This window comes from Sturnira hondurensis, unplaced genomic scaffold (assembly GCF_014824575.4).
Source record: "Sturnira hondurensis isolate 20B ecotype Veracruz unplaced genomic scaffold, ASM1482457v3 Scaffold0021555, whole genome shotgun sequence".
Taxonomy (NCBI): Eukaryota; Metazoa; Chordata; class Mammalia; order Chiroptera; family Phyllostomidae; genus Sturnira; species Sturnira hondurensis.
Genome location: NW_028094186.1, coordinates 2000417 through 2130697, shown reverse-complemented (window position 1 = coordinate 2130697; position 130281 = coordinate 2000417). Strand labels below are relative to the sequence as shown.

At 54.7% G+C, this 130281-nt stretch overlaps 1 protein-coding gene and 1 non-coding gene across 2 annotated transcripts; both read right to left on the bottom strand.

The window, feature by feature from the left end:
* Nucleotides 1-26144: 26144 nt before the first annotated feature.
* Nucleotides 26145-26251, bottom strand: LOC118977869 (U6 spliceosomal RNA). Its single transcript, XR_005064625.1, has one exon. It is a non-coding gene; the product is annotated as a U6 spliceosomal RNA (small nuclear RNA).
* Nucleotides 26252-41478: 15227 nt separating this feature from the next.
* On the bottom strand, nt 41479-101137 carry RUNX3 (RUNX family transcription factor 3). The gene is made up of 6 exons (XM_037032886.1): nt 100646-101137; nt 67305-67579; nt 65311-65467; nt 57610-57714; nt 47466-47624; nt 41479-42961 (listed from the first exon to the last, which is right to left on the bottom strand). The coding sequence occupies exons 1-6, from the start codon at nt 100701-100703 to the stop codon at nt 42417-42419; spliced, it is 1299 nt and encodes a 432-aa protein (XP_036888781.1). The 5' UTR covers nt 100704-101137; the 3' UTR covers nt 41479-42416.
* Between the last annotated feature and the right edge of the window lie 29144 nt (nt 101138-130281).

The window sequence follows — 130281 nt, the reverse complement described above, 5'->3', positions numbered from 1 at the left end:
GCATACTGCATTTTTTAACCTATCAGGAATTAGCTTAGTGGAGAAAGATAAGAAAAGCTCCATGTTGTATCCATTTGGCTCAGGGAGGTTTGCTTTCCCTTTCTGAAAACTCCTTACTGCCGATCAAAAGTTTGCGCACCCACCTTTTCCAAGTTGAGTGTCGGGTGCTGATTCATCTGGCTCCAGGAAGAGGCACCGGCAGGTTATCTACTGAGATACTGTAGCTGCAGCTTCAGTGGGGGAAACGCACGTCTGCGCCAGGACACAGACAGCCAGTCAGCACTTTCCATCTCTAAATTTTTAAATACTGGTGACTTGGCATCCAGGTGATACGAACCTCGCCTCAGAGCTCGAAGGGAGAAAAAGATGCCAAAGAAGGGGCGTCTGTGCGTCCGGGGAATGGGGAACCAAGTGGTGCGGCGTGCAGGGCTGATGAGGAAGGAGCAACCTTCCTCAAAATAGAGTGACGGAAAGTACGTTCTGAAACTCAGTTGCGAAGTATTTTCACCTTGGATATTTATTCTCTACCTTTAAAAAGATATTTATCCCCTGATTCTCTTGCCTGTCCTTCTCAATGGCCAAGGAAGGTAGGTCAGTTAGGATTTTGATGAAGGCAAAGTTATTTTTCTGTATAGAAAGACCTTATTCGTTTATCGGGGAAGTTAGTCCGATGGAATTGAGATCAGAAAATAGGAGGATCCCAGCAAATGCTTTTTTAACCCATCTTATATTTGTTCATAGCTTAAATCTTAGGAGATTTGGGGATAAAAGTAACCAGGTAGTGTGTGGATTCACATAATGGTTGGCATCTGCATGGAGGCCCTGCCTGTCTCCCAAGGGATTCTGGGAAGCTTTGTGTTCCCAGACAGCTCGGAAAGCTCTCGCTGTTTCAGTTGATGACTTCCTTAAAAAGATCAATGCAAATGCAAATTTTTGTATACAGTTCTGTTATCTTTTACTAGGATTGTTGACTTGTGATAAGATTCATGTAAGATTTTATTTCTTGGTAACTTTGGCTCACACAGTTATCTGTAAACCCGTGAGCAGTCTGCATACAATTAAGAGATTTCTGATGTTTATTCTTACCCTAAGTTGGTCACCTCTAGAATTCAGGCAGTTTTACTTCTGTTGAGTTTTGAATCTCCAGAGTTGCATGTAGATAGATAGCTTTTATTTCTGTGCATTTAAAGTATCCATTTAGAAAATATCTATAAGGTAAAAGTGATAAGAAATGGAACTGTATTTTTTCATGAACATTTTGATACAACTTTCATCAAGTTTATTGTCAACCAATTTATTACACTGGTTATAATTGTATTTGATTCAAAGAGAGGGAAGCATTCATTATTGATACACTATACGGGCTTTTTTATTCTATTCTTTACAAATTACCAATATTGTGAGCTGTCAAAAATTATATTTTTATCATGGCAAAAAATTCCAACTCCCTCAGTCATAATGTTGAGCTGAATTGGAGTATTTTCTTTAGAATTACTTGAAAAGGCCGATGAAAGCTTATTATAGAATGCTTGTATTTTCTTTTGTCTCTCTGGAACCAGTATATGGCTGGCAGCTGTTGTATTAAAATAAAATATATTTTCACTATCATAAAAAGTTCTTTTTTCTCCTCCCTCATGAAAATAAATAACACCTTGGGGTAAAAGTGTTGTATTTGAGACGACTTTTTTCTGCAAGTGGGTGGTGATTCAGCACAATTATACATTAAAGGAGAAAGACTAGATCATCTTGATAGGTGCACGACATAATTTCATAGAAACTTTCATGATACTCATTCTTAGCAAAATAGGACCAGAGATAACTTTTTAACTTGAGAAAGGCATCTGCCAAGAACCTAGAGCGAATTTCATATGTAAATATGAAACGGAAGCCCACTCATCAAAGAAGTAAGACAGGATTGCCCCTTATTGCCACCAATACCCAGCTGCTTCCCAGAGCGCCTGCGTTAGAGGCACCCAGCCAATGCAGTCAAATTATGGAGGGGAACTGGCCAGCGGCTGTTCTTTGCATTTGAATGCATGTACACAAAAGAAATCTAAACCTACTGTTAGGAATCCCAGGAAAATTCAGCCAGATTACTAAAAACAAGAATGAGGAACAAAAACCGATACAACTACTATATATTAACATTTACCATATCGGAATTAATAGATGAACTAGGAACGTTGGTTTCTTCTGGAGGAAAACGGGTGGGAGACTATCAGTGTATCCTCTTCTTTGTGATGAACGTATTCGCCTAAAGAAACAGAAAGTGCTTTAAAAGATAAACATATTTAGGATTAAATGCAATAGAGAATGCACAGTTTCTTAGGGAGGACAAGACGCAACATGAAAACCTGGTGGTGCTCTGTTTAGTGGTGGGTCTGCCATGTTCATGGGTGGGTAACGCACAGGGATTTCAATTCTGTCTCAAGTAATTTGTAAATTGAATATATTTTCCAACAAAGTCACAACAGGTTTTTTCTTTTCTGGGGACCCAGATAAAGGGATTTTGAAAATTCACGTGGAAGAACTGTCACCAAACAGCTAAGATGTCTGGGGTGAGGAGGGAGAGGAAACTCACCCCAAGTTAGAGAGACTTAAAAGCTTCCAGTGAGATGGGGAGGGAATCGCAGGGCAGGGCAGCGCAATGCTCCTGCTCCAACTGCCAGAAACAATTAAAACACAGTATTGTAAACATCAGAACACCGTGGAAGCAATAAAGACAGTTGAAATGTCAGAGGGGGAAGTCTTTCTGAGGCGGGCTGATGGTCTGGCCCTTTTCTCACCAGGGAGGCGTTTGCTGATTCTGGGCCTGGGACTGAGGTCTGGGTTTGGTCTGTGCAGAGGGGCTCAACTCAGAGGAAAGAAAATCCCAAGGCTCTTGGTTCATAGGACACATGGGGAGCCTGAGACACCCCAAATATGGGACCGATTTCTCACAGGACACTTGCTGAAGCCCAGAACTGCACATGGCATGCTAGAAGCTAAGTGAAGGGCTTCCCAAAGGCAGAGTGAGATCTCCCACAATCTCACAACATTTAGGAGATGAAACTTAATTGGAGGGAGAGACGGTTCGAAGGAATGGTCTAGCAGCTGTGTGGTTGCCTGGCAGTGACAGAGGGGATTGACCGCAAACGGCCTGGGGTTCTTTTGGTGATGATGAAACTGTTCTCAATACGGATTATAGATAAGAGTCTGGTCCCCAGTCATATAAAGCATTCTTACAACTCCAACTAAAAAATGAGCAAAGGATTTGAATAGATATTTCTCCAAAGAAGATACACATATGGCTAATAAGCCATCAGGAACTGTAAATCAAAAGCACGAAGTACACCTCTAGGACGGCTGTAATCAAGAAGATGGACAGTTGTAAGTGTTGGCAATGACATGGAGAAATTAGAACTCTCACACACTGCTGGTGGCGAATGTAAGATGGTGTGGCTGATTTGGAAGGCAGTTTGGCGATGCCTCAAAAAATTAAACCTATCCAGCGGTTCCTCTCCTAGGTTTATGATCAGAATTAAACCAGATTTGGGCTATTTCGTAATAGCCCCCAAATGGAAACAACCCGAGTGTTTATTAACTGATGAACGGATAAACAAAATGATATATCCAAAAATGGAAAACTGCTCCGGCTGGCGTGGCTCAGTGGATTGAGTGCTGGCCCACAAACCAAAAGGTCGCCAGATTGATTCCCAGTCAGGGCACATGCCTGGGTTGCTGGCCTGGTCCCCAGCTTGGGGTGTGCGAGAGGCAGCTGATCCATGTATCTCTCACACATCAGTGATTCCCTCTCTCCCTCCCTTCCCCTCTCTCTAAAAATAAAGTCTTTAAAAAAATAAAAAATAGAATACTATTCAGCCATAAAAAGAAACAAGCTATAATATCATGGCCCTTAAGGACATGCTCAGTGAAAGAAGCCAGACACAAAAGGCCGCATATTGTGTGATTCCACTTTCGTGAAATGTCCAGAACAGGCAAGTGGGTGGAGACAGACAGTACGTGGATGTTGCCAGGAGGAAAGGATGGAGAGTGACTGCTAGTGAGGAGGCGCTTTCTTTCTGGAGGGGTGACTATGTTGTGGAATGACATAGCGGTGGTGGTCACACACCTTTGTGACTGCTGAGAACCACTGACTGGTATTATCCAAAAGGCTTAACTTCATGGTATATCAATTATATCTCAAAAAAAAAAAAAAACGGCAAGGGAGCGATTCTGCCTCGCTAAAGTGGATAATCAGTGTATCGTCGGGTTGATTGGCAAATTGGTGGAGTGCTTGAGTTAAAGTTCAAATTAAATGTCATCCAAAATATATTCTGTAAAGGGAAAAAGCAAACATAAGAATTGTGCTAATGGTTGCTCAACTCTGTAAATTTACTAGAATGCATTCAGTTTTGTTCACCTAAAATGGACGCATCCTCCACAGTTAATAAATTATACCTCAGTAAAGTTCTCTTTTTAGAAAGAGCTTAAAAGCACAGATCTGAAGTTAAGAACTCACTGTGTAGCTTCAGAAGAAGGGCTGCCACAGAAGCCGGGACTAATGCTTGAAGACAGGCAGACGGATACAAGTCCAAACCGAAGCTAAGAGAGTAAAAAGATTGCAGAAACAAAGCAAGGACAAACACTCCCAGAAAAGAGCGTAAGGGACATGAGGAGCACAATCTTGAGACGTGTAATTGAAGTCCCGGGCAGAAAAGAACTGAGGCAGAAACCATATTTGTTGAAACAATGGCTGAGAATTTCCCAGAACTGTTGACCTGTCAACCCACACATTCATAAAACTCAGCAAACTCCATATGGAATAAAAACAGATCAAACCTAAGAATATCATAGTCAAATTGCTGAAAACCAGGACAATTCTAAAGACACCCAGAGAGAGAACACATAACGTTTGAAGGAGTAACAATAAAACCAATGCCTGGCTTTTCAAGAGAAACGATGGAAGCCAGAAGACGGGAATATTCAAAGCACTGAAAAAGAGCCTGCCGACCTAGGTTCCATATGTAAGTGAAAATATTCTGACAAGTGAAGGGAAAATAAAGGCATTTTTAGACAGACAAAAGCTGTGAGAATTTGGCACCAGCAGGCCTGTGCTATGAAAATAGTACTTCAGCCCAAAGGAAAATGACCCCAGAAGGAAGTACAGAACTGGAAGGAAGAATGAAGAACATTGTAAAGGGTGACTATGTATGGAAGCAAATACAAAATAGTCCTGACTGTTTAAACAACAATAATGTCTTGAAGACATACTCCGTTATAAAATATACAATGTGAGATTTATATCAGTGGCAGAGGGCGGAAGGAAAGTAAATCAGGTACTTGTATGATCCTTATTTGGCAACTAAAAGGACTAATTTAAGAAAACCATAATAAATCATAGACAAACATTGTAATTCTAGGATGACTACTAAGATACTTACAAAAATAAATAACTTTAAAAATCTAAGATCGAAGGGGAAACTGGAATTCTCCAAAACGTCCAATGACTTCAAAAGAAAGGGCTAGAGGACCAGGTGAGCAAGGGGCAGAGCGAGTCGGAGAAGCCGTGGAAGGTTCTTCACAAACCCCACATCACCAGTGGTCACGTAAGTGTAAGTGGACTGAACAGTGTGACGACAAATCAGAGAGCGTCAAGCTCGATTCTAAAGATGCTAAACCCAACATGTGACATTCATAAGGAACAAACTTTGTAAGGATGTAGGAAGGCTGAAATGAAAGGTTGAAGCAGTCCATCCTTCAGCAAAAAAAAATGAAAGCAGATGTAACCACTTCTCATACAAAACAGGCTTGGAAGCCAAAAGCATTACTGAAGGTGAAGAAGGACACTATATAGTACATTTATAATGTCCCTTTATAATGATGAAAGCATTCTTCACAAGGAAGACAGTAGCTCTAAATTTACGTGCATCTAGTAACCTTGAATACATACAGCGAAAGTTAAGCTAAAGGAGAATTAGACAAATACATGATTGTGACTGGAGGCTTTGACACAGCTCTCTCAGTAACTGCCCCAACAGGCACCGCCCACCCTGAACTCCCCCTGCCCCACCCGCCCCTCACACACCCAGTAAGAGGTAGAAGCTCTGAATGACACAGTTAACCAATTTGGCTTCATTGACATTGGAACACTACACCCAACAATGGCAGAATGCACACCCTTTTTTTCAAGCACCAGGGGAGTGTCAGCAAGCAGACCACGTGCTGGCCCATGCAGCAAGCATCCGTGAGCTTCAAAGGAATGAAATCATACTAAGCATTCAGTTGGCCAAAGAGCCCTGTTAGTTTTTTCTGTAAAATAAAAGACACATTTTTCATTTTCACCAATGACTTTATTGTTTTGGATATTTTGAGTATGTCAGCTCTCTCCTGCTGTTGGCTTCTAGTGGGCAGAGGCCCGGGGTGCTGCTGAATGTCTTTCGATGCATCAGACAGCCGCACAGCAATGAATTATCTGACCAAAGTGTCTATAGTACCAAGAAACTTTGCAAACCATTTTTGACATGTTCCATCAGTCACAGCACCTTCATACACTGCACAAATCTTTCTTTCCTAAAGATTTTATTTACTTAAATAAATAAAAGGGAGGGATAGGGAGGGAGAAAGAGGAGAAAAACACTAATGTGTGCTTGTCTCTTGCCTGCTCTCTACTGGGGACCTGGCCCACAACCCAGGCATGTGCCCTGACTGGGAATCGAACTGGCGACCCTTTGGTTCGCAGGCCGGCACTCAATGCACTGAGCCACACCAGCCTGGGCTACACAAATCTTTTCTTGTGTTTCAGGCGCACTTTTACCTTTCTTGAAATACAAAAGCATAATACGCCAAAAATGTTGTGTATCTTCTTCCATCTTCAGTATTAAAATGGCTGCATAAAAATTCACCAATTTTGATGTTTTTTTAAAAATGCACTCTGATAAGACAGCTGTCACAACAGAATCTAACAAAATTGTTCTAAATGAAGTTAAAGACAACTAAGCACCGCTAGAGCCATCGTAAGGAAAAACTAAATGACATTTTTGCTAACCCAGTGTGTTTTCTGATCGCAATGGCATTAAACTTGAAATATGTGCCTGAAAGGCATGGAGAAAATCCCCAGAATAAGGAACCAGTTACAGTCACTGCAACAAGCCCACAGCCTGAACTGAAATTAAAAAATTTAACAAACATGTGCAAAACCCAGAAACTATTCTCAGCACGTTACACAGCACTCAGTCTCTAACGAGCTTGCAATAGAGATTCTGATTCCCATTTTATGGGTGAAGAAGCCCAGGGACAAGAAATTCGCTCAAGGTCACCCTGCTAGCGATAGAATCAAAACCGGAGCCCTGGCGCAACACGCAGACTGTGCTCTGCAGTCCTCGGAAGTGCTTCTGTTTTTCTCATTTGGGTAGACGTGGCGCTCCTGAGCCCTGACCACCAAGGTGTGGATTGCCCGGGAAGCAGAGCTCCGGCTGGAGCAAAAACATCTTTGTGTTTGTCCCCTGGGGCAGGTCCTGCTGCACGGAGCAGAAGGCGGAGGCCCCGGGCGCACCCAAGCTTGCCATCCCCAGGCCGGCTTAGCACCTTCCCCTGCAGGAGGCGTTAGCCCCCCCTTGTCCCCCAGCCTGGGCTCGCTTTCAGTTCACCAGATGGGTGTGGTTCTGCAATGACCGGCAGGGGGCCAGCGCCCCTCCCTCCTCTCCGCCCGCGGCTGCAAACTCGTCGGGGACAGCTGCAGGGCCTCGTCAGTTTGGGGAGCTGTCAGCTCGGTTCCGCCGCGCCGCGGGTTTCCTTCCTCTTTATCAGATCGGTCAGGGCTGCTGCACGAAGCCCAGGCACCTCCGGCCTCCTTCCTGTGCAGAACCGACGCTCCCCCGCGCAGCCACTGATCGACACCTTCGCTCCCGCCGCCGGCCAGGAGCAGGACCAGCGCCCTCCCCCACGCTGCTCGCACCTTTTGGGGCCCAGGCGGGACCCCGCTTTGGCCCCCATCAGCCCAGAGCTGGGGTGCGCCCGAAGCGTGCAGACCTTTAGTACTTCTGCACGCCCTTAGTTCTCGTAAATCCGCAAGGCAGCCGGGGGAGGCAAAACTACCCGGTCCGGGTGGCAGTTGGGTGGAGGGAGAGCAAAGCGTGTGCTGCCGTTAGTCCCGGGGCTCCTCCCGCTCCTCCCAGACCCGGCGGGCGCAGAGGCCTCTTCACGCCCCAGCGACTGAAGGCTGGCGCCCAGGACCCGCGGCGCGCCCCACCGCCCGGCGCTGGGCCGCGGAGCTCGGGCAGGTAGACCGCGCCGACGCCCAGCAGGTCCATGCAGAGCAAGATCGAGAGCCCCCTGGAAGTCAGGAGGGCAGGGAAAGCCTCTCTCGGAAGAGGGGCCTGCACTGAGAGCTGAGCGGTGACGCCGTCTCCAGGGAGAAGGTCCCCTCTGCAGCCGTCCCCGGGGGGGGGGGGGGGGGGGGGGGGGGGGGGGTGACCCCGAGTNCTGCAGCCGTCCCCGGGGGGGGGGGGGTAGGGTGGGGGGGGAGTGGCACCGAGTGAGCCGAGCTGGCGTTGGGGGTCCTTTCGTGAAAACAAGGGAAAGCCAGTGAGTGACGTATTTCGGATCCCATTTCTTATAAAACAAAAAATGAATCCACTTCAGTGTCTTCAAATGTTCCCTCTTTCTCTGATGTCCTCAAATAAGAGTACACAATTTTCATTAAACACTATGTGCCAGTTAATGTACTGAGCTTATATGCATGTATTATAAATACATTTTAAAAATATATAAATGTTTCAAATCTTTTAATCTTGTCAACAATCTATTGAGGTGGGGAGGACTACTAACAGCCCCCCTTTTTTTTAGGTAAGGAAATTTAAGCATAGAGAGGTTCAGTAATCTGGCCACAGGACGCTTGGGTTCGATGCTGATGCCGTTCCCTTCCCCCCGTGGGGAGGAACTCAGGTGGGGTTCAGGAAGGCGGGTCTCCTGGCCCTGCTGTGGAGCGGCCCCGAGGCCCCCAAGACGACTTTTTCTAGCAGAAAGCTCACGAGGTTCGCAGCCACGCCTGCCCAGCTGCAGCCTCCAACGCACGCAGAGCTGGGGCTTTGCAAAACAGAGCTGGCGGGCCCAATGCGCCCATGCACTGGTGTGCCGTTTCTGTGTAAAAGGAGTGTGTGTGTGTGTGTGTGTGTGTGTGTGTGTGTGTGTGTGTGTGTGGCGGGGTGGGGGTAATCCTGTTTGGTGAGAGGGGATCCTGGGAGGCGAGCGGAGCCAGAAGGGGCCTGTCTTCAGCCGCAGCCCAGGGACAGATGCGCATCTCCCGGCAGTCTGCAGAGGTCGCTGTAAGCCAGCACTGGTGAACTGGAGGTTTCCTGACCAGGGAAGGAGCAGAAGTCCGCGTCCCTCCCCATTTCCTTCTTTCACTGGAAACCATCATTTCAACGATATCATCTCGTGTTCTTAGATAGTTTACCGACCACTAGAGAATTGTTTCTGATCTTTCCTGATGCTGCAAGAATTCTATGCCAGAATCTCAAAATTGCCTATTTTAATTATTTTAAAAATCGAGGATAAAGACAAAAATGTAAATAAAGTGAATGGGAGCCCAATTCACCGGTGCACCGTATTGATTTATCAGTAGAATGTTTTTAAAAAAATATTCTGCAATGTTCTAAAGGTACCTTTCAACATAATATTCTAAAGCAACTTTCTCTCTCAGATGCTTTTTAGAAATCCTGGTGACGGCTAGCTAGAAATACTCCAGCATCTTCTTTCACCAGTGAAGGAACTGAGGGTGAGTGACCGGCCCCAGGCCCAGGAGGTAGCGAGCTTCTGAGAGGGGACTCCTCCAGGACGGAGTTCTCAGTACTGGACAGCAGGTTGGGCCTAAACACGTGACGACCACCCGCTAGGGGCAGAGTTTCGGCCGGAACTGCAAGTCGATCCCCTCTCCTTGGAGTTCAGGGAGTTCCCTGACCTCAGAAAGAATGGGTTTCACAATCCTCGGCACCCAGAGTCTTTATCTCATGTGTAAAATATCTTTATCTCGTGTTAAAACGCACTTAACCAAATGAGACGCCCAGTTCATTAAAAAATAACACTGTTGAGCAGCCTCCTGGGTGCAAGGCACTGGCTGGGTGTGAATGAATAGAGACACATGATTTCTGCCTTCCAGGAGCTTCCGGGATCGCCAGGGAGAAAAGACATAAACGCCAACAACCACGCAATAAAAGCAGAAGGTCAGAAACAATGCACAAAAGACTTAAAAGCCCCATGTGTCACTGACTCATGGGTATTACTGAGCCTACCTTGTGCCCATTCACAGAGGGGACAGCGGCTTGTGCTTGTCACTAGGCGTATCGACAATGTATCAAGGAAGATGATTTTTTTCACAGTTTTAAAGAGCTGTTTATCAAAGTAATTCTGCTGGTTGTAGAAATTTTGGAAAGTACAGAAACGGGTAAAGGAGCATACACACAAATGTCCCCCAAGTTCACCACCGAGAAGCAACCCATTTGTGTTTTTCAGCTTATTGGCTAGGATTTACTTTTTTTCTTTAAGAATTTCAGGGCTGCCCTGGCTGGTGCAACTCAGTGGATTGAGCGCGGGCCTTCGAACCAAACAACAGTGGTTCGATTGCACATGCCTGGGTTGCAGGCCAGTTCCCAGCAGGGGATGCATGAGAGGCAACCACACATTGATATTTCTCTCCCTCTCTCCTTCCCTTCCCCTCCAAAGATAAATAAAAAATCTTTAATAAAAGACAACACAAATGCATTAAAAATAATTTTAGGGCTGACTTTCCATCACAGATTTATTATATCATGAGCATGTTTCCTCATCATCTGGAATTCTTGATTATTGAGCCATTGACCCAATGCTGTCCATCGCATGGACATCCAAGTGGACTCACCCCTTCCCCACCTGCGGACGTGTAGGCTGCTTCTAGCTCTTTGTTGCTACTCACGTGCACTGCAGTGGACATCCCAGTGCAGACATCCTCAGCTGGAGGTCAGCTTCTGGGGAGCCGTCAGAAATGTGGGCCGAAAGCATGAACATCTTAAGCAGATTGATAAATATCATCAAATTATTTGCCAGAAAGCTTTGAAGAAAACTTTTTTTTTAATAGATGGACAAAAAGTAGGAACGTGATTCAGGCTTCCGACAAATGTCATCAAGTGGCTCCTGGGCCTGTTTCGCCAGTGGACACCCCAGCGTTCCCCTTGTGGGTGCCATCTCTCTGCTCCTCAGCCGGCCGGGGTGGGCGGAGTCTCTGGGGACCTAATGCTATCTGATGGCTATTTGCATCTTTGACCCTTGGGAGACTGAACACTCTTTTCTTCCCCCCAAATGTTTATTGACACTTATATTTGCTTTTTATTATGTCCTTTGCCCTTTCACCCATTGTCTCTTTGTGTTTTTTTTAATTGATTTATGTGGGTTCTTTATCAATGAAAGGTTCTAACCATCTGTCTGTGGCATTAGCTATAAACGTTTTTTTTACTGTTGTCTTTTAATTTTGCTTGCGTTTTTTAATCCCACCGGAAGTTTTTGTTTTTCCGAAGCACGGATATGGTGAAACATTTCCTTCATGGTTCCTATCCCAGCTCTGACGCTTAGGAAGCCCTTCGCCATGTGAACAGAGTTCCCAGGTAAGGTATTCACTGGGACCTTGGCCTAGAGGCCAGAGGTGACCCCATCTCAGGTGCATGGATTGCCTCGCAGTGTGGGGACACATCAGGGACACCTTTTAAGGCTATACTTGGAGGGTGACAGGTTGGGGAGCCCCTGACGGATTTTGCCTCTGACACGTGGGAGGGGCTGCAGGCAGACTGTGTCTGGGACACGACCTAAGTATTGGAATGCATAGGTTCTTTGGAGAACAATGGGGAGTCTATCCTGGGGAGCAACTATGGGAACGCCAGTGTTCAGAGTTCAGGGAGACATGAAGCTTTCTCCACGCCCTTCTGAATCTGCAGCCACTTCGGGATTTGAGGGTGACGCTTCTGTTCTGATTCTGTTCCTAGCAGCGATTGTGTTACTGTCAGGACTGGGAGGGATCCTCTGAGCCACGAATTTCCTTCTCCCTTCACAGCAAATTGATACTTACTGCCCTGTTTGCCCACCGAGTCGCCGGCGCCTTCTCTCCCTGTGTGGCATGGCGTCGCTGCAGCCCAGCCCGACCTCCGACCTTGGGGGCAGGCCTCCACTTCTCTGCTTTAATGAAAATGGTGAGGAGAAACCACGTTTGAACAATGTGAAAGATCTCTGGGAAGGAGTTATTCTGGTGGCCACGTTTTTAGTGAATAAAGAGCTCATTCCTTAGAGGATTGTGCTTTCGTTTCTGATTAGACACCCTGTGGAACCATATAATACCTCTCGGCTTTTATTTTTTTCATTCTCCTTGGCAAGACAGCGAAATACTCTTGATGAAATACTTAAAGACTTTAGATGACCTGGGCTCCCTGCCCCACCACACGGACATCTCAGTTCTCTCTGTCTGCCTCCCCCGGGGGTGTGCACTTTCCAGGCTTCCCTGAGGTTCAGCCCTTTTCGAGGGCGGCAGCCGGGCCATCGGTGTCTCGAGCTGCTGCTGTGCGTATAAAACGGTCGTTTTTCAACATGTTTGTATTGGAATACGGTGCACATACAGACTAGCGCACCAATCACAAATGTTCAGCTCGATGATGTTTTGCAACTAAACATACACGTGACCTGCTCTAAGCAGCCCGCAGACCCCACAGCAGAGGCTGAGCCCCCGAGGCCCTGCCGATGGCTCCCAGTCCCTCACCCCTCCCCACCCCAAGGTACCCCAACAGCACAGACTCATTCTGAGTGTTCCACTTTAGAATCAGTAAAGTCACAAAAAGTGTCCCTTTGCTTCACGTTATCAGGGTGAAATTTACCCAGATTGTTGTGAGTAACAGCAGTTTATTCGCTGTGATGGCTGTGTGGTATCATCCACGCATCATTGGGGCGTTGGTTCTTGGCTGCGGAGGAGATCACCTGACACCTAGGGACCCAAGCAGTCATGTCGGCTACCCTTCCGAGTTCCTGTAGGAATTTCGGCAGCTGTTCAGCTGGGTTCCTCCTGAGGTGGTGCATGACGCGTCAGGCAGGGCCGCGATCCTCCAAAAGCTTAGCCTGGGCTTACGAGTGTCTGTCCCCAGGAGGACACGCACACATGGCCGTAAGCAGCAGGCTCCAGCCTCACCACGTGGGACTCTGCGCAGCCTGGCTCTGGTTTTCTCGTGACATGGTGGCCGTCTTGCCCCAGAACCAATGATGAAGAGACCAAGGTGGAAAGTGTTTATGGCCTCTCCTTGGAAGTCACATGCGGGCACTGTGACCAAATCCTATAGCTCCCCGAGTCGGGCCTAGTCAGTGTTGAGAGGGGACGGCGTAAGGGTGTGACCGTCAGGAGGCAAAGAGTGTGGGGATGTCTTGGAGACTGGCTGCCATGTACGGACAAACTGTTTGTCCATTGTTGCAAGATCGCTCGCCCGTAGCACCTCCCATCATGCGATTGGATTATAAATGATTCGCCATTGCAGTTACCGCGGCCACAAACGGCTTTACCCACGTGGCTTTCTGTTTCTGTTGAAGGAAGTCATTCTCGGAAATAGATCCCTGGAAACGGAACTCCTGAGTCAAAGCTCCCGACCTGTTTTCAGCGCCTGCTCCACTGTCACCTGTGGCTTCCGAAGGACTGTACCGTTTTCAGGGCTCCTGGCCACCAAACGGTAGACTGAGACAGCCTCACCTGTATCTACATCAGGCATTAACGCCATTAGACAAAACTTCGTATACACCAACATAAAACAACCCTCTGTCATTAAAAAAAATGGCGCGCAATAGGCATCGATCACTGCTCTGGGCCACAATGCAGCAGTGACTGGAGGGGCAGCTGTGTCACGAAGAACCAGTGACCCCTCCCTGAGAGGCCCGGGGTAATAGGTCCTTCAGATGTCTTTAAAATACACTGGTTTTGAAATTACACTTTCTGCCACCTCTTGGGAAGGCACATGGTGAGCAGATAAAGCAAGGCACTTGCCCTCTGCCTGCCTCAGTATCCCGATCTGTAAAGTGGGCACTGTAGCGCTGCCCCCGCCCCCCAGGGTAGTCATCGGGATGGAAGAGATCATGGATGTAGCATCCCTGGCACTAGACATGCCGCGGAAGCGAGCGCCCAACAAATGCTGGTTTCCTCCTCTCTCCTTCTCCCATTTCCTCTTCTTGGTTTAACGAGGGCCACACAGTTTACTCTCACTGGCTGAAATACTTCCTGCCAAATGTCTTTGTTTTCTCCTCGAGAAAAAAAAAGTACATTGCTTTTTTTCTAATAATAATAGCCAGGCATGTTCACCGAATAAGAATCTGGAAACTGTGGGAAAGTACAAAGAAGGAAATAAAAATTACCCACAATTTCACGCCCCTGATCTGCCACTGCTAACATCTGGGTGTGTCTCCTTAAGAGTGTAGGGCCACTTCTCATTCTCAGAATTATAAGGGGGGGCTCTGGGACAGTGTGACAACTCTGTCCAGGCTCCCACAATTCTGGGGATGGGGTGAGCCCTGGAGCCATCAAGTCCCAGCTGGGACCCGGGTCTTCGGGCCAGGCCCTCCTTTGGCTGCACGTGTGAAGCAGATGGGATTTGCAAGTCGTCACCACCTGCAAACAGCAGGACCAGGTGCCCCACCGATGACAGGACTGGCCGTTCCTTCCCCCCTCCCCCACCAGCCCCTGGCCAAACTCATCCACACTCTGGGCACTTCTGGTCTCTGGGCCTCCACGTGATGTGTGTAATGGAGTTGCTATGGCACTGTTGATGGAGAGGGACTGCCCAGGTTCTAACCCCAACTCCGGCTCTTACTGGCTCTGTGACCTTGGGCAAGTCACTCGACTGTTCTGGGCCTCACTTGTCTCTAACTGGGAAAGACGGTAATAAAGTGTGACTTAAATTATGCTGATGAAATGAGTTAATATGCATGAAGCCTTTAGAACAGTTCTTGACACATAGTAGGTGCTTTGTGAGTATCAGGTAGCATTACCATATTGCCTGACACATACCGAGAGCTCTGAGGCATGGGCCACTCAGAGTTGTCAAACAGATTCCAACAACGCACTTGTGTTTGACGTGAAAAGTGAAAGTTTCTCTTGGTCGTCACTCTCTGCAAGTGACCTCCAGGAAGACCTTCCAGATCTTTCTCTAGAAATACACAATGATCTTCTAGATGTGGTGTTTTCTTCTAAAAACGTATTATACAGATTTTCCCGCAACTTGCTTGCTCACTCGGAATAGCACGGACATAGCTTCGTGTCAGAATGCACAGACAGACAGTTATTAAATGCAGGCCTCCAAGCCCCTACCGATGGGCAGTTGGGTTATTTCCATGTTTGTTACGCAACATACACAGGGGACATCTTCCTCTAGAATTTCTCACCCCACAAAGAGTAACTGGAGAGTGAGGAGGTGACGGGGACATGAGCTCCTTGTCCCTGTTCTGGAGGGTGATGGCCCACCCTTCTCAGGTCACTGGCTTCTCAGGGGCTCTCATGTGTCCCCCTGGGAGGAACCCCCACACTCCCAGAGGAAGCAGGGGTCCACCCAGAAGGGTCCCTCCTGGGCGCGGAGACAGAGTACAGGATGGGAGGGGACAAAGCGACCTCAAGTGGCTCCAGAGACCCCTTCCCCCTTCCCTTTTAAAAATTCCTATTTCAGTGTTTTTATTGTGAAAAAGATGCAAGAATAGCCCAACATATATCCGCACGTCATCGTCTCAGTGTGACAGCTGGGGACACTTGGCCTATTCCTCTTACTTTCCTGTTAGATCTTTAGCTCGCTACATCTATATTTTGGCCGAAACAGTTCAAAGTAAGTTGTAAACATCATGACACAGCTCCCTAAATAATCCACCCTCTAAGAATGTGAATTCTACTGTATAACCCATGCCTAAGGAACTTAACAGTCATTTGCTAATATCGTCTAATAATAAATTGGTTTTCAAATTTCCCAAGTTGACCTCCCAATATATACATTACATATGGTTTTATGGCCCTAGGGGGTCACCGTTCTCTTCTCTCCCTAGCCAAGCTGGCTCCTGCAACCCCCGTAGACGGTGCACATGTCAGACAGAGTCTCCACAGCCTGTGTGCACCGTGGTGGGGGGCGTGGGGGGGCGGGGACAGGCATGTTCCTGCTAGGGAGGGACTGGGAACCAGGCACTGGCCACCGCTTTCTCAGACAGGCTGAGCTGGGGTTGGAGTGCTGGGCACATGCGGATCCGGAGCCCTCGGCAGCGGCTGGGGCAAGCTGGGCCCAGGCCCCTGAACTCCAGTGGTTCCCTGTAAGGTGCTTTGGGGCAGATTAGGAAACGCGCCCCTCACAGCACAGCGCATGAGCCAGCGCCCCCTTAGCAGGGGCTCGGGATGGATCTCAGCCCCAACTGCAGCGACAGCGCTGAGGGCAGTACACCCACTACGCGACCCCGTGTGGCAGCTCTGGCTGGGAGGGGCAGTTTGGCCAGGAAGGCAGGACAGACAGAGCCTGCAGCCTGAAAGCGAGCCAGGCAGCGGCTAGCAGCTGGTCCTCGGCCTCACGGCCACAGCAGTGCTGCTTCTGCGCCCAGCCCGGCCCTGAGTGCTGTCCCGGATTCGCTCCTAGTTTCTCGGTGCCATCTGCAGGGTACGTGCCAGTATCATCCCCTCTTCAGGGATGAGAACAGAAGCTCAGAGAGGTTCGATTATTTGTTCAAGGCTGCACAGCTCATAACACGCTGAACCAGGGCTCCATCGTGTGACTTGTGGCTCCTGGGACTGCACCCCACAGGTCAGGGGCACAGTTGTCAGGGGCCCAGGAGCCCGACTCAGGGCCGGGGCCCTGGGGATCCTGTGTACTAGGTCTGGGGTGGGAGCTGAAGCTGAGTTCAGACAGCTGCCTCCCACCCCACTGGGTAACCCTGACGCGCCCCCATCCTGGTTGAGAACCACTGGGTACAAGAGCACACAAGAATCCAAGGCCCCTGACCTCTTGAGCCACTGTTGAGCACTGTGTACAGACCTTAGGTCCCTAGGAGCAGTGTGTCACCTGGAGGTGAAGCGGGGTCAGTATCAGATGAAGGGCAGGGTTGGTGGGAAGGAGGTGAGGTCGGGTGTGTCCCACGCAGCACCCAGCCACCCTGGCTACCCCGGCGAGAGGAGCAGTACTGGACAGTTGGGGAGCAAGACTTGTCCTGGGCTCCCCTAGAAAATGGGGTGATATCTCTGACTCTCAGCCTGGGCCCCTAAAAGGGCAGAGAGTGCAAGCTAGGGGCAGATTCTGAGGCCACTGGTCCTGGTGACTGTTGTCCCCCGCCCCGTCCGTCCTTCAGAGAGCGGCTCACGTTGCTCTGGGCTCAGACCTGCACTTCCTCCTGGAGGAACCTGCTGTTCACTCCGCTGTTCACTCTGGCAGACTCGCTGCAGGGGCCCGGCAGTTCAAATGGGGCTGGGGTGCACCCCAAATAATTGGGAGTCTGCGCTCGCCAGTCTGGGACCTGCCTGATCACCTGTCCTCCTGAACACACGTCCTGCTACAGCCGCACCAGAGCTTGGCACTGTTCCTCAACAGTCCCACGTGGTCAGGATTTGTGCAACTGGGCCTGAAAGAGATAAGGCAGGGCTTAGAGCAGATCGGGCGGCAGACCCAACAGACGCTTTGACTGTGAGTCCTGGCTTGTTTGTTTTGGAAGGAGAGGCCATTAGCAGAAATTGTTGGCTGTTGCCCCAGTTATGGGGGCTCCGAGGAGAGGAGGGGCGGCGGCTGTGGGTGAAGTGAGGCACCGTCAGAAACGTCAGATTGAGCCACAGACCTGTGTGGGGATGGGACCCCCAGACTCCCAAAGAGGAAACTGAGGTGCAGAGGGGTCAGCAGTGAGCCCACAGTCACACTGTTTGAGGCCAAACTTCTTCCAAGCCACCCCACCCCTTCTTCTGGAGACAGAACCTGCCACTTCCCACTCCCATGCTCAGCAGCGAGTGCCCTGTGCCCGTCGCCCCATCGTCCTGGCTCTTGCCCACATCCAGCTTCCCCATCTGACTGCCAGTCTGGGTGAGCTGAATGACTCCGGCCCGCACCCCTCCCTCTGCTGCATGAGACCCCCTAGCAGACCCTCCCTCCTGGCCCCGCAGGCCCCACCTGCATCTCTGCGGGACCCAGTTCTGTTCTCCCTGCCTGAGCACTGCTGCTCGGCTTCCTCTGTCCTTTTGTTCCCTGCCCCACCCACCCCGAGACAGGCCCTGCCGAGGTCCCTGCTGATGATAATATCATGACATGAAAAGTAACTCCGCCTACTTGCCAAGACTCTGTACACGGAGTCTCGGGCACAGCGCTCGGTGCTTAGAAGCATCATTAGGTCCGCCTATAACGCCAGGTGTGGGGGAAAGCGTCTCCTACTGCAGCCTGGGGCTGGGGACCAGCAACTGTGGAAAACCAAGAGGACGTTTTGATGGTTGGTCAAGATGCTCTCCACCCAGACAAAAAGAAATTGAAGTGGGTGTGTGTGTGTAGGGGTGGGTGTGGAGGGACAAGGTCTTGCACCAGGTTCAGCTCCCAGGCCCTGCAGGAGGGGGAGTGGAGGACAAGGGAGTGAAACCCTGGTGCCCCTCACAGGTGACTGCACCTGGGGAGTTTTCTGGAGCTGGCCTGAGCCTCTGGCAGTGGCCGCCTCTCCCTCACCACTGCCCGTGGCCCTGACCATGGGAAGTTCAAAACTAAGGGACTCTTCTTGGGGTGGTTCCTCAAAGAGTCTGTTTTCTCCCTCAACTCCTTTTGTGTGTCAGCGTGGCTCTGTGTGCGTGAATGTGGGGGACTGTGTGTAAGTGTGTGCATACTTGTGGCTATGTGTGCATGCATGTGAATGTGTGTGAATGTGTGAGGTGTGCAAGTATGTGAATGTGCATGTGTGAGAGAACATGTGTGTATGTGAAATGTGTGTGAGTGTACGTGTGTGTACATGTGTGAGGGAGGGTGTGCGGGCACACGTGCATTTTTGTCCACCTTTACCCGATTTCCTGCAGCTCCCCTGACTCAGTTCCCCAGACTTTCTGGAGTCTTCCTCGTTAGCGGGCCGTGAGACTCGCCGTGTGGGCCATTTAGTGCTGCTCGTAAAAAACCACTTCGCGCTGTTTTCTTTTTTCCCCTCTTTCTCTCGGCCCCTCCGCTGCACAGCCTGAGTTTCTCCCCTCCGTTTGGCCAGATCCGTAAAATAAATACATCTACTGCAGGAGGAAATGACCTCTGGGTTTCGGGGGTCTTTTCAATGGCCTGAGCTGCTGACAGTTCCTCGCTGCCCTTGTACCATTACGCAGCCTGAGACTTCGCCTGGGAGCGGGTGTCTTAAATCCCAGGGGTTTGGGGGCCCCCTTGGAAAGCCCCGAGTCCCCCAGTCTCTCATTTGGCTTTACCTGGCTGGCTGTGCCACTGTCTCTGGATTTCCACTGACTTTGTTCTTTACCTTTTTAGTAACAAAAGAATGTATGCTTGTCTCTAAAACTATAAACAGTGCAGACATGAAGATGCCTGTGGGGTCTTCTCTCCTCCTCTTGCTGGAATCTCTCTCCCGACAGGAAGGACGTGACTTGCCCTGTCTTGGGAGCGGCTATAGATTTCTTATCCCCTTCTGGCCTGTTAGGTGCTCCAGGCCAGTTTTAAACTCTACCGGAGCAGGAGGCCCCAGCTGGTGGGAGGCCCTTGGGCAAAGGTTGAATGAATGGATGAAGGAATGAATGAAGCGGTCGGTCCCTAGGTGGGCAGTTCACCCCAGAGGGCGTGTCTTCAGCCATAACAGAGTCAAAGATCCTGCTTTGGGATGTGGCCCCACCCCTTCCTTCTGTGTGACCTTAGACAGCTGTCATTTACTTTTGGGAACTTCAGTCTTTCCATCTGTAAAATGGAGATATTGCCTGCCAGCTCTCGTCACAGACGGGCAGGGGGCAAAGTGGAAGGCAGGAGGGAAAACATGGGACATCCCTGAGACAGGGCTGAGTGGGAAGATCGAGTTAAAACTGCACTCGAGGGGATGGTGACGCTCATCTCATCGCTCCCCTTCATCTCTCCAGATGAGGAGGAAAAGATGTGGGAATCGCCAAACCGACCGTGGCTGCTAGGAAGTCTTTAACTTTGCAATGTTTTCATTTTTTGTATCGAGAATGTACTAAGGTTCTACTTTGGTGTTAGAACTATTTTAACATATATGCACATAAATAAAATAACAATGATTTTATTTATGTCTATGTTCACTGAACTCCGACTCAGTTGGAAACTGTGAGGATTATTATAACCCCATTTCACAGATGAAAACACTGAAGCCCAGAGAGATGAGGAAAGGCAGACATAGACTCTGAACGCCCTGTGGGGAATCATCAGCCCCTAAACGAAGTCAGTGGCCGCAGCCACTGGGCGGCTGGACAGGGATTCACTCCCGGGGAGGAACGGCCCAAAGAATGTGTCAACAGGGATAGAATTTATGATGTTGAAGAGCAGGGGATTTGGCGTCAGAAAGACACGGGATCCTGTCTCAGTTCTGCCACTTCGTGGCTTTGTGATGTCAGGCAAGTCCCTCCACCTCTTTGGGGTTTGCTTTACTCATCGTCAGAAGTGGGGGACGGTGGTGAGAAACCACCAGCCTGTAGTCTTGTGTGGACCAAGCGTCTTACAGACAGAACAAGGCTCTGCAAACTGAAGAGCTGCTCATTTTCAGACCTGGGGGTACAACAGCACACAGGACAGCCCAGGTCCTGGTCCCTGGAGATGACGTTCCCGTGGTCAGCGCCAGACAACCAATTGGGAAACCAGTGAGACAGTCTGGGGGTGGGGATGAGGGCGAGGCAAAGGAGGAGAGGAGCTGGAGCTCCGAGGAAAGGGAGAGCTGGGGGGGGGCGGGCGAGGGACAGAGAAGACCAGGGTGTTTCCAGCTGGCCAAGGAGCCTGGGAAATGCAGCCCAAAGACATACGTCCCCTGCAACACGGAGAGGGCATGCATTTGGGGCAAGAGGTGGCAGTCCGTGAGTGCCTCTGGCCCCGGGGAGCTCACTCCACAGTTTGGGAGGGAGGAGCAGCGGCCTGTCTCACTGCCAGCTGAGTTCCAACTTCGGCTCAGAATGAGGAAGAACACTGGTTTCCCTGGGACGCCCGGCCTAGGGGTCTGTCTCTGAGCAGGAGCCCTGTGAGCAGGACGGGTGGTCACTTCATGACTCCTGGCTCTGCCCCTGCTGTCCCAGCCCCAGGAATGCCCTCCCCGCCCTCCACTGTGCCACTTACTTTCACCCCTCCGACGCGATGCCGCTCTCCCAGGAAGCCTCCCGGCATCCCCGCGTGGGGCGACAGTGCCCGGTGTCCTTCCGCAGCGCCCTGTGCTTCCCTCCCTGTCCAGCACAAACCATGTCACGTGGAATGCGAATTTCCCCGTGGGTTCCACCGATTTTTCGGGGGCGCGGAGGATGGTGGACTTGGCTTTGTCTGCCCAGTGCCAGCACCACGTTAAAGGGATGTTCTCCGAGGCCCCTACAAATATGCCTTACAGACATTATCTGATTTAATCCTCCCAACAACCCTGAAAGTAGGTTTTTATTGTCCCCGTTTCTCAGCAGGAGAATCTGAGGTTCGAAAAGGAGAGTTGTCAGGGTCACGGGGCCAGTGGGGGGCAGAACTGGGGTTGGAACGCAGCTTCTCCTGGCTGTGGAAGACCATGTCCTTAGCCTCGGGGCCACGTGGTCTGGCCACAGGACAGCTGCGCATCGGGTGGGGCCCCAGGAGGTGCCTCTTTGGGAGCTCTTTCAGTTCGGCTTCAGATGCCTCTCCCTGACCCTCTGCCCAAGCCTCGACGTCAGCCCTTCACAGACGAAGAGGCTGTTCCCATGGCCACTTCTCCATTCCGAAATGACTGAGAGGCCAGGCTGGGACAGCAGGTCTAACCACGGACTGACAGATGTTTCCAAGAGTGGAAGTGAGCTTTGAGCCTCGATTCGCGTTTTTGAGGTTCCCTTTTCACTTTTGCCCTCGGGTGATGGTTCCTGTCCTGGTCTTGTCGCGCTGGGGTGTTTCATGTCTGTCTCCCACAACCTTCAGACTGTTCCTAATAATGCCCAGCATGAGCAGAGCCCTTTCCCGTCTGCAGGGCATTTCTGCTAGCTCAGTGGACTTTCCCAGCAAACCTGGGGCCGTTTCACAGAGGGAGACTTGGAGAGTCCAGTCTAGCGGCAACCGCGACAGCTGCTCTTGTTGTGTTCTCAGCGAGCTTTGCTTCTCTCATAACGGCAACCACACACTGTGTCTCCTGCAGTCTTCCCAGCAGCTACAGGTCAACAGTGTTATTGTCTCTACTTCAGAAGCAGAGCAGCTGAAGCTCGGAGAGGATGCCCGACTTGCCCAAGGTCGCACAGCAGCAAATGCGGACCTAAAACTCACCTGTGGATTCTTGGCTCAGTGTTCTAGCCAACTCTTGAGAATACTCATAAAACCCAAAGAGAATGACTGTATTTCAATAAATCCACAGCACCATTAAATATGGACATGCCGCTATTTTATACGCCACAGGAAATAAAGGTACTGTCACATAAACTGAGGCAATACTCTAATCACTTAGAGTTTTTTATTAATAGAAGAGCTCTTTTATTCAACTAGGATGCCTATCACATGTATGTGTGTGTGTTTTATATATCACTCTTGTGCACACATGAAAGGAACGTTTATATCAAATGCAATGACATTTACATGAAGACGACCCTCACCTGTAAAATGCTGCTTTGACTCAGCTCGTGCGTTTCACAGCCTAGTCTTCTGGGCCCACCAGCGTGGCCGGCTCAGCATCCTCTATCTCTCTGCTCTCAAAAACCTGCAGCTAAAGCTGACATATGATAAGGCACACACATCTTAGTACCTCTGATGAGTCTCCACCCGTGTCCCTGCACCTCCCCGATCCGTGCTGATTGTTAAATAGTTGGGAATTTTGCAAACCATTTTTAAACGGCCAGTCACCTGACCTCAGCCACACTGGGAATATTGGCACCATGGAAACTGGCAAGTGCTACGATGCAGAGCTTTCTATCCCCGTCCATGGCACACCACGGGCTCTAACCAGGGCTGGGTCCAACACCCCTAGAAGGCTCCTTTGTGCCCTCCCCTACCCCTCTGCCCTGAGGGGACCACTCTGAAGTACATTTCTGGGGAGAACGCAGCGCTGGGCCAGGAGCCAGGGCGCTGGGCCCTGACCTGGCTTTGCCAGCGTGCGGGCCCCCACTCTGTCTCCCACGGGAGGGGTGCTGCTGATCACGTCCGCCTCCCCACCTCCCCACCCTGCGCCCACGGCTGTGGCTCCACGCAGTTAGGACACTCCTCTTGTCTCCGGGATGCTCTTCCGTGCCACAGGGACGCACACCATACCACACCACAGCAATGCTGGGCCCAAGCCGGAAACGACAGCTCCATGCAGAGGCTCCTGGCCAGCAGCCGCGGTGAAGACACGCCCTGATTTCATAGATGTTAGAGTGGAAATGGGACCTCTTACAGTCACTGAAATGCAGCGTGTTGCTGCCCTCCTGAACACCGTCCTTTGCTGAGGTGGCTTCCTTGGCGAAGCAGTGTGTCTTGATGACTAAGCCCCAGGGCCTGGTTTCCCCACGGCCAGCAGTCTCACAGGTCGGCTTGTTCCCAGACAGGTGATGCCCTCCCTGCTCACTCTTCCTGGGTCAGCCAGGTGCCACTACCTCTGGCCCGGATCTGGAAAGAGAGAGCTGGGACACTGCGGGGAACCTCTGGTCCGCAGGCTGCTTGGGGACAGTCCCTCTGGTGTGGACCAAACCTGGGCTTGTGCCCTGGGGGTTGATGGTTCATGCTGTTCTTTATGGGGTCACGCCTCAGACACACCCCTGGGAGACTGTTTCAGGGTCAGTGTTGCTTTCCCAACCTGGCTGTGACCTTGCGAGTTTTAATCACCTTTGTGTTCCCTTAGAGCCCAGCACACCCCCGACCTGGAGCAAGTGCCCAGGAGGTATGTGAATGAATGAGCCCACGACAGACCCCCTGCCCTGACAAAGCCACTTCTCTGTAAAATTGACAACAGCAATGAGATGACCTTAGGAAGTGGCTCCCCGTGAGCTCTGAGGGCTTCACTGGGAGTATGTTACCTGACTCCCAGGAAACCTGGGCCCCGCCCCTCCCCTTGCTTCTGTGACTTTGTTTAGACGCTGCCTCATCAGCAACCCCACCTGCTAGGGCCAAGGCCTGGGTCTGTCTGGGAAGGGGCAGGGAGTGGCAGGGAGGACCAGGCTGGGACCTGCTCTGAGGCTGGGAAAGGGGTGGCAGGAAGCCGGGTCCCCAGTGAAATGGATCCAGAGTGGCAGGTTCCGCTAACACCTCAGAGCGGCCAGGGAGCCGGCAGCACCCTGTGCTGGGAGGGAAGGAGTGGGCGAGCGTGGGTGTCTGAAACGGCCTCACCGGACAGGTGCTTCAGGAGGTGGGAGTTCAGGGGGAGGTGTGCTGGCTCCCTTCCTGGGAAGAGGCTTCAGCCTGGACCAGGATCCTCGGGCGCAAGTCCCATCCCTGCCACCTCCAGTCCTGACGACCCCATGACTGCTTTCTCTGGGCCTCAGTTTCCCCAACTGAAAAGCCAAGATAATAAGGATGGTCTGGCAAACTTCCCAGTTCCAGATGTGGGAATAATGAAACCGTTCTCAGGCGATGCTGATGCCCTGATCAGGGGTCAGACACAAAGCACCTCACACGACTTAATTCAGCGGTTCTCAGACTGGGTCCAGCAGGGCCCTGACCCCCCGGGGATTTGTTGGAAATGCCAATGCCTGGGCTCCTGCTACATTTGAGACCCTGGGCATGTGGCCAGCAGCTTGAAATTTAACAAGCTCTCTAGGAGACTCTGCTGAAACCTAAAATTTGAGGATGATGGCGTTACTCTGAGGTGGGTCCCGTTACCATGGAGAGTAAATGCCTCAGTCATGCCAGTGGGTCCCCGTTTCTCCAGACTTGAAAGCAAGGTTGTTTTTTTTTAAAAAAGATATGATTTGTATACCACACGATAAGCCCTTTTACAAAATATACAATTCAGTGGTTTTTAATATAATCACAAGGTTATGCAACCGTAACAACTAACTCCAAAGTATTTTCGCTGCCCCTCCCTCCGAATTTTACTTTCTAGCAGTCATTCCGCTTTCCCCTTCCCTCCATCCTTTGTCAGTCACTAATCTACTTCCTGTCCTTACGGATTTATTCATTCTGAACATTTTATATAAATGGATTCATGCAAGACGCAGCCTGCTGTTTCATTCAGCATAATGCTTTCAGGGTTCATCCATGTTGTAGCACAAATCAGTACTTCATGCACTTTTATCGCCGCCGAATCGTTTTCTGTGTGGACATACCACGTGCTCCTTACCCATTCATCCACTGATGGACCTTTGGGTTGTTTCCACCTTTTGGCTATTGTGAATAGTGCTGCTATAAATATTCATGAGCAAGTACTTGCTTGAATACCTATTTTCTTTTCTTTTTATTATTTATTTATTTATTTATTTATTTATTTATTTATTTTTGCCACGTAAAGGCTTTATTCTGACAAGATTCACAGCCTGCACAAATCCTGTCCTCATGTGATTCAGAGGGGAGACACGCATGGAGCACCTGCTGGCAGCAGTGTGGGCCAGAGAGGGGTGAGTGCTCCCCCCGACCGAGGGCAGCGGGGTGTAGGGCCACAGACAGCAAATGGTGAGCGTGGAATGGACTGATTTTGACACCGCCACTGACATGTGGCTGAGTGTGTGTGAAGTGGACCTCACACGGTACCTGTCACTTACACGCGCTCGAGGCGCTGTCCGATGCCCGTGTGGAGGGGTCACCTCTGAAACAAGGACCGACATCGGCTTGGCGTTGACAGCTCTTCATAAAACCTCACTTGTTTGAGATACGAGTCCCTCTGCTGAGTACTTTAAGGCCAGCCTACGATCAGGAATGGTAAGGCCGATTTGGTCGTTTTTGCGGTAAAATTCATGCTATTCAAAGGTCAGGTTCATTCATGTGCTCTCAGTGATGGTTTGAACGCACGAAACCCACTCTGTGTGTTGGGTTCTAGTAGCAGAATTCACGAAGCTCCTATTTTATTATTCAAGTGCAGTCGACGTGTGATATTATGGAAAAAATATGGAACGCTTCACGAATTTGCGTGTCACCCTTGCACAGGGGCCGTGCTAATCTCCTCTGTATGGTTCCAATTTTAGTCTATGTGCTGCCTAAGCCAGCGCTCTTTCTTTTTAAAAGGATTTTATTTATTTATTTTTAGAGAGAGGGGAAGAGAAGGAGAAAGAGAGGGAGAGAAACTTCACTGTGTGGTTGTCTCTTGCACACCTTCTGCTGGGGACCTGGCCTGCAACCCAGGCATGTGCCCTGACTGGGAATCGAACCAGCGACCCTTCAGTTTGCCACTGGCACTCAGTCCACTGAGCCACACCAGCCGGGGCTGAATACCTGTTCATTTCTCCGGGGTGTACATCTAGGAGCAGAACTGCTGGGTCACGTGGCCACTTTGTGTATAACTTTTTGAGGAGTTGCCAGGCTGTTTTCCGAAGGGGATGCACCATTTTACGTCTTCACAAGCCGTGTATGAGGCTCCTGATTTCTTCACTCTCACCAACACTTGCTGTTTTCTTTAATTCTCACCATTCTAGTGATGTGAAGTGGTTTCCCACTACAGTTTTGATCTACACTTCCCTAGCGACTAGTACCATTGAGCATCTTTTCATGTGCGACATCCCAGGAGACCGCCCCTTTTGCTACCACAGCGGCTTTGCCTCCCTGTGCACGCACATACATGCGCACACACACACACACACACGCGCACACATACACATGCACACACAGCAACTTTCATAACTTCTCTGGAGAAATGTTTGTTTAAGTCCTTGGCCCATTTTTGCATCAGGGTGTTCATCTAATTGTCGCTGAGTTTTAGGACTTCTCTATACATTCTGGAACCCTTATCAGATAGAAATTTGCAATTTTTTTTCTGTCTGAAGACTGCTTTTTCACTTGGTCAATAGTGTTTGTTGATGCTCCAATTTTTTTTTATTTTGATGAAGTCCAATTTACCTATTTTCTTGTTATTGTTGGTTGTGCTTTGGTGTCATATTTAAGAATTTTTCTTGACCTGGCTGGTGTAGCTCAGTGGATTGAGCGTGAGCTGTGGATCAAAGGGTCGCCAGTTCAATTCCCAGTCAGGGCACATGCCTGGGTTGCAGGCCTGGTCCCCTGTGAGGGCCATGTGAGAGGCAACCACACATTGAGGTTTCTGTCCTTTTCTCTCCCTTCCCCTCTCTCTAAAACTAACTAAATAAACATTTTTAAAAAAGATTTTTTTTTTGCCAGACTCAAGGTCATGAAGATCTAACTCCTGTGTTATCTTCCGGGAGTCTTCCAGCTTCAGGCCCTTGCTGCAGTTCGCGCTGATTTTTCTGTATGACGTGCGGTAGGGGTCCAGCCTCATTCTTTTGCATGTGGCTATGTCAAGTTGTTGAAGAGACTAGAAAGAGGCAATGTTTTAAAGAAAAGTGTTGAGGAAAACACGAGGTAGCGGATATGGGCCAGATATGGCAGAGAGTGAGAAGACGGCACTCGAGTGAGCCAAGCTGGGAAGACACCATTTCTAGTGGGTCCTTGTTCTTTGAGGGTTTCCTCTGGCCTGGGAGATGCCCTGTTCAATAAAAGGTAACAGAGGCCCTGGCTGGTGTAGCTCAGTGGATCGAGCGCAGGCCTGTGAACCAGACGATTGCGGTTCAATTCCCATTCAGGGCACATGCCTGGGTTGCAGGCCAGTTCCCAGCAGGGGACACACAAGAGGCAACCGTACATTGACATTTCTCTCCCTCTCTCTTTCCCTTCCCCTCTAAAGATAAATGAATAAGATTTTAAAAAAATAAAAGGTAACAGAACGGAGGTGATACGGCTGCCGGTGTCCCACCCAGAGGGACAACTTGGCAAGACCCTCCTCTGCTCTCCCTCCATCTGCGTTCATGAGCGAGCAGCCTCCCCCGATTATTCACCTGGTGCCCAGCTGCTCCCTCCTCGTCCCCAACCTGGGCCTTGGTCCAGCTGCCAAGCCCGACGCCTCTACCATCTGGCCAGACGCAGTTCCAAAAACAACCTCAGAAGCATTCGGGTATGTTTCCCAGCCTTACCTAATGGCACTGCCTGAACCCAGCCGATCCCTGTTGGGAGAGGAGGCAGCTCCTCGCCCCCTGGAAGGTACGGGAGTGCCTGGTTCTTCCTTTTCTCACTTCAGAACGTAAGTATCTTCCTTAGTCCCTCCGGCCGAATGACGACGTGCAGGCCTGTCGACCTCCCTGGCAGAGCTCAGCGGCTCCGTGTGCTGTCCCGGTTACCTGTCACCAAGGTGGTCCAGGTATATTCATTTCCTGGAGCCGCCATAAAAATGTGCCACCCACTGGGTGACTTAAAACAGCAGAAATGTGTTCTCTCATAGTTTTGAAGACTGGAAATTCGAAATCAGAGTGTTGGAAGAGTTGGTTCCTTTGGAGGCTGTGAGGGAGAATCTGTCCCATGCCTCCCTTGTGGCCCCTGGCGGCCACAGGCAGTCATGGTGTCCCCTGACGGGTAGGCACATCACTCCAGTGTCTGCCTTTTTCTTCAAGTGACCCCTTCTTCCTGCAGCTTCATTAGCTTCGTGTCTCCTCCCCTCTCACAAGGACGCCAGTCTCATCGCCTTAAAAGCCACCTACTTCAGACTTCCGCCAAGATGGAGGCATAGGTGGAAACACTGTGCCTTCTCCCACAACCAAGTTTGAATACAACAAAGGTTTGGAGAAACAAAGACACAACCAAAGGACAGAAAATTGAATTATACGGAAGTCCGACTACATCTAACCGTTCAACGGGGACGGTAAGAGGGGCGGAGCCAGCAGCAGAGCTGGGTCAGGCAGGACAGGTCCCCGACCCAGGCGCGCAGGCAGCCCGGAACCAGTTGGGGTGTGGGGCAGACCGCGGGCGCATATTCGCACACAGTGAGACGGACCACGCAGGCCCCGGGGGGCGAGGGCTGACAGCGGTGGCACACTCGTGTGCAGTGGGACGAAACGCGTGGGCCCGGTGATGGCAGCAGCTGCGGCACCGGTGAGGGCCGAGGTGGCAGGTGGCAGACGGGACCCATAGTCCCTCTTTGACCCCGCCCCCACATACAGCGTCACAACCCAGCGACTTAGTTGCCCTGCTCTGGTGAAGACCTAGGGCTCCGATCCTGCTACATAACAGGCACGAACAGCCCGAAAGATGGCGCAAGAAGAACTCAAAGTCCCAGAGCCAATAACTCTAAGCGACCACGAAATTGCCAGCCTCTCAGAAGCACAATTCAGGACACTGTTTATCAGGATGCTCACAGAACTGGTGGATTATAGTCACAAATTAGAGGAACATAGTCACAAATTAGAGGAACATATGAAGGCTAAACTAATTGAAATGAAGGGAGATGCACAGGAAACCAATAGTGATGGAAGGAAACTGGGACTCAAATCAATGGAATGGACCAGAAGGAAGAACAAAACATCCCACCAGAAAGGAATGAAGAAATGAGAATTCAAAAAAATGAGGAGAGGCTTAGGAACCTCCAAGACATCTTTAAACGTTCCAACATCCGGATTATAGGGGTACCAGAAGGAGGAAAGAAACAGCCATGAGTGGAAAACATATTTGAACAAATAATAAAGGAGAACTTCCCCAGTCTGGCAAAGGAAATAGACTTCCAGGAAATCCAGGAAGCTCAGAGAGTCCCAAAGAAGTTGGACCCAAGGAGGAACACACCAAGGCACATCATAATTACATTAGCCAAGACCAAAATGAAGGAGAGAATCCTAGAAGCATCAAGAGATAAGGGGACAGTCACCTACAAAGGAGTTCCCCTCAGACTGTCAGCGGATTTCTCAAAAGAGACCTTACAGGCAAGAAGGGGCTGGAAAGAAGTATTCCAAGTCATGAAATCCAAAGACCTACAGCCAAGATTGCTTTATCCAGCAAAGCTTTCATTTAGAATGGAAGGACAGATAAAGTGCTTCTCAGATAAGGTCAAGTTCAAAGAGTTCATCATCACCAAGCCCTTATTATATGAAATGCTAAAGGGACTTATCTAAGGAAAAGAAGATAAAAATATGAACAATGAAAGGACAGCAAACTCACAGTTATTAACCACACCTAAAACAAAAGCAAACCAAGAGGACAGCTAGATCAGGAGTGGAACCATAGAAATGAAGAACACATGGAGGGTTAGAAACAGGGGGGTGGGAGGGGGAGAAGAGGGGAGAAGGCACAGAAAATAGCATAGATGGTAGGCAGAAAATGGATAGGGGGGAGGGTGAGAATAGTGGGGGAAATATAGAATCTAAAGAACTTGTGACACGTGGTTATAAACTAAGGGGGGGGGAGAATAGTGGGGGAGGGAGTGTGCAGGGGGAGGGGAATGAAGGGGGGAATAGAACAACTGTAATGGTATAATCAATAAAGTATATTTTTTAAAAAAGCCACTTACTCCAGCAAGACCCCGCCTTACCCGAACTGCATCTGCAGGGGTCCCACACACAAGCAAGGCGACCCTGAGAAGGACGGGAATTTCGGAGGGGACCCTCTGCCGCCCGGAGCAGCAGGAAGCGTGGAGGGTGTACCTGTGAAGGAGGCTGGAGCTGACACCCATTTTTGGGAGCCCCTCCTTTGCTTCTAACAACCTGCACCTGCGACTCTCTTTGGAGGCCTCCCCTCAAGCTCCCAAAGCTGCTTTGCACCCACACCCGCCCACGGCAGCCAGAAGTGCCTGGGCCGCCTTCGCGTGACAAGGACTGGGCAGCGTGCGCGCGCACAGGAGAGTGAAAGCCCAGCCCACTTGCCTGTAGCTGGGACAAAGCCCCGTGAGCACTGAGGGGTCTCTCACGCGCCAGGCAGGCCTCCCCCAACCCCGGCTCCTAAGATCTTCTAGTCTTGTTTTTCCACGCTGCTGACCGACCAGCCGGGAGCTGATGCTGGTGTGTCGCCCTCCTTCCACCACACGAAGGGATGACCACATCTGTTGTTCATCGTCCGTGTGCCAGCCCATGAGCCAGACCCGTGTCCTTTACCCCTCTGACAGTTCACCATTAGGAACTGTGGCCCAGAGGCTACGCGTGTGTTGCTGAGGGGTAGGTATAGATGCAACAGATGTTGGTGACATGGGGACCTGGCACCTCTTCACGGGACCTACTTGAATGCTCGGGACTTCCCTGCCCCAATTCCGAGCACGTCACGTCCATCTGTAACAGCTGCTGCAGTGACCCCCATATGACGACGGCCTGCTGGATCTGGTAACACGCACTCAGGACGGAAGCTCGGGGAGCCCAGCTGCCCGGTGCCGCGTGGGCAGGCGCTCAGTCTCTGTGATGGCCCAGCTGCACGCCGAGGCTGCGTTTCAAAGGTGGGGGGGTAGTTCTTTGCTACAGGAAATCCTAGGAGTCCTCACTAACGCTCTTCTACCAGAGTTTGCTGAGGACCCCACCCCAAATTCCTGGCTGTCTTCTGGGTCAAGTGGCTTAAAGAGCAAGGAAGCTCGCCCTGAAGCTTGGGCCTCCGGCAGGGTTGTCTCTTTCTTTGTCTCAGAAGTGGTGGCGTTGCGCAGCAAATGTGGGTGGAGGTGTGGGGACACTGGAACCCTTGTGCACTGAGGGTGGGAACGTCGGCGGTTCAGCCACCGTGGAAAACAGCGTGGCCGTGCCTCGGAAAGTAAAAACAGAACTAGTGTATAACTCAGCAATTCCACTTCTGGGTACATAACCTAAAAGAACGGAAAACGAGGTTCCACAGAGACACTTTTACACCCTTATTTATAGCAATGTTATTTAAAATAGATGGATAAGCCCTGGCTGGTGGTGTGGCTCAGTGGACTGAGTGCCGGCCTGCGAAACAGAGGGGTGCCAGTTTGATCCCCAGTCAGGGCACATGCCTGGGTTTCGGGCCAGGTCCCCAGTAAGGGAGCACATGAGAGGCAACCACACATTGATGTTTCTTTCCCTCTCTTTCTCCCTCCCTTCCTCTCTCTCTAAAGATAAAGAAATAAAATCTTTAAAAAATAAAATAAAATAGATGGATAAGCCAAATGTTGTATATTATACAATGATAGGTTATTCAGCCTTAGAATATGAGGAGATCCTCTCCCATGCTACAGCATGGATGAAACTCGAGGGCATTAAGTTACATGAAATAACTTGTCACAAGAAGACAGCGCTGTCTGAGTCCACCATGTGAGACAAAGTCATTAATGTCACCAAGACAGAAAGCAGAATCATGGCTGCCAGGGGCAAGGGAGGGGGTTGGCGGTTCCTGTTCCACGAACTCAGAGTTCGGTTGTATAAAATGAACGGAGTGATAGAATGAATGGTGGTGGGCACATCTCGATGTGAATGGATTGGACACTCCTGAACTGTGCACTTGGGTGGTCGGGATGGTGCGTTTTGTGTTATGCGTATTTTAACACAATGAAAAGCTGACAACTTTGTGGGCCCCTAATAAAGAGGTCAGAAGAGTACCCCCAAGTGTGGCATAGCCACTCCAAAACTCAGAGAGGCCCAAGGGAGTGGCTTAGAGCCACAGAAAGGCGTTCTCCCCAACTGCTGGAGGTCAGAAGTCTGACATTGAGACGCTGGCTCGACTCTGCCTCTGCAGTCACTTTGTATCCTCTTCTTTCTGTGTGTCTTATAAGGACATGTGTCATTAGATTTGGGACCTGCTTGGGTCATCCCCATCTTGAGAACTCTAACCTAATCATGTCTGTAAAGACCCATTTTCCGAATCAGGCGATAGTTACGGGTTTCAGGGATTAGAACATGGACACTTTATTTTGGGAGGGTGCATTTTTGTCACCTTGCAGTGACTCGTCTTTTACCTGAGAGGCGATGGCCTGGTGTGGGGGCCATTTTCCAGCAGCATCTACCTCTGTGTTCTTGATCAGCCTGGCATCCCACAGACATCGCCCAGGCCCACCACGTGGACATCATGTCAGTGTGGGCTGCTGATGGCTTGTATCTGCCCCTTCTCTGGAGCACCGATCTCTGTCTCACAGTAGGGATCTTAGCAGCAAGGTCACACCCCTGCAGGGGGCCCGCCAACCGCACGGTCTGGCTGACTACCCTGGGGTGACTGCCCTGGGAGGGGCAATTGGCGGTGAAATTCATGCTCCAGGGGCCCTGTGAGGCCAGCATGAGGCCAGTCCCCAGCCCATAGACACAGGGGGTCAGCTTTCTTCCCTGCTCTGTCCCGCTTTCTGAAGGCCCACCCCGCACAAACCCCCAGCTCTGCCTCTGCTCCTGGGCAGCCTGACCCGAGACAGCCCCTGGCAACGATCCTACGAGGGGGAAGGGTGAACAGAGGCCCGGGGCAGGGCCGTAAAGGTGCTTGGCTGGCCCTGCCACAGAGGCGCGCTGCTTGTCTCCTCGGCCAGTGGACGTCAGGAAGAAAACCTTTGCCAAGTCAGTGGCGGCCCCCCAAATTCCGGAAGCCCTGCTGACCTGCTCCAGTGAAGGACACCATGTCTAGCACAGCGGCTGAGGTGGGGGCTGCAGTCACCTCGGAGAGGGACCGTCTCTGACCACCCTACCTAGGGTCGCCTCGCACCCCGCAGGCTTCCTCCATCACCTTCTCCCATTTCGTTTCTCATAGCCCTGACTACTGTCTGAAACCGTGCCACGCCCTGCATTTATCTCGTTGTCCGTGGCCTCTGTCCAATGGGGGGGCGTTGACTAATTCTCGGCTGCATCCGAGCCCCCGACGCGGTAGCAAGGGCTTCACCAGTGCACGTCCAGTGAGGGAAAGGGCAGGCCCATGTTCCTCCATGGGAAGCAGACAGAAAGGAAGAAAGAGGGCTTTCTGCGGAGACTCCAAAGTGGAGGCCATTTCTGAGGGTCACTGGGTGGGAGAAGGCTGGTCAAGGTGGGCCGTCTTCCAGGTGGTGAGAATCCCCTCGGCCCGGACCAGCCCCTCCCCGGCCGGCCTTTTTGTTGGGTCTGGCGCAGACCTCAAGGAAACATAACATTTTTAATAAAACCTCAGAGTCAATAAAGCTGAATGGTCTCGAGTGACCCTCCTGCCGGCCCCGGCTGTTGACTTTAGAAGTCAAGAGGTTGGGGTGTTGCCCAGCGTCCGTGTAGTTCAGGGAGATATAAGCTGGAAGGGCCTGGCCCGTTTTAGATGAAAAAAAAAAAAAAACAAAGCAAAACAAAACTCACCGGGTCCTGGAAAGATTCCACCGCCAGCCAGAATCAAAGGTCCATTCAGAGCGACAGAACTCTTCACATTCACTGCTAATGAAAACCAAATTTCTCGTCCCTCTGAGCATTTCCAGGGGCTGCAACTGGAAGGGGCTGCCGTGCAGCTCCCGGCCACCCCTCCCGCCACGGAGAGGGCCCCGCTGTGTTAAAATAGTTTTATGATAATATGGGCCTCGTATTTTTCTAATTTCAGGCGTCGGTGATTTAGGACTGAGTCATTTCCATGGAAAAAGCAATGGAACTTATGCGAGATGGGGCGGGGGGAGGCTGCCACCCCTGCCGATATTCCCACTGTGTGCATACCCAGGCCGAGGGAGCCTCGTTCACAGGGCGTCCCCTTGAGTGGGGCAAGATGGGTGGGGGTCACCGCAGGGTCCAGAGACAGTGAGTTCTATATTTTGACTTCAAAATTTGTGGAATGTTAGCATCACAACTCAGAGAGGCAGACACAATCACTCTCAGAAGAGGCGAAAGGACCGTAAAGACTGTGTCCTTTCTGCTTCCATTTAAAAAAAAAAGGCGCTTTCTCATTTCTCTTTTCTTTCTTCTTCCACTTGGTGATCAGCCTTTGTAGCTAGTCTAAGTCGTGGGCACAGACTCAGGGGTGCAGGAAACAGCATCTGTTTCGTCAAGTTCCTTGAACTCTTCCTTGGAGCCCCCAATGACCTTCAGCTGATGGGAAACTTAAATTGGACCTTTTCAAGTATTGCTCTGCCCTTGTTAGGGTTGAGAGGGGAGTCCATCCTTAGTCCTCAGTTTTCTCCTCTGTAAAATGGGGGTAATAAATGGTGGTTCACACCTTAACAGGCTGAGCTAAAAAGGGTGAAATAGTCCTACAGTGCTTGGCATGCAGCATGTGCTGTTGTTATTCTAAAGATAAATGTCCAGAGAAGGCACTGAACCCAGCATGGGCTTATCAGGGAAGGCTACCTGGAAGAGGTGACACATCAGCTAACATCAAATGAGTTGGTCCAAACACGAACTCTTGAGCTCTTCTGCTTGGTTATTTATCGGGCCTAGAAGTTAAATACACTAGACCTTTAACAAATGTGCTCAATTCAGAAAACTTGGAAAACATCAAAAAATAGCCCTAGCTAGTGTGATTCAGTAGATTGAGCATTGGCCTGCTAACCAAAGGGTCACCGGTTCGATTCCCAGTCAGTGCACATGCCTGGGATGTTGGCCAGGTCCCCAGTAGGGGGAGTGCGAGAGGCAATCACACACTGACATTTCTCTTCCTGTCTCTCTCCCTTCTCCTCTCTCTAAAAATAAATAAATAAAATATTTTTTAAAAAAACACCCCAAAATATAACGGACTAAACAACTGTAACTCTGTCTTTCCAGTGATTTCGTTCTACATTACTTTTATTTCTATCTTTAAATTATTCTAATTGACAAAGTGTATATGCAATGTGTACCTGGCTAGAAAAATGTTTATTCCTATGAAAGTATTTACATATTTATAGAAAATAAAGATCTGAATGGGGAGAAAAATGCTGAAATATTAACAATGGTTATTTTTGAAGGAAGGGTAGGATTAAGAACAATTTTTCTTGTGTTCTTGTTGGTAACCTATAATATCTTTCTCTTCCATAATTATTATTATTATGTATTATTATGTATTATTTAGAGTAATTATTATGTATTATTTAGTGTAATTTTTAAATGTGATTTTATAGAAAACTTTTAACAATTTTATTTATTTATTTTTAGAGAGAGGGGAAGGGAAGGAGAAAGAGAGGGCGAAGAACATCAATGTGTGGTTGCCTCTCTTGTGCCCCCTACTGGGGACCTGGCCTGCAACGCAGGCATGTGCCCCCACTGGGAATCAAACCGGCCATCCTTTGGTTGGCAGGCCAGCACTCAATCCATTGAATCATACCAGCTAAAATGTGATTTCAAAACGTAATACATAGAACTCGGGAACCTCAGACTCAGGGTCTTACAATCATTGCATCTTTGGGCCATGGGTAGAGAACAGTTGGGTAACTGGACTGAAGTCTGAGCCCTGGACCTTTTAGTAAAGAGGCTGAATGTGGCCCCAGGTGTGGTCAGGGGGTTGTCAGGAAGCAGGACATGAAGCTTCACTAAAAACCTGGGGATGGGAGAGTCAGGGGGAGGGCAGGGCTGGTGGTACTGCACAGATGGCATTAACACAAACTGCTATTACAGAACCACGTCCACAGCGGTTCCATCAAATGCCACGAGCCCGAGGAACCAAGAGACTCTGAAACCTGAGGGTGGGGACATGGGGTCCTTCCTGTCACTTCAGTGCTAAAGATGCCTTTGGAACACTTGGCTCCCCTGCACACAATTTTGCACAAGCTTCACCCTCCTTTGCCTGGACTATTGCAACAACTTATGGACGGGTCTCAGCACCCCCAGGCAGCACACGCCCCACACTGCCACGGCACTCCCTCCCACAAACCCGCCAGAAGGTGCCACGGCACCTCGCCCGGGCTCCCCAGTGCCCCCAGGACCAAACCCAGGTCTCTCAGCTTGGCCTCAGTGCCCGTGACCTGGCCCTGCTCACCCCTCCATCCCATCACCGTCATTCCACCTCCCCCAATGTCCTCTCTAGCTCAGCCACACTCCTGTCCTCCAGGCAGTGTGGTCCTTCTGCTTAGAAGGCCTTCCTGCTGCCTCTCTGGAATGTCTACTCATCTCTCTTCACTGTCTCAGCCCCCCAAACATCCCATGGGGTAGCACAGTTTTCCTGTCTCTCTGCCCTATGAGCTCCTCAGGGGCACGGCTGTGACTTCTGTGACTTTTCTTCTTGCTGTCTGGCATCTGGAGGTGGGGTATGGCTTGGGTCTATGTTTGGTGAGTGAGTGAATGAACTCTGGCCAAGGCCTTGCAGACACCAGGCCCACAGTGCAGAGTAGGGTGGTGTGGCCCAAACAGCTGCCACCCATTAGGACACCCACGAGGCCACACTGTTTCCAGTAGTCGGCATGGGCACAAAGGAAGGGTGGCCCCAGAAAGCTGGCTCGAGGGCTGCTCCCCGCCCTTCCGCAAGAGGGCTTCCTACAAGCCGGCCCAGGGCAGGCTCTCTCTGCGGTGAATATAAATATATAAAACAAACAGCACGCATTTAGCTGCAAAACTAAAAATAGGAAGCCTGAAATCCGGCTCCGGGCTCCTCCAGCCGCTGGACCACACAGTGTGGGTGCGAAGGTTGGGGATACGGCCCCTCACCCCCTTCCAGCTCCCCAGCCCTCGTGGGGGGGATTGGGGCGCTCTGGGTTTCCACAAGGAACAGTTCATTCTTTCACTCTGGCTCCCTCCACCCCCGTCCGTTTGACAGCTCGTTTCATTAATGACCCCAAAATGAGCCGACCGCTGAGGCACATTCCTTGCTCATGTGTTCGAGCAGGGGTGTCTGGTGGGGCTGAGAGCTGGCCCATGGGCCCTGCTGGGGGGACCTGGGTGGCTGTGTTTATGGGGTGCAGTCTAGGGCAAGGGAGGAATGAGGCCGGCCAGGGTCTGTGTCGAGCTCGGTCCTGCCCCATGACACTGCGGCCGGCCCAGCCCCCAGACAGCCCTCACAGCCTGCTCTCAGACCCTCGGAATTTTCTCCTTGGGCACACACCATCCTCTCAGGCCTGCAAAACCCTGCCAGGACTTCCCTTTCTTGGAATAAAAGCCAGAGCCATCCTCGGGTGAGAAGCCTAGCAGTGCAGGGTTGCTCCCCGAGGCCAGGGGGGCAGGTCCGCCACCTCACCCCTCAGGAGGTGCCAAGCGCAGCCCAGGGTGCAGGAGGCTGCCTGGGAGCTTCAAGGCCTGCAGCACTCTCCCAGCCCTTCGCCAGCCAGTCCTGGGCTGTGGGGGCTGGGGTGGGGGGCACTGGAGAAACTTCCAGCATGGCCCAAGTGTGAGGGACTCCTAGAGCCTCTGAAGTGGAGTTCTGAGGTCCAAGGACTCCCGGACTCTGGAACGAGGTGGCCTTGTCCTGGACCGGCTGCTTCACATCCTAGGCTCCTGCTGGTGGCTCAGGGGACGTGGGGAGGCAGGGCCAGGGCCAGGGCTCTGGGAAGCTGGGGCTTATAGATGGGTTATAGATGTCAACCGAACTTTCAAGTGGTGCAAACCCCTGTCCCAAAGCAGGTCCCTTTTAGGGACCATGGGACCTGTGATTCTGCCACACACAGGGAACTCAATAGGTGCCCACATAAGATTCGAATAAAAAAGAGACTCAGAGGGCCAGGGCCCTCCCATAGCCACATACTGTAGCTAAAGAAGGGGAGAAAACACTTCTTCCACATCAGGACATTTCCCCCATCCTTCCAGGGGTGGGCTTCCTGAAATTAGGAAGTTCTTCCTAATACCTAACCTGAATTCTGGCAGCAATTGAGGCAGGAATGTCCACTCTCCTTCCTGCTGCCACCTGCAGGCCACTGTAGTTACTGCAGCGCTTCCTCCAGCAACCTTCAAACTGTGTGACCTGGGGCAAGTCCCCCACTTCCCTGTGCCCCAGTTTTCTCCTGGGGAAGCTGGGTGCAGTGGTCTGTGCCTGGTGGCGTGAAGGTGATGGAGCTTTGAGTCAGGGGCTCTGGAGCACACAGTTCCTCTCTTTCCTATCAGCTGTGGCGCCAAAGTGTGGCTGGCAGGGAGGGGCTTAAACTGTGGCCACCTCATAATCTCCATCATCCCTACAAAGCGGCCCCAGATACACAAACACATGTAGGGGAGGAGAGTGTCTGTCGGCCTGCAGACGCTGCTGCTGGGCCAGCCCTGCTCGCCCAGGCAGATGCGACTCACAGCACACCCCAGACAGACACTCTGCAGCTAGGGCTGGGGTCCTGCTCCCTGAAGAACCTGCTGCCCCCCTCACAAAGAGTGGGCGCTGGGGGTGGGGGGGGGCGGGGCTGGGTTGGGCTGGGGAAATGGAACTTCCTGCCGGGTGTTGGGTTTCAGGCAGACCGACCTAACTGAACAGGGCTAAATCTTGGGATTAGTTTTTGAAGTGGGCACTTTCACTCAAAAATAAGGTCTGTTTTATGAAAATTCCCCTCCACAAGATCCAACTAGACAAGCATGGTGGGTCAGGCCTCCTGGCTGGCGGGGGGCGGGAGGTGGCGATGCTGGCAAGACAGGCCCCCAACACCCTCACACCCACAGCACCCTCCCCCCAACCCCGACACTCCAGGCTGCGGTCCTCACTCGGCCACAAACAACTTCTGGGAGGTGCACAGCCAGATGACACCCACTCTTTGCACCCCAGTCGCTTCATCTGCAAAACGGGGGAGCTGACATAGCTGCTGCTTTGCAGGTCAGATTGCCGCTAACCTGCCGCTGTGCCGGCAAGCGCAGGTCCCAGAGGGGCGTGCTCTCACGGTGGCGGCCAGTGCTCCGTTAGCCTCTCCTCCTTCCCACCACTGAGCCTGGGGACAAGCTGGAAGAGCTCCACTCTTTCTTGTTTACTCGTGAAAAATCACGGGCCACTGGTGAGGGGAGGGGCGGCGGTGCACCTTGAAGACCTACCCACCACTCCTCTGGCGCCCCGGCAGCAGCCAGAGGAGCCTCACCAGCTGCCCTGGCCCGGGTTCTGCGGCCATTCCTGACACAGCTGATGGGGGCGGGGAGGGTGGCCACAGCCGTGGGCCTAGTCCTGTTCCTGCCCGGATGCCCTGCCCCACTCGTCCTCGGCCACAGTGGAAGGTTCTCCACCCTCCCGCACATCCCATGCACACAGCCCTAGAAGCCTGTATTGGACTGGAATCCTTCAACGTGTTTCAGTTATATTAACAAATAAGCCAAAATTCCATTTTACAGTTAAATATTACAAAGGTATAGATCGTTTACTGTACGAGCAAGTTGTGCATTAGAAACAAACACACCAAGCAAATTATAGTGCAAAGCAGTCCCCACCCTCCCCCACCCTCTTCCCAGATCCAGGTGGCTCACGAAGCCATGAGTGGCACAGGCACCAACACTCCTCGTGACAATATGTCACAATGGATCCGCATCCACCACCGACGGTCCTGCAGTAGGGTGGTCTCAAACCCTGCGTTTTCTTGTGCTTTTCTAAAAATCAGTGTGTTTGCCTAGCATAACTTTAAAGTTGCCTTACAAATGAGGACCCATTTCTACAAGCCCAGACCTTTGTACCCACCGTGGGCCTTAGGACTTGGCTGGTGTCACTTTAGTCTGGGGCTGGGAGGAGTGTCAGTTTATTCCCTGTCCCGGCCCCTATCAAGGCTTGGATGTCAGGAAGGGGCAGAAATCCAAGGTGGGGCTACAAAGTGCTGGGCACTGAGACCCCAAAGGTGCCTCCCACACAGGCCTAGGCCAGTCCACAACCACAGAGATCAGGGGTGAGGAAGATACATGACAATGGGTTTGTAGCTGCTTCCTGAGACGGGGTGGGGAGGCCCCTGGGTGTGCGGAGTCAGCTGGACACCCCTGGCAGCGACTTTGAAGAGATGGAGACAGCTTTTTCCAGTGAGGGCAGGGTGGGAGGGACTGCAGCAGCAAGGACTTGGGTAATGAGATCACCAGGTGGACCTGCTAACCCGCCTGTTGGTCCATGGGTACCTGGTGTGTTCATCTGGCTGCTGTTACAGGTTGGGGGCGGAGCGGCAGGCCCAGTGCAATGGCAGGCAACCACGAAGGAGCATTCTGTAGGGGAGATTTCCACATACAAGGATGTGGCTGAAATAACTGCTAAAAACCACATGCTGTCTACCCCTTGTAAGTTTTGCCCCCTCCTAACATAAGCCTTCCTAGAACTGAAGAACTCAGATGCAGGAATCCACGCAGCCTGAACCCTCGGGCAGGGCTTGTTTTCCCACGTGCAAGCTGAAGGGGCAACACTTGGCCCCTGAGCATGTGGGGTCAGGGGGTGGGGTGCTGAGCTCTTCCCGTTGTTCCGCCATCGCCTGGCCATTGCTCTCCACGTCTGGCACATCCCAGCCCCCTGTACCTGAGCACGTATGACGTCCTCTTGGACAGGGTCTAAGAGCCACACTGTGAGACTCTAGCATCTCACCAGCATTTCCCTTGGTTTCCCTCAGCAGCTTTTGGGGGATGTCGGCAGGATGCTGCCAAAGGAACGTAACTGGCGAGGAGGTACCCAGGTCCCAACAATGCCATGCCTGGGAGAGGGGATCTTGTTCATTACTACGGGGCTCTGCCTATAAGAGGCTGTGGGTTTGAAAATGTTTGACTGAAGCTTTTTTCCCTAAAATCAGCTTTAAAAACTTTTTGTTCAAGACGGCTTTTGGACCATGGATTGGTTCAAGGTGAGGGGCTGTCTGTGAGAGGCTGGAAGGCGCACTGTGGGGTTCGGATGTGCACAGCTTGGCTGGCCCCGGGTGGAACAGGTTTGCTCACATCGGGCCCCAGCTTCTCCTGCTAGTTCCTGTCTGGCCCCCACACTCTCTCCAAAAATTGCAGCTTTGAGCCCAGCATGGGGTGAGGGGGTCCTTGGCCCCCCACCATGAGAACAGCAGGTGAATGCCTTGGGCTGGTAAAGTGCTTGGAGGCCCGTCCGCTGGTGCCGTGCCGGTTTAGGGGGCTGCCGCCACAGCTAGTCCACCCCAGGGCTCGGGACCCCCAGGGCAGCTAGGTAGGGACGGGGGCTTCATAGCTGTTAGGAATTGTGGGGGGACCAGGTAGGGGTGCCTCATCCCATCTCTGCCAGTGATTTTTGGGGGAAACTCTGGATGGGCCCTTTCCCCACATTTACAGCAAAGGAACCCCCTCTTAGGGCGGGGTGGACTTTCCAGTTCTGCCTCAGTTTGTGTAAATGAGGAGGCAGGGCTGGGCCCATGGGTGTCTGAGGAAAGTGGGGGTGGGGAGGTCTTTCCAGGGCCCTGTGGTAAGAGGACAAATCAGTGGGCCCCGTGACAACCCCAGGCCTCGCTGGGAACAGCGTGGTCACCAGGGGAGGTGGCAAGGAAGATCCTTTGCCCGAGAAAAGTGGGGAGAGACGGCTAAGACGTGGGCTGGGGCGGCTCCACCCCTCTGTACAAAGCTGTGGCTGGACTGGATGCTCTCAGAGCCATCACCGGCTCTGGGCCGGGGACTGCCCCGAGCCTTGCGGCTGGGCTGGCCACTTGCCGGGAGGGTTCCTGGGGTCCCCGCTTCCAGGGGGAGCAGTCTGCGTTGGCCCGGGAGGTCAGTAGGGCCGCCACACAGCCTCGTCCATGCGGCCTGGCGTGCTCAAGGCGGTGGGCGAGTTGCTGTGGCTGCCATCGGCCTCCACGCCGTCGCTCTGGCCGCCCAGGCTGGGGTTCATGAGGTTGCCGGCAGCCACGGAGGCGGCACTGCTGGTGCAGGAGGCCAGCATGCGGGTGGGCGAGCGGTCGCCCCCACTGCTGCTGCCGGCCACCATGGAGAACTGGTAGGAGCCAGAGGATGCGCCATAGTAGAGGTGGTAAGGGGACGGGTTGGCCTGGAAGGGCCCGCTCTGGTTCTGCGGGGCCCCGGGGTAGGGTGGCGGGAGGTAGGTGTGGTGGAAGCGGCTGGTGGCCGGCATGCTGGCCACGCTGAGGCTGCTGATGCTCGTGCCCGAGGGTGTGGCGCTGTAGGGGAAGGCTGCCGACATGGCCCCCGGGTAATGCATCCTGGGGTCCGGGAAGCGGCTCTCTGTGAGGGTCTGTAGCGCTGGGAAGGAGCGGTCGAACTGGCGGGGATCGGAGAAGGGGTTCAGGTCCGAGGTGCCTGGGGGATGGCAAGAAGGACAGTCAGTCACAGCTGGACAGACAGTACCACCCCTGTGGCCTTTTTAAAGAATGACCTTGGTAAACAGTCCAATGCATGGAGACGGGAGGAGGCTGGGCTTCGGCTGCTGAGCACACCATGGAATACACAAACACTTGAAGTCTATGTAGCTTGTTGACCAATGCTGCCCCAATAAATTTAATTAAAAAAATAAAAGAACCACTTCAGGGCTCTGGCTCACAGGCCCAGGGTAGCGGGCTCCCTCATTCTCCATCTGCCTCTGCTCTTACTGCCTCGGCTGTGAGGGGGCAGAGCCATCCTGACTCTGACATGGCCCTGCCTGGGGAGCAGGTGGGAGCAGGCACCTGGGCCGCAGGTGGCCACGGGGGCCTCCCCATGCAGATGGAGGAGGGGGGGCCTCTTCTTTACCTCATGGACTGACTCCTCTTCACAACCCAGCAGTGCAGAGGCTGGCCCAGGGGGTGAAGGTGGGCCCGACCAGGGCTGTTGGGGGTGTGGGGGGCTGACAGGGATGGTGCAGGCTTGGCCTGGAGCTTCTGCCTCCCTCTCTCCCTCCCTCCCGGTGAAGGGCTGGCAAAAACATGGGTTGACGGGGGGTCTGCAATGACCCTGTAGAAAGGGATTTGGAGCCTGCTTTTGCAGATAGGAACACTGAGGCCAGAGAAAGATTAATTTTCCGGATGCCACAGAAAGGACTCAAACTCCTTGTGAGGCCTCTGCTTTCTGCTCTTTGCTGGGGTGTTGTGCATGCCCACAGCTCTCCTTCCCGGGCCTGTGTCTCCAGGGCTGCCTTGCAGACAGCAGTGAGGGGCGACCTTCATTTGCCTCGGCAGCAAAGTGAGATGGCAGCAAGAGGGGCTTGGTGGCCTGAACCCTGACCTTGTCAGGGTGACACTTGAGTGTCTAGCCCAGGTCCTCCCCCAGCTCCCCCAGTGTGGCTCCCCACAGGACTCTAAGAGTCCCTGTCCCCTCCTTTTGGATTTACTGACCCCCAAAACTTCAGCATTCAAAGGGGCTTTGGGATTAAGTCTAACTCCCTCAGTAGCAAAACTCAGGCCCAGAGAGGGTGAAGCACTTGCCTAAGGGTCACACAGCACACTGAACCTGGCACCAAACCCTAGGGTTCTAGTTCAGAGCCCTGCTATGGGACTGACAGGTAGCTGTCCCATCTCTGAGGCAGCACAGCACAAAGGCTAACTGTGGGGTCCCTGCAGCTGGATATTTATCTTGGGCCTGACACTTCCTAGCTGTGTGTCCTTGGGCAAGTCACTTAACCTCTGTGCATCAGTCTTCCCTCATGAAATATGGAGATAGGAACCGATCCTAGGAATTACACTAGCTAATACATGAAGTGTGCTTAGACTGGGCAGAGAGCCTGTGTGGGTCGGTGCCATGCAGCGGCTGTCACACTTCTTGCTCTGGGTCGCCAAGAGAACTTGCCCGCCCAGGACCCTACCAAGATGATCCCCCAACCCTGGGCCTTCCTTGTGCCCTGGCCAAGGGGGCGACTCTGGCAGCAATGAGGATGTGGATGAGCCCCCAGCAGTGGTCCTGAGGGAAAGTCTGTCTGCCCCAACCCCACTGTGTCACCCCACCAAAGAGGGGTCAGGGAGACCAGCCTCTGCCCCTGGGCAGCTCTGGGTCGGCACTGCCCACTGAGACTGAGGACGGAGAGCTGCAGCTGCCCTCGGGCCTCTTGATTCCCCAGATCTGCCCGAGGTGCTGTGTGACCTCAGGTGAGACTCGCAACTTCTCCGGGCTCTGAGGTCTTCCCGACCCAGCTGGGGAGTGCTTCCTCAGCAGTGGGCTCTGGTCCTGGCTGTGGATCTGAACGGAATAATTCTTCTGGGCTCAAAGTGGGGGGGCTATGGGGGGCAAGGGTCCTCCCGGAATGTCTGGTACCCTCCCTACCAGGTTCCTCGGCTGCTCAGTGCTGCCGTGAAGCCTCGAGGGCCGCGGTGGCTGGCTGCCCCTTGGAGAGCAGCAGGGGAGACGGCCTTGTGCCAGTGCCTAGCACCCCAAACACAGCTGAGCGTGGGGCTGACTCCTCGGCCCTGAGCCCAGGAAGTGCATGCTGCCCACGCGACAGGAACCCCACTCTTGAAGCAAAGGAAACCCAAACAGGGAGTCCGGGATGAGACAGCTGGGCTGCACCAGGAAACATGGGCCCGGCAAGGTGTGTGTGGCTGCTGGAGTTCCCACGGGCCACAGGTTCTGAGTGGCCCTGCCCAGAGTGCCGCTGTCCCCTCCTGCCTCGCTCCTGGGGTGGTGGGGAAGCGGGTACCCTCAGCACCCCTGAGGCTCCTGCCCCCAGGCCCTCCCAGCCTAGTAGCCCCAGGAAACTGGAGCTGGCCGGCTGTCGAGCCGCCAATCCCAACACTGGAAGGAAATGTTTATTTTCTTCTCCAAATTGCCCCAGCTGCTGCAGGGTGGCTGAATGAGCCCTTTGAGCTGTTAGAAGCCCCCATTGTGGGCAGCCACAGCTGGGGGGGGGGACTAGGGGCTGGGGTATAGAGGGGACGGGGCCTTGGCACTGCTTGTCAGTGGCCAAAGCCGGGGGGTCAAAGCTATTAACAGGCACCACAAGAAGTGGTGCTGAGTGTCCTGAAGGGATCCCCAGGACGGATTCTGAAGGTAGAGGCTGGTTCCGCCAGAAACGGAGGGACCATGACAGGGCCCCAGACTCGACCTTGCCAAGGCCCCTCTGTGGCAGGCACCTCCTTCTTCCCACTTTACAGATGAGAAAACTAAGGCTCAGAGAAGCGAAGTGACTTGCCCAGGAACGCAAAGCCAGTGCCTGGCAGAAGCAGAATTCCAAGCCCGGTCGGTATGTCTGACTACAAAGTTCACCCTCCTTCCCTGGTCTTGTGTGTCAAGAGCCCTTCCTCTCACCCCAAAGGGGACCAGCCTGGGAGGGGGAAGCCTGGCTAGGCTGAAAGGCCACCTAGGCAGCCTGAGACCCAGTGCTGTGGGTGGTCAGGGAGGGGCTAGGGGGCCCTGCTAGGGTGCAGCAAAAGGGGAAGGACTGGGTCAGCGCCCCCCCCCCCGCCCCCGCCATCAGCCTTCCCTGCCTCTCCTCCCAGCCCCAGAGCGGAGGCAGGGGCTTTGCCTGCTGCCCGACTAGACCTTGTCCTCTGGGGCTGGACAGAGGGTGGCTAGCCTGCCTTGGGCTCCCTCGGGGTTGAATCCCCGGCCATGTGCACACAACTGTGGGAGGGCAGAGATGGGCTCTCCTTCCCTGGGAACTGCCACCTGCTGGATTCTGGGACTTCCTGGCTGGGGCCCAGTACCCCACTAGGCCCCAGCTCTGCCCATGGCGAGGTGAGGCCTGCAGTGTTAGGCTGCTGTACCTTGACAAATGCGGGCCTGTGGGACACAGGAGCCCAGGCAACTTTGGGGCTGGGGTGGGCATGAGCCCAGAGGGCAGAGTACCTCTCACTGTCTCTTAAGGTCAGGTCGCAGCCTCAGCCTCCCCCCACCCCCAGCTCAAGGGCTGCCCACCTGCTTAGAGCAGCTGGACCTGCTCTGCGCCCCCCTTACCCCCCGTGCCAAGGCCCAGCTACTCAGGCCAGAATGAAAGGGACCTTCTCTTTACATTAAGGGCCTACATCAAGTCTGCCACCACCACTGACTTGCCAAATGGGTTCTAACCAGGCCTTGGAGCACCGAGAAAGAACGACAGCCACAGAGCAGGGTGTCAGCCAGCCCTCCTGCCTCTGCTCAGGACTGCCGACTCGTCCCTCTGCCCCAGCCCGGCCCAAGGGCCAGCTGTGCACAGCCTCCTGTGTCCCACCCACTGGCTGACAGGGTCTGGGGAACAGCAAATATTCATATCCAACCCTTTACTGAGCACTTGCTAAGTGCCAGGTGTCCATCTACTCTGGAAGGCCTGCCTGAGATCTAGCTTCAATCGTGCCTGTTGTATTCATTTAGACAATGGGGACAGAGACCCCTTCCTGGGACTCAGCCCAGGGGCATTCCTCCTCCCTTCTCTTTGGGAGGAGTCTCTGGGCCCGTGGGACCTTTCCCAGGAGATGCTGTGTATCTCCCTCAGGCTGAAATGTCACTTTGCAGTTTACGAGTTTGTCCGAGTGCAGTAACAGCATCGGCATGCCGCCCTAGCCCTGGGGAGAGGCATTGGCTTGGGGGTGGGGTGTGTCTTCAGCAGGGACCTGTCTGCCACCAGCCCCTTGGACAACTCATGTCCCAAGATAATGGGTGCACTAGGAGACGACACCCCTCCTCAGGGGGAGGGGGCACCTGCAGGACAGGGGTCATGTCGGTCCCCGCGGATCCCGGGGCCAGGCGCCGGCACGGCACAGAGTGCATGTTGATACATGTTTGCTGTGTGACTGAATGACGGGCCTCGTCCAGGCCTGGTGCAGAGCACCCCTCAGGAAACATCGTAGGAGCAAGTGAGCATGGGACCACACCTGGGCCCTCAATGACCTGCCCCCCCCGCCCAGCCCCTGCCATGCTGTACCTTGGATGGGGGTCTGCGCCTGGCTGTTGAAGTGGCTTGTCGTGCTGAGTGAGCCTCGGGGGCTGGGCATGCTCGGTGTCACCCGCATGCGCACCCGTTCCAGGTCCCCGAAGCGGTCGGAGAATGCCTTGGTCTGGTCCTCCAGCTTCTGCCGGTGCCCTGCAGAGCAGAGGGAGCCCATCAGCAGCTGGTCCCTGAGAGTCTCAGTGGGACAGAAGTGCCTCACTCCGTGGGGAAGTCCTCCCTGAGGCCTCATGTTAGGCCTCTGCAGGAAGAACCTCACACCAACCTCTTTCCTGGGGTTCTCCAAAGACTTTCTGAAGAGACTTCGGTCACATGTCCTGCCCTGGGGCCGCCATCTCGGCTCCCCCCACCCACCTCCCTGAGCAGGAATGCGCACTCTCACACCCGAGCCTCCACAGCACACTGTTGCCTCTCACGCGGAGGCAACAGGCACGGAAGGGCCACTCCCGCAGGCTCCGGTGGGGGAAATAAGGGCGAGGATCCAGGGGGCGGCAACCCTCGGCCTCCCAGCACCCCAGGCCCCACCCCTCACATCTGGGAGGTGCCCTGGAAAGGGCCTGCCCCCCCGCCCAGCAATGAGTACCCTGGTACCCACATGCCTTCTCCTCTCTGGGCCTCAGACAGAAGGGAGAAGTCACCAGGATGCTGAGAAAAGGCCCAGGGCACCTCACTGAGGGGCTGGACTCCCGTCTCTGACTGGATACTGGGAACGGGGTGGGGGTCGGGGGGGCAGTGCATCTGCCTTGGGACATTGCACCTGGAGAAACTGCCAGCATTTCCCACTACCCTTCTGCCATGGCCCACACGGGAAGGACCCCAGCCTGTCTCCCAGGCCCTAGAGGTGCTGGCAGAGTGAAGGCAGCCATGCCCCTGTCTTCATGCAGCTTCTTGAAAGATACCAGGCTTACAGGGATACCGCACGCGCGTGCGCGCACACACACACACACACACCAGTTTCTAATGAATCATTTTACATTTCACAAGCAACACATGAACAGCTACAAAAATAAAAGCATTACAGGTAAGGCAATGGCCCCTTTGAGCCACCCAAAGCCTCTCCTGGAAGTCCCTACACCCAGTCTTTCCTTCCAGCCTTTTTTTTAGTTTCACCTGCATAGAAAACACAGAGCAAGCTTCTCATGGAACTTTCTGGAGTGGTGTCAGCCTGCCTATATCATTCTGTCACTTGCTCTTCCAGCAGCACACCCTGGAGCGCCGTCTCAGTTTCCTCATCTGTAAAATGGGGAGGGCAAGCCAGCCCCGTGCAAACAATAGTTCCTGCAAGAATCCTGAGGAGGGCTGCACTGCTCTGCTGAGGGCTGCCCCTCACTCCTGCTGGCCACGCCCACTGGACGCTTCTTCTCCAGTGGGCACTTTGGCTGTTTCCAAATTTCCTGTGTTAGCCCCTCACAGGCAAGACCCCCGGGGACACCCTTGTTCACACCCCCATGTTTCCGGGGATTTCTCCGGGGCAGACACTGCCCAGCCCACCTCGAGGCTGGCTCATTCTGCTCCACCCGACCCCAAGGGAAGGGGCCAGGCAGGCACCGGGGCCTTTTCTTCTTTTCACAGGCAAGGGAAATTTCTGAGAGGTGAAGAGGCTTGCCTGAGGTCACAGAGCTAGCAAGAGCAAGGATTTCCTGGTTCTGGGGTCTCTTGGAAAAGAAGTGTCAGGAGGGGCCAAGGGAGAAGGCAAGGCTGGCTTGAGTCCTTACGTCTGCAGGGACGTGCAGAATTTTCTAGACTGACAGAAGAGAAGAAAGAAGTAGATGGGAGGTAAAACAGAACTCCTCACTGGCCTTTCTGGGGCCTTGAAAAGTGCTGACTGCCTCTGGGAATGAGAGGCAGGAATGGGCCTGATTTCTGGTGTTCACAACGGAATGCAATGGATTCTGGGATGCCCGGGCCCTCGTGCTCTCTACACGCCTCTGTCACAAGCTCGGATGGGCATGTGAGAGCCCTTAGAAATGGAGCAGGTAGCAGCCCTGGAAGCCACAGTGGGCTCAGTAAGTCACCGAGAACCGGGAACCCCCTTTCTCCTGAGACAAGGCTCCAAGCCTGGAGCCCAGGGGACACCTCACAGCTGGGGCAAGACCATGAGGCCTTCAGCCAAGCCCCCCCCCAGTGCTGCCTCCCAGGACCCTTGCCAACAAAGAGAACACATGAGTTTGGCTGAGCGGCGACTGAAAATTCAGGTGCCTGTGAGGACTGGGCAAGTCAAGTAAACGAGGCACATGGGATGGGTGGAGACTGTAGCAGACCAGAGACACTGCTCCTTGTTAGCGGGGTAGGTAGCATCTAACCAGCTGACTGGTGCTCTGATGGGGGTGGGCCCAGTGTTGCCAGAGCTTCCAGTTGACCAGGAGAGACCATAAACCTACTGTTATATGAAATCTCCCATATTTTGTACATTGGCAATTAACTCAAATACCGAATAACAATAAAAAAAGCAAACTGATCACTCTGTAGGACGTGCCCCGCCCAGGGGCTGCCGGTTTGTAACCTCCAAGTTCAAAACTTCATTATCTGGAGAGCTGTGCCACGCCAGCCACCAAGAACTGGCCAGTGGAGACCCCTCAGGAAGTGCTCTCTGGGTGGGGGCCAGAAGGCTCAGCCTCGGCCCTGGAGGAAATGCCGCCCTTGCTGTTGAGGCTGCTGAAAATGGCAGAGCAGGGAGACAAACCGGGACAGACAGACTCAGAACAATCTCCATAGGCAGGAAGGCGGCGGACGGACCTGGAGACCGCAGACTGACCAGACAGCGGCAGAGGTGCAGGGGCCTGGGTGCCTCAGTCAACCACAAACCTGGAGGGGACCAAAGGGGCCACTCGAGAGCTGGTGCGAAACCTCAGGCCCTGTGACAGTCGTCACCGGCAAAGTCCAGTCTCTGAGTCACACTGCGTACCAAGTGTTCACAGGTGCTCTTGCCGCCCAGCAGGACGAGTGCGGAGTTCACAGCAGGCTGGGGTTCCAGGATGGGCCCTGCTGCTTGTTGGCTGGTGGCCTCCCTAAAGTCACACGCCCCTCCCTCCACCCCAGGCCACAATGCCCCTGCCGTGGCACCCTCTCATGTGCGGTCTTGCCAAACAAGGTGTGTGGACGCCCCCAACCCACACAGGTCACTGCCACGTTGACCAGACCTGCGTGACACCCAGCTCATTCCAAGGGAGGCAGGCTGATCACCCTCACCTCAGAGACCAGGGTTCTGGGGCCAGGATGGTGTGTCGTGTCTGGGACACAAAGTCAGGACAGCAGAGCCAGCACCGTCACCCCGAACCCAAGAACTAAGAACAGATGGGACCGTGGAGGCCTCAGAACGGGGCCCATGCTAAGCGTGTCGTTGAGGATGTCGGTCAGGTCCCCAGAGCACACGCTCCCACCAGGCGTTGCTCTGCCTTCACGTAGGGTGGAGTTTCTGGAGGGGGCGGTGTTAACAGCACTTTGGGAGCTGGCCCTCCCTTCCCAGGCAGGGGCACAGGGAAGCCGAGGCGGCGCCACGTGGCAGGGGGGCCAGAGAGCCTGGGTGCCCTGGGGCCTGCGCCCTTCCACTGGAGCGGGGGGGGGGGGGGGGGGGGNGCGGGGGGGGGGGGGGGGGGGGGGAGCTTCCTGTGCCTGAGGAAAGAAGATGGGCCCGCAGAAGAGACCTCTTTCATCTGGCCCCACAGTGGGAGCGGGGCGGGCATCTCCTGCTGTGCCTCAGTTTCCCCTCTGCACAGGCTGCTCACTGAAGCCCCTCTTGCTCTGAAAGTCCCTGACTTAAGACTGTAAGGATCAGCGACGGGCCCGAGAGGGGCCCCAAACGAAGAAGGCAGAGCAAGTTGCTTGCTCCAGGGCTCAGCCATCACCTCCTGCCGCTGATCCCAGGGTTTCTCTAGTATTCTCTGGCTCCCGCACTTTGGAGCCGCAGCCCAGGCACAGCCGGGCCAGAATGCTTTCCTGCCCTTTGGGGGCTCAGCCCAGGAGCCGCCCCCCAGGAGGCCCCCTTCTCCCCGCACGGAGCCCCGCAGCCCCTCTGCAGACTGAGAGCAGGGGCAGCAGGAGGGGCAGGGAGCCCCACTTCCCGATGCTTCCTCCACGCCGGGGTCTGAGCGGGGCACACGCACTACCACGTTTCACCCTGCATCGTCCCACGTGGAAGGTCTTCCTTCCTCCGTCCCTGTTTCACAGGTGAGTAAACTGTGGCTTGGAGACGGCCTGTGACATGTCTGAGGTCACACAGAAAGCGCCTGGCCCCCTTCTCTTCCTGGAGTCCATCCTGCAGGACAGGAGCCTGGGTTTTGAAAACCTGGGGCTCCAGACAATGGGTACCAGGGCCCAGCCTGGGCCCAGCCCAGGCCCAGGGCTGAGAGAGGCTCTCTGCAGGCCCCGTGGACGGGCCTGGGGAGAAGATGGCAGGGTTCGAGGGGACCTTATCGGGGCCCTGCCCCACCCTGCAGCACAGTGCTGAGAGGCCGGCTCCGATGGCGACCCACTCTGACCCGCCTGCGCCTGTAAGATGGTTAGCATATCATCAACCCCCGAGACTGAAGAGAGCTGAGGACAGACCCCGAGTGTTTAAAAATACAGCGTTTTGGCCCTGGCTGGTGTGGCTCAGTGGATTAAGTGCTGGCCTACGAAGCAAAGGGTCTCTGGTTCAATTCCCAGCCAGGGCACATGCCTGGGTTGCGGGCCAGGTCCCTAGTGACGGGGCACGTGAGAGGCAACCACACACCGATGTTTCTCTCCCTCTCCCTCTCTCTCCCTTCCCCTCTCTCTAAAAATAAATAAAATATTTAACACATAAAAATACAGCAATTTGCAGGGAGGATGGGGAGAGCCCTGGCCCACAGGACCTGGCTTAGTCTACCTGTCAGCCTCCAGCAGCTGGGCTCAGACCACCGGCGTCCCCTCCAGCATCACCAAGCACTGTGCCAAGTGGCCCATGCACACTGTCTACAAGGGCCACAACCCTGGGAGAGGCTGTTACGGTCACCCCCTTTCACAGATAGGAAAGTAGGGGCACTTGGTCAAGGTCAAACAGAGAGGGGTTGGCACACTGCATGCAGCTTGGCTGCTAAGGTCTTGACTTCCTCAGACCTCCATGAGAGAGCAGCTGGGTTGCCTGGCGAGGTCTGACTGGCAGGAAGGCAGCTCAGTGTCCGGCCTCAGCTGGGTGGAGGGGGCAGGAGGCCAGCAGGGGCAGAGAGGAGGGCCACAGGAACAGAGCTGTCTGGGGAACAATGTGTGCCCCAATGATGGGGCCCTTCGCCCATATGAAGCCACTCAGCTGCCTCCCCGGCTGCCTGGCGCGGCTCTGGTGCGGCCACAACCCAGACACAGCAGCCACTGTCCGCCCAGGCGAGGGGTGGGGCACCCGGGCCCTAGGCCCGCTCTGCGGCCTGTCAGGAGATTTACACCCGACTCTTAACAACCGCGTGGAATCGCAGGCGGGTGCTGGGCCCGGGGTGGTCTGCCGTGAATCGGCCCCCTGTGAGCAGATGAAAGCCGGTCGGGGGCTGGCGGGGGGCCAGCGGGCAGGGAGGCAGGCAGCTCCTTCCCAGGGCTGCAACTGGGGCTTCCAGCGGCCTGGGGTTGATTAGGGGAACCAGGGAGGTCTGAGGTTAACCCCTTCCCTCCTGCTGGGTGCACGCCCCTGGGGATCGTGGGGGGCCAGGAGTGGGTGGCTCCCCTCCACCAGAGCATCCCTCCGACCACACCTGGAGCTGGGGACAAAGCTGTGGTGACTTTAGAAGCCTCAAAGGCCCAGCTACAGGCGGTGGGTCACTTCTCCCGCCCATGCCATCTGGAGCCTCCAGCAGCCACCAAGGCTGTTTGCTCCCTTCCCTCAGGGCCCTGACCAGATGTCACCTCTTCAGGAGGTCTTCCCTGTCCCCTGTCCTTGCCATGTCCTGTCCCCTACACTCTGGCCCCTTACCCCCAGCTTTGCTTTTTTTCATAGGACTTCACAGGACCTGAAATTAAGTAGCTAATCATTTATTTTGTTTATTCCACAATAGTTACCAAGCACCTACTAGGTGCTCACGTCCGTATTCTGGGCACCGTATTCTAGCAGTGCCTGGCAAAGCAGAGGAAAGAACCTCCGCTCTGTGGAACGTGTACAATAGGGAGGGAGAGGAGAAAGGAACAGAACACTGAGTGAACTAGAGAGCATCTTAGACGCTGCTAAGTGCTTCAGGTAAAATTAACACTGGGAAGTGTAAGAGGAAGTGGAGGTACTGCTGTGCACCTGCGATTTGAAACAGGGTGGTCAGTACAGGGCTCACTGCAGGGCCTGAGGAAAGACTCCAGGGAGAGATGGAGGGCGCCATCAACCTGGGGGTGTCTGGGGAGGAGTGTTCCAGGGGAGGGAAGGGCAGTGCAAAGGCCCTGAGGCAGATCTAAGACCAGCTGGGAGCCCAGGGTGGGGTGAGTGAGGAGGAGGAGGTTGAGAGGGAGAGAGAGGAGCAAAGGCACAGGCCAGGTGGAGCCTTGTTGCCATGGTGACAACAGACCCATTTAGCATCTCTCTCCACCCCTGAGAGGGCGAGAGCCCGTCTGTTGGATTCACTGAGGTGGCCCCAGCTCCTAGAACAGTGCCTAACACATGGTAGGTGCCTAGGAAAATATTTGTTGAAATCATTCCATGCACATTTTTGGGAAAGGGCACATGGGCCAGATGGCAGGGCTGCCCCGTCTCTGCCTCAGGCAGGATTAAGAGCCTGGGTCCTAGCCTCTCAGGTACCATCACCTGCTAAGCCTGGAAGATGTGGGGTGAACAGTCCCCAAACTGAGGTCCATGACAGAACTGCCAGGCCCTGTGCTGCCCCCTGCCCAGAGCCTGGATCCCGCTCAGCCACCTGCTTTGTCACTGGCCCCCAGTGACTGTGAGGGACACCAGCCTTGAGAACCTCAGAAACCAAGGCCACACAGGCAGGAAGCCACCGAGCCAGCCTTCAAACCCAGCTGGCCCCTGGCTGCAGACTGGGCGCGCTCTGCAGGGCACCGGGGGGAACAGCCCAGCCACAGAACCCACAGGGGCCTCGGGGATCTGCAGCCTCCACTCCTCGCTCCCTGGACCAGCCCCTACTCCCACCCCACCCTACAAAAGGCTCTGCCCTCACACAGGGCTGGGGGGTTACAGAGCAGAAAAAAGAGCCAGAAAGAAAATCCTCTGATAATCCATGAGGGTTCTTGGGCACTTCCTGCGGGCTAGGCAGCTGTATGTTGGTTTAATGCCCACAAGAACTCCCCAGAGAAGATGCTAATATCATCCCCATTTTATAGATGCACATATGGAGGTGAGAAGGCCTTTCTAAGTGGGTCACTTTCCCGAGCCCCAGGCAGGAGCCCTGGGTGCACGGAACCTCACCTTTGGACGCGGGCTTTGCCTCTTGGCCTGTCTCCCCCAGGGGCTGCGAAGGATCACTTAACAGAGACTCTGAACAGGGCCTGGCACTCCAAGAGGGCTTGATGAACAGCAGCTGTTAGGCTGACCTCTTATCTCATAGGTGGGGAAACTGAGGCCCTGAAAGGGGTGGATTTCTCCAAGGCCACAGGCTGAAGGCCAGGCTGGGGCTGCAAACCAGGGTGCTAGGGAGACCAGCCCTGAGGGCGGGTGGGGCAGGCAAGTCCTCAGGGTGGGAGACCTGGAGACCCGCCCGCCTTCCACTGCTGCTCTTTTCGAAAAGTGAGCTTCTGCTGAGCTTTGTTTGAACAAGCCACTTTAAATACACTGAGCTGTGCCAAGACCCAGAGAGGGATGCCATCTGCCTCAGGTCACGCAGCAAGCCTGGCCTCTGATTCAGGCTTATCTCCAGGCCCAGCTTTCCCTTCCTCTTGCTGCCTCTTCCTGTGCCACCCCTCCCCCTCCAGCTCACTGCAAGAAGGGGTTGCCTCAGGTCTGAGGGGCCCCCAAGACAGAAGAGCAGGTAGGGGGCTTGAGTGGGGGCCAAGTCTCCCCCCTCATCCAGGGGCCCCGGTGGGCAGCCTGGGCTGGGCTGGCTGAACGTGGAGGGCTCTGAGGGATTCCAGGCACCTCCTGGCCCTTGGGAACTCTCCCACCAGGCTCCAAGCCCACCCCCACCCCCCACCCCGCTCGCATGCCTCTCTGCACGGGGTGCTCACTATTTTATGGAGTGGCCCCTACGTGCTGCATCATCACACTGAGCCTAACTGTGGCTCCTGTCCATCCCCATTCTGCCCCTGGAGACTCAGAGTAGAATATCACCTTCTTCAACAGAAACTCACACCTCTATTGCCACAGCCTTGGGTCCTCAGCAGCCACCCGAATGGTGGTGGTGGTGGGAGCCCACGGGGATGGCCAAGTACCGGGGGTAACAGAACACTGCCATCCAATGACTCACAAGGAGCCTCCCTCAGCTGCAGCCAGAGACTACAGGCCTGTGGGCACTGGCTGCCAGGCCTGCAGGGTGGGTGGTATTATCCCACTTCCTAGAGGAGGCAGCCGAGGCCCTGAGAGGTCAGCAACTCGCCCAAGGAAGGCAAGCTGGCTCAGAACCTGCTCTCTGCACAGTGGCCTACAGCTCGCCAGGGCTTCCCAGCCTTCAGCACCTTGAGACTTTGGGCATCACTGACCCAGTTCACAGAGGACAAAACTGAGGCCAAAAGGAGACGTGACTTGTCCAGGGCTGTGAAGCCCAAGGCCAGGGCATGGACACACCCATGTCCAATCCTAGCAGGATTGGACAGGAATCTGGCCAGAATGGGAGCTGACTGCCTTGGGGCCTGATGACCACGAGCTCAGGGGGGCCACGGGAGGTGGCCCCGAGAGGCCTGGACAGAGTGCTTCCAGGGCCCCTAGGCCCAGCTCTGAGCCTCTCCCAGTAGCCAGATACTGTGGTGGGCCCAGGAACTGGACAGATGGGCAGCCAGGCCTGCCTGATTCCCAGGAAGGGCCAGGCCTGAGTGGTCTCACTGACCCCGCCCTGGCAGAGTGGCTTTCCTGTTCTGAGCCTCCTGGGCACTGGCAGAAACCAGAGCATGTCCTGCCCAGGGCCGGCTCCACCCAGAATCAGGATCAAAGGCTGCCTCTGCGACCCTGGATGCTCCTTGCACCCCACCCCCACCCCCCAAGCTAAGACAGTGTGAGGCCCCGGCCAGGATCTCAATGTCCCCAGGCCTGGATTCTCTCCTCACTGGAACTGGGCGACTCTTTGGCTCTGGCTGTCACGAGGATCCCACATGAGACAGATGATAAATGTGAGAGGTTTTCTGAACTGCAAGGGGCCACAGTTACAAAGAAAGAGAAGGACAGGGCAGCTCTCGTTGCACCCGGCGAACATGCTCGAGTGAGAGACAGTCCAGACACCTGCTCTGCTCAGAGCTCAGGACGCAGGCCGTGCAGCGATGGCCCTCCAGGTCTTGGTTTCACTCACTCACTCACTCACTCGTTCATCCAGGGAGCACCGGCCTCTGGCCCACTCTGTGGTGGCTGTGCCTCCGGCTTCCCTAACCTGACTCGGCAAACTCTGGGTCCTCCAGCAGGCAGAAGCAATTAAACACCAGCTCTCTCTGATGCTAAAATGCAAAATCAGGGCTCCCTACACTTAGTAGGTGCTCAACGAGTACCTGCAGAATCAAATCTGCGTTCCTGATCGTTAGAGTGTGGGTCCTGGGGTGAAAGCGCCTGGGCTCTGTGAGACTTGAGGAAGCCCCATACTGAGACTCAAAGAAAGACCTGCCGAGGAGGGGTCTGGCCTCCCACAGCCACTGGCAGAGGCAGCTGGGGTGGAATAGGGCACACCTGGCCCAGCCTCCAGCCCCAAAACACACGCACACACTCTCACTCTCTCCAGCCTTTTCCAGACGCTTCCTTTCCTTGATGATGCAAGTCCATACCCCCCGGCAGACCCCCAAGGCAGTTTCCCACTGGAGAGGGGCTCAGCTGCTCCTGCTGTCTCCTGGCCCAGCCTCCTCACTGGCCTCTGCAAGTCTCGGCCTAGCAGAGAGGGTCTGGGGCTTTGCGGGCAGATGCGCAGCGTGTGGAGGTGCAGGGCAGCGGACCGCAGCCCCCACAGGGGTGCTTCCAGGACTCAGTGCCACCTGTCTGACCTCGGCGGCTGCCCTTCCCCCTCTGGACCCTCTCCCCCCACCCAGGAGACTCAGCAGCTCTGGCACTTACGTCTGGGCTCTCGGGGTCCGTCCACAGTCACCTTGATGGCTCGGTGGTAGGTGGCCACTTGGGTGGGGTTGGTGAACACAGTGATGGTCAGTGTGAAGCTCTTCCCTGGGGGCAGTGAGGGAAAAGCAGGAGGTTGGTACCCGGAGCCACTCAGAACATGCCGGTCTCCCACCTTCTCTGCCTCCCCAAGAAGCCCCTAACCTTCTAGAAGGGGGAGGTCTCTGTCCTTTGAACCTGGGGAGAAGATGGGGTTCTGGGTCAAGTTCCAGCTGCAGGGGTTGGCATCCAAGGCTCCGGCAGGGCAGGCACCAACTTTATCGCCCCCACCTCCCCCACCGCTCTGGCTTCTTTCCTCCCTGTTTCTCGTCCCATTTCTGCTGTTCTTCTATCCGGAGACCTTGCGATTTGGGGATGGGGAGCGAGGGTGGCCATACATTTTTTCCTCAAAGTAATTAGTGATCTTTATAGAAAAACTTGAGAACATAAAAGATATAAAAAAGAAGAAAAACACCCAGAGTTCCACTAGCCAGAGATAAACCCTGCTGCTATTCGGGTGTTCTCCCCTGACCCTTTTTAGGGCTGTGTGTGTATTCAGAGTTGCAGTGATTCCAAAATGTGTATTTTTGTACCCTGCTTTTTTCCCACTTAACATCACATCATAAGCACTTTCCTGTGTCATTAAAAATTCTTCATAAACTTCATTTTTAATGGCTGCGAAATATTTCAGCTCACAGGGGCCTCATCTTTTATTTATCCATCTCTTTACTCTCGGGTAGTTAGGGTGCTGCTAATTTCTTAGTGGCGTGTGCGGCTGGGGCAGGGACAGGGCTGATTTGAGAGCTGCAGACATTTCATTTGTAGACACAACTGTTATTTCCAGAATTCTGTTCTATTTTTAAATAGACAGTTGGCTCCAAAGTCTCCATTCAAAATTCCTGAGAGGGGAAAAAACTTTTAAAATAATAGTAATTTATTTTTTACCATTTGAAATAAAATGAAATGGCCTTCTGTTTAGAAAAATCTTTGTCCACACCTCTGCATGTTTCCTGAGCACAGATTCCAAGAAGCGGTGAGTGACTTCATTGCATCAGAGGGTGGGGGTGCAGCTAGGGGCACTGACCTCTCTTGCGAGATGACTCTTCGGAGAGGGGCACGGTGCCCGGCGCCCGGCCACAGGTCTATGGAGGTGGACGGGCCTTTAAACTCTCCTGACTGAACTTGCCTTTCTTCTGTTCCCAGAGAATGAAAGTTTTTGTATGTTTATCACCAGCCTTAACGCAACCCAGCTTACAACTTCGTGCTCTCATCCTTCCCTACCGAGGTTTTAGCGCCGCTCAGACATCACTCTCCGTAAAGCTTGTTAACACCTTCCACCTCCTGCTTGTGGCCGCCAGTTTCCCAGTTCGCTTTCTGACTCCACTTTGCATTCTCAGTTCTACCTCTGACTCCCGACTTCTCTCGTTTTTATGTTTGGGCAGGTTTCCTCATGTAACAGGCAGATAGATGAAGGTTTACCTTTGGCAAACTGGGTTCTCTTTGCTTTCTGCAGATAAATCTTGGATTCTTCTGGGGTCCAGACATGGACAGCTCAGACCGGAGCCCTAGTTGGACTCCGGGATCAGCGAAGCTCCTCCACACCTTCCCGAGCAGAGGCTTTGCTGATCACAAGGAGCAGTGGGGGCAAGCCTGGGAGTGAGAGCATCCTGCCCCCACTGCTCCCTGTTAGCAGCAAAGCTTCTGCTCGGGAAGGTGTGGAGGAGCTTCGCTGATCCTGGAGTCCAACTAGGGCTCCAGTCTGAGCTGTCCGTCCCTGGACCCCAGATACAGGCTTAGGGACTGACTCCCTGAGGGCAGTGGCCATTGATTCAGGGCATCTGTGTGCCCCGGGGCTGGCTCAGGGTGGGCACTGGAGCAGAGGCGTGCTGCCCAAGTGGGCCCCTCTGCTGTCCCTGTGCTCCCGACAATTCTACAAGGCAGGCAGGCGGGTTCTGTTGTCCCCACTTCACAGGTGGGAGGCCACCACTCGGGTGGGGCTGACAGCACAGTCCTCTCTGCGTGGTTCTTTCTGGGAACTTGTTTCTAGTGATCAGGCGAAAGCTCCAGCCCCTGGAACAGGGGACTCCAACACCAAAGTAAACCAGCCGGCCTGCTGGGGCCACGCCGAGGAGCCCAGGGGCTCTGAGATACCAGGGCTGGGGGAGGATGGTCCTCAAACTGAGGTGTGAGTTTGTGAGGTTAGAAAGAATGGGGCCTCTCTCTCTGGAAAGGTCTTCCTGAGCCAGCCGGCTGGAGGGAAGGGTGCAAGTGCCAAAGTTCGTGCCTGCCCTTGGAGTCCTGGGGACTCCGAGGGACAGACGTGGCCACGCTCTCTCAGACCACAGGGACGCTTCCCATGGCTTCTGGACACAGGCCGTGCAGATGGTCCAAGGGAGTGCTGGGCAGGTGGGGGCTCTCCGGCTCCCTGCCCGCCCCCTCCAGGGGCCCTCCCCCTGCTTTCCCTCACTCTGAGGTCATTTCCCTCCCAGACACCCCTGCCCTCAACCAGTCAGGCACTTCCTGGGGGTCCCTGGGCCTCCCTGTCCCTCACCTCCTTGGTGCTGCAGGGCACTGAGCCGTGGGGAGTTCAGGTGGACGGCAGTGGGGTGGGGGGCGGCCGGAGGGCTGCGAGGCCAGACGGGCCCTGACCCCCTCCAAGTGCTCCTGTTTGTCCCCTCGGCTCCCTCAGGTCTCCACTGAAAAGTGAGGCCCCCTGGTCACTTTATGCAAAGTAGGGGCTTTTCACTTGGTATCTGTGGCCTCCTCTTAGAACTGAGTATGCCCGTGAACCGGGATAGGACAAACAAAACAGAGTGGCAATTGTATTGTCCCTAACCTCCAAATGAAATTTAGCATCTCTCTTGAGTATGAACGTAGGCAACATGCCACAAAGCATTACAGACGTCCCCGTGACCTTGTCACAGCAGACGTCACACGCAGTTACATATCACATTACAGGCATTGCAGAGTTCTCCAAATATCTCTCATGCCCGTCACAACTTCAAAGTCACAGTCGTCATCAGCCCCACTGCTAGACCTCACTATTTAATGTGCTAACAAAGCGGCACATTTATCACAATTTAAAAGACATCTTGCTAACTATGTTTTCACATAATTGGTTTTCATTGTAATCCTTTGTGTTTTGTTTTGTTCTCCAAAAAGCATTATTCTGAGCCTGTCAGAGGGGTCCGTGGGGTGAAAAAAGATTAAGAACCTCAATCAGAAACATCACAGACCCCCCACTCCCACTCTCCCTGCTTGAATTTCCCCTAAATGCTTATTATGTCTAATGACTCGTCAACTTGTGTATTTTACTTGGTTTCCCTGTACTGGACTGTGAGCTCCCTGGGGGCCAGCGTTTCTGTGTTGTTTGCTGCTGTTTCCTGGCCTCTGGGAGAGTCTCCGGTACACAGTAGGTGCTTGGTAGATGTTTACTAAATGAATTAAGAACAAAGATTATCGCCCCCATTTTGTAGATCAGAAAACTGAGACAAGGGACCAGGAGTTGTCCAGGCTCCCCAGTACCCAGGCAGGGCCCAGAAAGGGGAGAGTGTGCCGGGCCGGTCCCCTCCGCACAGATGCTGAGGACCTGCTGTGAGACCGGGTGGCACAGGCCACTCCTGAGGTCACCAGCCCTCCTCTGCAGCCTCTTCCCAGTTCCCAGGCCTGGCTCTACCCCTCCTGGGTACTCCCAGACAGGAGGGAGGGGGAAGGGTGGGAGGGAGAGGCTGGGACCTGGAGCAGGAGTGGGAGGGCGGAGCAGGTGGAGGCAGGGACCCCAGGAACCAGGGGCGAGGGAAAGCTGTCTTCCTGAGCGCCCCTTGCCCCTCTGGGTGGCCTGACAGCAAACCCATCCACCACCTCTCTCCCGTCTGGGAGAGAGGAAGCTGCGAAGACAAAGGAGGACAACTTTGCGCAGGATCTCCGGGAAAATGTGCAATCAGTCAGGAGCCTAGGAATTACAGACCCAGGTACTCCAAGGGCTGGCCCTGCTTGTGGGGCGAGAAGCCCTAGTCTGGAAAGAGCTGCCCCTCGGGGCTCTGAGTGGCCCCAGGCATTCCCGCAGGACCTGGGGCCCTGGACCACTCAGCATGCACAGCTGGGGCTGGCAGTGTGACCCTGGCAAGTCCCTGTCCCTCTCAGCCAGGGTTCCCATGGGGAATGCCCCAACCATGGGGCTCCTGGATAGCGGGAGGGGCCACGTCTCAGGGAACCTCTGGGTTTTCTTAACACCGGCCAAGAAGCTGCCTGTCTCCTCCCTCCTAGCAGTCCCCTCCAAGCCTGCAAGCCACACATCACCCCAAATCTCTCTCCACCTACTATGGGTTTTTTAACCCCTTATTGACAGTTCGGGAACCCCTGCTCTTCCCACTTTCGCCTAGGCCCGTGGCCGCCTCCTAGAGGGGACTTTGGGGACTTGTGTGTGGTCCTCAGGAGCGGGGTTCAGGGGCCAGGCAAGTGTCCAGGGCAGTGAAGTACTCATTCCACCTGTGTGTGAAACATTTGCTCATACAGACTCTCTGAGCTAAGAACCTAACTAAATATTGCATAAAAGGCGGCACATTTCTTTTTTTGCACACTTTTAATGCCTACTGAATCTTCCAGGAGGAAAGACAGGTTTTTAAAGTTTTTGTTAAGAACTTTGCCAAAATCGTCCCCAACTCCAGAAAAATCACATCATCGACAGCAGCACTGCCGCATTGAGACTCAGAGGCGCGGACACCTCACTGGCTGGGCCCGCTGCGGCCGTCACCCAGCTTCTGCCAGGGCCGTGAGCGCCTGCCCACCAAACAGTGCGGTCTCACCCAATATTTGCATATTCAAATAGATATTTCATTATAAATTACTTCCCCCCTTCCCTGCTTTTCCATTAGAGCTATAGAATTATACAGATTTGGAAACTGCTCATAAGCAAAGAAGCTAGACTACCTATGCATTTCATTGAGACACAGTAAAAGGTGCGTTTCAGTTTAAGGAGGGGGCACTGAGTCTGGTGGGGGGACCTCGGCCTTAATCACTGCAGGAGACACCAATGACTCGGTTTCCTTCCCTCCCTTTTCCTGTTTCACACCTTCGGGCTAACCGTGAGCTCTGAGGCGGTGGTATGCGTCTGTCTTTCATAGAAAGGCATCTTCTTGGAATTGAGACAGAATCAAGGAACAAAAAGCAGGGGAGCACGTAGACGTTCCCCTCTGGCTTCTTAGCCTTGGCAGAAGTCAGAGAGCCGGGGAAAAGCGCTGGCTCCCAAATGCCAACCTGTCCCTGCTCCAGGAGCGGCCCGGCCTGTGTCAATCACTGACTCGTTCTCTCGGCGGGAATTTCCCCATGGGCAGGCCCGGCGCGGCTGCTGCCTGCCCCAGGACCCCTTTGCCCTCCTCCTCGCTGCCGCCTCCACTTCTCCCACTCAACAACTCACACCTTCTGGGTTTCCCCCACCCCCGCCCAAACCGCACCAGAATCAGAGAATCAGGGACAGTCACCACTCAAAAGGACTTCAAAGATCTCCTCTAGTCCCAGGCATTTGAAGTAACAAAATCTCTAACACGCATCCAGCTCTCGGTATGTGCCAACTGAGACACTTGTACCAAGTTCCTTAATCCTCACAAAATCCCACAAGGTCGGTATCATTATGATCCCTATTTTACAGATGAGGAAACGAGGCACAGGAGGATTAAGCCATTTACTCAGTGCCATCTAGCAAGTGGCTGGTGGAGCTGGGCACTGAAACCCAGGCCGGCTGGTTTTAGAGCCTCTGAGGTCGGAAAGCCTCGTCGCGTTCCGTGGGCATCTGAACTCCCATTCGGGCCCCTTCCTGCTGCCCAGGACCACTGAGGCTGGTGAGGGAGACTCAGCCTCCTGCATCCACTTTCCAGAGCCACAATCCAGCCACAGCCAGCTGTGCCCACTCCAAGAGCGTGCTGTCCAACTGCACTTCGGACACCCACCGCCCTCTAGGCAGGCCCTGCGGGGTGGGTGCAGGTCTGTGGGCATAAATGCCACAAGGAAATCATTTTCAGCAGAAGGATGGCCAGGCAAGGTCTCACGTAGGTCAGAGAATCATCATTTCTTCTATGTTGCACCCCCTAGAAGAGGGGGTACGGTGCCACATTCCCGGTGCCGTCCAGGGCTCTGGGGACCTATCTTCCCTTCTGCCCGCCTCCCAAGGGACAGAAGCTATGGAGGGCCTGCCTCAGTGCCACCACTCCTGGGCCGGCAGCGGGGCCACCACCCCGCAGTCGAGCGGCATTCAAGCAAGCCACCGCCAACCAGTGGCAGCGAGGGGCTCTCCATTCAGGGCTGGGGCTGGGATTAAGTTGCAAGAGGCTTGAGATATTGGGGATGACAAAAGGAGCTTGGAGACTAATTAGGAGCAGCAATGAAAGCTTAATTCATAAAAGCAAACATTTTCCATCCATCAACCTGCAACCAGTTACGGGCAACGTTTGAAAGAAATCTGTGCGTGGGGAAGGGAGCCAACAGGAACAGGAAATGTTTGAAAGAATGTAAACTATTTCAGTTTCATAAAAAGTAACAAGTAAACAGTTATTACATGCAAATAATGCCCTGGTTTTAATTAATGCTGAAAAGTCAAAATATGTTTGACATTTGTATGTATACATTGAATGGCTGAAAAGGGGAAAATGGTGCCCAGATGCCCACTTCTGAGCAGGGCAGGCGGCTCGGAGGAAAGTAAAACCTTGATAAGGTCTTGTTTATTGGTGTTGAAAAGTACGATTCTGCCTTGGCCTCTGTTGAGACTAGGGGCAGATGGAACCTAGCTCACTTTCTTAACAAAGCTGGACCAGCAGGCCAGGCACTTGGGAAGGGCACTCCCGTTTTCAGCAGCATGGTGTTAAAGGGCCAGCGAGCCTTCAATGACCCATTTTTCCGGGGCAGAGCTTCTAGAACTTCTCAACCTGAATTGGTGAGGTGACAGGTTTCAGGTCCTAGCAGCCCCTCCTACTCAGCAGCCCCTCCTACTCGACAGCCCCTGGCGGCAGCCACAGCGAGTCTGGTCCCACTTTCCTTCATGCTGCCCCAGGTGGATCAGACAGGTAGGCACATTGGCCTTGACTGTGGGGTGAGAGATGGCAGCCTGTGAGCCGCCCTTGCCAGCATTCGGCATCCTGTACCGTATTGTTTCTTTTCTAAACCACGTTAAGGCTCAAAAGGCTGGGGAAACTGCGGCTTTGGGAGACCACAGCTGTGGAGAGGCAGCCTCTGAGTGTGGGGAGAATATGCCCCACTGGGGAGAGTAGCCAGGGTTCTTGGGCCCCGCAGACTGAGGGTTTGTTCTCTAAACCACCTGCCGAAAAAAGTGCAAGGCCCATTTTCGAGCTTGTTAATCCCCGCCCCCCCCCCCCAGCATCTTTCGTGAGAGCTGGGCACTTAAAGGGGGGAGGGGAGGCACGGCAGGTTCAGGAGTTAGTAAACCCCAGAAACTAGGAGAAAGCTGTGGCTTTTTTTTTCTGGCAAGAGACCCTAACATTCTTCACATCTTCAAAGGGGTCGGTAACACCCTAACGGGTTCCAACTGTTATTTTAGACACAACTGGACCTGTTTCTGGGGCTCCCATTTGGACCCCAAGGCCTTATTCTCAGCTTCCTTTCCCCCAACCTTTGCTACTCCCAATGCTGGTCTGGCACGGTGTCCCTCCCACTCACCGCGCCCACTGCGGCCCACGAAGCGAAGGTCGTTGAACCTGGCCACTTGGTTCTTCATGACGGCGGAGGCGTTGCGCAGTTCAGCTGAGTAGTTTTCATCGTTGCCTGCCATCACAGTCACAACTGTTCCATCTGGCACCTCCCCCAGAGCCACCACCTGAGGGCACGGGGCAGGAGGACAGTTCAGAAAGGCAGGGGGAGGCAAAGGAAGGGGGGAAGGGCTGGGGCGGGCAGCTCCCCTAGGTCCCAGGCGCACTGCGGATTTCTCAAATGCAGGGTGGAGAAAGGGCTTAAAAACAACAGAGACCTTCCTCCGCACATAACAAAAACAAAAAAAATCTCTACCTCGCACACCAAAATACTAGACAAATTGGTTAAGCCATGCCCTTCGAAATTATTCTTTTAATTCAATTAAATCTAAGCGAGAGCTGGGGACGAGCTCAGTCATGATGTAGAGTGCAGTTTCCTTCTTCCCTTTGCTTGAGCAAAAATAGGAATCAATACTGCCTCTAGCAAAGTAAAAATAATATCAACGACAATAAAAATGGGACTCAAATAATGCAAAAGCCGTTTGGGGTATGAAATTGGGCCATGAAATGTGGCCCAGGCCCAGTTTATCAGCTTCTGCATAGCCTGAATTCGTTATGCAGGCAGAATGCAAAATGCAAAACAAACTGGCGTGTGGAGAGGGTTTGTGCAGAAAACCCTTTTAAAGTGGGAGAAGAGCTTTTGAGAGCAGGAGGACGCACCTGCTGGGGACTGCAGGATGGGGGTGGAGATGCCCCCCTAGGAGAGTGTCCCCGGACCCTCACCCCAAGGAGCACCGAGAGGCAATGCCTTCTGCAAAGGAATCAGACTGCACACGCAGTCACAGCCATTTAAACGTGGCCACCGCGTGTAGGGACTAGGGATCCAGATGGTAAAAATTTCAAGGAGAAAATGTTTGGGGTCTGATTAAAAAGGCCAGATTTCCTGTCAACATCCTGTCTTCTTTTAATTTCAAAGATTCCTTTTAAGCTCCAAGTGACAGTAAAACCTCCGATCTGAGGATTAAAGTCACACGGTCCCCCCCAGCACCCCCTCCTCCCCAAGGAGATGTCCCCCACTGGTATTTTAAGATGTCACCCGGGAGACCTCAAAGAGCCACCCATCCTTTTTTCCAATTTGGAGTCGTCTTAATGGGAGCAAGGATGGACTCGGCTGCCAGAGCCGCTGTTTCCAGCCACCTCGGGCACCGCCACCCCCAGCCGCTAGCCCTTCCTGCCCCTACTCTTTCTCACGGCAGCTGCGAGAGGTTTAGGGGAAAACCAAGGCGTTTTCGTTTCATCTCGCTGCCCCCTTAAAAAAATGAAAATGAAACAGTCGCCTACTCCTTGGCAAAGAGAAAAAGATCTTCTGAATGACTGGGGGCTGGCAGGGGGTGTGAGCGCCCCCAATCTTTGCCTGACATTTGGGATCCCAGCCGCAACCGTTTAGGGACAGTGTCTCTGCTCGCGGCCCACAGTCACCGGGTGTAAAATTTCTGAAGCCAGAGCTGGAGGGTGTGAGCAGGAAGTGTTTCTGAAGCGGTGCAGGAGGAGGGGTGCCGGCAGTGGAGGGTAGGCCCTATCCACCCTCCACACCCCACCTCCGTTGTCCTCGCCCTGGCCCCCGGGCTCCTCTTCTCCCCTGCCCGCGGCTGTGTCCGTGGGATCCGGGTTGGAGGGAAGCCCGATCTGCCCGTTTCCATATCAGTGTTTCTCCGCAGGGATCCCCAAAGGTGGAGAGGGGGCAAGCCTCCTAAGTCACCGGTGAGGGGTGTATTCAAGAGCGAACGCCGAAGAAGTCGGGCGAAACGCCCAGCCAGACCGAAAGGGCCCTTGGCCCAGTTGCCTGGGTCTCGCTGCGGGGTCGCAGGCACTTCCCTTCCCCTCCGTTTCCCCGCCCTGGCTCCTGCAGCTGAGACGCCCGGAGCCCCAGGGCCGGCGTCCTCCCTCCCTGGGCCCCGTACTCACTTTAAAGGCGACAGGCAGCGTCTTGTTGCAGCGCCAGTGCGAGGGCAGCACAGAGCAGAGGAAGTTGGGGCTGTCCGTGCGCACCAGCTCGCCCGCGTGGTCCGCCAGCACGTCCACCATCGAGCGCACTTCGGGCCGGGTGCGCCCTCCGGGCCCCACGGCCGCCTGTGCGCTCAGCGTCCCGCTGTTCTCGCCCATCTTGCCGCCGCCGCCGCCGCCGCCGCCGCAGGGGAAGGCCGTGGAGGGAGGTGTGAAGCGGCGGCTGGTGCTCGGGTCTACAGGAATACGCATAACAGCGGCCGTCAGGGCGCCGGACGGGCGGCGGCGGCGCGGCTCCCTCGGGGGCAGCCGGCGCGGGCGCCTCCTCGGCCGCCGCTGCCGCGAGAAGCGGGAAAGCAGAAGCGGCCGGGCCGGGGCCTCAGATCGCAGGGGGCGGCGCCCGGGGACGCCCCGCCGGGGTCCTCCCGCAGGGAGGCCTCGCAGCCCCGACGGCCGCGCGCTGCCTGCCGGCTAGTCCCGCATCGTGGGCGCGCGGCCCGAGGGCGGCCGCCCCTCGCGGCGGTCCCGGCTGCTTCGGCCGTGGCGCGGCCCGCGCGGTCTGTGCCGCCGCCGCCTTCCGCCCCCGCAGCCCGCTTGCGGCAGCCCCACCAACTACGCGGCCGCAGCCCCAAAACAAATCCTCGAGAATCAAGTGGCGGCGCAGCGGCCGCCCGCGCGCGGGGTTAGTACCCCGGGGCCCGTGGGGCGGGGCCGCCCGAGCGACGCGCTGCGCAGCCAATCGGAGCCCCCATCGCGGGCACCTCGGCAGCGCTCGCGGGGGGGCGTGGGGGCGGGGGACCGCCGAAGGCCGCCCCACCCGGAGGGGCGGAAGGCTTCGCCTGGCGATGAATACTCGGGGTTGCGTACTCCCGCGCGACAGCCCAGGGCTCCGCAAGGGTCCTGGGGAACCGGGGCCGAGGCTAAAAATGTGTTTGAAACGTCCGAGCCCTGCAGAAGGCTGATTTGCCGCCGTCTCCGGGGCCGCGCCTCCCTTTCTCTCCCCCTTCCCCGCCGCCTGCGGTCGAGCCTCCCCATCTCCAGCTGCTTTCGGCCTGTACTACCCGCGCCCTCACTGGGGAGCCGCGGGCATCCCAAGGCGGGTGCCACCGCGCGGGGAGCTGCCCCAAAGAGTCTTCTCACTGCCCCGCCCGGAAATTAGTTTGACCCAAGAGCCTCCACCGCGCAAGAGATTACGAGCGCGCCAGCAGCCTCTGCAGCTCCCAGCCCTGTGCGGCTTTGGTCTTGGCCTCCGGGGCCCCGGGGCCAAGCCGGGGGACAAAAGGAAGGGTGTTCCCTACGCGCGGGCATCCGTCTTGGGGGAAGGTTAACCCCGTTCCTCTTCACTCTCCCCTCAAAACAACGGTCAGAATCGCGCAGGCCTTGCGGCGTCGTTCTTCGTTGTGGAGGCCTGTGGCTTCTTGTAAAGCACGATGAGCCTGAAAAACGCGAGTGCTTTTCCCTGATCCTTGCCCCACCCCTAACCCCCGGGCTTGTAACCACGGTCCTATATTGTGGAAGAGGACGGCAGTTCGTGGCGAGAAGAAAACTGTGCGGAGAACGGGACTTGCCGCAAAGCTAAGGGCCCCGGCTTCCAAAGGAGGAAATTTTCTTCCTCCACGTGGATGCAAACCGGCTCCCGCGGGTCCAAGCCCACTTCTTCCCCGGCGGTGCGCTGCGGCTGCGCCGCAGGAATGCAGATGGCTCTGCCGAGGCAGGGTCTGCTCGCTGGCCCTGGGTCCTCGCTCCCAGTCCCGGCAGCGCGACCAACCACTCCTGGGGCTCCACGTCAAACAATCTCCAGCACCTTAGGGCAAGCGGGCAAGCGGGCCTAGGGAACGGCTATAAAGAAGAGGGGAATAGGAAAAGACCAATCCTCATTCACTGTGGATTAGCGTCCCAGATGCGTTCCCTGGCTTCTGAGGAACGAACTCTTGCGGAGTGATCCCGCCGTTCTGGAGATTGGGTTGGATATTAGTTGTTCCCGGCCCTTTACAGGTGCAAAACGACGAATTCCAAGGTTCGAGAGCAAAGAAGCATAGCATGCGATGAGGATTGCGGGATCGCGCCCTGGATCTGACCTCGGCCCAGTGTGCGCCATTTCGTTTGTCGTCGACGAACGAAATCAAGCCCAGCGCGCACTGCAGAGCAGATGGGACCTGGCCCGACCTTGGCCACAGGGAGATCTGGTCCCTACCCGTCTCGGAGCCTCCAGTCAGCTCCTCGGCCCATTTCGAAAGCGAGGACTGCGAGGGCCCCTTACCGGACTTTGTGTAGAGTCTACACCGCGCTCTCGGGGGCGCTGGCACGGGCCGTGGAACCAGAAGAAAGCGAGAGACCCGGACCTTAGTGTGTCCGACCTCTAGGAGCTTCCCAACGAAAGGCCCACGGCGTCGTAGCCAGGTAGGGCCCGGGGCCTGGGAGGGCGGGCCACGCGTACTACCCTGGAGCGGCTGTGGGGCCAGGACCCGCGTCATGGGGGGTTTGTAAATTCGATTCGTTTAATGGTTTCGGTTTACATCCGTGCCGTTACTTGCCCCTCCGCCTGATTTCTCCCTCCCATCCGAAAGCGGGTTTACAAACGGTTTCCTGAGAATGGAGCTCATGTGCGTCTCGGCACCTGGCACAGGACCGGGCTTAGCACCAGCCCTCTGGAGGGCGCTCGCAGAAGGTGGGCTCCGGAACCAGAAGACTTCGGCTGTTGACGCTCGGGGCTCGGGCCCGAGGTCACCTGGGGCCGACGGAGCCTGAGCAGTTCCGAGAGCCACCGCTAGTTGGCGTCTGCACCCTGCCAGCGGCGGAGTTGCCCCTGCAGGCCCTGCAGGCCCTGCGCTCACACGTGTGCCAGCTGCGGTCCCTGTGTTCAAGAGCTGGGGATCATCTCCTAAGAGCTGCCCTTTCTGGACAGACGTCTTGTCCGACCCTTCAACATCCATGCGGTCACGTCTCGAACAAACCAAAGGCTCGGTGTTATACCGAAGGCTGACCTCCCCCTTACTCCGTGGACAAAACGCTTCGACACTGGTGCTTTTTGCATTCGCATCTCAGACATCAGAGGGTCCCTGCACCCCTCGACCCCGTAGGACATTCCTCCCGACAGAAATGCAATCCTTTTCTGCCCCCTTCTTGGGTCAGGGTTGAGGAGGAGGCACAGAACAGACAAGCTCATTCTTTACTTCGACCTAGTTCTTCATCCTGGACGGACAGACCGAGGGCTGTCTCTCTGCCCGCCCCTTTGGAAGACAACTGGACAGTTCCCCCCCCACTATCTGGAACACATGGATACCCTCTCCCTTCCCCATCTTAAGTGGACAGCCATCTCCTCTCTCTCTTCCAGGAGACTGATGGACAAACACCCTGCTTTCCCTCAAGTGGCTCCCACCTGAGCGCGCCCCCAAGTTGTCTGCAGCAGGATGAGGAAGGTGGGAAGTCTGGGCTGGCCTTGGCCAAGAGCTGGGTGAACGGGGACCTAGCCTGGGGGCTGCAGAGCCCTGATTCTGGTGGCTGCTCCTTCTACCAGTGTCCTCACTCCAGGGAGAGGATCTATGGGGTGAGAATGACCCTCTGTCAGGAAGCCCTCCTCCTGCCCCTAGAGGGTGGGGTACCTAGGAGCTACTTGCATGCTTCCCTGGTAGTGAGGTACTGACCAGAGTGCTTTCAAGGGAAGATCTGATTGTTGGAGAATCCTGGTGCTTGGGGAGGGTGAGGAACCCCCGTAAGTGCCAGAAAATGGACGTCTGTGCTTTGGAAAGCCTTCTAAGAGGTCACTGGTTGTGAAGGGAGCCTGGGCCTGCAATTCCACTGCCTGCGTTTTTCTTCTTCCACCACCTACTCTGGTCTAAGGAGAATTGCTGAAAACCTCTTCCAACCTCATCTGTGTTATCTGTAAAGTGGGGTCATAATAGTGGCCTCTTCACAGAATTGTGTGTGAAGGGCTTAGCACAGACCTGGCAAATAGGTGTAAGCTCCACTGTGTAAGCAGTCACTGTTATTCTGTAAAAATAAGGCCTGATCACTCCTAGTCAGGGGCTTTTGGCAAGTTCCCTCCCCTGTCTGGACCTCATGCTTCCCATTGTGAAACACCCAGTTCTCAGGCCATCCTGCCCCCTTGGTTCACCAGAGGCTGCCGGGAGAGGTAAGGGCTGTCTGTGTCCGGTTCCAGACAGAGGCAGCTTGCAGGAGGGCTGTCAGCATGCACCACAGGGCTGCCTGCGGGTCTCCACCTTCCTTAGGCATTCACACCCTCACTCCAGAAACCCACTGGCCCCCATCTCTCCCCCCTCCCCCACAGGCACTTTCCTGATTAGGAACTGGCCTCAGTGGACAGTTCAGCCCCCTCCCCGCTCCTGCCCTTCCTAGGAGGCATCTGTTCCCTTTACCCCAGGTCTCACAGGAGCCGCAGCCCAGCGGCTCATACAGAGGACTGTCTTCTGGAAGCTAATGGTTTCTCCCACTCTAGTCTCCACACCCCGACTCTGGAGGGACACTTATCACCGCGTCACCCTCCAGCTTGGTGCCCTGGAACTCAAGGTGGGACACTCCTGTCCCTCCCTGAGCCGGAGTTTCCTCTCCTATAAGTGGAGTTTGTTCCAATCGCCCCAGTTTACAAATCCAAACCATTGAAAACCCCGTCTAGGCGGAGAGGGGCATCGAGTGTCACGGATCTGAAATACCATTGATTGTTCCATGCGGAAGAAAGAAAAAGAACAAAACTGCTAATTAAACCAGCACTTGCCTGCATCCTGGTTTTAGGTATACATATTTACACACATATGATTATACATTGTATTCCATGTTACACACTAACTATACATAAGGTTAGAAAGGGTCATGAAAAAACTGTGAGACTTGTGCTAGATGGATTGTCGCTTCAGGGTTTGGGGCCCACACCCCAGAGATCCACTCTGAGCCTCCTCTCCTGGGCAGCCTGCAAAAGCCTCCAGAAGGTGCGGGCAGACAAGTGCACTTCTCAAATTACCTAGTTTTGTTGTGCAAGGGGCCAGACTCGCAGGGAGGAGGGGCGTGGGGGAGAGCACTGTGGTTGGGGTACAGCTCCCAGCTCAGCCAACAGCCACGGCTGGCTGCTAGCTGAGTAAGTTTTGCTCCTCCCCAAGCCTCGGTCCCCTCCCGAGCCTTGGTGCCCTGGCCAGTATAATGGGAAGGACAGTGATGGCCACATTTGCTGAGGTGTTACCCGGCCCAGGCCCTTTGGGCTTTAACACGAATAGCCCCATCCTCAGAGCAATTGTATGCAGCAGGTGTTACACCCATTTAAATGAAGAGGAGCGTTGCCCAGGGTTTTCTGGGCTGGGGAGAACCAGGGCCAGGTTAAAAGCCCCACCTGACTCAGGATTTGGGGAGCTGCGGCCCCACCTGGTTATGCACCTTCTCCTGGGTGGAACACAGTAACGGGAAGAGCCCAATACACAGATGTTTGCTGTTCTGATGGTGGCGGAACTAGAAGCAGTAAACTCAGTTCCACAGCCACCTCGTAACCCAGGCTGGGAGGCGGGAAGGGCGCTGCAGGGGTCGCGGCTGAGGCCCTCCCACCCTGTGCTCTCCTTCGGCCTCGGAACCACCGGGGAGGGGGTAGACTCAGCTGCAGTCCCTGGTTTACAGACAGGAACACTGGGGCCCGGAAGGGGCAGAGATGTCACCTGAGTGACCAAGGAAGAAGCGACACTGAGACTGAGCTTGGGCAAAACCTGGGGTGGAGGGGGCAGCATGAGGCGCCCCCAGTGGGGGTCTGACCTCTGCCTGCCTGGGCCCCGGTGGAGCCTGGGCCAGGACCCGCACTATGGTCCCCAGGGTACACCTCATGGCCCAAAGCAGCCCCTGAGCGCCCAGCACTGGAGGGGGACATGCCAGAGTCCCCACCTGAATACAGGAGTGTACTTCTGTGGCCCCTCCTGGCACCAGGCAGGCTCCCTGAGGGATCCCAGCCGAGGGTCCCTGTGACCACAGGTTGGAGCCCCGCCCCCCCAGACCACTCGCCATCTCCTCAGGCGGCATTGGCTCCCAGCATCTTCAGTGGAGGAACCCATAGCCCCCACCCCCACCCCACTGTAGGCCCATCCCGAGGGGGCGCCCAGCTGGGCAATGAGAGGAAGGAGGGAAGGAGCGGGAGAGGCAGTCTGGTGGGAGCCTGGTGCAGGGAGGGCAGGCAGGGAAGTGCGTTCTAGTTCGGGGTCCCCGCACCGCTCTGCTTCTCACACTGGCCATCCGTAAAATACAGAAATGGTTCTGGCAGAGTCCTGTGGTCTGTCACTAGTAATTGTCCTGATTTGCTGGGCTCTGGTCATGTGCTGGGAGTTTACCCCAATTATCACTCACCCTCATGATACAGATCTTACCCTCTGCACTGTTCAGACGGGGAAATCGAGGCTCAGAGCATGGAGAGCTTCTTGGCTCCAGACCTCAGGACCTCGGGGCACTTCTTTCCGCACTACTGGATCTGAGGTCCCTCTCTGCCCTGCCGGCTGGTCACGGAGCCATGGACTCTCCGTCCACAGCCGTGGGCAGGAGCAGAGCCACCTGCGGGCAGAGCCCTCAGATGAGATGATTCTTCTGCGGGCGAGGCAGGGGGTGGTGAGAGGGACCTCGGCAGACTGGGGCGCAGGCGTTCTGGGACGGGCGAGCCCTTTCCCAGCCCTGGGACGGGCTTCGGCTCTGGCAGCCAGGGAGAGAGAACGGGCCCCTCTGAGTGGCTGTCATCTCTCCCATCCCCAATAGTGGAGGAGGGACAGGAGGGTTTCCAGGTTCAAAATGCCTCCAAATCTTAATCACATAGTGAGACTAGGAGCCAGTCAGAAACCAACTTCTGAAGCAGGATTGGAGCCGCGGGGGGTGAACCCTGACCTCTGTGAGACCCTTCTGACAGCAGGTCAGCTCGTACCGCGCGGCAGGCCTCGTCCCACACTTCATGCTTGTCCCTGCCTCATAGTAATCTTATGGGAGAGGTACAGTTATTGCCCCCATTTTACAAGTAAAAATACTGAAGACAGAGAGGTTGAGTAATTTGCCCAAGGACACACAGCTGGGGAAGTGCGGAGCTGGGATTCCAACCAGGCAGCCTGGCCCCAGAACCCAGGTCCCTGGCCACCACGCTCTGTTCTCACGGACGAGAATCGGATGCTGGAAGTTACAGTCATGGAATAGAATTGGAATCCTGGCAGGAGCCTTGAGGGCAGGATTCAGAATATTATACTGTCAGACTCCACAGGGCTCTGGGATATCAGACCTAAATCTCTCACTTATCAAATAGCAGAACCCGGGCCCACTCCAGGTCACAGCCCAGGCCGGGGGCAGAGTCTGGAAGCCCCTCCTGGCTCCGCCCACTGACTCTGGTCCCAGATGCCTCCCTCCCCACGGCAGGCCCTCCTCACCCCACCACCCACTCAGTGGCTCCCCGGCCCTGCCAGTCCCATTTGGGATTTTCCACCTCCCCAAAAAGGTCCTAATGACTGTCAGTCCTTGTGAAGCCTTAATTAATCTCAGAGGCCGATGGCTCAGAGGAGACCAGGGGCTTTGGCCTTACGCAGATGAAGATTACGGCTCCATTTCATGTGGTGGTGCAGGAACGCCTCAGACATTCCTCCGAGCAATAAAAGCCACATGGCTTTCCAGCATCGCCCTTGGAAAAGAAAAAAAGCGCAGCCCTTTGCGGAAAGAAATCAACTATGTGCTCTGTGCATGGCAGGAGATAAAAACGGGGCACAAGGAGGTGGAGAACAGTTGGTCTTTTATGCTGCCTCTGATGGCCACCAAGAGTGGCAGGACCCAGCAGTCACAGTCCCAGCTGCAGCCCCCCAGCGCAGTGATGGAAGCCACTGTGGCAGGGCCTCGGCCCCTTCACGTGAACGCAGTGCCCCACAGGCAGGACCTGGGACCCGCGCAGTCACAGTGAAGGGCCCTGCTCTCAGCGGGTCTTGCACGTGGGCCAACGCTCTGCCGTCGCTGCCTTACATTTCTGAGTTCTTTTTGAACAAGGGGCCTGCCGTTTCATTTTGCACCGGGCCCCCAAGTTATGTAACTGGGCCTGCCCACAGGTTACCCCATCAGCCAGTTGCCACATGTCTCCCGGGCCCTACCAGGCCTGGGGAGTACTGTATTTAAGCACCTGTTTTGCTTGCATTATCTGAGATGAACTGCAAAATAACCTTGTGCATTGAGGAGCTGTAGAAACTGAGGCTCGGAGAGGCTTCCGGGTGGCAAGAAGGTCAGGGAGCTCTGACTCCCGAGCACGTGTCTGAACCACCCCACGCTCTGCAATATCTCATCTTCACTACTTCCCAGGGTGCAGGGCTGCATGTGGTCAGGCTTTTTTGTTCCCATATAACAGAAGGGATAACTGAGGCCAAGGTGCTGATGGTCACACACAGTCCGTGAGGAATCGAGCACTCAGTATCAGGCTGTGCAGCCGCCAGCCCCCTGAGTCGGGACGTGGATCCCTAGGGCTGGGGGGAGGGGGACAGGGTGTGTCCTGGTGTTACAGTTCTTTGTCCCACTTACAAACTTACTAACACGGTCTCGCTGTCTGTGTCGGACGCAGCACAAGCCCTGGCCCCCGCAGCTCTCCTTTCTCAGTGCCTGCAAGCCTGCCTTTATGGCCTCCACTCTTTCATGGCCCAGTTTTCCTCTGCTATTCTCATGGGCTGGGGACACAGTTGGGCCTTACACCTTGATCAACTCCAACGAATCCCATCCCCTGGGAATCCCAGAGCGTTGGGGCCACATGGGGCCTGAGGACGGTGGAGACCTGCAGCCTGGGCTGGGCCTGAGGTTCACGGCCTAGCTGCTGGCTCCCGGAGGGCTGTCCCTGTTTCCGGCTGGGTGGCCCTGGGAAAATGCCTTTACCCTCTGAGCCGTGGACACCTCATCAGGGAGATGAGTGCATTGGACCACACTCGATCTCCAGGGAAATGGTCCATCTTCTAGAACTCCGTGCTCACCCATGACAGGCCCGGGAAAACGGAGGTCTCACAGGACCTTTCCTGAGCAAGGGGCTTGCTCAAGGTCACACAGGATGCTCACTGGCAGTGGGACCCGACTCTGAGGGACTGCCTACAGGCCCAGCTGCCCTCTGCAAAAGCCTTTGGGGGGCCTTGCCTTGGTCTTGTCTTCCTCCCCCACACCCCAGCCCACTTTGGCCTGTCCGATGCCCTCAGTACCCATGCCTGGAATCCACAGCCAAGGGCCCCTGGTAGGGACTAAGGACTCACGTTAGAAAACATGTGACTGGTGACGGCCACATCTTTATTTTTCCTGTTCACAGTTAGGCCTCTCCAAGCCTCAGTTTCCTGTGTCATCGATTCCATAATAAAGCTCATTTTCCACGGGCTATATTTTGGCTGGAACATGGGGAGGAGGCATCAGACTCTCAGATCTGAGGGGCAGCTGAGGGAGAGAATGCTGGGAAGCCAGGATGCAAAAGACTCCACCAGACCCTTGGCGCGCACACACACGCACACACCCTTCTTGTGGACACATGCATGCACAGCACGTCATGCTTATGGGCACACTTGCACACACTCAATGGCAACTCACACACAAGCCCTCACGGGGGTCAGCACCATTGTGATTCGGCCACATGTGCAGTTACATGTGTTCGTGTTCAGACACTCGCATGGAGACACACACAGACGTGGAAGCACAGATAGGCCTCCGTGTGAGTCTGTGCACACACATACACATAAGGTTGTGTCGGCACAGACCACACTGTGGACGGACCCACACACAAACTTTGAGGCAGATGTGGATTCAGGGCCCTGAGCTCGGATCTGTAATCCAGGTCAGCCCTGGCAGGTGTGGAACCCTGGCCACGGACGTTTCCGCTTCTCCTTAATTCAGGGGCACTGACTTTCTGGGTAGTTTGCCAGCCTCGGGTTTTCAGATGCTTCCCCAGCATCTGACTCTTAACCCTTAAGCCAGCACTGCTGGTCCAGAGAACAGAGGCTGTAGTAGGAGGGCTGCCCATGGGGTTCCCTGAGGTAGCCAGGGCCGGAAGGCAGAGCATCAGCCTGGGGGCCCCAAGCTCTGGGGTCAGGGTCAGGTGGAGAGGCCCTGGGCAGGACACCCGCCTCCCTGTGCCTCAGCCACCACACCTGTAAAATGGAGGTAATTACTGCTGCTCAGAGCGGGAGTGGAGGGGCTGCTGGTGCGCAGTGGAAGCTCTGAAACAGCAGCTGTCATTGTTCAACCCTCCTGGGGGACAAGTCAGCCGAGCCTCTCTGTTGGGGCCTAGGTGACACCTCCAGGGACCTCAGCGTGGGGAGTAGTATTGAAACCAAGTGGCATGATGGACTGCTGAAATACCTGGGGACTGTGTCCTGGAGAAGAGCAGGCCTGGGGGCTAGGAGCTCCACTTTCAGATCTGTGAAGGGCTCCTGGGGGGCAGGGGACCCTGTGGATGCTGGGGATGGAACTGGGGCCAGTGGGTGTGACAGAGAGGAGACACATCCCTTCGGAGGCAAAGAGCTTCTCGTCATGGGAGATACTCCAGGTGAGGCCAGGAGAGGGAGGGAGTTCCAAGTGTGGGAAGGGGCAGGAGGCTGGACCAGATGCTGGTCCAGCCCAGGGTCAGCTCGTAGTAAACGCTTATTGATCAGATGAGGCAGCGAAACCAAGGGTCCACGACAGTCTGCAACTCAGTGCATACCAGCCGAGTTCCCACCCAGTGTCTTCACCTTCTGGCTGTGTGGCCTTGAGTCTCCCTAAGCCTCAGTCTTTCATCTGTAAAATGGGGAGAATTAACCATCTTTCATCCCCTCCCCCTACGTAGACTTCTTCAGTAGCTTAATAGTTCACATCCCCTATTTCTGGCTTTCAGTTCATCCCCCAATTTTTGTTCTTATAAGTGGAAAACGAAAGCAAAAAATGTGTAGACGTGCAAGAGAATGATTAATACAAAGACCAGGAGAGTGGTCCTCCCACACGCTCCCCCCACTGCCCACCACAGCAGGGGAGGGAGGGTGAAGGAGAGATGTGATTGGGGCGGGGACATGGGGGGAGCCTTAAGGTCCTATTGGGGGGAATCTTCAAAGCTGAGGGGTGGGCATATGAATATCTGCTTTATTTTTTTCTCTAAACAATGCTTATACTCATATACTCTGTTACTATATTATACAGTAAAATATTTAAAAAGAAAAGCAAAAGATAAAAAACACAGGAAAAGCTCCCTTCCCCAAACCTCTGAAAAAAGAATAGACAAAATGCTTATATTTGCATACCGTCGCAGGGCTGCCCGGGGCACATCCGAGTGGTGGAGTGTTTACTCTCGGCCAGATCCCCGTTCTGACCAGGCTGTCTGTCCGCCAGATCGCCGGCAGCAGCCGAATCACCTGGTGGCCCTCCTAGCCCTCCTCGTAAAGGCCACCCCCACATTTCTGGGGACCCAGCCCCTGCTGAGCCCGCTCCTCCCTACTGAGTCTCCTCAGTCTTACCAAAGCCTCTTCCCAAAGGTCCACGACATTGGGCTGCTTTATAGGTGAGGAACTGAGGTGCGTTGAGCAAGTCCCCCGAACCCGGATAGGAAGGGGCAGAGCTGGGACTTGAACCCAGGTCTGCTGGTGCTGAAATTGTGCCCTGCTGTCTGCAGCAGGGCCAGGCCCCTGGATTTAAATAACTAATGCTGTCTACACTTTACACACGTATGTTATTTAATCCTCGCAGCCACCATTAAATTACCCCCCCCATTATAACACTGGGAAAACTGAGGCACAGAGAGGTTCGTAACTTGCCCCAGTTCACACAGCAGGTGAATGTCGGAGCCGAGCCTTGAACTCAGGCAGCCTGTGCTGCTCGGCCTGGCCCATGGGGAGCACAGACACCATGGAAACAAGACACAGTTATGGCCCAGGGCCCACAGATGACCCCCAGGGACCAAAGGCCAGCAAGGGTGGGGGGCTGGGGTTGGGGGGTGCAGATCCGCTCCCAGAGTGACACCAGCCCTGTGCAGCGAGCTGTGTCCCCTCCGTGCCCATGAGGCCTGTGGCCCTTGGGGAGGTGCTGAGGGTGTGGGCGGAGCTGAACAGACACCAGAGCAGGCCCACAAATCCCTGCCTGACATGTCTAGACCACAGGCTCAGACACGGGGCACTCTGTCACTTGCTGTGGGAATGACTTTGTCCCCAGCAATAACATATGCGTCCCTGGCTGCCCCTGGGTCGGCTTCTGGAAGCGGGTCACAGAACGCACTTGACCCAGGGTGGGGGCTGGGCCCTCTGACTGCCCCATTCCTGGTCCTCAGTCAAATCAGGGATGGACTCGAGAGTCTCCAGGGCCTTCGCTCACAGAGGCCTGGTCCCAGCTCAGGCGCCCTGGGGAGTCCTGCCCCTGGGGAGCCTTGCGCTTGGTCTGGGAGGAGCTGGGATGGAAAGGAAAAGGAGAAATAAGGCGATGGAGGAGGAGGCCCCAGACTCATTCAGTCGACAGACATTCATTGAGCACCTACTACGTGCCAGGGGTTATTTCAGGTGCTGACTTACAGCGAAGGACAAGAGAGCCGGGGAGCTCTGTGGAGCTTTGGCCGCAGCAGGGAAGGCAGCAGGCAGACAAGGAGGTGAGTAGATGAACACGCCAACATATGAGAGCATCTTCTGATGGTGAGGAAAACCGACGGGGCAAAGGGGTAGAGAGGGACTGGGCGGGTGGGTGTGGCGAGGGGTGGTCACTGATACCTTGGAGCCGAGACCTGACGGCTGAGAAGGACATGGGTGGAGGAAGGGAGAGGGACCTGACAGGAGGGCCCCACGCACAGGAGTGGGAGCTGGCTTCTCCACGGGCTTTCTCCCCCTCCTTCTGCACCCATGTGGCCACAGTTTCTAAAACTTTGGTCTCCCTTGTATCTCTTTGCTTCTCCCACAACAGCCCCGGGTGGGGTGAATTTAAGTAGCCCATTGACAGGTGAGGAAACTGAGGCTAGAGATGGGAAGCGCTCATGTACCATTACTTGGTGCCCGGATGTCGGACCAGACCCGACCCCACCTCTGGCCGGGTGCTGCTCGGGGCCACCCCATTGTCCAGCATGTTCTTAAACCACCCCAGTCCAGGCAGGCTGCAGCCAGTGTGGAGTCCATCTGTGAGCACCTCTCCTCAGGGGTCACGGGGCTGGACATGTGGACGGCTGGGCAGGGCCCGGGAGGGGCTGGGTGGGGGTCAGGAGCGGAAGGCGCCCAGCGCTGATTGGAACAAGGTGGCGGCACTGGGAGCCCAGCCGGGCTTCATTGATCTTGCCCGGTGTTCCAGCCACCGGGCGGGGCCAGCACCAGGCAGGCTGCCGGTTTTCCCAGGTGTGGGGACACCCTGGGGGGATGGCTTTTCATGTGGTTCTGGGGTAGGCCTGCCACCCAGCACGTGGGGGAGGCCAGGGCGTCGGGGGCAAGCTGGCAGTGGGGGGACTGGAGACTCAGAATCTCACAGCCAGCGAACATCAGGCTCCTGGAGACTGGGCCGGGGACTCCGGAGAACGTTCGGGTCCTTGTCGTCAGAGCCCGGGTTTGAGCGCTCACCGCGTGCCAGCCCGGCCCGAGCACTCTGGGGCTCCACGCCTTTCATCCTCACCCCTCCCTAGGATGAGGGCTCTGTGGTCACCCCACTTACAGATGGGGAGGCTGAGGCTCAGCAGGGCTGAGCAACCTGCCAAGGTCACACAGATCCAAGGTTTTGCCTAGAATATCCGACGCCTAGATCGGAGAGTCTAGGAGGGTGGGGAGCACTGTGGGCACGGCTGAGAGGACCCTGGTGGCCTTGAGTCTAACTCCCTCATGTTGGAGAAACAGGTCTGGGGAGAGGACATGGCTTCTTGAGGTCACAGGAGGACCAGCAGCCAGAGGACTGCCCAGTGTCAGGACTTGCCACTCCTCCAGGTCATCTCGGGAGCTTGGCCGGTCCCTGAATGCAAGGTCCCCGAGGGCATTGGCCCCCTGACCCCCAGGGAAGACCTAGTCTGCACGTGTTACAGTCTTTCTGGTCAGTAATCACGTTTCCTACTAGCACGCCGGAAGTCCTTCTAGACGTCTAATCTGAATCCCTTGAGGTGCAGGGAAGCCCTGTTCCCTCTCATCTCGCCATGGGAGGGATTTGGCTTTTGAAGTGAACACTCTTGGGGTGGGTGTCAGCTCAGCAGGACTGGAGGGGACTGAGGGCAGGGGCTGGGGGCAGCTGGCCACCAGGAGTGGGGAAGGGCATCACCAATTCTTCCTTCCAATCAGCCCTATGGGGGTCTCTCTGTCCCCATCTCCTTCCATTCTCTTCACCCCCCAATTCCGCTGTTGCCACACTGGCCACCTCCCTGGTCCTTAACCCACCAGTCACACCCTGGCTGGACAGCCCGTCCTTCACCTCCGTCTGCACGGCTCCACTCCCTGCCTCATTCAGACCCCCGCACCCACTGTGAGACGCCTTCCATGAGCTGCTGTGGTTGGAAGGAGAAATGGCCCCCAAGGACGTCCACATCCTGACCCTGGAAACCTGTGAGTATGCCACCTTACATGGCAAACGAGACTTTGCAGATGACGGTTAAGGACTTTGAGATGGGGAGATTATTCTGGATGGCCCGGTGGGCCCAGTGTATCACGCGGGTCCTTACACGTGGGAGAGCAGGCACGCAGGACAGTCAGAGGGAGAGGCCTTGTGGGAAACCGGGGGGAGAAGCAGAGAGACAGCAGGACTCGACCCAGCCTTGCTGGCTGTGAAGGCAGAGGAAGAGGTCACCAACCAAGGAGAGTGGGTGGCCTTTAGAAGCTGGACAAGGTGAGGAAATGGGTTCTCCCAGGGCCTCCAGACACACAGTCCTGTCAATACCCTGCTCTTAGCTCAGAGAGGCCCATTGAGGGCTTCTGACCCCCAAACTGCAGGACGAATACTCTGTGTGGTATTAAGCGTGGTGATCTGTCACGGTAGCGATGGGAAATGGATGCGCCCTCTTCCCTGATTTATTTCTTCAGTGCACTTGTCCCTGCCTGGTAAGTTATTCACCTGGAATAACTTAACTCACCTCACCTATGAATCGCTCTCTCTCCGCCCTGGAAGGAGGGCAGGGTTTCTGTGTTCTCGTTTGGTACTGCGGTCGGTCCCAGTGAGAGTTGCCAGACTTATTAAATAAAAATACAAAACACCCAGTTCAATTGAATTTCAGAGAACAAGAAAACACTTTTTAAAATTATACTATTGTCCCAAATGTTGGAATTATTCATGGTTTGTGTGAAATTCAAGCAATTTGAGTGTCTTGTATTCTCTCCGTGGCACCTAAAAAAGTGCTTGGATTCATTCTAGGATCTCAATAAATATCTGTGGAGTGAGTGAAGTAAATAAATAAATGAATGAACATCATTTCTAGCTCAAAAATCATTTTGGCTTCCAGAGTATAAGTGTAAATAACAGCAAACAATGAAAGCAAACAGCTTCAGAGCCCTCCTTACGTACCAGGCACTGTTGTGAGTGCATTACAATTTTTCATTCACTTGGTTCTTGCAGGCACCCAACGAGATCATTCGCCCATTTCCCAGATGAGGAAACTGAGGCCCAGGAGGTTTAGTGACTTGCTCAGAATCACACAACCATTAATTGACACAGCCAAGCCACTCAAGGCCTGTAAAGAACCTGGTTCACAGAACATTCTAGCTTTACCTGCCAACACATTCCCCTGAACACATCAGGAGCTTTCTTTCCCATAGCCCATGGTGCCTTTGCAAGGGTGCTGTCCCCCACTGTCTGGCTGCAGAACTCTTGCTCAGGTACCAAAGCCCTGTCCTCAGTTCCCTTCATCGTGAGACCATCTCTGACACTCCCGGGGAGACTTGGCCCCTCGTGGCCCCTCGTTGGAGTGCACTTTAAGGCCTTGCTGTTGTGTCCTTTACTCCCCCAGACTGTGACGTCCCTGTGGACACAGATGGGTCGCTTCCAGCTCTTGGGCCACAGAGCTTAGAACTGAGCCTGGCTCTGGGTGGGTCGGAGGTGGGGCTTCCAGAAGCCTTTGAGGCTGAATAAGTGAATGAATGAGCAAGTGAATGAATGAGCACGTGAATGAATGAGCACATGAATGAATGGACATCTTTCCTGCTCTGGGCTTCAGTTTTAGGGTCTGTGGGAGGGGAGGAACAATCTCTAACTCCCCATTTCCCAACTCTTGAAACAAAACACTTTTTTTTTTCTGATTATAAGAATAATACACATTCAGCCCTGGCTGGTTTGGCTCAGTGGATTGAGCACCAGCCTGAGAGCCGAAGGGTCACTGGTTCGATTCCCAGTCAGGGCACATGGCCTGGGTTGTTGGCCAGATCCCCAGTTGGGGGTGCGCAAGAGGCAACCACACATTGATGTTTCTCTCCCTCTCTTTCTCCCTCCATTTCTCTAAAAATAAATAAGTAAAATCTTTAAAAAAGAATAATACATATTCATTAAAGAAAAATTAGAAATTAATAAAATTGTGAAGAAGAAAATTAAAACCACCCATACTCCTGCCACCCCGACCAATTGTTAATATTTTGGGTTTTGGCCTTCCAGTATTCTCACTGTGCGTATAGACTGAATTTCTCCTTTCCCTCCTCTCTCCCTTCCTTCCTTCTTTTACAGTGTTGGGGACACAGTATAGGTTTTGAACCTGCTTTTGAAACTCACTAACATCCAATGTGCATTTCCCCACGTCATTAATCCTCTTCCTGAGGGCAGGGGGCGCACCTGTGCTGGTTGGGCCGGGCATGGTGGGGACAGGGGTGTGGAGCCCCCACCCCCGCCGCACCGGCTGGACCGCTGTGGTGTCCCCCGTGGTTGGCTCTCTGGAGTGTTTCTGGATTCCAGTTGGGAAGACACTGCCAGGAGAGCCCCAGTGTGGGCATCTTAGTCGCGCCCCTGGTTCTTCCCTCCCTTAGGACAAGTTCCGGGGGCGCCCAGTGTGGACGCTGCTGGGCCCTTCAGCCCCACTCCCACGGCAGTCTTGGCCTCTGGGCTTGGCTGGAAACCCATGGGCTTGTTTGTCCTCCTCCGGAGAAAAGCCCCATTTATATCCAAGATCTCACTGGTTGCGTCTCTGCCAAAAATACCCACTTATTCAGCCATTGTTCACATTATGGTCTAAGGCTCCTGGTTTCTGTGTCGGACACTTGGTTCCAACCAAAACCACCTCAGAGATACCATGGACAGAAGGCGCAAATGGCTGGGGCCCTGTGTGGACCTCACACTTGTTAACGAGTCATGGGCTGAGCTCCCCTTGGACCAGGCCCTGCGTGTCTCAGGTGCCTCACAGTCACTCTTGGCCCTCCAAGGGCTGCAGACCCCCTTGGCTGCAGACCACGGACTCTGCCTGTGTAGACCACTGAGCCGAGGGCCTTATAACTGGGGGGGGTGCAAAGGCCTTGCTCTGCTACACCTGCTGCTTGCCACCTGAGGGGGACACAGTCCCCGAATCGCCTGGATGCAAAGGCTGAGCTTTGGCCTAAGAGCTGGGCAGCCAGATCCCACCCCTGTCCTGACTCCATGGGTGTCCTGGGAGGTCGCTGTGCCTCACCTTCTCCCGCTGTAATGTGGGAGACCAGGGGCTCAGGCAGTGCTGCTCAGGTCTGCAGCTGCTGGAGCAGAGCGGCGGGGGTACTGAGTGCTGAGTCAAAAGGAGAAAGGACTCGGTCAGACGGGCTGCTTCGCCACAGGCAGCCACGCCTGGTCTTCGGGGGGCTGGAGCAGGCCGCTCTGGGTCCCAGGCTGCCCTGGGAGGACCTGACATCCCCAGATGGAGCCAGCCCCCTCAGCCCCTCCAGATGGGAGGCTATTTTTTAACTGACCCCACAGGAAGAAGAGGCCAGAAATGAGTTTAAGGGGTTAACCCAGCTCCCTGGGGACCCCTCCTATTTGCATCCTCTTTCCCCTACCAGCCAGGGAGCTGTGTGGCCTTCGCTGGAGCTCCCAGGAGCCATCCAGAGCCACCAGCACATTCGACTGTGGGAGTTGGAAGGCTCCTGATAGGCCGGAGTGATGGGAGAGGAAACCGAAGCCCAGAGAGGTCTGACCAGGCCTGCCTCCCTCACTGCCATCTCTAGGTCTGCCTCCACCTTCCTGAGGAGACCCTGCCCCTCCCAGCCTCCATTTCACCACCTACCAGGTGATGTGGTCCCTCCAGGCACCAACAAGGCCTCCCCCAGATAGGAGACCTCCTTGGACCCCGGGCCTCCACTCTATCCCATCAATCCTGGGTTTCCTCCAGAAGCACCAGCCCATGGACAGGGGCCAGCAGAAAGTGTCTGGGGACCCCCAGGGAGAAGAGGGGCTTCCTAAGCACAGAAGTGGGGACCATGGATAGGAAAAAGCAGCTTCCCCCAGAGCATCCCTCAGACCACACCACCAGATGTCCCTTGGTCCCCACAGGCAGAGGTTCCTGAAAAGTTGGCTGTCTGCCACAGTGGGCGGGGCCTCAGAAGTGTGTGATCCTGTGTGAGTATGTGTGTGCACACGTGGGGTGGCGGTGGGTGGAGCGTGAGGGGTTGGTGGGTGCAATATAGAGGCGGGGCAGCTTGTGGCAGAAGCCCACCACACCCACGGTTTCTACCCAAGGCCTCTCTGCTGCCCGTGCTGGTCTAACCTGAAGGTGGGGTGCGCGGGGGGAGGGGCGCGTGTGGGAGGGTGCATGCAGGGGAGGGGTGCGTGTCGGGAGGGCACAGGCACAAATGCTGTGAGGGCCTCTAGGAAGCTATGACCCCTGCGAATGCTTGAGGGGAACTAACTCTGACTTGCTTCCTTTTTAAAAAAAATATGGTTTTTATTTATTTATAGAGAGAGAGGAGGGAGAGAAGGAGGGAAACATTGATGTGTGAGAGAAACATCCATCAGTTGCCTCTCGAATGCCCCCAACTGAGGACCTGGCCCACAACCCAGGCATGTGCCCTGACTGGGAATCGAACCAGTGACCCTTTGGTCCACAGGCTTGTGCTCGATCCACTGAACCACACCAGCCAGGGCAGCCTCCTTTCATCTCTTGTCCATTTAAAACAATACAGTTAATAAATGATGTTTATTGAATCACACTTCCCCCATGTGATACAAGTAATATAAGCAAAATGAAAAACACTTGGAAACTACAGAAAAACACTTAAGAAATGCTGAAGCCTAAAATCATGGAGCCAGAGTGAGCATCTTCCAGGAGTAAGGGTCTTATACAATCACATTAAACGTTTCATACAGCCTGCTGGCAGAGTAAGGCACTTAAAATATTGTCCTACTTAATTGTCTGTACTGTTATTCTCCCCATTGTACAGATGAGGAAACTGGGTGAAAGGGAGGCAGAATATCTCCCTGGGGGAGTAAGTGGCAGAGCCAAGATTCGAACCCAGATCTGGCTGATTTGCAGGCACAGCTCCTCTCAGGGTGCAGGTCTCCATCCCTGGGCAAACTGTGTTTTCATAGCCATTCCTCCTATTGGACTTACCAAGTACTGTCTGTGAGTCAGATCTAGCTCAGCCCTGGGTACTCAACTGTGAACAAGACAGACAAGGCCAGCTTCAGCCCCTAAACGGCCACAAACCAAGGCTAACCTTGACCACAGCTTGATCCCAAGTCCAGGTTGTGGCTGGTGGAGATATGATCCTGCCTCCCCCACTCAGCAGGAGCCTCTATGAGCTTCTCATCGGCCACGATGTATCAAAAAGCCACGGTCATGTGATCCCCCTCACCAGGTCCATTGTACGCACAGGCCAGGAACCTGTCAGCCAGCGCCTTAGGCCCATTACTCTGGGCCTGGACCCCCGGGGCAGGGGCTTGGCTGCAGCCAGGGGTGGCCTGGGGCCTGGCCTGGCCGGGGTGGGTGTGGAAGCTCAGCCTCTCTCTTGCACTTGGCCAAATGAGCCTCTGCCCGCCCCTGGATTGCCCTGGGAGTGTGAGCTGGGGCGCACCTCCCAGCAGCCCCAGGTAGCACTGCTGAGCTCAGGGCAGCCACTGGGGGGCTTCCACGTGCCCAAGTTCTCAACCTGGGTCTCCTCTTTCCAGACAAGGCCCCGGACGCCCGAGGACACCCAAGGAACTTCGACTCCTTCCACCCACTTGGGGGAAAGCAGCACAGCGGGTCCGGCTGGGCTCCCTCCCACCTGCACCGTCTCTGGGGGGCCCTGAGTGTTCTCCCCCATCCTCAGTCAAGGCCAGCTACCTACTTCATGGCACCCAGTGCAAAATGAAGATAAAGGGCCTCTGTTCAAAAAGAAGGAAAAAGGCATTTTGCTTTTTTCAGCAGTTTCCAGACCTGTCATGGTGCGCAAATACCCAGCTGTATTTGCTATTTAATGCCACACTTCCTTGGGCCTGGGGACTCTCATGGGGTGAGTGCAGACCCTCACAGATACCTGGCTTTGCCCGCCCCCAACTTGGTGTGTGGGTCACAAGCCCCGTCTTCCCCAAACCCATACTCCTGCCCAGGCCCTGCCCATGGCTCGGGTGAGGGCACCGTTGTGTTGCACTTCACTTACCAAAGGCCAATCAAAGGATAAAATGACCGAATTCCAAGATAGCAGCTGCGGAGCATCAAACCCATGTGTGGGGCAGCCCCCTTCCGGGCTGGAAGCCCTGCGACACCCCCGGGTTGCAGCCTGAGGGGGCCCAGCTCAGACAGGAGGGTCAGCCACCCCACTCCCAGCCTGCAGGGGTGTGGGGAGGGAGGGCACGTAATCAAGCCCATGTATCCAGGAGCTGGGGGCCCTGTGGCAGTGGTGAGCAGAGCCTGGGTCCAAACCCCAGCTCCACCACTTAGAAGCTGCGTGAACTTTGGGTAGTGGCTTCACTTCTCTGGGCTTCACTTTCCTCTTTGGTGAAATGGGGACACAATACTGACCACGGGGTGGTGGGAATTAGCAGTGATGTATGTAAAGTCCCCAACGCGATGCTGGCACACAGGTGATTTCAGAGGTGACACTGGGTAGGCAGGCCTGAGGGTCCATGGACAGGGACAGAGGGATATCTGGGTGCATGTCCCTCGTCACACATCAGGGACCTGGGAAGGGAATTCCAAGCCACCCCTGGGAGGCCCTGGGGGCCCCTCCTTGCCCATGAGAAAGAAGCCCTTTGCTGTGGACCTGGGCCGGCCATGGGGTTTTGCTGGGCTCCTTGGGGTGCTCGCCACGCTGAGCTCTGACAGTGCCCTCCTCCCTGTGTCTCAGTTTCCCCAGCTGTGCTCTGGCGAAGGAGAGGACCCCCCACACATCAAGCGCCTGCTGAGTGGGCCATGTACCTTTACTAATCTCCTCTCCCCTGTCCCTCAGCGATCGTTGGTCCACTTTTCCGGTGAGAAACCCGATTCCAATCAGGCGGGCTCATGGAAGCACCACCTTCTTCCAAGGAAAGGGGCTGGTGGAAGCCAAGGCGTGTTCCTTGATCCAGGAAAACCTCTGTTAACTCTAACTTGATTAGTTCCTTTGCTGTGGTGAGGCACGTAGGTGCCAGACACAGGCTACCTGGGTTTGAACCCCAGCTGGGTGACCTCGGACGGGGGTTTGACTTCAGCTTCCAGACTTCAGTTTCCTCATCTGCAAAATGGGCTTCATAATAGCAACTGGCCTTACGGGGCCGTGAAGCCGAAATGACCAAAGATCAGCCAAGCGCTGAGTGCCTGGGGTTAGTGAGCACTATGTGAGCGTTTGCTGTGACTATGATAACGATTTCAGAGTTCAACTGTCATTATTTATGTTTTCTAGGCCAGCTGTCTTCAAACAATTTGCTGCAAGAGTTTTTAAAGCATGCACTACCTGGCTATTCAGTCAGGGGCATTGACTTCTTTTCCCTTTGATCATCAAATAAAAAGTGACAACGGCCAACACAATAATAGTTGTCCCATGTGAGTGGATCGAAAATTATACCTATTGTTTTTCGTCAGGTCGGCCAAAAAATATAAATAATTTTTGGTGTGCCACAGAAGTTTGGTAATTAGTTTACATGTGCCACGCAATGAAAAGAGTTTGAACAACATTGTTGTAAACAATTATGCATTTACTAATTCCGATTTTGTACTTTTTGTATTTAGGACCTAAAAACCTTGCAAGTCTCATACAATATCTGCAGTCCTCGAAAAGATAATGCTCTGCCCCCCCAGCCGTGGTGGATTTTGCGGCTCTCCCTACAGCAGCCGCTCCCAGAGTGGTCGCCCCCCAGCCCCAGGAAGCCGGTGGGCGACCACACCTCCCAGAAGGAGAAGCCTACGTGCATCAGCGTAGCAAAGGCCCTGGAAAGTTCCGCAGCAGAACACTCTGTTAAACGTGTTGGACACAGCCATTCCCATTCTTGTCTGGCCACCGAGCCCCCTGCGTTTCCGCTCAGCGCCTGACAGCACCTGCCAAGCGCACGCTGGGAGAGATGCCCCCTCGTTTCCTTGTTTCTAGGAAATGCAGACCAGCCTGAGTGCTGCGAGTGACTCCCCCACAGAGATAAGCGGTTTCCCTCCACAGCAGTCATCTCCCGTAACTAGTGCTTCCTTCGCGCCCATGCTGCCCTGATTCCTCGCCTTCGCTGTCTGATCCAGGTAGCCCCCCCCCCACCCCCCGCCGCCACCAGGGAGGTCAGCAGCACCAATACCCCAGCTTCCAGATGAGGAAATCGAGGCTCACGGAGGTTAAGTGGACCCACAGCCAGTAAGTGGCAGAGCCAGGAGACAGACCCACAGCTTCTGACTCTAAACCCCACATTCTTTCTTCTGGACATTATCAGGGGAAATAAAAACAGATCCCATTCTGCCAGAATCAGTCTTCCCAGTGATGTGCTTTTAAAAATCTGAAGCTTCCCTCCTCCCATAACACTGTGTTAAAACCTTACAATCTTCAGGAGGTTTTTTTCTGATGACTAAAAGCATCTACCCGTGTTGTATATAAGACTTTTCAAACGTTTCGAGTTGGAAAATGAGAAACTCCATCATCTCATCCCAAGAGATAGCCTGGGTTAACCGTTAGACAAGTGCCCTTCCAGATCCCCGTGGTTCAAGAAGGTAGCCATTAGCCTAGGTGGCTGTTTCCGTTAAAATCGTCAAAGTGAAACGACAGAACACCCAGCCCCTCAGGGGCACACGCGTGGCCCTGTGCCAGCGCGTGCAAGCACCGGGTGTTCACACTCAGCACGGGGCCACAGTGTTGGTGGTGTGGACGTAGCACCTTTCCATCATCGAGGAAAGTTCCGTGGGGCAGGCTGCTCTCGACTCCTCCTAGACCTGTCCCGACAGTGGTGCACAATGATCACCGATGTTCTCGATGACGTCTGCCCCACAGAGCCCAGGGAGTCTCCACAGGCAGAAAACCAGACTCTCGGAGAAAGAGTCTGGAAGGAAATACGCCGAAGGACAGCGGTTTTCCCTGGTGCCGAAGCAACAGACGTCAGTTTCACATTCCCGGGTCCTTCAGGGGGACTCTGACGCCAATGCAGGTCTGGGGGGGGGGGGGGATACCAAGGATCCATGTTCTTTCTAAGGTTCTAGCTTTTCTAGAATCTTCAAGGTCAGATCGAGCCTGAGGCTGAAGTTAGCATTATTATGTTTAAAACTGTGGACGCATGAAGAACAGAAGCTGCACGAATCAAAGAAATAAAGGGCTAAGAAGGAAGAGCAGGCAGAGACTTGCCTCCAGCCTGGATAGGCAGGGCTGCTTCCTGGGCACCGGGGCCGTCACACCGCCCAGGGGCCCTTGCTCAAGGGCCTCGCGCCTAATATGATGTTTAATGTCCTGAAATCCTTAGTGGTTTTTAGCACGGGGCCCTGCCAACTGGGTCACGGGCACTGCCCTGGGGTTCTCCCCGGGATGGGTCTCGTTTTGACTGCTCCGCCCCTCTGCCTTCGTCCTGGCCAGACCGTGGACACGGTCATCCACAGGGCACTGCATGCGCCAGAGGACAACACGCCTCAGATGCGTATCTAGAGATCGATAACAATAGGGCTTTCCAGTGGCTGTGGGAGGGCCCCTGTTCACATACGGACAAGCGCCGAGGTGCGTGTCTACACTGGCCTGCTTCGGAGAGCGGCAGAGTGCACCCTGGGCATCTCCGCTCCCCGCCACTGCCCAGCTCAGAGCCCGCCCGGACCCCCACTCCCTGAAGGCCGTGCCCAACCTGCAGGCCTGGCCCACCGCCTCCCCAAACCTCTTCCGTACCCCCGCTGGGCCATTCACCCTGTCTGGACCACCAGTGGTCCTTCCTTCTCCGACGGAGCTATTTATTCTAGACCCATGTCAGATTCCGCCCTTTTGGGGAAGCCTTCTGGAATTATTCAAGGAGGATCTGAAGGTGCTTTGGTGGCATCCAGGAGGATGTGAGTCACCTTGCCTGGAGGAATCAGGGAGGGCTCCGTGGAGGTGGGGAGTCTGGACCTTAAGGAAAAAGAGATGCCTGCCAGGTAGAAGGGAGAGTTTTGCTGGGCTGGCTTGGATGTCAGACCTCGGCATGAGTCTGGGCTTTGCTTGTTATTAGATGCACGAGTTACTTCCCTTTGCTGAGCCTCAGTTTCCCTGAGAGTAAGACGAGGATGTTAACAGTAACACCCACTGCATGGATTATTGTGTGGAGATTTAGTGAAATGAGATATGCTTGCAAAGGAACCCCCACAGTGCCTGGTAAACCATCAACAAATGTGGTTTCTGTCTTCCTCCCTTGTTGCCTTTTCCCTCCTTAAACGATGGTTTCAGCAGGTCACCCCATCACTGAGTCCGTTCGTTAATTCCTCTCTGCAGTGGAGGTGGTGATGCCCGGCACACAGAGCTGTGACAAAGATTTCAGGGAGTAACCCAATCGTCTGTAGAAGTTCCAGAAAGCTGAGTTTCTGCATCGTAGGAAGGGCACAAGCCACAGGGCAGCTGGCCTCTCTCACTGGGGTGCTTTCCTGAGGTGAACTTTTCCCACACGTCACTAGAACATCATCTCCGGGAGGGTAGCTCATTGTCAGTTTTCCTTGCTCCTGACTCCCAGTGGGTAGAGCAGTGTGTGGCGTGCAGTCGATGCCCAACAAATGTCTGTTGAATGCTCAGCAGCACCCACTGGCCTGTATCACCTTTCAAACCTTGAGTGCTGGGAACATGTGAATCCAGCGAGACCAGCACTTTCCAGGGAGACTGTCTCTGAATTCCGACCACAGCGCAAGCCACATGCGTTTCCTGAGCACCTGCTGCATGCACAGCTCTGCCCAGCCCAAGGTGGACCCCTGCTCCACAGCCCAATAGGGCAGGGCCAGGGAGTAAGATGGCGGACACTGCGATTTGGGAAGAGGAAGAGAGAGGAGGGGTGGCCAGAGGGCCTTGGCTGGACCGGAAGGGGCCCGCTCCCAGCTGTAGTCCGGCCGGACAGCCGGCCCAGCTCACCTGATCCTGGGAGGGTGGGGCTGCCTCTTCCTCTTTCTTTCTTTGAAAAATAAAAATTTCCTCCCTAGATCTACAAGTCATACATGGTTGGCATTTACAGGTTTGGAAAACACACAGTTACCAAAAGAATTAGAAATCAGGCATTAATGCACCATGCAGCATTAACTACAACATTTTAGTGTTTTCCTTCCAGTCTTTTTTCTAAGGCGGCATTATTCCCCGCCCCCGCCCCCCCCCCCCGAAGGGATATGGCTGCTTGTAGAGGAGAACCAGGCTCTCCCTGGGCCTCTTACCACCCTAACATGGGGCTCCTCACTCCAACCGTTCTGGACTTGACCCGTCTTCCTAAGCTGTGAGGGTGCGCAGAGCTCTGGGAGGGGGTCAGCAGGTCTAGCCTCCTGCCCCACTTCCCCCCTGGGGTGGGAAGAAAGGTCTAAACTCCTGCTCCTGCCCCCTCCATGGGGAGGGAGAAGGTCCAGCCTCCCGCCCCTGCTGTCCCCATGGAGCAGGGGCAGAGCTTGGGTTCACCCAGGGGGCTGACGGAACATCCTCAGAGAGGGGACACTCCTTGGACTGCCGGTCCTCAGCCAGTGGGCACTCAGGCAAGTTGCATTGGGGGCGGGGGCACGACCCTCTTTTCACCCTTTTCGCCTCACCCTCTCGTACACTGAGTGCCCCAACCTCTCCTTCCTGGCCACCTTTCCCTCGTTGACAAATGCGAGCAGACCAGGTGAACTCGGAGATGGGGAAGTGTGCGTGACTAGAGAGGCCCTGCGTTTTTAAAAAGCCCCGATGTGCCACGCTTCAGTCCAAAGGGACTGTGTGCTCACGGTGATATTTTAGTCCCCGTGTCGAAGCAAAGGATGTTTTGAAGGGGGCTGGCTTTGGTCACCTCTACAAATCATAAGTTATGGCGTCTGCCCTTTCCGCCCACACATACGTCTGAACTTTTTGCCAAAAACACTTTTCCCAGACGCACAAGAAAACCCCAAAGAGGAACCTAAACCTTCACGCTGCTGCACCGATCGGACGCTGGGAGTGCAGGCTCTCACCAGCAAGCGTTTCAAAGAACAAGCCAGACGGCGAAGGGGGAAGTGAGGGGAGAAGCAAGAAACTTCTGGGGCTGGTTAGTCTTCGGTTCACTCCTCCATTCATCCGTCCATTCATTCCCCCTCTCCTCCATCCACTCACTGAGGAAAGGCCTCTGCTCCGCAGGACTGCCCTCCTAACACGTGGGAGGCGAGGGGCACATGAGGACAGGCGTGGCCTCTCCAAGGCCTGGAGGGGAGGAGAGGAAGGACCTGGGAGGCTCCCCAGAGGGGCTGGGCCTTGGAGGGAGAGGGGCAGGTTTCTCACCTTCCCCATTCTGTTTGCAGTCAGAGAGCCTCTTTTGCCCCAGAGAGGGAGAACATCAAACAGGAATTACTAAAGAGTAAATACAGAATTTACGGAGGGCTGGCCTGTGGGTCAGGCCCTGTAGTAAGCACACAATGCACATGATCGCATTCAATCCACCCAACAAGTCTTGAGGTGGGTACTGTCTGTTCTCCCCATTTAACAGATGAGGAAACTGAGCTCCGAGAAGGGAAGCACTCTGTCTAAAGCTACACAGTGAGAAAGTGATGGGGCCCGGGTCTCAGAATGGCATTTCATGTTGCCTCCTTCCCAAAGAGCGCCCCCTTCTTCACCCCCATTTCCGAAAGCCACTCAAAGGGGCCTGGCAGTGTTGGAGAGGGAGTGGGAACTGAGACGAGGGAACATCGCCGAGTGGCAGTACTCAAGCTGGAGGCACGCTGAGTGGTGCAGGGAGGGCCCATGCCGCATGCGCGCTCACTATGTATGAGGGGCCTTGCTCAGGGCTTCAGGGCAGGCGTGTCCACTCTGTGCAAGCACCCTCTGAGGTCAGCGCCCCTAGCCTCATCTTACAGGGGAGGGAACAGGCTCCAAGGGGTGAGTTAACATGTTGGGTGACCCAGGTGTAAACAAATCTGGTCTGACTCCTCAACCACGCACTAGGCAGAGAGTTGGTGTCCAGGCAGCCGAGAAAAGCCAGCTCTCCTGCTGCCGAATCCGACCTCGTGCAAGACCACTCCCCTCTTTGGGACTCACGTTTCCGGTTCCTGGTTCTCGTGGCTGCCCGGGCACCACTGAGCCTCGCTCCCAGCCCCAGTCCCCCAGTTCCCAACCCCCACCGTGTGCAGGCGCCTCCTCCAGCAGCTGCGATTTCAAGACTGTGATGGCGGCCGGGTCTGATCCACCGGCGCTAACTCCTGCCCTCCCTCTCCTTTATGTTCATTCACAAGGAAGATAGGCACTCGGCACTACGGTGGGAATGACTGGCTGAGCCCCAGGCTGGTCCTGGGACTGAAGCTCAGAGAGGTCAGGGCGCCCTGGTGGCCGCAGGGGGTCCTGGGGAGACTCCTGGATGGGTGGGGATCCAGTTCAGTCTCAAAGATTGGGTGAGACTCGCCAGCCACTCTGGGTGGTGCTCTGGGTGGTGCTCGTGAGGACGGGTCTGCAGACGGCGCCTCCCCGGGGGCTGGGAGCACAAACTGGTGTTTCAACTGTCCCCTGAGCCGCAGGCCCAGGCCTCGGTCACCCCATTCATAGAGAGGTCTGGACTGGCGGGAATCAGGACATGGCACCATCTCCCTGCCTCTCAGAGCCCTCTGGAAGGTCAGGCTTTCAGGCTGTTAGTTGCTCAGGGTCATCCATCTCCTGGCCTCCACCCGCCCTGCAAGCTCCCCACCCCCTCAGGTAGCAGAGCAAGCCTCAGCTTTGATGCGGCTACCTCGAGGCCGCACTGTCAATGGGCCCTCTATGTGACCAGTGGGGCCGCTCGCCGTAGTGGGCGCGGTGAGGCCCGGACACACAGCCCCACTGTGTGGGGCCAGCCCATGCCCGCCCAGACCCTGTGGCTGGCGGGGGGCTCCCAGGAATGCCCTTCCAGCCTGGGGGGCACTTTGGACAGGCAGGGTGGTCTGGGGAGACGGGTGTGTGCGGGGTGGCCTCAGGAGCCGCCATCAAAGGGCCTGGCAGGGTGGCGCCAGGCAAGGGCCATAGTGGTCTCCAGACGGCTGGCGGTCAGTCCGTTCATCTCCCAGGGTCAGTGGGGGAGGGAGTGCAGAGAAGTGGCCGCCACAGGCACACCACTCAGGGTGACCAGCCGTCCTGGGGTGCCTGGGGCTCGAGACTTTCAGTGCTAGGACCAGGAGAGTCCTCTGCTGTTGGCCACTGCCCAGAGGTTCAGAAAGGACACAGTGACTGACCTCCCCGTCTGGGTAGCTTCCTTCCTGTCCAGTGACCTCAGTCAGCCCAGCCTAGAGAGACCTGCCGGAGTCATTTTGTCCTCTGCTGCCTCCACAGAGGATAGGCCTGCCTCACGCTGTAGGCCATTTTCCATTTGTCCTGGGCATCTTCAGGGGAGGAGCTGCTGGCCAGCTACCTACCCAGCTGCTGCTTAGAGAACCTCAGCTGGACAGATGAGCCACCCCAGTCACTGCCCCGCACCCCCACCCGGCGTGGCACCCTCCAGCCATCACAGCGGGGCGCCCGAAATCTCTCATCCTCCACAGCCTCCACACCTTTGCCAGGCCATTCCCTTGGCCTGGGACAACCTTTTCCCTATTGTCCCCTCCTCACCCTACAAGACTCAACGGAGTGTCATGACTCCCGTGGAACTATCCCTGCCCAGAGGTGGGTCCGTGCCCCTATGTGATCTGCATCCCCTGGTCCTCCCGCCCATGACATGCATCACACCCCAGGGCAGTGTTCAGTTCACCCACCTCTTTCCACAGCAGCCCATGCGCTCCTCCAGGGCAGAGAGCCCCACCCGCTCAGTCACCCTGGTACCCGAGCCTGCGGCACAAGGCCAGGCCCGTAGTCACGGAAACATTCATCAGCACTTATTCTGTGCCAGCAGCCTGCTCATTTCATTCTTTCCAGAGCCCCGTGAGGCTGGTGTAGTCATCATCCCCTTTTACAGATGGAGAAACCGAGTCACAGAGAGGTGAAATGACTTGCCCCAGGCCACACAGCTAGTGAAAGGCGGAGTCAGAGCTCGAACCCGGGGAGTCTGATTCCAGAGCCCAAGCATGAACCTTGACACTCTAGCCCTCCCTAAGCTTTCCTGGAATTAATGAATAAATGAAAACTTTTGCCTCTCCAGGGTCTAAATTCTGCATGTGGCAGTTGAGAGCTGTTTTCTTGGCTTCCCCTTCCTGGGAAGGGCACTTTTGCCCATGGGATCAAGTTCAGGGGTGCTGTGAGGGGGACCTGCTGTGAGGGGTCACCCCAGGGGATGCAGAGAAGAGGCTCAGGGGACTTCAGGATGAAGGAGCTGGCCCTGGCCGGAGCTGTGAGCAGGCCCTCAGGCATCCTAAGGCCACTGTCTACATTTGACAGCTGGGGAAACCAAGGCCCAGAGAGAGGAGGGGACCTGCCCATAGTCATGTGGTTGAGTCACAGCCCTTAGGTCTCAGCTTCCCTATTTGCCAAAGAGAGAAATAGGTGCCCCTTGTCCTGCCTAGGGAGTCCCAGACGCGGAAACGGGAGGAGGATGAAGTGCCGAGGGCCCAGCGGCTCCCCAGGAGGCCCATGGCCCCCTCAGGCCTGCCATCCCACTGTCTGGAATTCTGCCACCATCCCTCCCTGTCCTTGTCTCCTCCTCCCCTTCATCTGCGGGGTAGAACCACCTACCTCCCCATCCTCTTCCCAAGCCTCTTCTCCACAGTGAACTGAGAGGCATTCTGGTCCTTGGCTCAAAAATGAATGCTCCCTGCTCTCCTACGTCAGAGGAACCCAGAAGAGGCGCACGGGGGTTGGGGGGGGTAGTTGTTGGATGTCACTCACAAAAAGTCAGGCTCTTCAGGGGATCCAGGGCTCTGCCTTACTGCACCCAGGAGACCCCTGAGCCCAAGAGGACCCTTGTCACTAGTTGGCTGTAGATGCAGGGGGATGCTTCAGCCTCACCCTGCCTTAGCCAGTGCAGACAAAAGAGCAGTCACCTCCCTTTGGTCTGTGGGGACACAGGTAGCAGGAGCTTAGTGCTGGTGACCACCCTGGGTGGGTGGGGGAGTGGAAATAGTTAAGGCCTCACTGGGGGCTGGGCCACATCCAGGACCACCAAATCCAACTCACTCGTCCCCTTTTACCTATGGAAGAATGGCAGCCCAGAGAGGTCAAGTGACTCAGAGGGGGTCACACAGCACATGGGTGGCAGAGCCAAGCACAGGCAGAGCCAAGCCAACCACAGGGCTCCTGGTTCGTGCTACCCAGACCTGTGCAGAATCACCTTGGGGGGACACTCAAAACAACACGTGCCCAGACACCAACTCAAGAAACTGATTTCACAGCCACGGGAGGGAATTGGGAATCCAGGCGTTTAAAAGCTCTCTGGGGTGGTGAAGCCCCACACCTGTGGGCTCCATCACCTCCCGCTGAGGGACTGGAGCCTCTGCTCACGTAGAATTCAGGGAGTCTGCGAACGTGGGCAGGGGGCACACGGACTTCTGTCCTTCCACAGATCTCTAACTGAGACTGAGCATCTTTTTCCTCTGGGACTTTGCCACAGTGGAAATCGCAGGCATTCTCCAGTCTCATTAGGGCTGCCACAGAGGGTCCTGAAACACGGCTGATGCTCACCCGCCATCCCCGCTGTGTGCCGGCAACCGCTGGAGCTGCCGTGAGACCTTCTCACTCACTGTGGTGCTTAACAGTCCCCTGGTCTCGGTCTCACAGCCTGGCTTTTTTATAGTTTGCTAACGACATTTCCAAAGGTTTGGTTTCCTCTCTAATCCTACAGATTTTGTTTTACGCACTTAAAAATGTGATTCTGAGGAGTCTGTGGACCTCCTGAGATTCTGGAAAGGTCTGTGGACCAGAATAGGTTAAGGATCCTGCGTGGGGCAGCGTGGGGCTGAGCTCTGCAGGACCCAGGGCTTGGATCTCTGTAGGGACAGAATGGGCAGCTACAGCCTGGTGGGCCTCCGGAGACAAATTGGGGAGACAGGTCCCCGGAAGTGAGCTACGAATGGAACATGGGGAACAGACCTGGGCAGGAGAGAGGGCACCAACGGGGTGGCCAGAACTTCTCCGTGGGATTGCAGGGAAGCCTCGGACCCCAGGCCCCAAGCCTGCACGGCACATCAGTGTCCCTGTCACCAGTGGCCTCCGGTCCCTGGGCACACACTGGGCCGCCACCCACCAGCCTCCTCTTCCTCTCCCTTTGTGCTGCCGTCTGCCGTCTCCTGGGCTGCATACACAGCAGCGTCAGGAGCCCACCCTACATGGGTCAGCCCTTTAGCCCTGTCTCCCAAAGTTCCTTTGTTTTCAACTCTACATTTCATTTTGCTCACGGAGAGAGAAATACAGATTACAAAGACCCAGCAAATGGTTTTTATAAACTCTTATTTTCTTGCCACAGAACAGCCCTTAATTAGCTGCAAGGACTACAAAAGGAACAGCGTTATAATGGGAACCGCTTCAAGGGAAGAGCCCGCGGCTCCCGGCTCCTGAACTGGGGCTGCTCCTCCCCCAGCCAGGACCAGGTTTGGTGGGAGTGGCCCTCCTGCCGGGAGGGCAGGTCCCCCTGTTCCCCCACTCAGTCCCCATCTGCAGCGGCACAGCCTGCCTCAGCATTTCTCCAGAGAAGCAATCCTGCCGTCAGGCAAGCCCTTTGGACAAGAAGCACCCGAGTGTGCCACTGTCCCTGACCAAAGGCAGCTGCCCAAAGACCGTTGTCCAGCCCTGGGACAGGCAGAGGGGAAGACAGGGCGAGGGGCAGTCAGACTGACTTTGGTGTCTCAGCTGGGTAAACCGTGCGACACCAGCCCCCTGAACCCTGGAATTCCAGAACCTACTCAGCTCCTGCATTCGGGAGAAGAGCTGGTCTCTGTGTTCGGCCCAGAGGCACTGCCCTCAGACACAGTCCGATCTCAGTCTCAGACCATCAGCATGTCACAGCCAGAGGGGCCTCTGTTCCGGGCACAGAGAGGTTGAGTAACTTGACTAAGGGCACTCAGCAAGGCAGCACCTGAACTAGGACTCAAGCTTGGGGCCTCTGCACCCCCAGTCTCAGGTGCCTCAGGCCCATCTGGGCTCCTACTGGAGAAGGGGGTAGGAAGGCAGTAGGGGGTTGTCTGAGGTCACGGCACATCAGCCCCACAACCTACAGAGTCAGGGAAAGTCTCCTCCTGAGTTACAGCCTCAATCAGAGATTCTAAGTTGAAGTCCTAGACCCCTATCCTTGTTGAGGGACTCAATTCAACCGATCTCTGGGTCCCTCTAGGCCACACATGGAGGCAAAAGCTGCCCAGAAACTCTTTCTCGTCCTCTGCAACTACATTTGCAAACCTTCCTGAGGCCCATTCCCTGGCGCCGATCCAGTTTCACTGCGACCCAACCTCACAAAGCGCTCAACAAAAGCCGGTAGCCTCCTGTTCCTCCCGCTGCACCCCTCGCCCCGGGGACCATGTGGAGGACATGGGAGAAGGTCCCCAGGGGGGTCTCAGAAAGGGGCGGCCTTGCTCCCTCCTGCTGCACAGCCCTCAGAAGCTGGCCTGGCTCTGGGAGAACTGAGTGTCTCCTTGAGCCCGGGTCTGCCTGAGCCCAGGTGGAGGGTCCAGGGTCTGTGGGAGGGCCAGGGGCTGGGGCTGCAGGACCCAGGGGCCCCGTCAGTGAGGCAGGAAGCCACAGGTCACAGGGACGCCTCCCAATCCTCTCTACCGCAGGACCCCCGAGATCTGCCCTTTGAAGTCTTGTGGTATCCATTGCCCCTACCGCTAACTGTCCCCACCAGCTGAGGACAAAAAAAGTACACTTCACTCCAGGAGACCACGGAGGCCACCAATCCCTCTTCCCACCTCCGGCTTTCAGGGGCCAGCAGATTTAGGTGGACAGCTGTGCCCTGCAGGCAGCCGGCATAGTCGGTGGAGGGACGTGGTCTGGGGCCTGGCCACAGCTCCCCACCCGAAACGACCAGCCCAGAGCCCCGGGCGATAGTCAGGTACTCACCGCGGATGAAGGTCGGCGTGTAGGTCGGGAAGGAATCGAAGATGCTGTTTGATGCCATGCCCCCGCTGAGGAAGGCGAGAACTCGACTCTTTGGGGGGATGGGTTGGGACTGACTTGGTTGGCTGCTGCTATGTTTTTTCCTAGCTACTGTTGAAAATAAAGGGGTGGTGGTGTGTTGCTTTTTTGTTTGTTTTTGTTTTGTTTTGCCTCTTCCCCCCCTACTGCTACAAAAAAGAAAAAGGAAAGAACGCGAGAGTGTGTGTGAGCGAGAGAGAAAAAAAATCCTCCCCAAGGAAAGTAAGTTTCTGTTTGTACCCAAGAATTTGGATTCTCGGTCCCACAGGAATGTCTAGCCACAAATTCTCAACAGAAGCGCATGCAGAGTGTATCATTAGATGGCGGGAAGGGGCCTTCAGCAGCCAGGGCGGAAGAGCTCCCAGGGCAGTGAGAGCCGAGCCAGGCCAGCATCAGCGCCACGGGGAATGAATGAATGAGGCTCACCCCCCGACACAGCCCAGGCTCCAGTGGGTGCGAGGGTGGCCCCGGGGGTGGGGAGGACCGGGAGCCAACCAGCTCCCGCGCAGGGCCCCGAAGGCAGCTGAGGGCCTGGCCTTGTGGTTCTGTGGTTGAGGGACCAGGCCTTCACAGTGTCAACCCAACCTCAGCTCACAGGATGCAAGAAGCCAGCTCGCGGCTTTGGCCCATTGGCTGGGCTGTGGTCACCTGGGCTGTGATGTCACGGCCTCTTAGCTGATTTTGTGGCTGTCTTTCTCTCTTTTTTGGAAAAGGAAAAAAAAAAAAAAGAAAGGAAAGGAAAAGAAGAAAGGGAAAGAGAGAGAGAGAAGTGACGGCTTTTATTTGTGGGGCTGGCCTCAGCACGCTGCCCAGAAACAGAACTGAAAGCAGTTGGAGAGTGGGCGGCCGGGGCCGCGGTTTGGATGCCCTGGGAGACTCCTTTTTAATTAAGGCCAGCGTTGGCCTGGGCGGGCCGGGAGCCCTGAAGGGCCCTCGCTGGGCTCAGGGGCCTGGGCCCACCAGCGGGCGGAGGGCTTCCCTCCACGCCCCCCACTCCTGGGCTGCAGCCAACGCCACCGTTGTCCACCACCACTGCTGCCAGAGAGAGGCGTCCACGTGTGTGGCTGGGTGGCACTTCAGGGGGGTTTATGGGAGCTGGGATTAAGTACAAATAGGAAACACATGAAGCAGCATCTCCAGCGCTCACGCCTCGCTGCGGCCTGCCCGCCGAGAAAGGCTTCCTTGTGAAAGCCGGCAGCACGGGGTGCTGCGGGCCCTCTGTGGGGCCGGGGTTCTGAGGCCCGAGCTTGTCACTGAAGGCCTTTTACTCATTTTGCTCACCTGTGTACCCCCTTTGGAGTCCCCGATCCAGTCTGATGTGCTTGGGCTTTCCTGCCTCGTGACCGCTGCTCATGCTGTGTCCTCAGTGTGCTTTTTGTCAGCCCCTTCTTGAACCCTTCCTGTCCCAGAGGGTTCGAGGCTCGGAGGGACTCAGAAGTAAAAAAGACATGGAGGGTGATTCAACCCTACACTTTTATGTTCCCAGAAGCTAGGTCAGACACGGAGGCGGGAAGGTGGTGGCTTTTCCTCTTTCCCTTGCAGGCTCTATTGTCCCATTTCACATGCCAGACCACTGAGGCCCAGGACGCTGAGGTCAGTTTGTGCAAGGCCTCAGGACTCTGAGTGGGGTAAGCACGCCGGGCTCTGACTCGCCAGCCCCGACCGCAGCTATGACACAGCGCCTTCAGTGCCCTCTGACGCTAAGTCCTGAGACAAAACCCTCTGCAGCCCGAGCCCTGCCCTCCCAGGGGCTGTCACTGGGAACGAGGCCCTAGCACCAGCCTCGGGCTCATGGTGGTCTCTGTAGGCCAACACGGAGCAGTGGGGGTATCCGGGAGAAGGAGGGGCCCGTTCCAAGTCCCACAGAGACTGTACACTGAGTCACCTGGGAGCCGGATACCCTCCGACACTCGCTGTCTGTGACCATGTGTTGCTCACGAAGGACAAGGCTCAGCCATCTGTCCCAAGCGGCGAGTCGGTGGCGGTGGGGTTCTACTCTGCCCAGGGAGGAAGCAGGTTTACGGTGAAAACCACAGGGCTCTGGAGTCACATTTCTAGATTCCATTCCCAGCTCCGCTGACTTCCACTTGCAAGACAATGAGGCTAGTCACTTCCTTTCTCTGGGCCTCGGTTTCCTTCCCTGTAAAATGGGGATAACACATTTCGCAGAGAGACAGGCAACTGGGCGAGCACACAGTAAACATTGGTTTCCTTGCCTGAGTCTCGGTGACGTTAGTTTGGGCTCCGTTATGAGTAAGCGCAGGTAAGGAACCATCACAGCACGTAGGCGGACAGACTGTCCCCGGTGTAAACTCTTTATCTGGCCAGGCCCGGGCTGGGCCGTGGGCTCAGCGGCCCAGATGGAACCTGCCAAGGGGCCTCTGCCTCCTGGTTACATTCGGAGCGTTTGGGGTCTGCCATGTTGTGGATGAGACCAGAGACGGACACAACTGGGAAGACCCCTCTCACAGAAGCAGAAGCTGAGGCCCCCAAAGGGCAAAGACTCAGCCTAGCTCACGGTGAGTCAGTGGAACCCAGGCCCTGCTTCCCAGCCCAGGATTTCTTTCCACTTCACCAACACCACCTCCAGTTTCTAACGCACCCACTTTGCTGGTTTTTTCCACACGTAAGAATAGGCCCCCAGTAACACTTACAACTTGGTTCCCCTGAGGGACTCTCCCCCCCTGGGAAACTGAGTCCAGGCCCAGGAACGGGAGGGGGCCCTGGAGGCCTAGCAGGGGATTAGGGCCTTCATTGGGTAAGGCAGCAGACTTGTCCTGGGTACCAGGCTTCATCCTTCCCTTGAGAGGCTTAGAACATGCCCCCTCAAAAGCACGTGCCAGACTTTGAATGAACCACTGGGGCCTGTCTGGGGAAGCAGAAAGAACACTCTGGGAGCCTGACTTCCAGGCTTCTGAGCTAAGAGATCACGGGCCAGAAGCTTTATTCTTCTGAGCCTGCTTGACAGAGCCTGTGAGGTGGGGCCGGTTGCAGTACCCACCTTCCAAACTGGCAGAGAGACTCAAATGAGAAAATGTGGAGTGTGCCTGGCATACCAAGGGTGCCCCGTCCCCAGGGTGTCCCTTTCCTCCACCTTCGGACGGTGCATTTTCACGGCAGGCGGTGGGCAGTTGGGCTTCCTCTTGTCCTCCATTGGAAAAAATGATCCGATACCATAGAAATATCTGAACCAGTTGGATCAGACTAAACTAAAAACTTGGTTGAAAAAGGGGATCATAAAAAAAGGAGTTATGTTCCTTAAATTTTTCATTTTAAATTTAAACTCACAAATGTGCTTCAAACGGCCTTCCTCTTGTTCTTCTAGCGTAAGCCAACCCAGATGGCATCTCCTACAATCCCCAGGTTTGGCTTCTTTCAGGTGGAACGTGAATGTAAAGATGCTTAAGAAGCAATCAGCATCCAGCAGCATCTGGATTTTGCTATTTCCCCCAGTCCTTTACAGTGTCCCACCCATGCTTAATTCAATTTACTGTTTAGTAACCCGCCTCTACCGAATCTTTCCAAGGTACGCGACCTAGTTTCCACAGAAACAGACACTCCGGTTTTGCATTATATCATCATTAACATAGCACCGCCATCAGTGAAGGGCTGATCAGGAAAAGAGAAGCCACTTGGGTACTGGAAACGGGGGGAAGTTAACCCGGGGGTTATAGACGACACAGGTGGTAGGAGAGCGCTTCCCCCCAAAGATGGCGAGGAGCCTCCACATTAGCCACAGCAGGAAGTCACTGCCACCCCTTGTCTCGAGGAAGACAGGGAGAGGTGTTGTTGCCAGGGGCCCCTAGTGGAAGAAGGATCGCGGTAGAACAGTTTAGCATTTGATGGAGCCGCAGAGGAGACTCGGCCACTTGTGAAGACGCTCCCGGGACAGAGAGTAAAGGGGCTCCTCTCTTCTCCCCATCTTTCAATCCCTCCTGTTGGTCTAGTGGAGCAGGAACCAGCTGACTTAGTGGAATCGGAGCCCTGAGTTACAGAGCCAAACCGGGAGGGGTAGACTGGATCTGAGGGCAAGCTGACCCCGGACTGGCCTACTATCCAGAGAAGCTCTGTAACCGTGAAAACCAAATGGGCATAAACAGGTTTGGGAACAAGGGATTTTTGGCAAGTTGACAGCTCAGGGAGTTGGTGGAGCAGAAGGGGTGGATCTCAGTGAGGGACCTGCTCTCCGGAGGCGTCGACTGGCGTGTTACACACCAGAGGGGCCAGGGAGCCCCCGGAGCCGGCTGCATTAGGGGTCAGTGAAGAATGCGCCTATTGTGAGTGGCGACGAAATCCGCTTTCTTAACCTGTTCTGGGCTGATCTTTCCACCATGGCCTTGGGTTACTGTGACTAGGGAATTAAGTCACCTGGTGTGAGCATTGGCTGCAGGGCCCATCTGTGAACGCAGGTGTGTGTATACACACGTGGCGTGCCTGCAAACCCACTGGGCCCTCTCAGCAACCGGTGGGACAGGTGTGGCTCCCCCCCCCCCCTTACAGGTGAGGAAAACACCAGCCCCAGGACTGACTCCAAGTTCTAACTGCAGGAGTCAGCGCAGCCGGCTTGGATCAAGTGGGGAGCGGATCTGAGGTGAGCCCTGGTCTTGGAGCCCAGATTCTGGCTTTCCACCAGAAAATCCCAGTGCTGGGCCCGAGGAAGGTGCGAGAGTGATATGGCTACCTGCTGTAGGCCCAGCGCAGACAAGCCGACATAAGGTGCCCCCTTCCGTCTCCCCACCTCTGAAGCCAGGCCCACAGGCTCTTCTGCTCTGCTGGAGCTCAGGGTGGGGGTGAGGCCTGCAGGCCACACAGCTCACCCAGGGACCAGGATCCTCAGGCCCAGCCCAGGGGTCATCAGCTAAGGACCAACCCCATGGGACACACACGCTGAGAGTTTTATGCACAGTATCTCCAGTGGTGGGCTCTCGGGACATCCAACTGCGCTAAGTGGCCTTCCTGCCGGTTTCCAGGGCAGTCAGAGAGGCGGATTCCGGCTCAAGGGCACCCCGTCTGCAGGTGGTGGAGGCAGGGTTCAAACCCAGTCTGCCCTCTGCCTGCTTTCTGGGCTCCTCTGCCCTCCTCACCCCCAGCCTTTCTCTTTCCTGTTCTTCGTTTTGAAAACAGCTCCTGGTGCCCCCTTCAGAACCAACCCCCCTCCCCCTTCCACTCTACCTTCCTGCCTCCCCTCTTCTCCAGGACCCTCCCTTGCTGGTCTCACTGTTAGCCCCATCACGTATCTTAGTAGCTTTGAGGACTCTCTGATGACAGTGTGAGCCTCATCAGGGACCCCAATAGCTCCGCTGTGGCCTTTCCTCCCGCCTGAAATTCCCCCATTAGTCACCTTTGGGTTTGGATACACCGTCCAAGTATGGGCTTAGCCATAAGCCTTCTATTGAAAAGACAGAGGAGCCTCTGAGGGGTGTTAGCCAATGTGGGAGCAGAGCACAGGCTGGGTGCCACCCAGCTCCCCCCAAATGGACATGCTGCCTCTCTCCCTGCAGACTCCCACTGTTTAAAATGACCATCGCGCGCCCCTCCATGCCACTCCCACCACCCACAGAGCAAACCAGGCAGGCAGTAGAGATGGCTGCCGCCGTTTTACAGCCAGGGACACGGAGGCAAGCAGAGGGCCTCGCACACGGTCCCGCGGTGAGCAAGGACATTCAACTGCAGGTGTGCTGCGGCCACACCCAGCCGTCCCAGGACACCTCTGCATTTCCCTTCTCTCTCCACCGAGGTCAGGGAGCTGGGGCCTTGGAGTCAGGGGAGCCAGGTTCAGACCCCAGTTTCGGCACCTCCTAGCCCTGTGATGTCAACTGAGCCTATCGGAACCTCGTGGCACTTACCTGTCAGATGGGCACAGTCAGAAGCTTCTCTTGCCCTGACTGGTGTTGGCTTTTTCCTGCAAAGCAGAACGTCTCCGGTTCAATTCCTGGTCAGGGCACATGGTTGGGTTGCGGGTTCGGTGCCCGGTGAGGGTGCATACGAGGGGCAACCAATCGATGTTTCTCTCACACATTAGTGTTTCTTTCCCTCTCTTCCTCTCGCCCTCCCTCCTTCTGAAAATAAATAAATAAAATCCTCAAAAAAAAAAAAAAAGCTTCTTTTCTTCCAGGATGTGCAGGTGGGGAGGGAACCCTGGGCAGGGCACAGAAGCTCTTCTGCTGCTGTTTGATCACTCGCAGCCCGGAGCCGGGGCAGCAGTGGAAGGACACGGGGAGGACAGGCGGCTGGTTCACAACTTCCCCAGGGTCCCTGGCGCCCCCCCCCCAGCTGTCCTCCTTCCCAGTCCCACCAAGGCCCCGACTCTCCTGACTTCTAGAGGCTGGCCCCAGCACAGGCGGCCAGACCCTGGGTCCCAGGCTGTAGGGCACGGCACTGGAGAGGCCGCCTGGCCCCAGTGCGTCCTCCCTGAGAGGCCATCAGCCCAGAGGCCTCTCGTGGCCCTCGGAGCCCTGGAAAGCCTCCCCCGCCACACGCTCCCTCCCTCAAAGTCCCAGGCCCCTGGAGAAAGAAAGAAAACCCCAAGTTGCAGCTCCTTTTGGCTCATAAAATGGGTCTTTCTCTGGGTCTTTGGGTGGAATCGTCTATTTTTAGCATCAAAGAGCTCTGCTAGGGGCTTAGACCTGCTGAGGGGCCAGCTTCATGAGACCACAAACCCAGTGGTGGCAGGCCCTTCTCTTGGGGTGGGGCCGGAGGGCAGCCACCCACAGGGCCGGGCGGGCGGGAGGGGCCTCCCAGGGCCAGACTCGGGCCCAGGGCTCCTGCCTGAGTGTTCAGGGAGCACTGGTTTGGGGCCAGGCCAGTGCCTCGGTTCCCTTCCCCCCATTTCCTCCCAGTGCATTTTCCCCATAAACCGAATAATAATAACCATAGCGAGAACCGTGAACTGGCACTCACCACGCGCCGGGCACTCTTCCAAGGACCTCACATAAACTAGCTCACTTCATTCTCACAACAATCTGATCTTTTAACAGATAAGGAAACTGAGACTCAGAAGTTAACTGGCTTGCCCAGGTCAGCTCAGACAGATGGCACAGGGTTGGGACCCAGGCATCCCTTTTCACTCTGATTTCATCTCACTTCACAGCCAAGGAAACAGAGGCTCAGAGTTGCTCAACACAACCTAGGTCCCAAATGGTGGGGCCAGGGTCCCCGCTGGGTCTGTCTGATCCAGGATCTTAGGCCTGAACCTTCACCCCTAATGACCTCTGGGTGTCCAGGGCATGGCACCTGCGACCTCAGCCAATCTTCCCTAAAGAGGGTGCATGGGTGCGTGTGCATGTGTGTGTGCATTCTCCCACCGGCCCTTCGACCGAGGAGGAAACTGAGGCTCCACGAGGAGAAAGGACGCCCCTGACATTGCAGGGCTGGAGAGCGGTGGAGTCAGGACTGAACCCCCTCTGCTGGCATTCCTGAAGTCTTTGCTAGGTCTCAGTCCCCATCCCCTCCAGCCCCATCTGCTTTTCTGGTGGGGGGGGCGGGGCAGGCAGGGGGACTGGGCCCCAGGAGAAGCACAAATTGGGTTGAACTTTTTAAAAAATGATTTCATGTTTCCCCTCCTCTGTATCTCCCCCCATTTCTGCCTTTCAATCATAATGACCCTGTTTGCAGGGGTGTGCCGGCCAGCAAATTTGCTGAGCCAGGCAAAAGGGGGGGGGTGTCATTATGTGGTTGGGAAATGGTGGGGCATTTTGTACGCCACCGATCTAGCATCCCAGGAATCTTAGCAGCCCTCAAGAAAATTAGAGAATTAGCTACCGCACAGGGCCATGGCTTCCTTGTCACAGGGTGTGTGTGCTTTTGTTGACTTTAAACTAGGATTGCTTTGACATCTGCACAGAAGAAGCCGCATTGTAGGAACAGGAGCTGCCTAGGATAAGGAGAGCCCTGGCCCGTGAGGAGGCTCAGGCCAAGGCTGACAATTGGGAGAACCAGGCTCAGAGAGGGGCAAGAACTTGCCCTAGGCCGCACAGCTAAGGCCAAGCTCCGTATCACATGATTTGCGGTCTGATGATCTTTCCAAGATGCCAGGCTCCGCAAATAACTTTGCTGTGTGAAATCAGCCAAATTCTTTTCCCCGTTCTGGGTCATTTTTCCTCATCTGAAAGGAGGGGGTGAGATTATTGTCTTAGTTTGGGGTTTCCGTCAAGACAGACCTGAGTCTAAGAAATAAGGGGTGAGCAGTTTATGTGGGAGGTGATCCCAGGAAGCAGGGGTGAGGGAGGGGAGGAAGTGACACAGGAAAGGTAAGGTAGCCCACACAAGGTGCAGGAGCAAGCAGCTCACCGCTGTGGGCAGCTGGAGCTCCACCCGCCGTGGCCCCTCTGAGGCGCTGGGTGGGGCACCGCAAGAAATGCTGCCCTCGGGCACGGTGGTGGGGTACATACCCACTAACCCCACCTGTCATTGGTTGTGGGTCGTTCTAGGAATGATGACTCTACCAAAATTCTAGTCCCTGCCCTTGGGCAAAGCTCGCTGGGCCAGAGAACACCCTCAGGCCAACCTGCCCTTCAGGGGAACTTTCTATTCTATTCAAGCAGGGTGCTTGTATGGCTTCTAAGGTGTCTCCTGGCTCCGATAGGTAAGGGTCCATCATTTCGCAAGCATTTCATCAGAATCATCTTTGGCCTGGCTGGTGTAGCTCAGTGGATTGAGCGCGGACCCGCGAACCAGACGATCGCGGTTCGATTCCCAGTCAGGGCACATGCCTGGGTTGCAGGCCAGTTCCCTGCAGGCCAACTCCCGGCAGGGGACGCACGAAAGGCAACCATACATTGATGTTTCTCTCCCTCTCTCCTTCCCTTCCCCTCGAAAGATAAATAAATAAAATATTTTTTTAAAAAAAAGAATCATCTTTGGCCCCTCTCGGCGGCCACGCTGCCAGGGAAGCCACGTGTTGGCACAGTAAGTGGGGCACCAAAGCAGCTCCTCGCTACTTGTGCCAGGGCCACCCCGTTCACGATCCAGCACGTCGGCCGCTGGTTTTTAAATAGTGTGGTCGGGCCCCCTGGGAGGCAGTGCCTTGGGGTGTCCCCGAGGAGGGAGGGGACGCTGTCCTCTCCATTCCTTCCACCGGAGAAGCCTGCCTCACTTGTGTTTTCATTTTAGCTTTTTTCCCATCGAAGTTATACATGCTCATAGTTTAAATGGTGAAATTTTTTATAAGGCCCTCCTTTACCACTCCTCGGAGAAAATCTCTTCCAACTCTTTTAACTGTTTCTTTTAGTATTTACTCTCTTTCTCCAAATGACATGCTTCCCGGGCTCACTGCCCTTTCTCACTTCGGGGTGTTACTGCTGACGGTCCACCGTGGAAGAGAACTTGGTTCCTCCGCCCAGCCCTCTCTGTACCACGCACCTTTCTGTCCTCCCGGGGTTGTGCTTATTCGGGCCAGGTTAACTGTTAACACTTATCTCTTTACAATTGGAGAAATACTTCTCACCGCTGGGTCCTAGAGTCCACTCGGATCATATTTCCTTGATCACACAGCTTTTTGTTTTCCCAGGAGTCGTACTTTGCCTAGCTTTTCACTTTGATAATTTTCTGTGTACTTACCACTAATTCATCCCCAAACTGTCCAGGAGTTGTCCAAATGTCCCGTTAGGAAATTCAGTCACATCAGGTATTCTATTAATTTCTTCTTTTTGGAGTCCAACTTCCTGCAATTCCCTTACCAGCTTCAGTTTGGACTGGCTTCTCTCCAACCTACTGCTCAGCGGCTAACCTGGGGTGATTCCCCCCTCACCGTCTTCCTGGGGTTCTTTTTGCCCCTGTTACATTGGGGCCCTTGTTCCCTGGGTTCCTTCTTAGTTTACTTCCTTGTTTCGATGGAGCGCATCTTCCAGAAGCTTCCTACGAAAGGATGTATAGGAGGTAGATTTATTTGTGAGCTTACTACATTTGATGATATCTTTAGTTATACTTCATGGGTAGTTTGGCTGGGTATAGAAATCATGGTTGAAATACTTTTTCCTCCTCAAAGGTATTTTTCCATTGTCTTGCTTCTTGGGCTGCTGTTTTTAGGTGTGAAGACATTCTGTTCTTAGTCACTGAAAATAGCTTATTTCTCTCTCTCTAAGAGCTTTGATGATATTTGTCTGTGTGTCCCAAATGTTCTGATTTCCACAATGAGATGCCGTTGTGTGGGTCTGTTCTCACCCCTGATTCTGGATATTCGATCAGTCCTGTGACCTGCACAGTCCCGGGGACCAGTCCTGGGTGGTGGTCACAGGTTTCTTCCGTTATCGTTTTCTCTCTTCCTTTTTCACCACCCTCTCTTTCTGCTGAGACTTCTAAGATTCTAAATAATTTAAGATTCTAATAATTCTAAAATTTTTATTCTTTTTGTTGTCTGTTTCTTTGTACTGTGTTTTCTAGTCTCTTGGCAGTAAATACCTTTATCTATTTCTTTGTGTCTCTGTTGAGTTTCTCATTTTTGTTATAGTAATTTGAATTTATACTTGTTGGTTTTCTAGTTATTATATTGCTAACTCCCTATTCTTATATAGATGCAGTACCTTCTTCCTCTTATTTCTCTGAGGATATAAATGATAGAACTTTAAAAAAAAGATTTAGCCCTAGCTGGTATAGCTCAGTGGATTGAGCGCGGGCCTGCAAACCACACGATCGCGGTTCGATTCCCAGTCAGGGCACATGCCTGGGTTGCAGGCCAGTTCCCAGCAGGGGACCCATGTGAGGCAACCATACATTGATATTCTCTCCCTTTCTCCTTCCCTTCCCCTCTAAAGATAAATAAATAAAATCTTTAAAAAAAGATGCAATCTCCCTGCCTAATGTGTTTTCTTTAATTTACTTTTTTCCCTTTTATTTTGTCATCTTTCCTGGTAGAGGCTTTCTTCATACAGCTGGTGCTCCTTGGTGGTCAGCCCTATTTAATAGCAGGGTACTGAACTCTGGGAGCTGTGCAATCGTGTGGGACTGCCCAGCTCTGGACTTCAGAGAGGAGGTCTGGCTAGGTCCTGTACTTAGTCAGAATCTTTCCTGTTAGCCTGCTTCCATTCCCTGCGTAGACGCTTCTAATCCGCTTGGAAGGGGCTGGACCAGCTGCCGATGCTCTGGGACACGAGGGTTGAAATTGCCCGCATGTCACCCTTGTTTGATCCTTTATTTACAGTGCAGTGGCCTTTATCTTTTACGTGGCTGGCCACCTGCTGTCCAGAGACCCTCGCTCTCAAAAACAAACAAACTTTAAATGTTCTTCTGCGGGGGAGAGCATCTGGGGCTTCCAGTGCTTCCTATATTATATACTCTCTAATGTCCCTCTCATTCTCAGTCACTTCTTCTCCCCCATTTCTGAAAATACCTCCCACTGCCAATCCCTGGGTCTCAGGTGGGTTTGCTGTGTAAGGAGCTCAGCTGCTCTCTGGCCCTCCCCACGGCTGCATCTGTGGGGTTCGCATCTCTCAGGCGGTCCAAGTCAGTGGCTTCTCATACAGACGCCTTCCAGGCTCCTGCACTCTGTCTCTGTTACTGTCCCCTCGTCCTTGCTGACCTCGTAGACTTACGCCTTAAAGACACACCACCAGCAGCCATCCAGTTGGCAACAAATCGTTACAACACAGATAGGGAGGTGAATGCATGCCTTCCACCTACCTTTCTGCTTTCTAGGTTGTGGGGACGATTTTGCCTGAAATACGGACTCCAGAATATGTCTTGGTTGTGTTTGAGAAGATTCCATTTTTAAAAAGGTGAACTCTCCCCAAATTAATTCATAAAATATATTAGCAATTCCAATTAAAACCCCAACAGGATTTTTAAATAGAACTTGACAAACTATTTCTAAACTCTATGTAGAATAACAGCTGGCCATGAAAAGCCAAGGCAATTCTGTAAAAGAGAAGCGAGAGAGGGTGGGGGTAGGGCTGGGGTTGCCCCACCCAATGTCGGGATCCGGGATATGTTATAGTCATGAAGTCAGAGAGGGACCCACATGAGACTATACAACTAGGCCAACGAAACAGAATAAAGAACCCAGAAACCGATCCTGCAGGAGACAGGTGGTCCCCTCAAAGGTCCAGTGCACTGGCTCTTTGTGGATGTGTGGGCGGGGTGAAGGGAGCCAGCAAGGGAGGCTGGTGCACCCAGGTCCTCAGTAACGGGAACCACCACCACGTGGCACAGGAGCTCAGCAGCTCTCGGAAAGGGGCTGACTCAGGGAGAGGCTGACACAGACCGGCCAACGGCTGGCCCGGCGCTGGAGGAGCACCTCCTGCAGTGCTTGCCCCTGGCTGAGCCCAGATGGGAGGCAGAGACCAGGCGAGGCCACCATGACGTCAGCCTGCAGGTCAGCAGAGCAGATCTGAGGGGGTGGGGGAGGAGAATATGGAAATGGCCACTCAGAGGTCTCACAGATAATGCAAATGTCACAGCTCCCAAAGAGACTTCATCCGCTCCCCCTTCTCCTTCCCTGATTGGCACTGCCATCTACGTCGTCACCAAGCTGCATCTTGGGTCACTCTCTACTCTGCGTTTACTATTTAAGTTACCTTCAAAATAATCCTCACACTGCGTCTTGTCTGGTGGGATGAGCTCCTGAGCCCAGCTGACGGGAGGAGGGGTCAGTACCCTGCCTAAGCATCCACCTTCCTGTTCCCCGCAGGAAACTTCAAGGAAGCCCCGGTCTTTCCCTTGGCCTGTCCCTCCTAGCTCCGCCTTCCAGACCGCGTGTGGTGTCTCCAGAGCTCCAGTCGGCTTCACATCTCTGCGACTTTGACCTTGCTGCCTGCGCAGCACTGCTCCCTGCCCATGGCGAAGTCACTCCAAGAAACCTCACCTCCTCCGGGCTCCTTGCCCTCTCCACGGTTCTCGCTGCTTTCATTCCTACGCTTGGCCCCCTCCACTGGTCTGTGAGTTTCCACAGTAGGAAGTGTGTCCTTGCGTCCGAGTGTCCCCAGCTGCCAGAACAAGGATCCGTGAATGTTAGTTGAATGAATATACGATTGGATGAGCAAATAAGGGACCAAATGAATGCCTTTGCTTTTCAGAAACACTGAAGAAAAGAGAGTGCGGGTAGTGGGACTCGACATTCATGTCATTGACTCCACAGTTATGTGTGTGCACTTATGGTGGGTCACACCCTGTGCCCTTGCTATGCCCTTGGGAACAGCAGTCAACATAACAGATGTGACCCATGTCCTAGTGAGACTTAGCGTCTGATGGGGAAACAGACATTCGGTAACAACTCCGCAAATAGTTATTTTAGTCATGAAATTCTCCGCAGATGCAGTGACTTTCATCCACGAGTCAGGAGTGGTGGCACCCCAAGTGCGGGGGGCAAGGTCTCGGCAGAGTGGACCTGGCGGAGGGAACGGCATGGGCCGAGGACTGGAGCAGGGCAAGAGGCTGGCCTGGCTGGGGAGCTGAGAGGAGGGGACCGTGGGCCTCAGGGAGAGGAGAGATGGAGCAGGTAAGTGGGGGCCAGCCCTCGCTGGGTGACGGGGGGTGTTGAAGGCAACAAGAGGGATAGAGTTGATAAGTCTCGGAGTGGAGCTATGACATGATCAGACTTGCATATTATAAGTTCTCTTTGGAGAATGAGTTGAAGGGGGACTGAGAGCTGAAGTCCCTAGGCTTGTGGCCCCTCACAAGGCCTGGTTGTCAAGGACCCTCAGAAAATGGTCCCATCCCTGGCGTGGAAGGTGCCCTCCAGGTTTCTTCAGCCATTGAGGGGAAGTTGCCCACCCCCATCCCTGGCTCCTACGCCCAACACTGCTCCTCCTGAAGAGTTTGATTCCCCCTCTCAAGGATCAAAGGGGCTGAAGCTGCCTCCCTGGGGCCTGGGGCAGGAGGGGAGAGGTGACGGGGGTGGGGTGAGCTCTGTTCCCCCTGAGCCCCGCGCTTCACCTGCATATACCTTATCCCTCATCCTCGCCCCCACCTGCTGACCAGGGCTTCACCACCTGTCTCGTTTAAAGGGTGGGAACCTGAGGGCTCGGGCCAGGCAAGTCCATACCTGAGGGCTGGGGTGGGGGTGGCGGGGGGAGCTGCTCCACTGGCCTGACCCCTGGGCCTCACTCCATGTCTGGACTCGCTGCCCAGGCCCGAGACTAAACCCTTCCTCCTCTCCCCGTGGTTAGGATCATCTTCCTCCATAGACACAAAAGTAACACATGTTCAATGTTGAAAAGACTACGGAAAGAATGTCAAATCAGCCCAATCCTATTACTATGCAGAATCAAATACTGTCAGTATCTGGGCATGTATATTTCTCTTGAGTCAGTGTCTGTCTTTTTCTCTCTCCTTCTCTCTCTTCCCGAATGTCAGCACCAATGCCTAAATGTCTGCGAATCTCCTTCCATACGGACAGACACTGTTCTTCCACAGGTGTTCTTACCTGAAATATGATGTCCGTCTGGAAAAAGTCCAACCATCATTAATATAGTGAGAACAGTTTGCATGACAAGGAGCGTGGACTGGAATGCCCAGGTGTGAACAGGGATGACCTCACTGTACTAGTCAGTGCGGGCGGTAGATGCTGTTGAGTGAGCACGTGCACTGTGAGGCCATCGCATTCAAAATGACTGAGCAAGTAGAGCAATGAATTGCATCAAACCTTGCGTTAAGCTTGAACATTCCTCCACAGAAACTATTTGGATAATTCAGAAGGCCACAGCTATGGACAACTGGGGATTGGCAGCTTCATCACAACAATGTGCCTGCTCATGCATCACATCTCGTGCAGTGTTTCGGTGAAACATCAAATCACCCAGGTGACGCAGCGACCCCTACAGCCCAGATTTGGCACCCTGCAACTTCTGGCTTTTCCCAAAACTAAAATCACCTTTGAAAGGGAAGAGATTTCAGACCATCAATAAGATTTAGGAAAATATGATGGGGCAGCTGAATGGAAAAACTGTGTGAGGTCCCAAGGTGCCTGCTGTGAGGTGCCATTGTCATATGTACAGGGCTTCTTGCACCTTCTTCAATAAATGTCTCTATTTTTCATATTACATGGCTGGATTCCCTCTGGACAGACCTCGCGCGCCAGCTTCAGGAGGTCCGGGGAGTCCAGAAAACCACAAGTAAAATCACCCAAAAGATGTTGTTTCCCAGGAGGGAGTCTCCAGCTTTTATAAAATTCCCAAAGGAGCCAAGGGCCCAGGCAAAGTCTCGGGCCCCCTCCTCTGCCCTCTGGCCGAGGTCAGTGATGTCCAGAAGTGGGTATCAAGGCCTGAAACAGGACAGTGCCTGTGAGGAAGAGGATGAGATGGATTCAAGAGGCATTTGCGAAGCAGCATTGAATGAGCCAGGAATGACTCTGGGTTTGTGGCCTAGAGACTGGGTAGATGGCCATGTGGAGCACGAGGGTAGAGCCTGGGCGGGGGGCGGGGCATGGCCGAGCCTTTAGGAACATGTCGTTCCCACGTCTGAGTCTTCCCTAACCTTCTCCCATGTGGACAGACACTATTCTCCAACTGGCACTCTCGCCGGGGGCGCACAAGCTCTGGCGACTGTGAAGCCCAGAGGTGGGAGGGGTCCAGGGCAGCCCTGCCAGATGTGGGAAGGCCTCCCGGAGGAGGTGTCCAGCAGGTGGATGTATAGCTCTGGAGCCCGAGAGAGAAGGCAGACATGTGGGCATCACCTGCTTGCACAAGGCTGTGGAAATGTTGGGGTGAAGAGATCCGGACCGAGGGCAGGAAGCTGGGGTGTGCTAGCCTGAAGGAAGAGGGAGAAGAAGGTAGGCTCAGAAAGGTGACTGACTGGGAATGGGGGGGGGGAGTCCAAGGGAAGGTTTGGAAGAAAGGTGTCATCAATGGGGGTGAATGCTGCAGAGATGCTGAGACGTGACCATTGGATTTTGGTGACCAGGATGTTTTGGTGATTATCAGGCGACCAGAATTTCAGGTGAGTGGGGAGAGGGGCAGCAGAAGCCAGACCATATTCATTTATCTACTCATCCATTCACCCGTTTATTCATTCTTTCAGACTTGGGGCTGAGAGACAAATGGCCCTCGAGAAGCGAAGGGCTGGAAGGTGTGACCAGGAGACTGGTGAGGGGGGGCCTTTGGCCCGGAGCATCGGAGGGTCCAACAGGAGAAGAGGGGGGAAGTGTCTGGGGCAGCTTCTGGAAACAGCCCTGACAGCAGAGAGTAGACAGGAAGGTAGCCCCTTCTGGAGGACTGCATGGAGGCAGTGTCCCCTGGGGAGAGCCAGGTTTGGGGCAGGCAGGAGGCGGAAAACCAGATCTCGAGTCTTCAGGCAGCTGGTGAACCTTGCTCTGGCAAGGTGGGGAGAGGGGCTGGAGGCGCAGGAAGCTCCGGCAACTGGCAGGAGGACCCTGGGCCAAACTTCGGCCTTCAGGAGTCCCAGGGCCCTAATCTGTCCCTGACTCTGCCTGATTCTTCCTGCTCTCTCTCCTCCAGAATCCCCCTGCGTTCCCATCTTTCTCCACCAGAATCTGTTCCCAGAAAAGAGGAGAAACGCCTTCCCTTTGAGGCCTGATGGACCTCAGAGCTACCTTCCAGCCGCCCTCCACCGCCTCCCCATTCTGGAAAATGGACAAAGTAGGCATTAGGCTGAGGGGGGGGGGGGGCAGCTGACATGATTCGATTTCAGGCAGTGGGGTGCAGAGCAGAAAGATCTGTCCGGCATCGCAGAGCCAGCTACTGCAATGGCGTTAGGGGCCTGGCCCAGATGTAATTCTGGGGCTCCCCACTCCTGGTGGCCCAATGATGATGGCCTAGTACACCCTCAACCCCAGCCCCAACTGAGGCTACAGCAGTGTTTCCAAGGCAGAGCAGCCAGACACAAGAGAGAAATCAAGACACTTCCCTCATCTGCTCTGTCAGCTCTGTACATTAAGGCACATCAGATAAGCATCTTGTCTTGTATGTGGTCGAGGTGTCAGACAGGCCGGCCGCCATCTGCTTCCCTCCGTGGTTCTCACTCCTCGGCTGGGCCTCAGGGAAGCCAGGGGAGGGCAGGGGAACATGTCACTCTCTCATGGAGCCTGGGCTGGGGTGGAATCTTCAGCCCTGTCGCAGCCCCAGAGGATGCCAAATGCCTGGTTCTCTCCTAGGCTTCAGCATCTCTCGGCTCCCTAGGGCCCACAGCCTCACCTCCATGCTCCTTGCCTGGAGCCCGAGGCCTTCTGGGCAGTCCCCTTGCTGCTTCTCATCACGCACTTCACTCGCGCTGGCCAGGATGGAATATGCTCTGCACTTGTCAACCTCCAGATCGTTGTTCTACGGGATTTCTCCTCCCGGAAGTCCCTCCCTTCCTTCAGCTGGCTTCAGTGCCCTTCCCCCTGTGGTCTCTACCTGCCAACCTCATTTTTCTGTTCTTTCTGCATCCCAGGGGTCAGTGTCTGCTTCTGTCTGCCCCTCGGTTCCTGGCCCAGGATGGTATGTGGCATGGGTATCAGTGAATGCTTTCATTGAATTTTCTACCCTGTTCAGAGTTAGCTCACATATGTCAAGCACCTAACCACATTCAGGTCTTACATTGCACATAGTCGGTCTCATTAAATCTGCATCATGATGTGGTGGTGTCTGTGCTACTGTCTCCATGTTCCATGTCAGGAAACTGAGGCTCAGAGAGGTGAAGGAACACCCCCCAGTCACCCAGCCAGCAAGGACTGAGTTGGGACTACTCTGGGACCCTCCCGAGTTCAGAATCCGGGCATTTCTACTCCACGCTCTTCCTTCCTCCGGAACGCCCTGTAGGTCTCCTGCCAAGTGGGGTCTTACAGGAAGCAGAAAGGAGCGGTCTGCTGCTTCCATGCTGACTTAGATTTCAACTTATTCTTTTTCTTTATTATTTTTTGCTTGTGACAGAAGAAATGTGTGCTCTGGTCTGACTTTCCAGTCCAGTGCTCTTTCCAAGATGCTCCATTGTCTTTGTTCCAGGTGGAGCCCCGGAGCCAGAGAAGGACAGAAAGGTCGCCTGGTTCATTCCTTGCCTGCGGGCAGGACTCCTGATTATTTCAAATGATGGAAACCCAACTGGGATGGTTAATATCCTGTGTGGACTTGGCTAGGTGACAGTACCCAGGTATTTGGTCAAACACTGGTCTACATGGGTCTGGGGAGGCAGTTTTTAATGGGATTAACATTTAAGTCAGTAGCCTTAAAGCAGATTGCCCTCCATAATGTGGGTGGGCCTCATTCAATCAGTGGAGGGCGTTAAGAGAAAAAAAGACTGACTTCCCCTGAGGAAGAGAAAATTCTACCAGCAGACTGCCTTTGGACTAGGGCTATGACCTTAGCTCTTCCCCGGGGTCCAGCCCGCTGACCCACCCTGCAGATGCGGAATTGCCAACCTTCACAACAGAGTCGGCTGATTCCTTAAAATCAGTGTCTTTCCTATGCGTTGGCTTCATCCACACACAGGATCTCCTCAGGAGGGGCAAAGAAAGTGGCCAGCAGTTCTAACATTGTCCAAGCTTAGCAAGCCATAGAAAAGGAGGGTTTAAAAAAATAGTAATTCTAGTGAAACTTCCGGGGTTGACGCTCATTGGCTTGGCCCAGGGCACGTGACCGCTCCAGAGCCAACTGCTGAGACTCCGACTGGCCGGGAGGCCGGGTGGCCCTCTTTTCTGTGGTCTGACCTGATTCCTATATACTTGCTTGCTTCCTGCCTTGAGGCAGATCCAGGGAACTGAATCAGCCTGAAATCAGAACTGCAGATCTGAGGAAAAGGCAGCTAGTGTGAGGGAGCCCCGGGGTTCCTTCGAACAGGGTCAGGGTGGAGCCAAGCTTTAAACACGCCTTTGGAGAGCAGCTTGGCTGAAACGGAAATCTCCTTCCCACCCCTCATGGAGCTCAGGAGTCCTTCGGTTCCTACCTCTGCCCAATGCTTGCATTCCTTTCATAACATTCTTAAGTGCTTTTATACCTCCAGTGACAGGGGGCTCATTACCCAGGAAGGCAGCTCACGTGTTCTTGCTGACTCTAACTGAAAGTTCTTCCTCAGGCCAAGCTGAAGTATGGCTCTGTACCTTTGCTCATCAATCCCAAGTCTGCCCCTGTGTGCTTCCCGTCCCATTCTCCTTTCCTGACTCAGATCAGCACTGTGCTAATCCCTTGTCCACACCACAATTCCCCAGGCCTCCAAGTCAGCAATTCTACCAGCTGTTCTCCAGACACTGAGCTGGGCACAGTACTCACATTATCTCACGTCCGCCTTTTTGAGCTGGGCACTATTGTTGTGTCCATTTTATGGAGGGGGAAACTGAGCCCCAGAGATGTGAAGGAGTTTGCTTAGGGTCACCTGACTAACATGGGGCTTAGTAAGAAGACTTTTTTCTCACTCCAAAGCCCATGTTCTTTTTGCTACTGGGCTACCCTGCCTTCAGCTGGCTCTCAGATGACGTGGTTTCAAAAAGTCCCTGCTGTTCTTGGAAACTTTCTTCTGGTCATGGTCCAGCAGATAAAAGCTTCTCAAAGTGGGGTGCCCAGGACCAAATGGTATTGGTCAGGGCTCTTGCAGCTCCATATTATGGAAATAACTCTCAAGCTAGATCCATTATTGTCTCATTCCAGAATTAAACATTCCAAGGAGATGAAGCTTCAGGTATGGCTGAACCCAGAAGCTCAAACACCATTATCTGAACGAGACCTCTGCAGCTCTCCAAAATGCTATTCTCTCTCTTGGCCTCATTTTCAGCCAGACCTGTCTCCTTACTTTCACATTTTATCTGTTTAGCCATCCCAGGAGAAGAGCTTCCCCTTTTCATAGTTTAGGCAAAGTCTCAGGACTGGTCCTCATTGACTTGGCTTAGGTCATGAGCTCTCATTTAAACCAATGGCTAGATGCAGAAGCCAGTGCTCTGACTGGCCAGGCCTGGGTCATGTGCTCATCGCTGGGGCTGGGGGATGGTGTCATTTCCATCCAAACCACACGGACTAAAAGCATATGTGTGGTATTTAGGGGGGAGGGGTGTTCCGCAAAGAATAAGGGTGCTGTTTTCAGAAAAAGTGAAAATGTTGGGCAGCAGGCACAGACACAAAGGTGCACTTATGAACCAAACCTTCCCTGTTGCCGGGGCCTGGGGTATGTGTGAGCCTGGCAGGGAAGAGTGTGACTCTCACCTCCTCCCTCTGGGAGCCCTGCCTTCAGTGATGCAACCAAAAATTTCAGTGTCAATTTTAGCAGCCACGTCACCCAGTCAATGGACCCCCATGTTCCAGCGCCCTGCCTCACATTCTGCAGCTCAGGCCAGCCTCTCCGTGCTGCACGTTGGGCCCAAGTCCAGCACTTTCACATGCATCCCTCTGACATTCTGCCTTCTTACACTCCGACGAAAGCTCCACATTGGCTGGGACCTTGGCCTGTCTTATTCTCTTGTGTCCTGAGCACCAGAACAGTGTCCAGCCCATATTGACACAGCAAATGTTTGTTGAATGAATGAAGGAGCTCCAGCTCGTGGCTCCAGCCAGGTGCAACAATGCGGCCACTTTGGGCCTCTGTTAGCTTGGTCCCTCCCTGTCAGGCTGCATGTCACAGTTGAATACCAGCAACTACCATGTGCCGAGTACAGGCCACGCACTTCACACCCACCATCTCCTTACTCCCCGGCCCCTCAGAGCCCTGTGAGGCAGGTGAGACTGTCTTCTTTGGCAGAAGAGGGGCTCAAAGGGGTCATCCAACTTACCCTGGGTCGCACAGCCAGGGTGTACAGAGATACGATCTGAACCCCCACAGAGGGGCAAGGCTGGACCCCTACCGCACATGGCTGCTGGTGACAATCACGGCAAACACGTATCATGTGTCCACTGTGTCAAGCATCATACTACAGGCTTCACTGTATCATCTCAGTTCTTTATTCTTTACAGACTCTGCAGGGTGGATGCTATTTTACCCCATTTGACTGATGAGGAGACCAAGGCTCGGAAAAGGTGAGAGACATGCCCAAGGTCACATGCTGGTAAGTGGCTGAACTGGGATTTGAATCCAGGATTGTTTGATTCCAGGTTCTTCGCGGCAACCCCAGCAGTGTCCCCCGCACCCCCAATCATGCTACAGCTAACCCTGATCTGATAACAGGCAGTGTTCCAGACACTGGAGACACATCCAAATCCCCATGGCCTGTTGGGTGGACAGCATCCCTGTCCTCACAGGCAACACGAGTCGGCCAGCCAGGGAGAACTAATGAACCCCAAAGCCCAAACGAAAATGCAATGTGTCAGACAGTGCAGAGCGTCGAAGAGGAAACGACACACAGGGTAAGAAGACTGTGGGACACACAGGAGTCAGGAAAGGCCTCTCTGATGAGGGGACATTTGAGCAGACACCTGAGTGACATGAGCGTGCCAGCTGTGCCATGGGATCATGGGATCAGGGAAGGGCTTTCCAGGCAGAGGAATAGCATGTGCAAAGGCCCCGAGGTGGGAGCCGGCTCGCTGTGTTCCAGGGACAGTGAAGAAAGCAAGGGACCGGAGCAGGAGAAGGGGAGGCTAAAGGGGAGGGTGACACAGGCCAGACCGTGCAGAGCCTGAAGCCCACGGAGAGGATTTTGTCTTCTCTTTCCAGGGTGGTGGGAGCCACTGCAGGACTTTGAGTGGAGGAGTGGCCTGATCAGACTCACGCTCAGGTGATGGAACAGTGCAAGAGAGAGCATGGAGGAGGGGTGGTCCCTCACAAGAAAACCCAGACAGAGACTGCTGTCAAAGGAAGGGAGGATGGATGCTGAGGGTGCCCAAACCACAGGCGTCCCCAGCAGAGGGGCAGTAGCAGCCTGGTTCTGCAGAGGAGGGCTGCTGTGGGGGACAAGGGCTGTTCTGGGTAAGACAGCAGGTTCTCCAGTGACCGCCTCCTCCCTGCTTCCTGCCTTAGCACTCCAGGGCCGACTTCCCTTCTCCAGCTTTCCTGACCACCCTCTGGCCCCTCGGGCTTCTCATTACTTCTGCACACATTCTGCCCAGTCCAGCCTCCAGGCCTTTGCTCTCACCATTTCCTTGCCCTTCAGTGTCCTCCTTACCATCTCCATGTGTCGCAGTCCCGCCAGCCTGCATGGGGGGGCCACACCGCACCAGACCTGGCTGGTGTGGGCCCGTCTCCCCTGCTGGCCTGTGAGCTCCTAGACGGCAGGGGAACATGCTGTTTCTCTGCATCCTCATCACCTAGTCTGGCCAGGAAATATTGACTGAATAATGAATGATGGATGAATAAATTATAATTGAATGATGGAACGGAGTGGGAAGGGAGGGAGGGAGGCAGGGAGGAAGGGAAGGGCAACCCAATTCCAACATGACCTTCCTGGGGGCCCCCTGCTTTCCACACTTCAAAGTCATATGTCACTTATTTCTTAGCATCACTTATGGATGTGCTGCCTTAACCTCTCCTTCCTGGGACTCCAGGAAATACATCTGAATTGCCTCTGGCCTCCCCATTCCGTCTCCATGCCCTCTGTGGCATGGTATGCACGCAGAGGGCTTAGTAACTACTGAAGTGGCATGACTAAAGGCCTTACAGACATAGCAGTGTCCGCCCTCCCCAGGAAGACCAGTATTTTTCTACTGAGTGAGGGCAGGGCTTAAGTCCGTCTTTCCCTAGCAGGGGAAACCTCAGACATACAGGGGAAGTGAAGACGGTGCAGGACAGAGAGACAGCCTTCTGAGTTCTCCGAGGGAAGAAGGGGATATACGTGGGGTGCCTGCTGTGTGCAGGTGCTTCTTCATTTAGACTCTAAGTTCATCTATCCAGGGGCCTTGCGAGATGGGCATCAGACTTCTAACTGCACAGGTAGAGAAACTAAGGATCGGAGAGGTGGGGTGACAAGACCAATGTCCCCTGTTAAGAAACACAGCTGGAGCTGGACCCCAGGCAGTGGTATGCTGGTAGTTAACTGGGTTTCAGACAAACCAACAACAACAAAAAAAAAAGCGCTCTGATTTGCAGTGTCTGCACATTTCTACGGCGTAAATACTCCTCCCGAGGCCAATTCCAAGCTACCAATCACAGGCCTGCAAAATTCCCAAATATTTCTCGGCTGCCTCCTGCAAGCTCGCAGCGGCCAGCACCAGCCCTCTTCAGCACACCACCGAAGGTCTGACTCCCAGGTGACAGTCGCCACCTTGCAGGGTGTGTCTGGCCCCCAAGGGAGGAGGGAGGACAGGCTGGCGGGGCTGAGACGGGGTGCGGAAGGCCCCATGCCTCTCTTGGTCTTGCTCACTCTGCTGTCTGCTCGTGATACTTTCCCACACTGGGTCTCCCTCCCTCCCAGAAGCCTCTCTGCTTGGTCTCTCTTTCTGATTCTTTGTCCCCCTGGTATGTTTTCCCTCCCATTTCTATCTGCAGGTTTCTCTGCCTCTCCTTTTCTTGAGCTCTCCCTCCCTCTCAGGAAACATTTCAAAGCCTGTTTAAAAAAAAACAACGCCGTGACTGACTTTACAGGTTTTTTTCCCCTCTTCTTGAGAACAGGACGTGAGAAGGCCAGGTTGAATTTCCTGTGTGAAATGATGTGTGGGGTTTCTGAGCAAAACAAGGGTCAGGCTGTGGTCCTGAAGGAGCCCAGGCCAAGGTCACCTGGAATCAAGCCTCTGACCATACAGCCTGTGGGGTGCCTGGGCCGCTCCCGCTCCCACCCACCCCCACCTCCCCACCCCCCCCACCCCCCCACCCCCCGTGACAGGAGTTCTGGACATGGGCTGGGACAGAGTTAGGAGGCACACAGAGCATTCCGCCCCGCCCCGCAGTTCCACCACATTTATTCGAGCCCTCGCCACAGGGCAACGGGGAGCCCCTGCCAGTCCAGGCCCTGCTGCACCTCTTCCCGCGGGGGTGTGGCCCAGGGCAAGCCACTGTGCCTCCCTGAGCCTCAGTTTCCTCACCTGTAACGTAGGGATGATGAGGTCGACTTCAGGGCTTTGCTAATGTCTAAGTGGAGGGAACACGCCCAGCAGAATGCCTGGCAAGTAGGTGGTGCTGAGGTGACACCAGTAATCTGTCCAGTGGGGAGGAAACGGAAGGGTGGTGTTCTGTGCAGAGGCTCGCTGAAGTCCACAGCCGTGGGTGAGTTCCTCAACCACTTCGTGCCTCAGTTTCCTAATGTTCAAGTGGAGTTGGTAACTGGACCTACCACACAGGGGTTCGCATGAATTCAGTGAGTTAATACATGCAAAGTGCTTGAAACAATGCCTGCTACAGGGTAAGTACTTAATCAACGGCAGCTGTTATTATTAATTTACACATCCCCAACAGCCATTCAGCATCACAGAACACCGACATTTTCCGGTTATATTTAAGGAGGCCCGTGATGGGGACAGTCCCCAGAAATTTTCTCTTCACCAGACATCATCGAGAGTGTCTGAACCTCTGTGTGCTGCCTGGTCTACCGACTTGGGGGTAGTAACCGTCCCCACCTGATAGGGCGTGTCTGAGCAGCCCTGGCCAGTGCTGGAAAACAATGGCGACGATCATTCTTTCTCTTCCTGGTGGCTCAGACTCCCCGTGCTATGAACACAAGGGTGTTGTCTCTCTGTGCCACATCCTGACCGGGTTGGTCCAGTTCCTGGGGCTCAGAGGACCTGGCCACACCCCCACGTCCAGGGGGGCAGCTGACGCAGACCCGGCCACCCAGGACTTCCCTGATTGGTTTGTGGTTGGGCATGTGACCCAAGCTGGGCCAATGAGAGCCCTAACCTCTGTCCAGGTGCAGGAACCCAAGCAGGCTGACCTTGTTGTTCCGAGCAAGTTTGTGTGTGGTTTTGTTGATGCTTCTCAGCATTATTCTCCCCTTTTGGCAGATGGGAACAGAAGTCAGAAAGCCTCATTTGTGCCACTGACTCCGTGATTTGGGGGAGGTACTCTTATTTATTTCCCCATGGTTACTTGCATGTCAAGTACTGCGGAATAATAACTGCTAACATTTATTGCCCAGTGCTGGTCTAATCACTTCACATCCAAGAGATATGCTATCATTCCCATTTTACTGGTAGGATAACTGAGGCGCCAAGAGTTCACACAGCAGATAATGGTAGAGCTGCAATTTGAACCCAGGAGTCTGATTTGTCGTCCATGCCCCTAAACTACTACCCATTACCACCTCTGCTGACCTGGGGATAGCAGCATCCTTGTCCTCAAAGAGCAAGGGTCGGAGCTCTCGACCCCTCTCTCTGGTTTCCTGGTTAGCTCTGGCTTTAAGGAGGCAGAAGGGGCTGTGTCCCGATCTGGAAACCCCAGCTCTGGCCTCACTCCCGTGTGGCTGCTACAGGCCTTGGCCCCTCTCTGGGCCTCAGCTTTGTTTTTTGTTTTTTAATCAATAAGATGGGTTCTCAGTGAAGATGCTCCATATTCTTTCTACCTCCTGAGCTCTTAGCACCCCTCCACCAGCCACCCCTGCCCCATGCTGTCCTTCTCTCTCACCAAAGCCTGGTCCCTCCTCTGAAGACTTGCTCTTAGGACTAGTGGGCTGTATATCTCCTGGCCTCCCTTTCTTAATGGGGAGAGACAGACAGCTGGGGCAGGCAGGATCCAAAGGTCCAGGGTTGGTATAGATCCACGGCCCACCAGCCACACAAGTCTGTCTGGCCTGGTGATGGGCAAGGCTGTTGCTATTGATCGGTACTGTCAGCATGGGGAAAGCAGTGGTTTTCCACCAAATCTGAAATCGATGGGTCTCAGCTTAGCAGATGAGGATGGAGGGCTTGCAGCCAGGAAATAGTTACCCTTGAGTTTCAGAAACAGTTTGCTTGGAGGGTCAGCTGGCATGGCAGGGCTGCAGAGCATGCTGGGAAGTCCAGAGGCCTGGGCCAGGGGTCACATTCCCAGTTCAGGGCCAACTGAAGTGTTTCGACAACTTTCTGCTTCAACTCATTGCTATTCTCCTTCAGCCCTTGAACCTGGTGAACAAGCCTGGCAATATGAGTCTGACAGCCCTGGTCTGGGATCATCAACCTGGGGGTAGCCCCAGTTTTGACAGTGATCTGCTGTGGTCTTTGGCATGTGTCCATTCCTCCCTGGGCCTCAATTTCCCCAGGGGTCAAAGGAGGAGGTCAGACCAAAGGAGGAGGATAGCCTAGCTCTGCCCTCAGTGATGGTGGTGACAGTATTTCCTCCTGTCTGGGCATGTTGCATTTCCCATGTTCATGGGTGAATGGGGTTGGCATGTCCTTTGTGCGGGACATCACTGGGCCGTTTCACACCCTGGCCCTTGCATGCCACACTGTCATTTACTATCCCCTTTCTACACATGCTTATCCCCTCCTAGCAAACTCCCTTCAAAAGACCTTATGATATCCACCCCCTGCCCTCCATCCCCGAGGCCTGCCCATGTCTCCCAAGGAAGCCGTAGCCCCTGTGGGGCCAGGGACTAAGCCCTGGGTGCTTGGCTATCTGTGAGGGTGGCGCTGCCCCTTAGGAAGGGGGCTTCCGGGGTTGGGCCTGCAGACAGGGTTCTTACAGTGGCGTTCAGAGCTGGGCTCCCGTATCTGCTGGGTGAAGAACACTGGGCTAATTGGCTGGGCTGGGTCCTATGCCCGGGACACACCCTGGTTTCTGGCCCCTGGTGAGCTCAGGACAGCATTAAGGGTCCTTCTGGGCTGATGGTCTCACAGGTGTTCTCTCTCTGCTCTCCCATGTTGTCTTGACTCCCCTCCTGTCCCCCCTCTCTGCTGCTGCTCCCAGTGGACATCTCCTCTTACATCCTACCTGCTGCATCCTTGTGGCCTCCTGACCCATACTAGCCCTTCTCTGGTCTGTTCTACTCCGTACTTTAAGATGAACTTTTTAAAGCACGTGTCTGATTAGATCCTGCCCTGCTTCCCAAGGAATAGAGATCTAGCCCTCCAGGCAACATCCAAGGCCCTCCGTGCTCTTGCCCAGCCCACTCTTCCATTCCTGTCCCCAGCGCTCCCCAGCATGCCTCCAGCTCTCCAGTCATAACACAGGGCTTCCTCTTGTCAAGTAGGTCCCAGGCTTTCCCACCTCTGGGCCTTTGCTCTTGCCCCTCCATCTGCCTATAATGCCTTTCTTCTCTTTTCTTTCTGTCAAAGAACCGTCATGGTTCTTTAAGACCTGCATGTAGAGCATGTCAGCCACGGTACCTGCTGTGCCCCCAGAGCCATAGTACCCGCAGAGCTCCCCAGCCCTGGCTATAGCCTCTCCCACCTGTGGGCCTGGGTCAGATTCAAGGTGGTGCCCGGCAATAGGGGGTCTCTCCATGGCATGAGGCTGCTGTCCCCTCCCAGACTCAAGCCCTCTTCTTCCTCATTCCCCTCAGGCTTGTTTAATTGGAGAAAAGTGGCTGCTTAATAATAATATGTTGAGGGCTATTGGGCTAGGGCGCCCTTTCAAGAGAAAGAAACTGGGCTGAATTAAACAGGATCGAGCTGGTTTGGAAGGATTTGTCCTAAACCAGGCAAATTTAGGTTGAGTTCATTGGGATGGTCACCTAGTTAGGATGGGTTATCTGGGTTCGATTGAATTAGTCAAATTGAGTTAATGGGATTGGGCTAGTTAGGAGAGAGGGGTTGGCTCAGTTGGTTTGGACTAGTTAGGGAAAATGGCCTGTTTAACTGGACTATGTTGAGTTACTTGGACTGGGAGAACTGGATTGGCTCAAGCTGGGTAAATTGGGTTGGTTTGGGCTAGTCGAACTGGGCTATTGGGTTGGCTTTATTTAGGTTAGTTCAGTTGGGTTGGGTGAGCTGGGTTGACTTAGGCTGGTTTGGTTGCATTTGGCTGGTTAGTCGGATTTGGCTAGGTTAGCCGTATTAGGTTGCTGAATTGAGGCTTAGTTTGGGCCACTGATAGCAAAATGTCATAAACTGAGGGGCTTAAACAACACACATTTATTTCTTGCAGTCCTTGGGGCTAAAAGTTCAAGATCAGGGTGCCAGCAAGGCCAGGTTCTTGGTGAGAAGAGGCCCTCTTCCTGGTTATAGACGACCATCTTCTTATCGTGTCCTCCCGAGACAGAGAGAGAGCTCTGCCCCTTCACCCCCTTGTGGGGAAAGTGACCCCACTGTGAGGACCCAATTATCTCCCAAAGGCCCCACCTCCAAATACCACCACGTTAGGGATTTAGGCTTTAACCTAGGAGTTTAAGAGGTAGACGCAAACATCCGATCAATAGCAAGTTGGGTTGGCTGAGTTGAGATGGGACAGTTGAGTTGGGCTAACTAGTTGAGTAGGCTGGATTAGGTTCGTGGAGCAGGGCTACTTGAGTTGGTCGGGTTGGTTGAATTGGGCCTGGTTAGATGGGTCGAGCTCATCACTTGGGTTGGGTTAGCTGGTTGGGTGATTGGTTTGGGGTGGTATGGTCGGGGTTAGTTGGGTAGAGCTAGTGGGATAGGATAGGCCACTTGGGTTTCTAGACCTGGGCTAGCTTAGATAGTTTGGGTTGGTTGGCTTGTCTGGCTTAGGATAGGCTGGCTTGGTGGCTGGGTTATGGGCTGGCCTGGTCTGGCCTGGGTTTTCAGCTGGTAGGGGAATAGCCGCAGTGTTCTGAGTTCTGCTCGGTCTCCAGCGCCGAGCGGGGCGGGTTGGGGGTGGGAGGGGGGATGCGCCGTGGCCACAAATAGCTGTGGGGAACACAAACAGTTTGGTGTTCAAAGACCTCAGTGGTGGCGGCTGTAACTTTCCACACGGCCCCAGCAAGCACGTCTCTAGGCCTCATGTTCGGGCCCAGCTGCTGCTTCCTCTGTTAGCAAACCACAATGTGGGGGGCGGGAGAGGTGGGGAGCATGGGGGCTCCAAGCCTCTCCTTGCCAGGCATCCCCCAGCTTAGACACCAGGTGTTCTCTGTTAGAGAGAGAGAGATTGACCCATGGCGGGGGAACATTCCCTCCCTGCAGCCCTGCACAGCGGTTGTGCCAGGCCTGGCAGGGGTGTCTCAGACTGGGAAGGCCTTAAGGAGGCAGGAGCCGAGGTGGGTGATGGTTAGACTACAGGCCTGAGAGAGCTCAGGGTTCCCTGGGACATTGTTTCTGCATAGCCGTGGTGGGAGCTAGGCTGGACATACACTTGTTATTCATTCATTCATTTATCCATTCACTCATTCAAAAAACTGTTTCTTGAGCATCCACTAAGTGCAAAGACCTGGCAGGCAGAAGTCAAAGGAAGCCGTGATGGCGATGGCTACAAAGACAGGCTTAGGCTTCCTGAAGGGCTGTGCGACCCTGCCAACCCTTGTTTCCTCTCTGCCTCTGCTCAGCCCCCTCTGCTCTCCTTTGAAGGCACCCACTGTGAGCGGCTCAGAGCCCTCCTGAGCCCAGACAAGATATACCCTGTGGGCAGAGGTGTGATGGTGGCCAAGCCCAGTCAGCGGGCCCTGGCACTCACCACCCAGTGCTCCCCTCCCCCCGCCTACCGTCCCCCCAACCACTTCCCTGCCTCTGGCCTTGCACCACCTCTCACCTTCCCATCCATGCCAGCTGGTCCCTGGGAAGGCAGAGCATCTGAACCCAAGGGGCCTCACAGCTTGTCACACTCTAAGCCCACAATTTAGAGATGAGGAAATCAGGCCCAGAGCTGGGGAGGGCCTTGCCTGGGACGCACGGCACATGGGAGGCAGAGTGAGGGCTGCCATCCAAATATCTTGCTTCCCAGGCCAGGAGCAGCCACATGGCTCAGTGGGAAGTCCACGTGTCTGTGAC

Coding starts and splice junctions, on each gene's coding strand:
- RUNX3 (XM_037032886.1), bottom strand. CDS start 100,703: ATGGCATCAAACAGCATCTTCGATTCCTTCCCGACCTACACGCCGACC. Junction 57,715..65,310: donor CGTGGGCCGCAGTGGGCGCG/GTGAGTGGGAGG, acceptor CACTGCCCCCAG/GGAAGAGCTTCACACTGACC. Junction 42,962..47,465: donor GGCGCAGACCCCCATCCAAG/GTACAGCATGGC, acceptor GCCATCCCCCAG/GCACCTCGGACCTGAACCCC.